The sequence below is a fragment of the Pelecanus crispus genome, chromosome 2 (assembly GCF_030463565.1).
Source record: "Pelecanus crispus isolate bPelCri1 chromosome 2, bPelCri1.pri, whole genome shotgun sequence".
Taxonomy (NCBI): Eukaryota; Metazoa; Chordata; class Aves; order Pelecaniformes; family Pelecanidae; genus Pelecanus; species Pelecanus crispus.
The window spans coordinates 122554979-122679799 of record NC_134644.1 but is presented as its reverse complement, the minus strand read 5'-3'; the positions used below and the strand labels follow the sequence as shown (position 1 = coordinate 122679799).

The 124821-nt window shown below is 40.7% G+C and overlaps 1 protein-coding gene across 1 annotated transcript; it reads right to left on the bottom strand.

Annotated features, from left to right (window-relative positions):
* Window positions 1-24980: 24980 nt before the first annotated feature.
* On the bottom strand, window positions 24981-60342 carry RBBP8 (RB binding protein 8, endonuclease). The gene is made up of 18 exons (XM_009492021.2): window positions 60231-60342; window positions 54897-54939; window positions 50022-50117; window positions 47918-48030; window positions 46117-46192; window positions 42822-42991; window positions 41261-41362; window positions 40080-40177; window positions 39303-39430; window positions 37472-38357; window positions 37261-37387; window positions 36081-36181; window positions 35161-35275; window positions 34119-34289; window positions 33460-33529; window positions 32365-32461; window positions 27680-27821; window positions 24981-25078 (listed from the first exon to the last, which is right to left on the bottom strand). The coding sequence occupies exons 1-18, from the start codon at window positions 60340-60342 to the stop codon at window positions 24981-24983; spliced, it is 2745 nt and encodes a 914-aa protein (XP_009490296.1).
* Between the last annotated feature and the right edge of the window lie 64479 nt (window positions 60343-124821).

Sequence of the window (124821 nt, the reverse complement as noted above, 5' to 3'; positions counted from 1 at the left end):
AAACATCCATCTTCATCACGGCATCTGTTAATTTTTAATCGCCTCGGGATAATTTTAAAACAGGCTGCAGGTTTGTGAAACATTTATGTGAGCAAGTCCTTCAGTGTGCTGGCTGCCGAGAGTAGGAAAAGTTCACAGGACAGTCAGACTGAGGAGCTGGGTGAGAGTGAAAATGCTGTTGACACCTTCTCAGACATGGTCTTCAATGAGTAAAAACATTAAATAAATAGCGTCTGAAGTTCCCGGAGGGACGTGCTGGTGGAGTGTTTCACTTCAGAGACTCTCCTATGAGTTCAGCTTCACTGGAAATGTTTAATATCCAAGAAAAAGAAAAAAAAAAGTTTAAAGGCTTTTTTTTTTTTTCTCTCCTCTTGAAAATATTAAATTCAGGGAGTGTGACTCCAAGGGGAACAAAGGAGGCAAATGGGAGACTTTTTGGTGGCGGGAGCTGGGGTTTTGCGTTCAGCTCAATGGCATTTTTCGTTCTGCGTGCAACATGATCTCCCGTGAGCGCCGCACTCGGCTCACTTCGAAATTTCAGGGAATGTTTCAGAGCCCTTTTAACTTCGGGAGATCCTCAGCGGGTAGTTCTCATCGCAGGCCGGTGTGGAAAGCAGGCAACCAGAGGGAAGAAATAAAACCTGCACCTGCACCCTTGTGTCCGGTCTCCTCGGGCCACCTGCGCAGGAGCCCAGGGGGTCTGTAGCCACTTCTCCTTGCGCCCGGGATGGGGCACGGGTCCTGCCTGGATCCTCCGAGCAATACTCCCAGGTAAGTATTTGCCGCTGGCAAATTTCCAGCATAATAAAACCCAGCCAGCTCACCTCTGCCTCTGTCCCAGGGCGGCCAGAAAAACGGGCACAAGCGACTGAGCTGCTGAGAAGGAAGGTGAAATGGCGGCGACCTTGGTGGCAGGGGGATATGGCGCCAGCCTCAGCCGCGGGCTGGGTGGGAGGAGGATGGCGGGCAGCTCCTCTCCCCAAAAACCTCTGAGCTGCCCAAAGCCTGTGCACCTCTGATGCTGGTGTGTGCCCGGCCAGAGGGTCTCATCACGGGCTGGGTCAGGTCGCAGGCTTCCCACCACAGCCCTCCGGAGGTCTTTCACGGCTCCCTGCAGCCCTGGGCCACTGCCGTGGTGCTCACCTGGGGCTGCTGCCTGCACTTCCCAAATCCTCCTTCATGTCCGGAGGGAAGGGAGTCCAGCCCCCCGCTCGAGGAACAGCAAATTCACCAGGGCAGCTGGCTTCCTGTGGGGCAGGGGACGGCTTGCTGCCATCGGGGGGGAAACCAGCAGCTCAACCCCAGCCCCAAAAACCGGAACTTGCCACACGCACGTCTCACATAATCCAGTAGAAATTAAAGCTGCTAAAAATTGGTCTAAACAGGATACATTCCTTCTCTGAATGTTTTGGCAGGGAAGTTTTGTAAGCAGCAAATGGAAATGACATAAAGAGAAAGGCGATCCCCTGGCAAGACAGATCCCAAGTCTTCTGCTGTCTCTGCTCAAACTGAATAGCACCTGGGTGTAATAATCTTCATGTTGAGATCAATGAGGCTGTTTAAATAAATGAAGCATTCAAGTGTAGAAGAAAGCAAGGGGAGACAACGTTCAAATCAAAAGACTAAAATTCAAGCCTCCTGGAGCCCCAAAGAAAGGATAAATCCATTAAGCTGTGAACAAATAAGTGATGGAAAGAGCCCGTCAGATCCATTCTAAAATTTATGACAAAATAAAAGTAACTTAGGGGCCAGAAAGCAAACTGAAAGAAATGGCAATGAAGCAGGAGGGAGCAGCTCTCCTAGTATGGCATTTGGTACATATTTGGTGCATCTGCAGGTCTTTCTGTTGGGAAGCTTGACACACCAGTGTTCCCTTCTTCCAAAATGAAGTTTTAAGTTTAGTTCTAATTTACTGCAATTAAACCTTCCGAAGTTTAGTTATAACTTACTGCAGTGTCTTTGGAGGTGGCTGGTTTTTGTGCCAGTCCCTCAGGAAAAAAAGAAAATGTTCAGATACACGCCAAAAGGAATTAACAAGATTTTTTTTGTGTGTGTATATATATTAAAAAAAAATATGTGAACGTATGTGTGTATGCATATGTGTATATATATATATTTCACTTTGCCCTGCGGGGATGTAATTCTGACTAGATGTAATAGGACATAATGCATATGCTCAAACTAGAGCAGGAGAAAGAATATGTAGCAGAAGTATTCTGCTGGCTGGTTTTGGAAACGTTTTAGCTGTCTCCATGATGCCAGTGTGACCGTGTTCCTATGGGAACAGGCTGCCTCAAAGCAAGAGGCTTCTATAGCAAGAGTAGGTGAATCCTGGCTAAAAACTTGGGGTTTAGCACAAAACTAAATATCCTGTAAATATCAAGTATTCTGCAATGTTCTGATTAAATTCACTCATTTTCAAAACTAGTTGAAAGAGTTCTTTTCTAGTCTGCCAATGAGGCAAGATGCAGTCAGCCACATTCAAACCATTATTGGGACTAACTAGTAGATCCTCAGTAGTAAAAGCTTGCTCACACCCTCCTTGCAACCATAGTGTTACTTCCCAGAGATGGACCCTAATGATGATACCTCTTTTGAAAAGGATATACTGCAGGACTAATCCCATAGGCTTTAATGGGACTACTGTTGGATTAAAGTACTATTCTTTGTGAGGGAGTGTATTAGAATCTGGCTTGATGTTAATGTTTGCCTTAAATGTGTATCTCAATTGAAAAATTAGGTCTTGTGTTGTGTATTGTAAGAGTTTTATGTTGCCTTAATGCTGACTTGCAGCAGGAGCAATGCTTACAGAAGAAAACCCTGGATCTTCAAAGCTCTGTCAAATATGACTTGAAAAGAAGGGATCCTGGGGAAGAAAAGCATCGATCTGACCAGTTGGTCAGAGACCAGAACGGTCGCTGGAGCTAGCCCCATACTTCTTTGAATCAGTACTCTGAGTGTTCATTCCCTGAACTGAAGCTGATCAAATGTATCTGTGCTTTATTTTTAACTCCAAGATGTTAAAATTGCCAGCAAAGTAACCATTATGCCTGTAAGTGGTATGAAGGAGACAGAACTTAACCCACAGTTCTTTGCCAGCAGGTAATGAATGAACGGACTGGAAGTTACGGGGAGGCTGGGACTGGAATTTCAAGGCAAGCTTCTAAGTTGAGGGAAATACGCAGTTAGATGGGAGTCAGATGTGCTGTCAATCAAAGGCACAGATGTAACTGAAGCCTCAAGTGTGGTCCCATCATGCCCCATCCGGTACTATGAGTCCAGAAATACCAGTTTGCTAATGGAAAGAAATGGAACAAGGATGTCAGAGTTGTATCTTCCAGTCCTGGTCTTACCCTTCCTGTAACCGCTGCTGAAACTTCTCTAGCTCTGTTCTCACTTGGGCTATGTTTTGTCTCTGCTGGCATAGTCGTGGCTTCCCTCGCTGATGCTCTAGTGTCAGTACAACTCCTTTTGCACCTCACTTGAGGTGCAGAGGGTGGCCAGGGTGATACACCCACCTGCTGAAGGCACGCGGACCTTGTGTGTGCTAGTTGCCCTGTCATCCTTAGGGCAGGTGATGGTGAGATGACCCTAAAGAAATGCTAAAGGTGCTAAGTTACAATGGATTTCAGACACTGGTAAAAACCTCCAAGAAAAGGGCTCGGTGTTGAGAAACTTGAAGCACGTTTCAGGGAGAGATCTGCTGCCTGCACTGGATTATGCAGTGCTGGTGTTACGGGTCACCTCAGCACCTCACAAGGGGCCACAAGGTCCCACCTCCCTGTACAGTTTCACCTGAGTGATTGTTTATTTTTGGGGGTAGAAAGCACATTTGTGAGAGAAAGGAGTGAAGAGGAACAGACTGTAAAGAAGGGTTTAAAAAATTGCAAAACTTCAATTAGTGTTGAAATTCTTCTTTCTAACCTCAAGAAACGTCCTCGTTTAAATTTCCTACTGCTCTAAACATCAATGACATGTTGCCACTGCACCCTATTTTTGTTCTTAAGAAGGTACAGGAATTTTAAACTGACTGACACCTAATCAGCATTTCAGTGGACTGAATATAATATCTGATAATATATCATGAAGCATACTGTGCCCTTGGAAATGACTGTTTGCAGTTTCTGTCTTGTAGCTTACAGGAGAACCACACAGCGAAAACATGGGTGTGTTAATCCTTTGTAGGCTTGATAAGACGTGAATTTGTTTGAATAACCATCTGCTGGTCTTGAGCCTTTCATATTTGCTTGCCAACCAGAACAACTTAGGTGAGGGATATGTTGCTTTTATTGCTCTGTACGAAGCATACCTGGACTGCAGAGAGAAGCAGGAGGATGATGGCCCATAAAGGTAAGAGGACGACAAATGCAGGTAGGGTCACTTGTCCCAGAACTTCAGATGCTCAAATTCAGTATGCAATTGTTTCCGAAGTGGATATTTTTAAAGGGCATCAAGCCAAGTAATTTTAGGCCAAATGTGTGGCTATTTAAGGAAATATATTACAGAGCATTAAGAGCAACTCCCATGAAACACCATTTTAATTGTGCCCGAGTCTGTGCAGTTTTGCCCCAGTGCAGAGCCAGAGGACAGCACATGGTGAGGCAGGACGCTGCAACACTTGGTGCAAAAGAGACTGACCTCTGAGTAGGGGCTCATCACGTTCAGGGAGGATCTTTCTTTTCCCTCTCCCATTTGAATATTCCCTTGCAAGTGTTACGAAACATAAATGCGATAGCCTTGTGTGGGTGAAACCTAGAAAGAGCAACTCCCTGCGTGAAATGTGCCAGCGCTGTTCACCATTCACAAGATAAACCCTGTTTCGTGCCAGGATGCCCTGCTTTGTATAGGGAGTTTCCTCTCCCCAAACAACAAGAGACATGGGTCAGCGTTGCCCTGAGGGTGAATGTTTTTAGAGGGGAGGAAGTGTGCAGGTGGAAGAGAAAGGGTTTACAAGAGAAGCAGGACTGCTTTTTCCTGTGAACGCACCGGGATGGTGCTACGCCAAGTCCCCTTGGCGTGGGGTTTGCTGGTTTTCCACCCGCCATGTGGACAAAGAGCCTTTCCCCTGGACGTGGTCCCTGACCTGGGCAGTGCTCCCCGCTCATCCCTCTGCCCTCCTGCAGCATCTCCTCCGGAAGCAGTGTGGACCCGCATGCACAGCGGATAGTTTCAGCAGGCTGCTTAAAGTCCATCAAAGTGATCTTTGGCACAGTGTGACTGACTTAGAGGCTTTTTTCTCTTGCATTAGCTGCGCAAGGAATAAAGCACATTGGATGCAGGACCTGGCAACAGTTTGTCTTGTGCTGGAGCACAGGCGCTTCGGCAGGACAGACTGCCAGAGGAACATAATCTCTGCCCTCACTCTTCCTGACCAAGGCTGATGGAGCTGTTTTTCCAGTGAATTTCCAGCTAGGCTGTTAAAACAAACTTCTTTCCAAAAGCTTCTGCCTTGAAGCAGCCACCCTGCCTCTGTATTTGCCGCCTTTCTATCAATCTCTGTGCTGCTGACTGAGGCTCTCCTCTCCCAGGCTGTGCAGCCGAAATTACCCGCTACGCAATCTTAGAGAGCACTAATACCTCGTTTTAGTCACACAAAACCACTATTTTAAGGACTTAGAGGTATCCTGCCCCTGTGGTAGTTATCTGAATGCCACCCATCAGCTATATCACAACCTGAAGTGCACTGGATGTTGTGCTGTGCCTTGCGCATATTTTGTCATTAAGTCACTAGGCAAGAGGGTTGGGTTTTGTCTGTTTTTGTTTTGTTTTGTTTGTGTTTTAATCATCATTATTTGAAGCCAAATTCTAAAGTCCATAGTTAGGGCCCCTATGGTCAAATTTCCTTTAACTCTTGCTAGAGGGGGTGAAAAATTGAGTCAGGACCTTATGGTCTAAACATAAGCAAACAATCTGTTGTGCCAAACTCATGGGGGGGATAAAAAAATATGATGATTCAAGGCAACAATGTCCTCAACCTGAGATCATCATTTTCACAAAGGCAGGGGGTAACAGCTGTCTGTTCATCAGAGGATTATATCTCCCCGCTGTTACTGCCGTGACCCTAAATAAAACCTCTAATGCCAGAGCAGCGGCATGGCTGGGGAACGCAGTGATGGCAGGAATAAATCCCTCCCTTCTGCTCTGGGGAGGTTTCTGTGGACAGGGTTGTCTTTCTGGAGCCTTAACTAAATTATTTTTCCTGTTAGGTCCAGAACTTGGAGATTCAAATCTCCCTCCTACCACAGATCCCTTTCTAAAATCATAGCTGAAGGGTCCCCGTCCTGCTGAAGATGTAATTGAAAGGCATATACAAATACAGTGTTTGATTCCAAGATTTTCCTGTATTTTGGTTAAAAACCTGCTGGATTCTGAAGCTTAGGTTGTGCTAGATTTAAAAAACCATGTCCATCCAAGAGGACAGCATGAATGAATACAAGCATTAAATTCTGCTGAACATTCACTTGCAAATTTTTCCACCGCATGTGATTCCAGGACAAATATTGATTGAATAATCTCCGTGCGTGTGAAGTGTGGCCTGACACCCAGACTGACCTTTCTCTTCCGTGTCTAATCACCAGAGATAGCTGTAAGCTTCCTTTTGTATCAAAAATCTTGTTTCATAACCCAGCTCCCCTGCTCTTTGGAACCTGAGTTTCTCCATTTGTTTGTTCAGCCTGTTGAGGTCTGCTGGGATATTTCTCTGTTTGATTTGCTTGTTAGCTTTGTCACTGGCTGAAATGGCCTGGGGCTGGTTTGTTCAAGGCTTTTTTTTTTTTTTTTTTTTTTTTTTTTCTGGAAGAGTTGGTGGAGGGTTTTGTTCTCCACAAGTCGGCCAGCGTTGCTGCACGTGAGGTTTGCCTCGCTGCCCGCTGCTCGTCCCCCCGGGCGGGTGGCATGCTGTGCGTGCACACGCGTGGGCACCGAGCATCTGCCGGGTCTCCGATGGGTTTTACCCGATGGGTCTCCATTTTCATTTATAAAAGCACCAGCTGGTATGTTTAGATGCTGATTTTTTGGGATGCAAGGTGATGGCAGCTTTTTGTACAGAGTGCTGAGCCCTTGGGGGAGATGGAGAGGAGAGCAGGTCAGGGTTGGTGTTTGTGTGGGGACGGCGCTGCCAAAGCTGCGGAAATGGAGGATGAGAAAGAGCGAAGGAGTTTGGATGAGATGCTCTCTCTTAGGGATGCTCTTTGTTACAGGGAAAGAAGAAAAATATTCTAATTGACCTTATAATTGCTTTTCACAAATGCAGAGTACAGTATATGAGGGTCCTATAGAGCCCACAGCCTCCCTGGAGGCTTCCCACAGGAAAACCGGGGGAGCACCCGGGCCCCTGCACACACCTCTCTCTACCCAGGCACCCTCTATGTCCTGGGGACGTGTGCTAGGAGCTACGGTGGTGGGAGCCGGGGCCTGGATTTATTTGTCTGTCATTCGTGCCCTCACCGAAACTGCTAATGTCCAGGCCTCCAGCTCCCAGCAAGAACGTGCGCATTCGTGGAGCACGCATCACTCCCTTCTAGCCTAAGGAACAGTATTATTTCTTCTCATGTTAACTAAAAATATTCATATTGGTTTCTCCTGAGATTATGCTTCCTACTTCTATATATAAATATACATATATATGAAAATAATCATACACACACACACTATATATCTCTCTCAATAAATATATATATATGTATATATATCCCTGCCCTCCCCTTTCCTTCTCTTCTCACAGACTGAGCAGTCCTAGTGAGAGGACAGTAACTTTCCATCACAAATGCTTTTCCTGTGACTTTTTTTTTGTTTTCTAAGCCTGCCACATGAAAATAGACATAATATTTTCATTTTGGTTGTCTGTAAATAAATAGAAATTTGACTTCCAGATTGTGTTACTAGAGCAAATCAAGTTGTTCTAGGATTACTACCTTTTTAAAAAATACTCTTATGATTTACATGCATACATACTTTAAAAAGTCCTGTGACAATGAACCGAAATCTCTGTTACACGGTTGTTAATTATAGCAGTTTCGGTTTTGGTTGATATTTGCTTCATTAGGTATTCATACCTCAAACCAACATGGTCATATCTTTTTGGTACATTCTCTTAAAGATGTGATTAAAACCGAATCTTAGACTTCATAGATCCAAGCCTGTGTCTGAAGCCGCGCACGGGCCCAACCGAGGGGATAAAGAGCCATAGGAAGCCCTCTTCCTTCCCCGCCTGGCCTAACCCGGCCAGTAAAGGCTGGTGTGCAGACTTCAGCTGCCAGCAGAGCTTCCCTGGGGATTGCATCCTCCTCCTCCTCGGCGTAATGGCAGAAGATAACTTTCCCTGAGGATTTTTCACAGACACAGTCTGTGCTTTTAACATTAGCTCAGCCAGTGGAAAGCAGCAATGCCCCAAGCCTAGTGCTGGCAGTGTTGTCTGCAAGGAGAAAAGCTCCTCTCTTCTCTACTGCTGAACCCCACCGCACCTCCTGAGATCATACTGGGACCTCCAGGTGGGTCACAAAATGTGGACACCACCAACTTCTGCTGGCCTGCTCCTTCTCCTTGGCTTCAAGTTGCTGCTGGGTGTACGGCTCATTCCCTCTGCTTGACAAAGATGGGACCTAAAGCAAGACCTAGGAGGGACTTAACATCACCCGAGATTTGGACTTTGCCTGCCATGAGCAAGCATTGCTAAGGCAGCCCCACAGCAGAGAGGCAATCTCAACATAGTCTGAAAGGGAAATATAATGCCCAGCACAGGGGTACCATTACCAGCTCGGAGCTTTAGCCGTCTCCGAGCTGGGACCCTTTGGCAGTGTGGCAGATGCTCCCGACCCTCAGTGTCGGGGCATGTGAGATTGCGCTGTCCCACAGGGATGTTTTGCTCATTAGTACTTCCACTGGGATATCTCCTTATTCCGCACGGGAACAAACCTCCCTCCTCCATGGAAGGTGTGAGTAAGTTATCTGTCCAGACAATGGTCCAGACATAACCTCTGGTGCAGGAAATCTCTGAACTGTGGGAAGCTGGGATGCTGTGCCGTGGGAAGAACAACTTGCTCTACTTTACCTGTGCCTTTTTCTGTACTCTTTAAGTCACAGCTGTAGTTTAGTGGACCTCTGCTCCTACTAGATATGCTGCTCTTCCTATGACTCTTTTAGATATATGGACCAAACCTTGAAGCTGCCTTTCAGTTTTAAAATTTCAGTACAGGAGGAAGAGGAGCTTCATCAGGATCTGGCCCTTGGTGAGGAGGACTGTCCATGCAGCACGCACGAATGCTCGGTGCACTGACATGGAACAGATTGTACCAGACCATTTTGCCTTTGGGTCACTGCATTGACCGCTCACTTTGACCGGCATGTTTCACTGTTCGTTTCCCTGATACATGCTTTGGAAATCCCTGCTCCAGAAGTGCCTACCTGCTGAGCGAGCAGGCTGAATATTAGGTGGAGGCTAGAGAGATCCTTGCTCCTTTTCTAAAGACATGCACAGTCAAAGGGTGTGGTGGGTTGACCCTGGCTGGACACCAGATGCCCACCAAAGCTGCTCTATCACTCCCCTCCTTCACATAGGGGGAGAAAATAATAACGAAAGGCTCATGAGTCGAGATAAGCACAGGGAGAGATCATTCACCAGTTACTGTCACGGGCAAACCAGACTTGACTCGAGGAAATTAATTTATTACCAATGCAATCAGAGTAGGGTAATGAGAAACAAAAACCAAACCTTAAAACACCTTCCCCCACCTCTCCCTTCTTCCCAGGCTCAACTTCACTCCCCATTTTCTCTACCTCTTCCCCACCAGCAGCGCGGGGGGACGGGGAATGGGGGTTGTGGTCAGTTCATCACACGTTGTCTCTGCCGTTCCTTCCTCCTCAGGGGAGGACTCATCACACTCTTCCCCTGCTCCAGCGTGGGATCCCTTCCACGGGAGACAGTCCTCTACAAACTTCTCCAACATGAGTCCTTCCCACAGGCTGCAGTTCTTCATGAACTGCTCCAGCGTGGTTCCCTTCCACAGGGTGCAGTCCTTCAGGAGCAGACTGCTCCAGCATGGGTCCCCCACAGGGTCACAAGTCCTACCAGCAAACCTGCTCCAGCATGGGCTCCTCTCTCTCCATGGGTCCACAGGTCCTGCCAGGAGCCTGCTCCAGAGCGGGCTTCACACGAGGTCACAGCCTGCTTTGGGCACATCCACCTGCTCTGGCATGGGGTCCTCCCCGGGCTGCAGGTGGATATCTGCTCCACCGTGGACCTCCATGGGCTGCAGGGGCACAGCTGCCTCACCATGGTCTTCACCACGGGCTGCAGGGGAATCTCTGCTCCGGTGCCTGGAGCACCTCCTCCCCCTCCTCCTTCACTCACCTGGGTGTCTGCAGGGCTGTTTCTCTCACATATTCTCATTCCTCTCTCCCAACTTCTGTTGTGCAGGTTTTTTTTTTTTCCCCTTCTTAAACATGTGATCCCAGAGGCGCTACCACCATCGCTGATGGGCTCAGCCTTGACCAGCAGCGGGTCCATCTTGGAGCCAGCTGGCATTGGGTCTATCAGATATAGGGGAAGCTTCTAGGAACTTCTCACAGAAACCACCCCTGTAGCCCCCCCACTACCAAAACCTTGCCATGCAAACCCAATACAGAGAGGTTTGCAGCTCAGGCTTACATGACACTACACACATCTGCCTTCACCCAGCTGTTTCAGTCACTTTAGAGTTTCTTTGCCACACATCATGGAACTGCTGAGATGTGGGATAGGTCTTCCTTCTCCTAGAGAGCTGAATTTTAAATCCCATCCCAGCCTCCTTTAGACTGAGGGTTAAGCCACTCTTCTCATGTGCCTCTCTGAGCCCACTCACCACTACCAACAATGGCTGCTTCTCCATGTCTCCTCTCTTCTTTAAGGCCCCTTACTGTGACAACGGGGGATGCTTGTTGCCACATGCTGTCAGGTTTTCAGTGCTGTTCAACTTTGGAACAAAGAATCAGTGGTTTAGGGCAGGGATGCCTGCTTTGTTAACCCAGATTTCCCCACCGATCTAATCCTTCTAGGCACTGCAACTTTACCCGGTAGAGAAGGCTGCAGCATAGCAGGGGTAGCAGGAGTCCCATGCACTTTCTTCTACGTTGGTCTCCTTGGAAGCTACATGTGCCCGTCTGCCTCTGTACAGCACCTTCCTCCCTTCCCTCCCCTGTCTCCTGTGACTCACTGACCTCATGTTCATGGTGGCTCTGCTGTCTCCAGGAACTTACCCAAGGAGAGGGAACTGCATGTCTGAGCATGTGGAGAGATGAGGAATCATGAGTCTTTTCCCTTCCCCCAGTCCCAGATAAGAGAGATCATGCAGGGTAGAAATGCTCTGGCTTTAGAGGGGAGACTGGGGACACAGGCGCAAGCCAGGGAGATGGGTGTCTTGGAAAAAGGGGGGTCCAGGCCAAGCTGTGCACAGTGCTGCAGAATGGGGCACAAGACTTGCAAGGAAAGTCACAGGGTGGTATTGGCACCTGGCAGTATTGTTCTGTGCTGGGAATGCTTCTGTACCATACTCCATGAAGCTGGTGCATTATCCACTGTTCCTGTATTATGACCTTTAAATTAATATGTTCCTCCAAGTTTTTTTCTTATCATGAGGCTGTTGGGGGAATTACATCCTAACTGGCATCCATCTGGGAGCTGAAAATGTCAGCAGGGGCTGAAAAGTGGTCTCTGCTGAGGGACCATCGCGTTGAGATGTGCTCCGCACCCCTGCTGGTACAGCCTTCGGAGGCAGAGGATGTTCCTGCTTTGCGGTAGCAATGGTCACAACCTGCGCGTGGGTGGTGGATGTCAGTGCAGTGTGACGCAGATGGGGACGGATGCCTGTCCCCATCCTGCAGGCAGGACCCCGACAGAGTGAGCTTGCTGCCTATCAAAGCACCTGCAGGAGCACAGCTTGGACAGAAGCAAATGGGAGATGACCGTACAGAGAAAAAGAGGAAGCCCAATGATGTTGGCTGCCTGGCTTGCAAGCATCACCAGCTAAACCCAAGCTAGTCCCCAAGGACACCTCCAAAGCAGCCCTCTGGAACTGACATTTTTATTGCCTCCTTTTCTTTTCTTTTCTTTTTCTTTGCCATCACCTCTTTCATGGAAAGCATTAGCAATGAGGAAGGATTTTTGTTTTCTTACCCTTTTTTTCAACCTAGGGCTGCAAGCGAAGCCTTCAGCACCAGGCTGCGTCACAGCCCCAGCTGTGCGTGCATCTTGTGTGACAGGACTGCCTCATATCGACGCATGGCTTAAAAGAAGGTTGCTTAAAAAAGCTACTTTGCAGCAGAAAGTGAGAGTGTGGACCAGCTATTCACACTCAGCACTGCTTGCAAAGTGAAACTGTCTCACTTGGGACCAAAAGGCAGAGAAGTGCGTAAGGCTGACCTGCTTGCGCCGTGTCTTTTGTTTTCCTGGTGGGAGGACACTTTCACACCTGTGAAGTTTGCTGTCTCCGCTCAGTCGGGCAGCGGATCCGTTGTTCCAAGCAGCGTCACAGCCAACCCAGCCAGTCATCCTGGCGCGTGCTGAGGCGACGTTTCCGCTTGGTACCATGCCTCAGGAATTTTACAGGATCTTGGGAATTTTAAAGGATGTCAGGAATTTTAAAGGGTTTGAAAGCTTTCCATCGCTCTGCTTTTGCAAGAAGGTTTTTCCTATGCTTGTTTATGGTGTTGATGTTCAGAGCAAACAGATGCTTGTTTAGAAACATGTCAGAATTCCCAGACTCATAGGAAATACTCTCTGCTTTATTTTGCACTGTTTAGTATCCGAAGCTAAGCACGCAAACTGTCCCTGTGAATAACCTGAGCCGTTCCCCCATTCAAGGCACTTCTTGCTCATGCTGAGAGCTCTTTTGCAGCATAAGAGGCAGGAGACCATCTGTGCATGAGCTGGAGAAACTTATGTAAATATTGCTGCTTTGGGGCTGTTATTTAGAAGGTGCTGGGCTAAACGATTTATTAGTGTGCTCAGCGCTGATGCTGAGAGGGTTCTTCTCAGGTTGGCTTTTATCACTGACACCTCCTTATGGGATCTCAATTACTGGAAAATTCCTAGTAACTGGATAGTGGGAGGGACCTGCAGCGCCAGGTCATGCAGCTGACTATCTTGTGCTCAAAGCTGTGTAATCCCTCTGCAGCATGAGAGAACAAAACCCACAGACAGCAGGCACGGCCATCGTGGAGGCATGGTCCTGTGCTAGTAAAATCTGATGGGAGAAGCTGCAGCCTCTGCAGTAGTTGCAGCTCAGAGTTTCTCCCTCTGTAGTTTCTTTCTCTCGTATTTGCACAGGGGCTGAGTTAGAGGTGCCAGTGCAGCAGTCAGAAATTACATCCCCCTGTACAGGTCCCTGAGCAGCCACCAGCAGAGACCGGGCGGACCCAGTGTGTCTGTAAGCCTTCCTTGTTTAAGGGAAATACTTCATTTAGAAACCCCAGTAGTCTAAAACTCATTTAGTATCAGACTTTAGGTCACTTATTCAGCCCCACTGCTTTCAGCAGAGCAGATCCCTGGCCATGGGGACTCTGTTTTGACATTCATGAAGCTTTATTTGTTGGGAGTTGCTGGATCCAGCAGCCCAACTGGTGAGGATAGCCTGTAGCCAGGCTGAGCACGAATTCCCAATAGGCACACATAGAAAACCCGTATACATGTGACCACGCAGCACCACCCAGAAAACACAGCACTCGCACAAGCAGCACAAACAGCTTTAGTCCTGTCCCCCTCTGTGTCTGATGGGGATGAAGGGCTGTCGGTGGGAAATACATACATCCACAGCATGGGGACAGCAGCTGTCCTCATACATCCAGCCTATCCAGTAGCTGCTGGCACCTGGGGGGCACAGGAGCTCCCGAGGGCCCCAGCCCCACTCCAGCTGCAGGCACACAGACCCCCTTGCTTGTATGGACGGACACACACACACACACATGCTATGGACCCCTCCAGTAACCAGTCATGGACACCCTGGCTGGCCCTGGATGCTCACATCTCCCTTTGCACAGACACACACGCATGCAGATGGGCCTCACAGGGGACCCCAGACCCCACAGTCTCCCCCACGGTTGTCCTGGAGCCCCTGGCCCTGCCAGCAGCCAACTCCTCCAGCAGTCTCACAGGCAGGGACACGCACACATCTGGCCTGAGCTTATCTCCGCTTCGATACCTGGCTCCCAAGCCACCTACCCCACTTGCCTGCCAGCAATGGTAGGGACCCCACTTCCCAGGGAAATAGTTAGAAATAGAGTTCAATGAGCAGACAGGACAGATGGCAGCGATGAGACGCCGGGCACGGCCAGAAAAGCGTGCTGGCCAGCCGCTGTTGACATGCACTAGCCTCTTTTACCCCCTAATTTTCCCACACTCATTATTCCCCAAACTGCCATGATCCCTCCCTTTCGCCGCTTTTGGTTCCTCCCCGTAACATCCTGTAAGTTTGTGCAATGCCAAAATGCTGTTCCCCTGTGTCCCATAATATGCCACCCCCCGCCTTGGTCTGTGAGGTGCTCGTGAGAGCCTCTGCTGTTGTCTGACCCTGATGGATGTCACCCCCATGGGGCTGAGGCTCCCTTGGGGGAGCCCCGCAAGGGGCAGGGAGGGACTCATGTCCCCAGTGAGGTTATTTAGGATCTCCCCACCTGCTCTCATGCCTCCGCGCCCCTCTGTGTGGGTGTGGGGTGAACCTTTTGTCACATAACAGCACTAGGTCTGACATACGGAAAATTTTTGGCCCTCCCAGGTTATTTTGAAAGCTTTGCTTAAAAAAAAAAGCAGAAATTTATACAATCATTTGATTGTAGGGACTGGAGCTTTAGTGATACAACAGCTGTGGGCTCGGTGGTGAGATCACGACCCTCCAAAGCATTGCAGCAGTGAAAATGGGAAAGTGGAATGGTCTGAAAACACAACCAAAACACCTACCTGCACACGTGTAAGGAGCAAATGAGCTCAGAAGGGCTACCAGTAGGCCAGAAAAATCCTGGAATTTCACGTGTTGAAAATTCATCAAGCCTTTTTGATACAAAGTTACAAGCAGGCCACTTCTGAGCGATAAATAGGTCTCTATTATCCCAAAGCCTTAAAAATTTGAATAGGCTAGTGAGTGGGCAGTTCGGAAATCCTCCCGGGAAAATTCTCCCCTTCGGCATCAGCCATGGCCAAGGAACACCAGGTCTTTTATGCTGTAGCTTTTTTTTACCTTTCAAAAGAATGAGAGACATGCAGAGCAGCAGATATTCTGCTTGAGGTCTGCAGGGACAGCAGCCACAGACATAATCACATTATTTTATTTTTCTACACTCTGTGCCTGATACTTTTCCATTTGCATGATTTATTCTTGGTTCGTATATAGCATAAATACATAAAAAAGATGCAATTCCCTCTGCCTGAGTGGTAAAAAATACAGAAAAAGAGGCAATTTAAAATACAGTAAGATTTAAAGTAAGATTTAGAATATAGTAAGCCAATTTGAAATATTTGATTCAACAGCCACCAGTTGTATGATTGCTCAAGGAAAGCCACCAGAGTAGATTAATCCAGACTGGTGAGTTTTGAAAGTGGCTGTAGAATAGGCCAGGATCTGACAAAAGGATCTTGGCCATCCTTATCTTAACATGCTTCTCAAACTCTGGGGAAACAGAATATTTTCACACAAAACTCTCCCCACATGGGTTGCCCTCTGCCAGCGCCCCGACCTAAAGCCAAGCCTTTTGCAATGGGATGTGAATTACAGCACCTTGCTTTCTAATTGCTGAACTCCACCGTGTTTCAGAACATCTTGAGTCTCTTGCCCTTTGAAACAAGATCCCCTTTTGAAAACATTTCAAGTTAGTCTGAACTGAAAGCCTGAATCCAGAATTCTGAGAGAGATGGGAAATTGCTGAGGAAAATATTTTACCACGAGGAATGCAGATGATGGCCCTTGGCAGGCAAGCATCAGATTTGTTCCTGAAAAGGTACATACATCTAGGAATTGGAAGAGTTGAGCAGATTAAAGCAGGGTGCTCCCTCTAGGTTCCAAATTAGAGTGGCAGAAAGAAGAAGTGTTTGGTTTTGGGAGACTCCTGCGAGTCTTGTAACTGTATGCTGAAGGCAGTTCCCTCTAGGAGAATGACTCAGTGCTTACTACAGCTTGTGGGTGTCTTTGCCTGGTGTAAAAAGAGCTACCACGGGTTATGGGGACATGGGTGAGAGGCCCTAGAGTAGGTCATGTCAAGTTTACATACCCATTTGGAATAATCATTTGTAGTCTCTTGGTAATAAATGCTTTAAGTCGTAGTGTTCATATTCTCATGTCCTTCCCAGTTCAGTCCCAGGATAAGCAGATTCTGCAGAAGTTTTCTTCTGAGAAAGCCCACGAGGTCCATTTTTATATATACTGAATTGGAAATAGTTTTCATCACAAAGGGAAATATATTCTAAAAAATTTTGTTTGAGTGCTAGTTCACATTTGCTTTAAGGAACATAAATGCCTTTATAAATGAATGCCTTTCTGTGAGGAGATCATATATGCAGTAACTTTAAACAGCTGGCACAGCCTGGAGACCACCAGTCTCCACAGCAAATCCCTGTCTTTTTAAAAAAAGGGATTTAATTTAATTTAATTTAATTAATTCTTTTTAAAAAGAATTAATCATATTTAATGACTTTTGAAATCTTAGTTTCCATAATGCTATGTTAGAACTCTTTGGTCATCTAATGTCTTGACAAAATTTTCACAAAAGCCTCCTTCGCTTATTCTTAGCATGGAGAAGAACCTTTACAAAGTCTCGATGAGTGCAGTTGTGAAGTGGCTTACCAGTAAACACCACTAACGCAAGACTCCCCTGGCTTGATGCTCTCCATTAACTAAGGCAGAAGATGGAGCAGATGAGACATGTGCAATTCCCTTCTCAGTAATGCATAATACCTTCCAAGAGTCACTAAGAAAATACTCTGTGTCAATACTCAGAGGTTGAGGAATAAAAAGGGCTTTTTGACACCCCACCCCCACCCCTTAAACAGTTAACTCTTTCAACACAGGCTTGAGAAGAGCAGAGTCATATTTCTGATGGTTTCATGTGCCTATCTATTACAGACTAAGAGATAAGTAGAGGGAAGTACGGCTAAAAACATATTCTTTATAACTTTTTATATTTTTTTTTCCTTGCTTAAGTGCCAAATCATTAGGACTAAACTTCAAAAGTCCCACTGGCTTGTCTGAATGATTTACTAAGTATTTAACAATTTATTAGCAATTAATAGAATGTATTGGGCAGGCTAGCAAACTGAAAATTATTCAGTTGATACCTAGCAAGCAAAACACTTTAGAAACACATATAAAGAGAACAGTGGTTTCAGAGGGTTGTCATGATGAGTTTGAGTTTCTTGCCTGCTTCTATTAATTTGACAGTAATGATATAAATTGAGTTGCATTAGGACAGAGTGAAATACTTCAAGAAGTCTAATATTTCAAACCCAATTCTTTTAGATGTAATTTTGTGGAAAATTTTGGCTTTTTTTTCCAAAGTGGAACGCTACTACAATTTGAGATACTGGATATTTCCATAGAATAGAAATAGGAAATCAGCTTTTCTGATTTGCAACTATTAGTATCTTGGTTCTAATTATATTCATCCTTACACTTGTGTGATACAGTACCTGCATTTTTGCAAACTAGCTTAAGTAAAAGAAAATTTGAATTAAAATAATTGCCTCTTCTAGGACATCTGTTCAACATTAAAAGAATATCAACTCATTATCTGATACACATTATCCAAGATAATGTTAGAGGGTTTTTTTTCATTTTATGCTTCTTTTCAATGCAGCTTAAATTCCCAAGCTCTCTGAAATGGTGAGTCATTAGGAATGTTATTTCAAAGACTGTATTTAATCTCTTTATCTTTTCCCACAACTGATTTACCCAAGGGCATGAATAAAGCACATGTAACAGATTCCCAAAGGCCCCCAAATCGTTACTTCTTTCTTATCTAGCCTTATTTTATTCTCACTTTATTTAAAACTGTTCTAAAAAGACACATCGAGTTGGTAATTGTGACTGTGGGGGAACTGGGTGGCTTTTATCACCACATGGATTTGAACTGATGACTGGATCTGAATTTTGTCTCCTCTGCCTCTTGTTTCACGTGTGTCTGATCCACAGCACAGTCTCCTGTCTATTTCTACAGTCTTTGGAGTACAGGCATATAAAGTCCTGTCTTTTCTAGCACTATGGGTTTTTTTTAAAGCCTTCTCCACATGAAACTGTTGGTTAAGTATAAACAACATCAGGTTAGGTATTCAGTAAGTGAAAATGAATTAATTCAAAACAGTGACTAAAGCTGGTGAATATCAAACATAAAAAAAAAAAAAAAAAATCAAAGACCTAACTGATCTCTCCTCTGAAGTTTAAAGTCCTAGGTAAGAACATCAAGGATGTTCTACGTAAACTACTCAGAAATAAGAAGGGAAAAAAAGGGAGATCTTCTGTATTTCCAAATTGTGGTTAAAATCATATTTATCCTGGTACAGTAGTTGAAATGTATTAACATCATCACCACAAGGAAGTGGTTTCTTTGAAGAAGAAATGGGTGGAATAGAGGTAGACATGGGACTCTTCCTACCATTATTTCTGGGGATATTTTCCTCACTTTTCTTGTCTGAATATCTTGTGTGCGTCACCAGGCTGTACTTAAAACTTTGCTCATGCATTGGCTAGTTTCAAGCATAGCCACTTGTTGGCGTAGAAAGCATGTACCAAATGTTAGTGTTCTGATCTGGTAACATATTCTAGTTTGAGGGTGCCTTCCCAATAAATAAATGCTTTTAGCTTAAATCAGCTTTCCTGTCTGTAATGAAAAACTTTTCTCCCGTTTTGACCTTAAGCTCCAACTAATTTTCCTAACAAGACGCTAAAAAGGAGCCTTGGCTATAAATGAGACTCTGATTAGCCTTGTTTATGGCTGCAGCTGGAATGCGGACAAAAACCACCCAAGGGCAAAAGCAGTCTTCAAATGTCCTTCTCAAAGTTCCTGCTGGGCAGCGTTATCTCCCACCATTGCCAAGTGTGGGAGACAGACGTCGCTGTCCTTGACTGGAGACTCCCAGTGCCTCTTCACAATGAACGTGATGTGATAACTCCTCCCAGCCGCCTGGGACTCCATGTGGCTCTGCTGTGATGATGCTTGCACCACAAGCACTGTGCCCAGGATGACAATTGTCTAGCCACATGTGTGTCCTAAAAGTATTCTAAACAGGAGAAGGAGATTAAAAGGAGTGGGAGACAGAAGACACAGTTGTAACCCAGGTAAAAACTCATACTAATATGACCATCAAGGGCAGAAGACATTTATCTATATTTGCAGCACTCATCATTTCAAACTTGATGGTCAAAATGCATTATTTTTATAGCACATCCTTGTTCTAAGACATAGCAACCCAACCTGTGCTGCCCCATCACTTTGTAACCTGTAAAATAATTCACGTAAGACAACACTGTTTATATCATCTACAGCACATAATTTTTCCATGTCCTGACATACAGGAAAGCAAACTGTCCTCTGAGACTGCATGCAAAGCGGAGACTAAAGAAGTAAGAAGAATTCTGAGGAAAATGCTTTATATTTCAGTTTTTATCCAATAAAACTCTTCTACATGGGCATGAAGCAAGCTTGGTCCATCTTCCATTGAGTCAAACTTTGGGCTTATTTCTGCACTGTCTCGCTCCCCTCCCTTGGTAGCTAGTTGTTGCAGTTAATTGTACACAGAGAACACTCCTGGAAATTTTATGCTTGCTCTGTACAAGAGCAAAGCAAAGAGAGAATCTGTTCAGACCAAGCAGTCTTTCTGCACTAACACATGCAGAACAAGGTATCATTAGTTCTTTCTTCCAAATTTTCCACAACCAATTAATTTAAATACAGCAAAGCCCTTTCTTTGAGGATTGGGGTCAACAAGGCCAGGCTGATTTTATTCTTGATTATGTCTAAAGAGTCCGCTGATACCCCATGATGTATCACAACAACTAGCAGCTCACCACTCTCTTCCCCTGCCTATAATTTTGTTCTCTTGTATTGTTTTTTTTGACAGGAGTTTCCATTAATCAGCAGACAGACATTGTCTTCCTCCTGCTTCATTAGGGACAAGCCATTCATCCTTTCGGCATGAGAAAGGCAAAGTTCAAAAGCACAACTCATTAAAAGCAACTAATGACCAAGCTGGCCTTGGAGGCAGCGCAGGAAACGCAGCTTGCCTGCGGACATTCTAACAACAATCTGACTTCTGTGCTCCAAGCAGCCCAAGAAATGGTTTATGATCAAAGGCTTGCTTTTCAGCCTGAGATCTGTTTGTGGGTTAGACAGATAGCTCTCTGGATGTGCTAAAGCCATCAACTTGCCATCTTTACTTTTTTGGGAATGATGTTAGGCCACTGACTTGAAGGCTGTACCACCATTGGGCCCATGCCAGCGTCTTAACATCACAAACTTGAATATATGCTAAGAATCACTAGGAATACAGGGGTGACAGCGGGTGCCCTGGTACTCCAGAAGAAGCTCTGCTGGAACCCCTGAGCATTACCTTGGATGTGAGTTAAGAAAAGCTGACTTTCAGAAACCGCTCCAACCCATTCCAATGGGCATTGGTTTTGATGATATCAAATGGATGGGTTTGTAGATATTACTGTCTCTTTGGGGGTTGTTACTATGACAGATTCTTATAAACAGAAGTGGGATGAGGCTGCCATGAGAATGTGAAGTTGTCAGGTTCTCCCTGTCATGGTTAACATGGTAGCATTATATATTTACATATTCATTAAAAAAAGATGCACAAATGCTAGCATTAATTACCCTAAGTTTTCCCTTATTTCATAAAATGAGAAGAGGCAGCATGTGGACACATCTGAATCCCAAGACACTGTCACAGACAAGGAGAGGAAACTAGAAGATAGGTGTGGCTGTCCTAGCAGGAGAGCCAGGTGCTGGAGGTATGACCCACCAGGCACTGCTATTCAAAGATTCCCATTTGGATGCTCACACCTGAATACACTTGTAGAAATTCCCCCCCCCAACTTGTGAGTAGTGGCTTCATGTAAGAAAGTATACGAATACTTGGCTCATAAACATTGGTTTTAGTCAATTGGCCCAATCTCCTCCAAAAAACACTAATGCACTTCAGCTTATGGCTTTTATCCAAAATTCCCTTTCTTCTTCACTGCTTACAGATGTGGAGAAAAACAGCTCAAAGGACACAGCCCACGCTCCTGACAGTACAGCTGACCACAATTGCAACATGCTGCCATGCCATAAAGAGTACAAAGATGGCCAATGCTAATTCTGAATATAACAATCTCTGAGGGTTTGTTTTTTTTTTTTTTAAGCAGACTTTCCTTGCTGGGTTTTGACTGGCTCCCTTTTTCCTCTCATTTCCTCTGGGCAAAAAATATACATCATTGCAAGAGTTTGCTAAAAATATAGGTAAGCCATAATTAGAAATTACAATTAAAAATTACTGCAAATAGAAATCTGTAACTGAATTCCTAAAATTAATAAGTATCAGTAATTTTTTTTGTTAAACAAAGTTGCTCAGACTTCTGGTATTCCTTTAGGAATTTCTCCTACTCATAGTCTATCTCAGCTGTTCCGTTTCTAGATTTTTTTTTTTTTAATTGATCTCTTACTTGTCAAGATGAAGCTTGGTTCTCAATAGTGAAATATTTTTTCTGGCATTAGAACAGCTGGGCAAGAGATCTAAATTTTTTGAAGGCAACTGATCTTAAAAACTGGCTAACTAAAGAGGAAAAAAGGGTAGTTAATATATTGTTTTACATATAAAAGCAGTTCCTTACTGTCCTCTAGTGGAGCAGTACTATCCTCACGGACACTAACCGCCTTTCAAAAAAAAAAAAAGCGTGTGTTTCTAAAATATTCAATTGTATGTTGTTGACACGTATGTACCAAAAATCTCTGCAAATTGTCTCTTGTATTTTTCAACTGAAATACTAACGAGCTCTGAAGTAAGCAGAAGTTAGTATCAAATAGCAGAGTCTAAATAATGGCACATTTCAACAAGCTTTACAACTATAGATCTGTGGACACAGGATACATGTTGTATATTTAGTGACACAACTCTTAAGCTATTCCTAAGTTGGCAGATGCAGACCAAAAGCTGGGGTACATCACATTTTGAAGGAGAAATGTTATCTCAGATAGTAAGACTCTCTAGTAAATATACTGTGGAATTTTGGCAGTATGGAACATGAAGCATGGCCAGAATGAGGGACACCTACAGAAACAGATACCTCCCCTAGGATACTCTCCCAGCTTCCTGTAAGCTAGACATCAAAAACTCCTGAGGCAGTGGAAATATTTTTAACACATCCTCAATGACTTCTTTCCACCTTGTATTTTTTAACCCGTCCAACCTTTTTGTACCCGTAACATCCTGCAGTAGTTCCACAGCATAATCCAAGCTTCAGTTGGGTTATGTAGGAAGATGCTCCTTTTTGCTTGTAACTAAACCTGTTGCCTGATGCCCCTTAGTGAGCAACACCTCCCATTTACTGTTTCCATGCTTCATGACTTTATTGGCATCTCTCAGACCCCTTCTTCTGTGTCTCCTTCTCAGACTGAATCTTACCTTCCGCTTTGCAAATTCCCTCCTTCTGTTCTATATTCTTGTTCTACTTGCACAGTGAATAATTTAACCAACTTTCTACTGTGCCCTCCCCCCTTTCTCAAAACAGTTATAAGCAAGCTGAATGTAACAGGTCTTAGCAGAACCCCACAGTAATTTCCTCCTGCTGCGGTGATCTGATATAACTTTAAACAGATATAATCTATGACCAAATCTATGTTTATACCATGGCAGGTTGGTTCTACTATGAGCTGTCAGGTGAACTATGCTTTCACACCCTCAGTCTGAAAAGACCAGCAGAATGACTTGCCTTTAAAAAGGTCCTTTTTAAAATCTGATGGCAGAATTGTCACTTTGTACTCCTTGACCATGAAAGCTGCTCTAAGCAACAAGTTCCATGCTACAGTGAGGGAGTTAGCAGTTTCTTCTCTCACTTTTGAAGCCATGAGAATAGCCTTCAGTCCTGGCAGCCTGCTGACATTCATTTCATTGACCTTTTCTGCCATTTCAGTTTACAACAGCTCTTTCCACCCTCTCTGCAAAAAAAGGTTCTTTAGCACTTCCGAAATGAACATCAGTGCAAAAAACCCAGCTTTTGCTGCCTTACCTTTAAATATTCCCATTATAGTTTGATCATGTACTCTACCAACTTACTGTGATGTTTACTCTAATAGTTCTTAAAAATAGGATTTATAATTAAGAAACTTGTTCATATAGCCTACTTTATAGCAAGTTTTGCATTTGATGAGGTACAGTGTTATGTGGACATAACTTCTACTTTGTAAACATTCTTCCTGGTTAAAAGCAGCCTCCTACCTCTTTGTCAAAAACTTTTTTTTTTGATGGACAAATATTTCTTCAGAGCATGTTAATAGTTGTCTTAGAACAATTTTCAAGATTCCTGCAAGAATTCTACCTTTTCGGCAGCACCTGTTGATTTTCTTCAAAGTTTTCTGACTTTCAGGAAACTAGACTTACCTTGGCATGGATTCTTTGACTACCTGCTCCAAAACCCAAACTTTTACAGTGTGTAAACATTTATTGTCAACATGTGTTAGTATATATGGGAATGACTAAAGATTTTCATTGCTATTTGGCTTTATGCCTCTGCTATTCCTTAGGATATATCCCTGTCAAAAGCTAAAGCAAATCAATCAGCTAAGCAGGTAGGATGGGGACAGCGCCTAGCAGTACACGTTCTTCTACTTTTCTGCAAGGCCTGTGGTTTCAATCTAAGAGGATTTTGTGTTAGGCAGTGTTACAGTTAAATTAATCAAGTATTTTTAGTTTTCGTTTTAGGCATATACCATAACCTCTCTAGCAGCAGAACCTACTGCCACTTCTGTATAACTACACCTGGAATTAAATGGTCCTATCCACCAAGTTTTTAAATACATACCTTTTTATTCTATTCTAGAATGCTATTTTATTCTTAAGTATCTTATAGTGATCTTTGGCCTGCCTACCTATGTAAAAGCACTACCCTGACTCTGTGATACTGTATACTTTTACTCTCCAAATGCAAATATGAAACTATATCCCCTGCTACAAAAAATTAATTTAAAATACCTCTGGAGAATCCTTCATCATCTAGTGGACAGCAATGGTCATCACCTAGGAGAACTCTGTGCATAGTTGTCATCCAAATTTAGAAATAACAATGCTTATCTCCCTACCAATAAATGAAACATAGATATACAAACAGATCCAAATTAAGAAAAAACATATTGGCTATTCTAATTTAAACACTGAGGAAAATGTGGTGCTATACATTTAACACAAAAATTTAAGAAAGACACTGAGACTACATGGATTTTATACCTCCAAACTATTAACACTAGATACCTTTCATATTTAACACACCTTTATTACAAGTAGATATAACCATTATTGCCAAAAGAGAAAGGCGATATTAAAAAATCCAGTGCAAAATAAAAGCACCCTACAAAATCCGCATTTCTGTTCCCATTAACAGGCATTTAGACCTTGCAAGAACAACTGATTTCAGTGACTTCAAAGCAGTTACTCACTGACGCAAAGTTTAGACAGGATTTGCTGGAATTGTAGCTGTTGACTTCAAGGGAAAAAAAAAAAAAAAAAAAAAAAAAATCGGGAGACTCATTGTCTGACAGGTGCAAAAATTAATATAAAATGTATTAACACAATATGAAACAAACGTACGTTAAATAGTTTTTTTTCCTGGTACATCAGTTTTTCAAATGATTTTTATAAAATTTACATATTTAATGAAATGATTTATCTATCATCGTGGAAAACAGTTCTTTATTTCAAGTTTATATTAACTATAAATATCTAAGGACAGGAAAGATACTCTTCAAGTTGGCGTGCCTTACTTCCCCATCCTTTATGTCTTCTGCTCTTTGCCTTTTGGAGAAAACATTACAGTATAAGGCTGCCGTCTTTTTGGACGTTGACAGGGAGCAAGATCCTCTTTAATATATCCTTAAACGAACAAGAACAAATCCGAGGTAAGAAATACAATATAAAAACACGCGTAACCTTAGTTTCATTTTCTGTTTACCCTCAAAAAATAACTTGTGATTTTTTTTTTTCCTTTTATGGTAACTGGTTCTCACTTGACAAAATTTGGAGATCCCGGGGCGCAATATCATTAATGAAAACACTCAGCTGCTTTCTAGCAGATGACTGCATAGTAATGCAATACAGACAGATAATACTGAAGAAGAGAACTGAAACTATGAATTGTTCATCTATTCAAAACAAAATTGCATTTTTCATTGTTTTTTCTACAGAAGATTTTACATAAGAGTAACAAAGTATGTAAGTACTGCAAATTCAGTTGACTAATAAAAATTGCCTTAAAAAAAAATGTATTTCCTAGTCATACACAGGAAACTTCAGGCATGTGTGCTTTGTGGGTCTAAATAGTACATCCCTCTGTTTTGAGGCATTCTTGTCTATTCAAGACTTGTCCATGTGGAAAAAGCCAGACATGAACCTATGGATCAAACACACCTTGAAAGCTCTCTGATAAGAAAAGTATATATAGAAGATTTCTATAAGATGCTCAACTTAATTAACACTGACAGTAAGCAGATATTTTATGCAAATCAGTTATAGCACCTGGCTTTTGTCAAACCCTTGCTGTTTATCAGCATTAACATCCGCTGAAGTGAGATTAGTAGATTCCTACTTCATAGTTGGAAAATGCTGTCTACGCAACTCAGTTATTTAAAAAAAACCCAACACAACCCACAATTGGTTCAAGACACCAAGCAGCAGAAAATACATCCTTTGTACCCCACTACTTCTGAGTGACAGCTGCAATTGCTCATCATAGGAACTCTCCCTGGTGTTCTGGTGTTCTTGCTGCACTCTCGTATAATACGGCTTTTTACCAAGAAAGGGCTGATCTAAAGTCTGCCTCTGATATGCTGTTGAGGACCTTTAACAACTGAACAGCTTACTCTAGCAGAACAAGGAGACAGCTAAGAAGATAATTTTAATGAGGTTGCAAGCAGATTCCCAATGGGTAGTAACAGACAATCACCCTAACAGGATCTCTCGATCACGTGAAGTTATAAATGGACACACCTAGTTTAGACCAGCTTTCTCATCTGCTAGAACAGGCATGAGGCAACCAGGTTGGAAGAGGAAGGGCTATGATTTGTTCATCTTGAAAGATAATAATCAAGAACCAAAGGTGGTTCTAGAGTGGTGAGAACTCTCTGTCATTACTTAAAGTAAAGGAGGAATGGATTAGCCTCAGCCAAGCCCTGTCTAACCGGACACACAAGAGAAGAAAGAGACTACTCACAAAGGAAGCAGCCATTCAGCAGTGTTCCTGAGGTGCTGTCTAGCTGGGCTGCAGGATTCAGTTTCCCTTATGTGACACCCGAGACAAATTGATGGAAAAAAAAGAACCATTTTCCTGAAGCCTAACCAAGCCCAAGGAAGCTTAACGGCCTACAAATTCTATGACTAGCTTAATGCTTTGCAGTGGATATTATTAGAAGGGGAAACCTGACTAGGGCTTCAAGAGCAAATTTGACATTTGTCCCCCGCAATGTGGGGGCAGACTTCAAGTTCTGAACACCGTGTTTCTTCGAAATATGGCTTTAAATTTAAATGAACTTGACTCAGTATATCTTGATTAAGCAGTATGATTTGCACTACGGAAGTTATGTAAGTTCCTAAAAATCAAGGCTCCCTGTTCTAAAAGATTAAGGATGATACTGCAACACTATCACACAAGAACACCTACACATCTCTTGCTACATTTTCCTATGCCTGACCTGAAACTGTTACGAGAAGCGAAGATTAATGCTTCACAGCTAATAACATAAGCACAAATAAAGATATAAGTAACTCAAAGAGAGTTCATATAGGGCTCCTTACCTTAGAGTTTCACCACTTCTGAAGAAATGTACATATAGTACACTAAAACGTGGTGAGTTTGTAACATCATGAGTAAAAACTTATTTTTATACGAAGCTCTAGGATTTAGAAGAATTATTTAGGAAAGAACAATCTTCTGTGTGAAGAGGAGTCAAAAAAAACCCCAAACAACCCAGCTTTTGAGTGTCACTAACAAGCAGGGTATGTGTATTAAAAACTATTTAATCACACCCTACCTTCAACATTTCCATTATCATGTGGTATTATGGAGCTCTAAAGATACAGACAAAGGACACGAACAGTGCTGCTGCCTGTCTCTCCTCAGTAAGTACAATCTCTCAGCCTTTGCCTTTGAAAGTGTTGACCCAATTCTTGCTTTGGTTCAAAGACATGTAGGCTTTTAATTAAGTTCTATGAAAATCCCATTATTTCTGCCTTCTCTATCTAGGCTCTAAGAAAGTTTCCTTATATTGCCTTCTTCTTAGTAGTATAGGAACTGCTAAATAAAAGACAACATTTATTCAAAATAATGGCTGCTGCTAAGTAAACAGACCTCAACAAGACTGGGTGAGAAAGGCTGCTTTATGAACTAGAGATAATTTCAGGGAACTATTTGGAGGGGGTGGGGGGCGGTGTGTGGAACCCAGCTTTAAAAAGTGCTTTGTAAGCCTTTTTCACACAAACCTCTTTCCATGCAAGTTTGGGTGGAAGGAAATCCAACCTCCCAGAAATTTTCAGGAGTACTTGGAGGAATGTAGCGAAATCTGTGTCTTGAACAGGAAGCTAGTTTCTTTTCTCTCTCTCCTTCTGGAATGTCTGCATAATACTGAATGTTAGGGGGGAAGAAAAAAAAAAAATCCAAGTTAACAAATTCATACATATAGAGCAACTGCTTTACACAATGACATTGTCAATCACTGTTTATTAATACAGTTATATCTAAAAATAATGGTGAGGATAGCCAAGAGTAGAGATTTGTTATCCAAATGACAAATACCTGGCCATTATCCTAAAAACCTACTGAATTTACAGATTAAGTATAACCTTATGGTGGCAAGTTTGTTAGCTTTATATCTTTTAACATACCATAGGTACAAGGTTTAGGCATGTGTACAATTACTTATGTCAACAGTTTTACTGACTGATTTTACAAAGCTAAGTAACACAGGTGTTGAGATAGACGGGAATTTTCTAATAAACTAAGTTTCAGCTCGCATTTACAAATAAAATAGAAAAGTGAAAAAACACACTACAAAATCCATGCTGCAGAATTGTTTCCAGTGTCTAAATTTACAGTAGTAACAGCAAACTTAAATCAAAATGCTTCCTACTTTATTACCCTCAAATTAGGAGTAAATAAAGAGCTAGTTTAACTACCTGGCTGATACTGGGACTCCAGAAACTATCTGCCAGCTGGGCATTCTCTAGAGTGCATAGTAAATTGGCTAGCTACTCTTTCATCCCTGTCAGCTATACTGGGGGCTGCAATGAGCAAAGCATCTACACTCTCCAAACTTTTTTGCTGGGTGTTCCCATCAGTAGCATCATAGAAAGATGGGGGGGGGTTTCATGCAGTTTTCTACTGTTTTAGTTTGTGACTCTAGTTAGCATCTCCTAAAAATAGCAATCTGGCACCTAGATATCAGTGCACCCATACACTGTTTGATTCAAGTGGCAAGCCAACAGTCACCATCTGGATTGCACAAGAAACTTGACCTTCATAAAAGTGGTAAAACAATTCTACTGAAATGACAGTGTTACAATTCAAAAAGGGAAACTAAAGTTTAAAACCTCATTCAATCAGCTGTGAAGTGATCTAGACCGGAACAATCAGGAAAGGAACAGAATACCTCTGTCAACAGAGGTATTCCTGTCTCCATCTACTGGTAGGATTTCAGAAAAACTACTTACTTGGAATCACAGAGTACACTAATAAATTCCTTTTTTTCCTACTAGATGGCAGACAAAGTATAAGCATGTGGGTCTCCCCATCAAGAACAGAGATTCAGGTTGTTAGCAGGTGGTACCCAAAGTTTCAGATTACTGGTCTGTCTACTACAAAGTCCTGGTACACAGGACAGAATAAACTGCCAGTTCCAAAGATAATATTCAGGAACGGTTATGAGCTCCTAGTTAAAACGTTCTTCAAAACGTATTGTATATAAGCCCGGGATACTTCCACACTCTTGACAGCAGAGCCCCTTTCAGTCACTGAATTCGGAGACACTTAGTTTGAAAATGTCTGCCGCTGTCTTATACCATGTTCCCTTAAACAGGAAAAAGCCTATACCAAGACCAGAACTTAAGCAGATATCGGTAGCTTGGGGACTTGAGTCAGGTAAAGTAAGGTCACTTGCACAGCTGGACTTCAGAGACCCAGCTAGAAAAAATGTCTGTGTCACTCAGTTAAAGATCTAGAGACTAATGAAAGAAGAGGAACAAGTAATTATCATCTAGTACACATCAGTCTTCACTGATAAAAGATAAGAAGTGACATGGTGTTGAGTCAACAAAATTAATTCTAAGAATTCTACAGAACCTGTGTAAACCAAATAGATTAATAGCTGAGCCTTATTTAGGGATAATTAGCAGTGCACCTTACATTTGTCCTTTAAATAGCCTGGAATTTTAGACATCAGCCTCCTAAAAGCTTGCAGTGTGCTGCATTTTTTTTTTTTTTTAATTAAAATGGTTATAATTGGTGAGGAATATTTATGGATCAAACAATGAAAAATACAGTACAGTTTTGTAGGAACTTCTGTTCCTAGACCAATCAATAACCAAGCTAAGTACGTATCAAAAGAAATTTGAAAGTAACTTTTTCTTATTTTGGCTTGTTTAGAAATCTATTAGGATTGACAAAGAATGAGAAAGTTACATATATTTCTGCTAAACATCAAAAAGAACTCTCAGCTGTTTTCTAGATTGATCTCACTATCCACAGCATTTTCAACACACACAAAACATTCGAGCTAGGCTTTTCCATGTGTAAAAAGACATGGAAAATCTCATCCTGCAGTATCTTCACTGTAAAAGAATTGTTTACAGAACTCTACAATTTGCAGTCTCAAAAAGAGAACAAACCCTTAAAGTGTTCCTCTCATTAGTTTAGCGCAAAGTTACTTAAAGAAGAATTTCTGTAATCTAAATACATATAAAAACATCTGACTGATTCTCCTACTTATCTAAAGCGTAGCTAGACTTAATAACCACACTAACAAACCTTACTTTTACAAGCTACCAGTAACTCCTGCATACAATCTTTATCTGATCACATCGCAAAGTCATAACAAACCAAAACAAGCCCTCTTATCAAATGTTCTGCACTGTGAAGTGAATGAGATGCTTCCACAAAGTTTTAAGATAAGGACTTACAAAGGACTTTGATTAACAGTCTGCTGCGGCATGTGCAGAAGTTAAGTCTCTCACATCTTCTCAAAATGACAGATAACTCTCCCCACTCTCATACTGCATGCAGCACATGGCCAGAAACAATTTACTGATTTCTACCCACTCCCTAAGTATTTCCTTAGACTTTGGAGACTTTTCAAACCCATATGACTAATAAATAAGCCAAGACTTTTTTAAAGCGTCATTTATGCTTTGTCTAATACTCCCTTTTTCCATAGGCATTTAATTCAAAGATAGTTTTATTATGGTGCAATGACACAGTCAAGCATTCCACACATTCCAAGACATTAATCTTGAATGGCGTAGAGGTGGTGGGGAGGGGAAAAAAAAAAACCAAACCCAAACCCAACCTCCACAAAACCAACAAACACAAACTTTCCTGAAGTTTAACATAGAAACCTAATGTAAAATTGGAGCCGTAAATGTTTCCAAACACCATAGTTACCACTCTAACTTGCCAGAAGGTAACAAGAACTGGATTTCCTGAGAGAAGATCTGTAGCTTACAGAGACAGGAAATTAAAACACTCAACACATGTCTCTTGGACCAAGAAACAGACTGAAAGTTTGGGGTTTTTTTCCCCCAACATCTTGTTTTCTTTCAAACTTTGTCAAACATATTTTTGAAAGTGGTATTTATATTTGACTGTAAAACTTAATTATTTGTATTTAACGAGTGTTACCAAAGCTATTTTTCAGGAATGTGTTTTTGTTAAAAATATACTCTAATAAATTTCTTCAGCTAACTAAACGTGACTTAACTACAAAACAAATAGCATGAGAATCTATGAAAAATGTTGGTTCTATATAGGTGTGGAAATTAAGTGAAAAGATTCCAGAGAATCCATCATTATTCAGTCATTAATATATGTCATAATGTATAAGATCATTGCCTAATTGACTCCAGCCTGAAAGTCTATTAATGACCAAATGAAATATATCCTTACTACACATGTAATTACTTCAATATTTTATCTCTATACCAAGTATCTGAAAGAAGTTTAGTAATTTGAAAGGGAGGAAAGAAGCGTAACATGAAACCTAAAATTTCATGCTTTTTAACCTGCTAATGTAAACATTTTTGCATGTATTTGCACATATATACACACTGGCACCCATGCTGGTGCAATTATCTGAAAACATGGACACCCCAGAAAACAAGGAAAAAAAATGAAATCAAGATACATCTATATATAGGTACAACAGGACACAGAACTTACTTATTCTGGTACCTGTAGAGCTTTTGAGCTGAAGTTTAGAAACTTGTAATAATTCTTTGACTAGCTAATGTATTTTTTATTAACAAAAATCTTACTGGAACCACTATGTGAGAAGTTTAGATTGGATATTAGGAAAAATTTCTTCCTGGAAAGGGTAGTCAAGCATTGGAACAGGCTGCCCAGAGAGGTGGTGGAGTCACCATCCCTGGAAGTGTTCAAGAAAATGGGTAGATGTGGCACTTGGGGACGTGGTTTAGTGGGCATGGTGGTGTTGGGTTGATGATTGGACTGATGACCTTAGAGGTCCTTTCCAATCTTAATGATTCCTAGTTTTTACTTTCATTATAAATAATCCAGCCACCAAGCCAGGAAACATGAAATTGCTACTATGCCCTTAATTGGTTTAGTGGTGGACTTGGTAATGTTAGGTTAATGGTTGGACTGGATGATCCTAAAGGTCTTTTCCAACCTAAACGATTCTATGATTCTAAGTTTCTATCCTCATACAGATACACACAAAAAAATTAAGACTTTCTAAGTTACATGCAGTTACTACAGTTAAAAACAAACCAGCCAACCCAAAACTTGGTAAAACAGCTTTGGTAAACACTTACTTCTCTGCTACTGTGGGTACTGATGATGATGCGACCAGATTCACAATTTTAACAGCACTTTAGCACTTGGAAACTAGCAGAGTTAGAAGAATGGAAGGCTGACCAAATTTTAAAGCACTACTTACTATTTCACATTCCTTACAAGTATGGCCGGGCAATTTTCTTCTTTCTTCTTTTTTTCGAATAACCTCAATATGAGGAAAATCTAACACAGTATTCTTTCTGAAAAACAAAAATGTTTTTATACGATAGTACATTTATTTCTCCTACATGTCTGGAAATTTTTGGGTTTTAGAATAGAATGAAGGAGAGACTCAAGAAAAGAAAAAAATATCAGAAAATGCCTGCAAAACCCAATCATACTGCATTTCATAGCCAAATAGGACTATTTTTGTAACTAAAACAGTTCCAGGATTTTTAAAATGTAACATGATCTTTTACATAACCAGAGATGTGCATGTCCTCATTATGGCTTTTCACAGTGTGAAATTACTACATAAAATTACTCAAATACAGATCTGCTGTAGAGTATTTGTTTTGTCCGCAGCACAGTTGTACTTGCACTAATTTCTGCAAGAGGAACATATGTTGGGGTTCAAGAACAGAACTAACAGATTCTTTTCAACTTATCTGCTCACAAAACACTAAACAAATTTTCCTCTATGAAGACAACATATGCTAAGGTAAAAAAAATAAGCTAACAACTATTTAACTGAAAGGGTTGGCATCATTACGAAATGAAGATGCAGACTACCAATGATGATTATACAGAAAGGCAACAGAGGAAGCACTAAGAGGTACAGCTGTTAAACATTACTCATTTATTGCCTAGAGGAATGGGCAAAAATGCCAGAGAAGGAAAGGTTTTATTTGTACAAGCAACCCATAGGTTCTTTGCTCATAAACTCATGCATGACCACATGCCTGTAAGAAACAGCATAGATTACAAAATACCGCATTCAATAAAATTATAAAAAGCAGAAGAGGCAATTCCTTCTCTTCAGCAACTGTGATAGACAGGCATCTCAATGTGTTTATTTCCCGCCTCCCCACCCCAGCTTTTATCTAAGGCTTTTATCTAATTCACTAGATCTTTTAACATGTGCATCTTCAGCTGCTAGTACGTTACGCACAAACACATTTATTTTATGGAAGACGACGTTCCCTATAGGGAGGATATAAAGAGCCTTAAAATGCCTATACAGAACAAACTAAATTACCTTTCATCACTTTTGAAATATGGCTCCACAAAAGCTTTCTGCTTGGCTTTATCTTGTTTATCCTCATGTTCTGTAGATACACATGCAAAACAAAAAATTACATGTCATATAAGGTTAACAGACTGCCTGCAGAAACGTCTCTAACATTATTACCCAGCTATTAAGAAATACAAAAATGCCATGTACATTCAGTCTGAGACAACAGATTCAAACCAGATACTAAAAATAATATAGAATTGATTGAACCAGTGATCAAAAACATTACTGGAGAACAGCAGTGAGACAAGTAAAAAAGATAAGCAGAATAGCAAAGGAAAGGTTGCTTAAAATACAAAATACTGTGAAACCTTCCATAGAACCTAGGATAGGAGAAGAAAGGAAGCAAGTAACCTGCAGCCAAAACCAGGTGTTTTCTGTAAGAGTCACTTTGCTGTACAGCTCCTATGCCAACTTCTGTGGTAGCTATATAAATGAACTACCAAAATAATTTTCATATTAGTTCATGTTATGTCCTTACAATGAATAAATTTTCCCATGAATTTATGAAAAATGAACTCATGGTTTATGTGGCATATTTGTTGCTAGAGAACAGAGCCTGATTTCAAATCAACTTTTGTAGTTTAACCAGGATAATAAAGACAAAACAAATTATATCCCACTCTTTAGTTTCTTGCTTGCTGCTGTTATTCCCTTATCCTGCTCTTCATCATGAAGAGTTTCTTTTTCATCACATGCAGAAGGACTATCTTCTGATAGGCAGGATTCATATTCTTCATGGGTTGTCCGATCAAACATTTCTGTTAAGGTATCATTCATTTTTTTTTCTCCTCCTATTGCAAAAAGCATAATGAACATCCAAATCAGTCTCTCAACAATTTAAGTCAAGAAAGCTTATTTTGATTGAATGTGTATCAAAAGAACTAACACTTCCTGCTCCAGTATTGCTTAACTCAACACCAGCAATACATTTATTCTTTCTGCAACTTCTCTGTCAATCTTCTGAACGTGGACAATGCTCATCTATTTTCCATAAAGATACCTTGATTCAATTTCTAAAATTCAATTAATTATTAAATCACTTTGATATACCTTTAACCTTAATCTGGATACATGAAATTTTTGTTCTTGTAATTACAGAGTTATCCAAGCAGAAGGAAATACTTTCTGTGGGTAGGAGATAAACTACGGAAATGTGATCAAGTTGCAACAGCTTAAAAAACCAAAACACACCGTTAAAAGTCACTGCCCTGCAGCCATGATTCACCACATACCATAAATTAAATGTGATAAACACATTTGGATATAAGCATACTAGTTCTATTTATATGTCATTAAATGAAATTAGTCTTCCCATAGAAAGTTTGATATGATTACATAGCAAACTTTCAAAGCTGTTTAAGAGTGATTGTTGCAGGTGAGATCAGAAATATTATATGGTTAAGTATTTAACTCTTTAAGCACTGTAAAAGCATAGCTACTGACTATCTTTTTTTTAATCTATGTTAAAAAAAATCATCAATAACCACTGACACTACTAGGAAACAGACTGACCTTTGTAACCTGCAAAAATACATCAGCGCTGTTTTACTGCAAACCATTTTCTACTATCTATTCATACAGGGGGGAAAAAAATGCCTTTCACTCTTCCCTCCTCCAAAAAAAAGGTAAACCAGAGGGGGGTGAAAAAAAAAAAAGCCTTACTTGGACTGCTTTCCTGGTTTGGCTCTTGATTTTTCATTTTTAATAGCACACTTTCACTAACATATGTATAATCCGTATCAACAACTTCTGCTCCAACTCTTGACTGAGAACCATCCTAAATAAAAAAAGGCAAACATGACAATTGCACTCAGAAGCAACTGGTGTAGCCAGTGTCATTGCTGTATATCTGAAATGCTTTCATAACAGTTACTGGCATCTTTCTGAACACTTTCTGTGATTTTTTTTTTTCTGCAGTAATGTGTGCATGATAAAGACGTAAAATCTAGGTAAGAGAATAACATGTTTTGAAATTCAAATGTGAAGCATTTATCTGGTGGATTGCATTACTCAATGGGCAAGAAATGCCTTAGAAGTTTTCATATTAAATTCTACAAAGATAAAAAGAAATAATGAAACATACAGAAATTAAAACCTGGTAAAATTAATACATTTTAAGATAGCCTTTAAGTGGGATAAAACAGACTTCAGGGAAATTCTGAGAGATCCTAATAACCAACCTGCACCCAACTCAAAGAAACGTAATAGTCTTTAACTGCGCATTTTCTATTACTTAACATAAAGAGATATCACAGTGAACATTTTCACAGGAAAAATTATAAGATTTAGAACATTTTTTTTTGTCTTAGAAGAAATCCCAATCTACCCCCAAACACATCAGTTTCACACCAAGTACCCACCTGGCTGAGTTTATCAAATACAACTAGACAGTGGAAGTGTTTTAGGATAACTGTAGTGTACTATGCATAAACAAACATTTCAGGAGTTCAAACAAACATCACATGAGATTAATTTAGACTTTTTTAAGTGGTTTTGGTTTGCCCAGAATAAAGTTCATGATACTACTTTTGTATGCTTTTTTTCAATATCATAAAACATGCAGACTTGTTACACAAGTTTACCTTTGTATCAATCACAGTAATGTCCATTTTGTACTGTGAAAGGTCAGCTCCTGGGTCTATGCTCCACTGGAGGTTTTCTAAAGAAGGTTTATCTTTCAGGTCTGGATGCAGAGAGTATGAGAAAAAAGGCAAAAAATCAGAATCCAATTCTGCCAACAGCATCTTATGGTGTCCAAATTATAAATCAACTCACCTTTGGGTTTAGGGATTGATTTTTCTCAAAAAAATAAATTGTATTTTGTCCGAAGAGTTAGAAATAGAACTTTAAGTTTTCTGTCATATTCAGGGAGCACACCACTCCTTTGTGTTTGTATGAGGTACATAATACATAAAATACTCTTGCAGGTAAAAATCTCTGTACTGTGTAAATCAAGTAGTATTAACGCTGGACAGGACACATTAGATCGGTAAGAATACAAAAGCCAGGTCTTAGAATACAAAAGAGTACAAAAATGTCTGGTCATTGCTCCAGAGATGGCTCTTGATTTATCTGTGAAGTAGACGTTCAGATTCCAAGCTACATGGCCACACCAACTGCTGACGGGGGTTTTTTTGAATTCACAGTGCGAGTATTTCTAAATAAAGTTTGCAGTGTAACAGCTCAGCTAAGGAGTACAGAAGCAGCGATTCTACAATCCCAGTTCAAAAAATAAGTTTTCAGACTGGGACCGCTTAACAGAAAAGAAGATACAACTTCTAGGAAGAGTATCTGGCACCATCTGTTCATTAGCATTAAAGGTACAAATTTCTTTAATAGATCATCAGGAATCATGAAAAATATTAACAAAATTACTTATCCTTTCACTTAAGTACAGTTTTCAAGCATTTGATGTAGTTAGCTTAAACTCAAACTTCCTGAGGTTTTATTTCAGTGTGTTATTCACACGCTGCAGTAAACAACAATGCTAAATAAAAAGAAAGAACAAGATTCCTAGCCTGTTGAGTTTACAGCTGAATGCCAATGATGTATTTATTATATAGTGGCAAAAGAATGCCAAGAAGACACAGACTGAAAATGTGGGGGGTGATCTTGAGAAGTCCTAAATAGGATGAGACTAAGTTAGAAGGAGAACAGAGTAAGTGATTAAAGTGGGAGAAAAGAAGGTATGAAAATTTCTGTTCAACCATAGCACAGGCTGGAGGGGCCGGGGCAACAAAAGGAACATTTTCATCAAGTTACCTTGCTCATTTTGCAGTGCTTTATTTTTTGATAGTCTACAAGGGTTTGGTTGAAGTACAGATGCTGGTTCAGACTCTCCATGTCCTGTCCTTGTTTTCTTTCTATTTGGTACATGGCCACTGGCAACCTAACAACATATTGCAATTTTACTATTTCCCAAAACTTAAACATAATACTTCAAAGGAGAAGAAAAAAAGTCAGAAAAGCATACCTTCACATCTTCAAAAAGTTGCTCTGTCTCTGCAAAACTTGGCAGTGATGCAATTTTGAAGGGAGGAACTTCTTCTTTCATTTGGATGTGGTTTTTCTTATCTGGGAATGTTTTTCCCAGCATTGCCTCTTGTACATAGGATTCCTCTTGTAAATCTGTGCCAAACAAACAGCTCTCATTGTTGGCATTTGGAATGGGTGATGAACCTTCAGGAATGGACTTCCCTAGCTGTGAAAAAATGTCATGCAGAGTCACCTGCTTCAGTCTATTTTTACAGGTCTCCTCACTTCCTTGTTTTTTCTCTTGACAACGAACTCCAGAGAAGCGATCAGAGAGATCCAGGGGCTTATCAACTGTATGTTCTCCATTAATATGCTGAATGTCTGATCGAAAGGGCATAGAGTTCTCCTTGTTGAAGGATGTTTTTTCACAGCTAACTCCATGCTCATCTTCAGCTTTCTTTCTCTTAGCACACCTGCTTTCTAGCTGCCTCTGGTGTATGAGAAGGATATCGCTCTTGTTCACCTCGTTTTTAGCTGCACAAGTGTTTCCAACACAGGTTACAGCCTCATTAGTATTATTTTTCACAACCATTTGCCTTATGATAGAGGACTGGCTGATAACTGAGTTGATTTCAGTTCCAAGATTCAGTGGTGCAACAAAAGCAACATCTTCAGATTTTGATCTACTTTTATGAGATCTGGAACTGGAAGAATTGTTGAAGAGGTTGGTTTTGAGATTAGGCTTCAATCCTGAATCTAAAATACAAGAGGCGTGACTTGTACTTGCGTTGCTCTTCATACTGCTAGAAGCTCCAAAAACAGGAGAGGCTACCTGAGAATCCCAGTCAACATGTGGTGGAGTATTCTGAGATGGATCTGAAAGACTGAATACAATGAGATGAGATATTTTTCTGGAGTACACAGGGGGCTGGGAGAAAAGAAGGGTATATACAAAAATTGTAAGTTTCCTATCAGTGATCTACTTTAAAGCTGTCAGAGCTGCTAGTATTACTGAAAACAGAAGGAAAAAGAAAAGGGAAATTTTTGGTCTAGGAGTAAGTAGTGTTGCACTTAGAGCTGTAAAAGACAAACAAAACACAGACCTTGTCCTTCATTTTAGTATGGTGTAAATTCTGTTCCACAGTCAACTGAGAACCAATGACAGAATTAAGCCTACCTAGGAATCTCTTCTACCAAAGTACTCCCTACCTTTCAATGCAGCAAAATGGAAGAAAGTGAGAATGGTTGTGATAGCAATCTATCTAGGTTCTTGTATAGATCTTATAACCACAATAACAGATGCTCAAAGCTTCTGCAAGTGAAAGAAAAATGTGCAAGCTTCTTTCAGGTACTCTATTTTTACTTGTCATCAATAGAACATACATTTAAGATGACAAATAGGGGCTAAAAAATTTTCAGTTTAGACCACAACATCCTGAGGAGAGTGAGAAGGGCAACAGTCAACTGGTATGACATCTAGTCAGCAAAAAAGTTTTATGATCATTTTCCTACGCCAGCTCCAGGCCCCTTACCCCCAGGTTTACAGGCTTCAGAAGATACCTCGCAATAACAAGAAGTGAGTGAGGGAGGGACTGCGTACATAGAAAGCCCGAATCAGAAGTTTGAGAATGAAGTCCACAGTTTTGCATTCTATCAGTCCCTTTGCTTCTAATGTTATTTACTTGAAAGAAGCCCGTATAATATGAAAATATTTATTTCCACGTCTGTATCTTTAAAGCAAACTGCCATAAGGTTTTAAATTCTCCTAAAACCAGAACTTCATATAAGCCTGTTTAAAACAATATTATTATAACCAAGTGGAAACACACCCTAAATTATTGTCATCATTTCTTGATTCAGAAGCTGGATGTTTTCTTGAGTCTTCAGACTGCATGCTCTCTGGGGCCTGGCTCATAACAGTATTAGTGCGGGGAGGACTCAGTACACTCTGGGACTCCTTGCAAGTGGTGAAGGAAAACAAAGAAAGGAAGTGTGAGAAGCTATTAGAATTAAAAATTAGAAATATGCTAGGTTTGCACATAAATACTCTGAAGACCCATTCAAATTGAACCATTCAAAACTCTGAAAAATAACAAAAGTTACAAGAGAGATGAAATTTTGACCAACAAGTTTAAAGAAGGCTTATGGAAATTAAAAAATTTCATCATTCAAATACACATACACAAAAAAGTAGTCTGTAGATTGTAGCTGCTGACAAAACCATCAAATAATCTCACCTGAGTCACCACTCTCATCACCAAATAATCTTTTTTAGTGTCTTAGACTTGATTACTGCATAAAGGGAGTTTGGCAGACCCAAGGATTTAGTCCACTGTCTTAGTCAAACTTGAAAATTGCATACATAGCAGGAACTGCGCCCCTACCCTCCTCCCCAACCCCCGGACAGGTTATATATATATAACAGCACAGTTATATCTCTTCTTGCTAGAGCAATTCTGTAATGAGTAAGCAAAAGCAAATTGAAGCGAGCTTATTAGAACTCAGAATACTTTTGCAGAACTTTAATGCAAAAGAGAAAAATACTGTTTTCAAAAACAACTGGCACAAAAACCTGATTATGTAAGAAATCTGAGAATACTACTTACAGATTCCTCTTGAACAGCAAGTCCAATTGTTTCTGCCACAACTGCAGCCAAGTTAAAAGATGGCTTTGGAACAGGATAGCCTCCCATCCTGGGTTTATCTTTATGAGTAGAAAGAAGCTCACAATAAGTTACATACACATTATAGTATCTTACTCCACTCACACAGATGGTACAAACACAGAACTAAAAAGATCACAAATAAAAATTGGCAATTATGGAGATAGTTTGACCTGTGTCAGATAAAAATCGTATCTGGAAGTGGTAAGTGGAGAAGGGGGGGCAAAAGAAGAGTTTCTGATGGGAGCAAACTGCTGTATCATCACAGAAAAATATGCTTCCAATTTGAATACAGCTCCCCACAATTAAAATACAAAGACAAGTCAATGTAAAAGTTGCTTTCCAAACTCCCAGTCCAGGGCATGAATAGTCTGAGAAAAGCATGTAGAACAGTGATAATGTATATTTATAGTAAAATGCTTGTGTTGCATATTGCCTAGGTGACACTTACTCTTCCCATGTTTTTAGTAGGAAAACAAATAGATGAACTTCCCTTCTTTCAGGGGTTTAACATTACTCACTTTATTAAACTGGGGCAAAGCAATATGATGGGAAAGTACAAGAACTACAACGATCACAACACTGACCTGCATGAATAATTCCAAAATGCTGATTCTCACAGTCGTTTATAAATTTATAAATACTTCACAGAAAAAAAAATCAGGGACACCGAAAGTTCTTGTCAAAGAACTGTTTATGGAGAAGGACTTAAGACTTAAAGACTTGTACCAATTCACAATTGCAAAAAAGGGAATAATTAACAGGAGCACTTCTAAATGTTACATATTCATGTCAGACAGAAGTGCAATTCTCAGAATATTTTACCTCCTGTACAGTTGGAAAATCAGACGCAAGACAATTGGATAAGTTGCCTAATATATAAGACAACCGCAGTAAAAGCTGCACTGAGCTGCTTTTTATTTCTTGACTCTAAGCCCTGATGCTATGCCACTAGATCATGTACCTAGTGGCATACAGACAGGCATTACAAGATAGGCATTTCAGCAGCAATTCTGTGACTAAACATAATATCCTTTTTCTGACTCCTGTGTTTAAAAAGAGATGAACCCTCAGTTTTACAACATTTTTGCCTTATTTTGAATGGCATTAGAACTAAATCTTACTTGGTACAGGGGACAGTTGTGGATCACAGGTGTCTGCCACTAGTATCTCTTCTCCATGGTGACTGTTCACTTGTGTCGAATACAGCGGAATTTTTCCAAACTCTTGGAGGAGATGTAGAAACATTTTCACACAGTGAAATTAGGTATCCTGTTGTGATAATTTTGTGTAGATACAGACAATGATCCTGATCTTAAAAGCACTTGAATGTGAATTTTGTTATGTCAGTAGATTCAGTAACCTAAGGACATCTGACTGTCTTTATTCTGAGGTATCACTATGACAAATTAGTCACAAATGTTTCATATTAATCCTTCCTCTCACAAATATGAGAGCGCCAGTCAGCCATAAAACAATACTGACACATAATTACATCACTTCCTATACTAACCCCATAAAAAGTATGCATTCGATCTATATTTGACCTGTTAATATGGCAGCAGAACTATTAAAGACTAAACTATCCGAGGGAATAATTTTCTGCATCAGCTAAGGTAACAAAAAGGTGAAAAAATTGAGATTTTAATCATGACCAACTTTGTGCCATGTAGTCCTTTCTATCTGGACACCAACAGCTTTTCATAGCTATTAACTCTGATAGGTATTTACACCATTTCCTACATATTTAACTTTGGTTTAATTTAGTAGCTTGGTTTTTTTATTCAGAAAATGGAGAGAAGTAGGTATATTTAGAAAGGAGAAACTACTTACAGCACTAAAATTACATATGCAAAACACAGGGTGAGAATAACCAGCTTGCCCTCTTCTCCCTACAGTTGTGCTATTTTTATTCTTGGAAAGAAGCTTTTAGTCAAGACTTATACTGAGAAGTAATAATTTATTATTTAAAATAATTTATCTTGTGGAATAAAAAAACCCTAACACATTAAGAGCACCTGGATTTTTTAATTATATTTCCTGTGTATCATTAAAATACAAGCCCAAAGTCCCTTATTTCACAAAAATATTTCTTACAGTTAAAATACATTGGAGCTATTTCTGTGACATTACAGAACGAAGTTTAGAAATTAAATGTGCACAATACTTCTGGACTTAGACCCAAAACAAATTCAAACAGTGTATCAGTACCAGAAAAAGAAAGATCATGTAGCTACTAGAATTAGATATCTATCAGTTTCAGTAGTATTACTTTAATTGCAGAGTAATTGCTGAATACAGCAAAACATTTATTTCACTCTCCACTAGGTGGTGACAAAGCTGTACACACAAGTCAAACCCTAACAGATTTTTTTAGTTTGGAGTTACAGAAAAGATATGGGTTGGAAAGCTGTTATATTTGCATGCTTATGTGTATGAAGAAAAGTAGGAGGTTGAGACAAGCTTTGAGGACATCGCTGATATAACAGTTACTGCTAAAGACATTTTTCCCCTGACTCATGTATTATAGCATAAATGAGAAAAAGCCAAACAAAAAAATCCACAAGACTACTTTTCTTTTTTAATTTTCACCCTTTGCAGTCAAATTTATACATCATCTTTTTCTTTAGTCCTTAAAAATATATTTTAAAATTAATTTAAAAAAATAAAATATAATACTCTTACCACTGTCGCTTTCTGCAAGTTCCAAATCTGTGTGTCTGTGTTCTGTGTATCGGATATGCCTATGCTCTTTTTTTCTTCTCATACGATTAACCACAGAAAACGAAGAAGTCATAACTGGAGAATCTGGAATGACTCCTTCTTCTACTTCCACTGCTTGTTGCTTTTGCTCCCTGGAGACCAAATTAGGTGGTCAAATAAAACCCCAAGCCAGCAAGACGAAGAGATTTCGTTTCAGCAAGCAGGACAATCATATGGTTCAAGAAAGTAACAATTTAGAAAATACAGCCATCTCAATAACATCACAGTGCAAAAAAGTAATACTAGAGCCCAGTTTTTAGACACGTCTGACAACAAACTCACACTTGCTCCATCAAGCCTAAAACCAGCATACAACCCTAGCTCTTCACATTTGAAGTCAACATTTAATTACTGCACTATGGAATTTTTTTTCCCTGGAAGAAACTAGGGAGTGTAGAGTTTCTACCTTGTCCTCTGAAGCACGTGCTACTTGAATGAAAGAATGTTGAAATGGATGGACTAACATCTCTCTTCCTGTATGGAAGTCCCTGCATACCCCAAGAATACTAACTGCCTTAAAAACAAAACAAAAGCTTTTGGACAATTTTAGATGGTGATGAACTGCACTATACTAAAAACAATGCCTCTCCAGACCACTGGATAAAGCCTCTTATTCACCTCACAAAGGTCTTCAGAGAGGAGTGTAAAAAGCAATGTACATCATGTAAAACAAGTAATGTAAAGCACAACATGATGAAGTTTCTTTTCTCTCACAGTCAGCTATAACAGTATGTTGCAGAGTCAGGATATAAAAATTAGCATTAACAAATAACTATGTCTTTTCTCTCCAAAAACTCTATCTAGACATAGCAAGGAAGTAACAACAAAAAGCCTTAATTTCAGTTCTTTTAACTTAAATACAGTTTGTTTAGTACTTAATAAGGGCATTGCTACCTGTCACATGGTGGTGGTAGTGAGAAATGGAAGAAGCAGTAAAAGAAAAACACAGGAAATCTAACTCAGCCGCTTGGTCATCTTTCTGCAGTAGCACTTTTCCTTATCACTCTCAAGAGAAAACATGGGCCAAAAGATCATTTCCTAACTATAGAGAGAAGGATGTAAGTGTTTGATCTAAGGGAAGAAGAGGAAATATGGATATATTTCTGCTTCCACTGAAATGAACCACATGATCTTATATAAATAATATAATAACATGATGGAGAACTGTAGAAAGCTCCCTGGCTTGAGATAACAAGCATTTTTGCAGTTAGGCTTTTTACCATGACTAACTTTGAACACTTATACGACAAACACTGATGCACTGATGCTCTGAAGTCTTGACAAATCCTATTGTTTGATTTTGTAATTCCTCTTTTCTAGCACATTTACAAAGAAAACACCATAACTGGAAAACTATATCATCTACTAACAATATCTCAAGAAACAAATCAAAACAAACAGTAAAACAATACATTCATCCAGTTACTTTGCAAATTTAAGTTAGCTGTTGGAGTTCTCTTTAAACTTACTGGCACATACAACCTTGTATAACAAATTAGCCTACTATAAATATATTTTTCTGTACCTTACTTTCATGCAAACCAAGAGGTAGTTCCTACATACCACCACAAAAAACTATCAAAGGAAGAAGCTGCCATACGTCATAAATATGCAATAAATAATTTCTGAATCATGGAAACATTTATCTGAGACCCCAGAAAAGATTTTTTTCAGAAATTTCCTTGCTGTTTGCATCCACGGATAATGAAATTCTTATCTGATAAAGGACCAGATAATACAATTCTTCTAAAATTTCATTGATTTCACTTTTATAAAGGATTCTTAGATTTTTTCCTAAAATATTAAACCTTGGTAACAAAATACAGAAAACTGCAAAAATCTTATTTCATGTCATGCACCAGAAACAATGTTACCTTGCACCTACTTGATGATGTTATATTGATTTAAGTTGTTCATTCTAAATAAAGTAGCACAACTAAAGTTCAACCAAAACAACCAAATGCAGGGGCTGTAATCACAAACAGCAGGACCATCCTCATTAATTACTGTTTATCCACTCAACTCTGCACTCATTTAAATGACCACCTAACATTCAGAGCAAATAACTTACTGTTTCATTGTTCATTCTCAACTTTCCTACAGTGGCCAGAGATTTTTACTGGAAGCTATATTGCAAGACTGGGGATCAAACTGACACATTTGGATGGATCTGTCTGGTGTCAATTTTTTTCATGTCACCTCCTAACTGCTGTCAAGCTGCACAGGAGAACCATTATTGAGAAGCATATAGAAATTTGTTCCTACTTGGTATTAAAAAGGAGTACTCCTAGGATCATGAAATACGTTACTCCAAGAAGATGACATGCATATAGAAAAAGAAAGGATGATTAAGGTGCAAATGATGGGAGACAAACCAAGAAACACAAAGCAGTAGGACCACAGTAATTTTGAATTGAACTCCAAGCTGTTTTACTCCTCTACCAAAGTTGCTTTCTGACAAAGACAAGAAAAAATTACATGCAGAAAAAGCCTTACATATCAAGTGCACACATCCTGTCCCATTCCTCCTGTGCACATACACAACTTGTTCACAGATAGACAAAACTCAGGTAAGTTTCAGATGATGTCAGACCTATAGTCACAGCTATACAAGAAAGGAATACTACCTCTGCCTTGCACAGTGCACCGTATTTGCATATTAACCACAACGTTATATGGCACATTCTTGCTATCATATCAGATTACAATTGGACAGTCAATGTGTAGCTCATTATTTTTATGGGTTTTTTTTTCAAAAAATTACCTTTTCTTTTTAAAATCGAAAAATTATAAGTTTATCTAAAAATTTATTGCAAGATCCTCTGACTTTCTGACGAGGTGAGAAACTACTTTTCTGAAGTCTTAACCTAGGAGGAAAGAACTGTGAAGAGTCAACAGAGGAATAAAAGAATGAGATGTAAGGCTTTGCTATGCACTGTGACCAGAACAATCTTGAACAATCATGAAGTCAAACAGAATTTCTATGACAAATCTATCTCTCACTTTAAAAAAAAGATGCACACAGTTAAACCAAAAATTCTGCACAATACAAAGATGCTAGTTTTATGTTGTTAATAGTGGCTGTAGATTATCTTTTCACAATCTATTAAAAAGAGGAAACTCAAGTTTTAAAGACTTAAAAACTGGTATTTGTATTCCTAGACATTACTAGTAAGGAATGAGGGGGGGGGAATACCCAGAAAAACTCAAAACTTACTCCAACTCCTTCTGTAATTGCTGGAACTGTTCAGTTATCTTTTTATTTTCATCCTGTAAATTGTTCTTTTCATTCACTGAAAAAAAAAGACAATTAAAAAAAAAAATATCAACGCACACATTAACAAGTATCATATCTAATTTTGTAAGGTCCTTTAGGGAGACAGAACCAATTCTAAAACAGAATACCATACACCCTCTATGGCTTACCAAAATGAATTTTCAAGCTAGTCATTAAAAAGGTTGTAAAATGATGTGCTAGAAAAGGCAAATGTGTCACAATTACTGGATCACAATATTAGTTCCACACAATCATTAACTACTTTTGTCCATGTACATACAAGTAAGACCATGTTGTAAAGAAGAATGAATTGCTCACTAGACTCCACGGACAAGATTGCTTCCTTAGGTTGAAGACATCCTATGAAGTATAATCAGAATTTGGTTTTAGCCACTGAAGTGACCAGCTAATTGGAGAGAATGGGAAAAAAACCCCAAATTCTTAAAAAAAAAAAAATCAGTTAAATATTTTGTCAGAAATCTTTGATTTACTTTTCTTAATTTCCAATTCATTCTGCCCATACTTCGCACAAGCTTATTGCATCACCTTCAGCCTTTTTTCCATGCTGTCTCAAACTAATACAGTGATAGCTCCCAACTTTTCTGGTCACTTTAATTTTTATTTTCTTGTTCTTATTTTTTTTGTTGTATATTTTACCTCTGGACTAACCTTTTTTGTTGGCTGTTGGAAAGACATAAATTGTCATATAGATCTCAACCCAAACCCATGGAATACTACTGTTCTGTCAGACAGTGTTCAAGAAGATTTGTACCTAATAGGTCTCACTTTGATTTTTAAGGCTCAGAGATTTATTTAAAGATTGGTTGTACCCTGTTAATCATTAATCTCAAGAATTCAGAATATTTTTATATACATATCCAATACTAAAAGTCCTTGAAAAATTGATGTATTTTATATTAGTACAGAATCTAATATTTCTATAACTTAACCACTGAAAAGCTACTTTTTGTGTCTGGCATTTCCCATGTTTTAAATCTCACTGAATGTCTGCTTGTCCTTGATCAAGCAAGACAACTAAATGACACAAAGTAATTAATTAATGGTAAAGATACCATTAACATTTTAAAATCCTGCCCTGTATTTTTTAGCACTTCATACAACCAATCTTTCCAAACTCTCTTTATGAAGACATTTGTTGTGTCCTGCCTTCATGTCACCCAGAACAGTTTATTTTTTCTTGTCGCATATGTACAACTTCCTGATTTCAAAATGAGCTGGCTACAAGCTGCCTCGCATGAAGCGATTTTGTGGCTTCAGAGGGTTATATGAAGGTTATGGGTTACTGCAGTTAAACTCCAAGACCAACTACAGGACACAGGCTGGACCCAGGGAACTTCTGTTTCAACTTGCTACTTTGTGATCACCAGTTACTTTGAAGTCAGGGTTTCCTTAGGAAAACTGGCAATCAGTCATTCCATGCTTCAGCAGTAGGAATAAACAGAAGCAGCCACGTTTTATCTACAGTAGCTACTTTACACTGTAAGATTTTCCACATCAGTTCACTTTCAGTATCAGCACTTCAATCTAAGAAGGTGGGTCAAATGACTAGTAATCGCTGTATTACATATTTTCAGACTGTAGAGTTAAGTATCCCCCATCTGAACTTCTTGGGCTTACTAAATACACCATATATAAATTACATCAAGTTACAGGAATTCACAAAGAACTAGTTTACAGAATAGTATGTTTTGTCTTCAGACAAATGGTAGATAAAACTCACTAAGCTCAGTGATAAGTTTAAGATTCTGCTGCCGGATATTTTCAAACTCTTGCTGCTTCTTTCTCATATGTTCTTCGGTTACAGCACAACGGTCACACAATCCCGCTCTTAATCTACAATTAAGAGGAAAAAAGTCCCTCTGTTAAGAAAATATTGCCATACATGAAGCAGATATCCACACTTAACTAGCCTTTTGGACAATGAAAACCAGAAAATTTCTGACAACTATGCAGAACACCACTAAATACTGTGGTTTTATATGTTGACATAGCAATATTTTGAGATTTCTGAATGATCTAATACTACATGTACTAACATTTGTATAAAAGACTGTAGGTACTGGATACTTCTAAAGCAACGTGCATTGCTTTATTAAATAAAAGTGGAGCATGCTACACCTTGCCACTGAAAGCCTTTGTAGTGTCCTACTAAGAATACTGTCAAGATATAAATTACCATTCATTATAAGTTCATTCAAGCAAATACAAATAAGCAAATCATTTCAGTATATATAAATACTACTTCATCCCAGAAGGATATAACACTGTCATTAAGCAAAGTAATCAAATGAAAAGGACAAATAGTAAGTTTGTTCTGTAACAAATACCAAGCAAAAGTAAAATCCTTTATCTAAACATCAATAATTAGAAGTGATCCAAAAAAATCCACGTGAGGCATTGCTTCCACTGTCTCTAATGGTTTAGATCAGCTGTTTAAAGCATATCTGCTATCAGAAAAGGACTTGTTATGATCATTCCATCTTACTTGACACATTCATTCATGCAATGAAAGGTGCGTTCATTTTACAGGTGATAACTGAAGTGCATTTATTTCTGGTACACAACAAAATGCTAACAGCATTACCAAAGCGAAAACCAGATTCTCTTTTGCCTGCTAAATAAGAGACCAAGTAGTTAAGAGTTCTGCATTGCTGCTGCTAGCATATGAAATATTAAACAAACGCCTACGTTTCCAATTCCACAGTTGAATATTGCAAGTAGAAGCCATCTTGGTTTATGGGTATTTCAATATTGTGGAATTATGGAAAGATTAAAATACTGAAATGCCTCTTCATACTAGCTTACCTGACTGTGTAATAAACACAGTATTATCATCTCCTTGTATTAAACCACTTTAAATACTCTTTTTGTTTTCCCGCAATGTAAGTACCTCATCTGCTAAGGGACTGGAAAAGTCCATCCACTCTGCAAATGCCTCTCTACCTATGTGGTGTGAAAGTTTATTACCTGCACGGTTACAAGTTTATCCCTAAATGCCTTTCACAGAGAAACAGAGTTGAAAGCAAAATTTGAGTATCATAGCTGTAGAATTTGAGGTAACATAGGAATGTAGGAAAATAATTTACTATGTAATGATCTCCTGTTCCCAGAAAGCTCCCGAGAGCCTATTAGCAGCAAATTTAACATACACTTTCCAAAATAGGTATAATTTTTAAAGACGAAAAAGTGCACTAGAATTTCATGTCTATCAGTTTTGTTTTGCTGTACCAGATTAAACAGGACCAACTAAGGGAAAGGCAGAATGGGTCAAAAGGGGATCAGAATGTCTAAGTTCAAAAGAAGGCTAAAGACAGAAGCTGTGATTAAATTTCAGTATAACAGACAAAAAAGTCCTCCTCAAATCTGAAAGATTTCCCAGTGAGTTATTTCATGAATTTCAAAGTATATAATATAGTTTGTCCTTAGGTTTTGTACTTCTATTACATCTCGATTGATATCAAATTTACCTCCACAAAAATGGATGGAAAAGAATGTGCTTTAAAATGGTTGTCTGCCTCCCAAGCTGATCTATTTAACTTCCATTTATCTTAACTGACCTAAGCAAGCTAAGCACTTTGAAAATAACAAAAATTTAATTCCATCAGAAGAATCTAAATTCTACACTTTTCTTTCAAACACACTATTTTGATTGTATTAGAAAAGGACTGATTTGCTAAAAAAAAAACAAAACCAACCAACACCAAAACCCAAAAAACCCAAAACCCACACACCACAACAAAAAAAACCCCACCTTGCAAAGTATCCAGAGCTACTCTGTAAGAGCAAAACACAACAAACCCGAAAGCTAAAAGACACTACTTCACCTGTCTTCTAAAACCTTGATAGTGTCATGAAGTGCTTTTTGCTGTTCCCTGAGTTGTTGGTTCTTGGTATAAAACTCTTCAAGCCTCTCTGCATCCCTAAAATCAAATAGAGAAAAAAAATTAGTTCTAGCTTTACATTACAGCTATTAGTTTTTCAATACAGAATTCTCTCTGGCATGTTTCTTCCATATTCTTGGGAAATGTGATTACAATCAGCACAAATATTAAGTTGAAGATAAATGAAGTATTTCTGATGAATGGTAATTTAGAAATGTCTGTGTTGGGAAAGGAGCAGCTAGGTTTCTAATTAATATTACAGTTGAGCTTCTGTTGATAAATCTGATTTTTGCTCAGGACAAAAATTAGAGTTGATGACAGTCAAGGCATAAAAGCTAACAGTATTCAAGCAACAATTTCAGAGAACATAAGCTCAAGCACTTCTCTTATTTTACTGTGTTGCAGAGCTGTTGGGAAGCTAACTGGGGGCTTTCACAATCAGGTCATTTTGGTCTTGTCTTAGCAGTGAGCACATCTTGCAGTGTGGCCAATCACATTAGGTTTGTAAAGCCCTGACAAGTCTTTAGATCCATTAGAGGTTTAGTTCCTCAAGAAGCAATTCTCAGAGTCTATAGAACATGGATTCCCATAACATGAACATAGGTAAGAGAACCTCCTTCCTAAAAACCTCAGAAATAAAAGATCTTGGGGAAAATACCTTCTCTAAAAGCCAGGACTGTTTAATTAACAAAGAACATTTCCTCCTCAAAAGAGCTAAGGAAAAGCAGTAACATTAACTTCCCAATTTTAGCTCCCCTTCACTTTTATTATCAGATCACAACACCTCTTTAAGATGCAAACAAGGTATGAGCAACAAGCACACAATTTTTTTCTACAACGAAATTAACTCTCAGTAAAAGCTAAGCAGCTGTATCTATGTAACATGACAATGACTAACTTCTGAGAATTCATTCCCAGCTCTTCTTTTTACCATGGGATCCTTTGTATATTCCATGAAAGAAGGTGTTTGTTTTCAGTGTGCCTGAGATGTATTACTTGAAGAAGCCGTGAAAGTGGCTCACAAAAAGCTGCTAAACACACACACAATAGGAAATGAAAACATATTTACTAGCTTGTTGATACAATTCTTTTACACAGACATACTTTTAAATAGGCACCTTTAAGATATATTAGTCAATCACATTTTTGTATTGCTGGTATTAGAGTAATACAAGAAATTAATAGTCGTGGGTCATAAAGTGAATGGGACAGCTGGAAGCTTCCACCCTGTACAATCACAGACTTATTTTATTAATTCTGAAATTTAAGTATAGATATTTTATTTTTCTGTACTATCATCCAGACCAATATTGTCCTTTTCAGCTGCATATATAAACCAGTTATATGCAAACAGCATGAGGGACCATTTAAGACCTGTACTTTCACTTGGGGAGGAGAAAATGTTGAAGTTTTGTTACCTCAGTTCATTAACCAAGGCCATGGCAAAATCTGAAGTCTGACAAAAGCAGTCTGTATTTTTCTGATGTTTATGGCATAAAACAAATCTCATCTTTTTCAGCTTATGCAACTTACAGAAGGCCTAAAATATCAAATTTTAAAATCTTTTCTCAAGCTATCTTTAAGTCATTCCATTGCATTGTTATTTGTAAAAAAAAAAGAAGAAAAAAAAAGACATCAACATACACTAATCATAGAATCGTTTAGGTTGGAAAAGACCTTTAAAATCATCCAGTCCAACCATTAACCTACACTACCAAGTCCACACTAAAATACTCCATGCCTTCCACCTGAACCCTGTAAAATGTCACATTAAGATAGTAAAGTGACAGAAGGAACTAGGTTTTTTGGTTTGGTTTTGTTTGGGTTTTTTTTTAAGAATACTAGTGCACCTGATAAACATGGCAGACATTTTTTGCTATAAAGGCACTCTGCATAATGAATGGGCTCTGACCTAGCATTTACAAGTCATTAGCTCCAATGTTGAAGTGGGATACAAAATAAGGCGCTCATTGTCAGCTGATTACCAAGTCTGAAATACTAAACCTCAGGTATTCAGATGCACCAAGGAGAACAAGACCTGCTATGTAAGAGTACTGTATCTACAATGTGGTAATTGTAGAAAGGTTCCAACAAACAAAAATTAAACCATTCGGTATGTGTTCAGTCACGTCACTGACAATATTCATCATCTAGAAAACTAACTGATCAATTTAAGATTTCAGAATGTGGAAGCAACTCATGATACACCAGGTTAAGTTAACATTACAGCAAGAGATAATTTCATCCTTTTAGATGAAAAAAGAAATAACTACTTCATTTAGGAATTATACATAAGAAATAAGAAGATGTTAAACTGATTTTTTTCCAGGAGAGTAAGTGTAGCCTCTAAGTATAAAACATAAACTGAAAGCCATCTAATATAATTTCATCTACTAACATAAATATATTCCTTGTGATACTGCAATATCAATCTTAATGTTCAGAAAGCATAACTTTAAAATGTAATCAACACATATGCTGTTTGGATTTCAAGGAAAGATCTGTCAAAATTCCATGATACGACCTGAACTCAAGATAAAGTTCATATGAATTTGTATTTCCAATTGACTAAAAATTCACCAACAAAACAAGTAAGCAACTGGACTCTATTGCCACTTTGTTTTTTTTTTAAATTTGTGAACTCTTATGCACAATTAAACAGCAGCAGCAAATAGTATACAGTGTTCTACTAGTGTCGGAGATTGAACAAGAAGCCATATAAAAGCTGACAAATCTTGATCCTGAGGAGCAGGTGTATATGTAGGGGAACAGGGAGTTAGCCACATAGGTACTCTTGGGATTGTAAACCCTGCTGTAGGTTTGGTGAATTGTTTGGTGAATTGCTTGGTAAATGCAGCAAATCCTGATGGTACCAGAATAAGGTGGATGCTGTTGTGGAAGTGATTAATTAATCTTTCCTTTTGTGATCCTGTCCTGAACTGTTCCTTCAGCTGCCATTGCTATCTTCTAGCAGCTTCTCTGCAGCCTTTAGTCCTCAGAAAGTGCAAAGAAAACACTTGCACCTGCTCCGCAAGCATCAGAGTGACACTGTGCAGACAAAAGTCAAAACCATAGGCAATTATCTATAGCCTTCACAGATGAGATCTCTATGAATGCAGCTGAAACATGAGAAAACACAACACTGTGAAGGCTCAAAGTGCTACTGTGGATTATCAAATGCCAGCAGCATGGGTCATATTTAACTGAAATAAGCAAAACAAAAGCTCAGAGGAGGTTTGAGCACTAGAAAGGATAAACAAAATCCAAAAAGGTATCTTGGGAAGAGAGCAACACAGGCACTGCACAACTGAAGGCAATTTTTTCCAAAAGCCTTGTGAAAAGAAACTAGAACAATTTTCCTGGAAGTGAGACACAGTTATAATTACAGAAGAACAGTTATAAGAAAAGCAGACAGCAAGTTAAGTATGTACTGTAGTACAATCAAATTATACTAGAAAAGCCAGTATCATTATAAGATGCATCTACATCCATACAGATGGATTCCACTAGAGGGAATTTACTCCTATGGAAAGTACACCTTTGTTTCCCTCCTAACCAGAAATATAGGCACATCAGAGAGTTTAGACAATTACTGTCAAAAATGCTCGACAGTTGCTTGAGTTACTATTGTACAAAAAAGCACACAAGGACCTACTTTTTCCGGACTACGGAAGGGTTAATTCCTGCTTGTACAATTTGAAAACTGTAACTAAAAGAAAAAAAGAAACAACCAAAAAACCTAATAGGAATTAACGAAGAAGAAAACTGACTACATGATGATAAAATGTGAATTCTGAAAAAGTACAAACAATGCTTGAGAGAACTGTGGCTACATTTTAAAACTAAGATTGTAGATCTTTGACTTCAGATGACAATGCTGGGAATGTAAATATGGAGCATTTTTGCTAATTTTAAGAAGAGTTTAATTTCTTTAACATATCTAATATATTGTTTTCCGAAGTGGAAAAAGATCAAGTAAACTATTTTTATTCCTTGTACACAGCATTTTATAAACTGCAACTCATAATACAGGTCATACATATTATTAACATAATATTAATGTAATTAAACATGAAGTAAATTTTGAATAAAGAATCACATTAGCATATGTCTTATTTAAATAAATATGGCTTTAGTCAGCAGAAGGAAAATAAAAGCTGATTTAACGCTGTAAATACATACTGTGATTCTATAGTACATATAAATCTTGTAATTCAGATTTTTTCCCAAAATTGCTTCTAATGAACAGAACTAAAAATTACTGGCAAATAATGACTGCAAAAGAAGTTACATATGTCTTAAAATACAAGAATTGAGTGAAAATTAGCAAGGTTATTTATTACCAGAATCTTTACTGAATGACTGAAAGTTAAGGCACAACACCTGATACTAAAGGCAAACATGTAGCAATAAATAAATAAATAAATAATTAAAAAAAAAATCTAAAAAAAAAATTAGCTTGTTGCCTTGTCACTTACTTCTCTTTTGCAGATTTGACCTCAATTTTAAAATGTCTCCCTAATTATCTTTCGTATTAGAAATGTCAGCATCTTGATAGGCACCCTAGAAATACTGTAGATAAGAAAACCCTACAAGTCATTTGTTCAAGGAAGGCAAACCTAGTGTTCAGGTTACACACCCTATAAAGAGTTAAGTATATCTTTAGATGACTTTGGCTGAATTATTAAAGTGAGCAGAGTTTTGTACACGTCTGAAGGAAGAATCCATAAAATCTCAATTGATCTTACAAGAATTATGGCTCATTAATGGTACTCAGACTCTCCTTTAATAAATTAGATCATTAGGATGAGTACTTACAAGCATCTTTCCCTTTTCAACTTAGATATTTTCAGCTGTAAGCCTGAAAAGTGGAAAGAAGAAAATACATGTTATAGAATTCCGATTTAAAAAAAAAAAAAAAAAAAAAAAGAGTGAAACAATAAACTAACTCTCCTTTTGCCAATGACATCCGCAAAAGAGAGAAAAAATGTCACTAATTTGGAGAGAAAATGGTTCATTCTGGACTTCTTGAGTATGTTCTACAGGATCTTGGAAACAAATACAGCTATTCTGATCCCTAGGAAATAGGTACTTCTTAAACAAACACGCAGATTCCCACTTAAACACACCTTTGTAAAAAAACCACACATGAACACCAAGAACTGTCAATGTATTTTTGTTAACTATGCCTACATAAGTAGCATAAAATATGTTCTGTGTACACATAAATGCGTAATACTACACTTGAAATGTAGCATCCAACCACTGAACTGAAAAATGTATTACAATGTATATGCATAAAGGAAACATTAAAAATACAAGATTCAAGGTTTTAAAGCACAAAAAGACAACATACTCTATTGGAGGTATGCTACCAGACCTCTCAGCCAAAGCTTCTTTAGAACACCTTAAGGTGAACCTAGCAATGATATTTCATCTGCCCACGCACTCCTAAATGTATGTTCTGTGCAGAAATTGCAAATATGACTGATGCCCTCAGCAGGAGTGGCCAGCTGGCAGCCCAGGGGCTAGACAGCAGTTCAGCCAATCTGCTTACAAGGTTTTGGGCATATGTGCACAGGGGCAGGAAGATAAGGGTGCTTTAAGTACAGTGTGGCTTAACAAGTGGGATGCAGTGCTATGGAAATTTATTTGATACTACCCATACACAAGCTGGCCATTCCTATTCTAAATAAATGGTCAAAAATAATCAGACTCCAACAGTATAACATTTTCTTAAATACAAACAGAAATTTTCATAAGACATCAGAAAGTAACGTAACACAATTTTTCCCTAACACCGTATTTTCTTCAAACTATGAAAAGTTGTGAACAACTTCAGTGTGAATATGAGGTGTCTTGTGAGCTTTCTTGCAAAAGCATTAATCATTTAGGATAATATGATAATCTTACAAAGCCGCACCACTTTTAAGAAAACTTCTGACAATTTCAAGCTTAAACCAAAACACATACCCAATTCTACATCCTGCTATAGAAAATGTAGGTTAACGCAGCTATAGACTGCTTTTTTCTCTCCCCTACCACACTCAACTGGGAACAGCTCAAAGGGGAAAACTACTGGCTTGAGATGGTTCACTCTTGAGGCCGCTCAGAATGTAACAGTCAGGCCAGCCAGAGCCCCAGTGAACTCATGCCACAAACTTCTACAAGATGCCAGTGAGACAATGAGGTAAAAATGCACAGAGACTACTTAAAAAAAGAAGTTCTTAGGAAATATAGCAAGATTTCTTTTATCTCTAAGTGTTCAACACGTGTGAGATGTTATGTTCTATCATGCAGATCAGCATAGAAAGAGGGTTTATTTTTTTAAGTAGTTGCTATTCATCAAGTCAATTAGGCATCTGCAATTAGAACCCCTATAAAGCATGCTTTAATGCTGCTCCACGCCCATCGGAAGGAATGAAGCTGCACAACAATGCATCTCCTGTATGAACAGGTAGTCTGTTCAGCAAGTATTTAGGATTGTAACACTGGCAACCCGAGCCACAAACTGAAGAGGCAGCACTCAAAAGGCTGAGTACTGTGCTGCAGGTAACACTATCTCCCCTCTCACCTGAATTCAGGAGGAACCAAACTAGTTAGTTAAAGGTTGCATTTTTTCTTAGTTCAAATGACTGCAATAAGAAGGCAGGAAACCAGTTTGTTCTTTACCCAAGAGCATTGAATTACTATGTCAGGTGTAATCTCTTCCTTTTGCTTTTCCAGAGCATTGGGAGGTGTTAAGCACGCTCATTAAGACAGCTTGGCTTTTTCAGATTTCCTTACTTAATACTCTAGTGAGCATATAAACTTACACAAACTACACTATGTACATTCCCAAATCAATTTTATCTTTCACACAATATTTCTATGAAACAGGCAATCTGCAGACTATATAAATCAATACTACCTAAAGCCCATAAGTGCTTTAGTAAATGACACACTGTCTCCATTAAAGTGATGGAGACTTTTTTTAAACTATCATTAGGCAGATTAATTAACCGCACAACGCTATTTTATGAAACTTGCAACTTGATTAGACTAGGTACCTGTAATATTTAATATTAATGGCTATGACAATTTCTGTTCTGATGGATTTTCAAATGCATTAAATCCACTTTCTTAAAATTGACAGTGCCTAGGAAGATGCAACATCTTTATTGCTGAAGTTTTCTCAGAACGGGTTGGACAAGCTTCTGTCAGCAATGACACAGGCATAATCCTACCTTAAGGGTATAGAGATAGACTTAGATGACCTCCTAAGATCCCTTCCATCCCTGTTTTGTATAATTATTTACTTCTGAGGAGCTTCCAGCTACCTCCTCTCCTACAGCAATCTATCAATGAGATTGCTTTCCTCATAATTTTCTCTGCATCTGTGACTACAGTTTTTTCCCCATTGATATCTTCTGCTTTTCAGAGGTAAGGAATAGTTGCAGAGAATTAGGCTATTTCTTGTACACAAAACTCTCCTCACATTTCTATGTAGAAATACGTTTCTTTTAGTATAGAGCTTTAGACTTGAATTCATCCTCAGGAACCATGCTGATACGACACACATGCAGCAAGTATCCTATAATTACTTTGAGCTAGATGCAAGTATTAACACCTGCAAAAGTTAGTCACTTTATAAGCACCATTATTAAATTCCTTTCTAATTTGTGAGCACTGTGCAAGTATTCCACACATTCTACAGGTAGGAAATAGAAGTAAATATAGTTTTAATGACCATTATTCTGAGTTGCTGAACACTTCTGAATTCCATGAAAGTCAACTGACATTGACCATGCCCAAAATCTTTGGAAACTGGGTTGTAGGAGTCCTACCCATTGTCACATAATCAATTTGAGAGAAAATGATAGCTATTTTGTCTGAAGAGGGCCAAAATTTGGGAATTTTTGCAAGTGATCAGTCTAAAAGAATAAGCAGCTGGATTTGTTTAGCTAACATGGGGGAAAAGAAAAAAAACACACCCTTTACAATACAATAATATTTAAAAAAAAAAAAATCAATAAAATCCATTTCAAACTGTATGAGTTTGAAGTATTCTCTAGTCTATATTCTATAGATACATAAATACTACAACTTGTACAATATGCCTGACCATTTCAAGCTCATGCATCATAAATCCTACTTTTCATGTATTTGTAATAAATAAGAATTCCACCATTGCAGTGTCCAGTACATTGTGCATTATACATGCAAAAAGCTTTCTCTCCAACTACTAACTTTCCCTTAATCCACCCTCCACCATCTTTAAAATAATTTTTTGCTGACATTTAGATTGGAAACTCATGAGTCAATTTTAATTCTTATTTATAGACTTCAGAAACAAGCGAAGTCCAGGCAAGCCTGTGTTTGATGTTTCTAAAATATCTTCCAGTACCATTTTCTATAAGAGGATCCCCACCTTTTGAAAAAATTAACTATCCTTCAGGCATGTCTTTGATGTTATCATGGAAGACCTAATTTTACCTAACACAGTGCGGGACATACTGACAAAGGGCTAGGCACGAAAAAGACTGCCTAGTGGCAAAATTATCTGGCCCCACCCAGCATGCATTCTAAAGAGTACCTTCACTTGTATAAAGAAAACCAAAACTTTAAAATCACGTGCTGCACATCCCAAGAAACTAGAGAAGGGGTCACTTAACATTACCCTCTACATTAGAGCTTTTTGTTTGTTCAGTTTTTGTTGTTCAGACATGCCACAGATTGCCAGATCCCATTCTGTCAGTACTTCCGCATTTATCTGCAGTTGACATCACACCCACTCTGAAAAGAACCATCAAGAATTTAAAAAAAAAAAAAAAAAAAAAAGAAAAGAAAAAAAGAAAAAGTCATAAAAAATAAGTAAGATTTTTTTGTTTGTTTTGGGACACAATATAAAATTGTATTTCATATGGTTACACATACTTTTTTTTAATGTAACGAAATGCTACTATCTGGTACATCTTTCCTTTCAGTTGCCAAACTGATATAAAGGTTTTTTTGTTTGGTTGGGTTTTTTTTAAAATTACTAATAAAGTGTCAAGGCCCAGTGTTGCAAATTGTTCAGTCAAGACTTTCAGTAGGAGGTGTGAAACATCTATACATTCTAAAACAGTCCCCCCCAGTTTTTGAAATTACGAAGTGATGATACAATGGGACCTAAATGGACAGACCTGGAACTGCTTTGAGGCTGGTGGAAATGACCAAGGCCACTGGGATGGTCCAGCTACAAAGATCCACTTGCATGACTATAGCTCTTAATTCACAAAAATTCACCTGCTTTTATTCCAGCCTAATATAAATACTATTTCATGCATAAAGATATGCTTGTTGGAAGATTCAGTCAAATGCTGTTCTAATTCCATCCAAAAGAATGGATCATGTGACTTAAGATTAGCGGAACAAAATCTTAACTTCTTATGAAGTATTTTTAGCAAAACATTTTATGAATACTACTTGTGAAATGATATTATAGTAAGAATAGAAATATATGGTGCAACAATTCATCTTCACTTTGAGTGTTATTAATTTCCTGCACTACTGAAGAATGAACAGACACTAACAGTCAATCCATAGTAAAACTGGTATCACTGGTCACAAAATATAATGTAAGAATAAGCAACTCCATTATAATTTTGTTGAGAACATTTAGAACACTAAAAACTGAAGAAATACTTTTCACTTCAGTAATGTTAATCCACGGTGGTATTTTGCACAAGTTAGGGGAAATAAACAATGCAAACCATTTTAATGTATCTGAAGTGACTAAACCCAAAGGCAAAAAAACCAAAAAAAAAAAAGAAAAAAGAAAAAAATTCCACTGAATAACTTGATTTGGAAACTCTGAATCATAATCCATTAAAGATAAAGTAACATTTAAATACTTCCTAAGCAAACACAAATCCCATGTAACACTGTGTTACTTTTTCTTCACTAACCTAGCAAATCATTTATACTTGTTGAGAGTTTAACTCTAATCCTGTTAAGCCAGACTTAGGCAGTCAATCTGTAAGGATCACTTGTAATCATCCAGTCCAACTTTCTGCATAACTTAAGACATTAAAAATCTATTTAGTTCCATGCAGACAGAGTGGTACTCTGGTTCAAATTTTTCCTGTGGTAACAGACAGCCCTCTGTGAAGCCAAACTTTAACAATTTACCTTGTACTTCTTTATCATGACATTCTTTCAGTTTGGACCACAATTCCTTGAAGAAATCTCCAGTAGGTTCTGCAGAACTAGGACTCCCACAGCTTCCTCCAGATGCATTCATCTTGCTTTTTTCTGCTCCCAACTTCTTTGACTTATTTGCAGAACTGGCTCACGCTAAGTTTTAAATTACATAGTTATGAAGCTGTTTCTGAAGACAGGTGTATGCCTGTAATGACAGATCGACAACACTTATGTTTGCATTTATCAGAGTGTAACTTGTAGCCATGGATGAAATACAAAGCCTTCTGCCTATCCTTGTTGAGTTGTGCTTATACACTGACAGTCACCCTGAAAGTGTGGAAGACGTAAGTATTTTGCTACAAGTAATTATAAACTAACAGAATTTTTTTCCCCCCCTTAAACAGCTATCAACTTAAAATTAGATTAAGATGCTTAGGAGTCTTTATTAATCTTTTCCTACATAAAGCTACAGTTAAACAGAATTCCTGTTTTCTAAAAGTAACCCATGCTTCCAAAATCTTGCTGTCAGCAAAAACATTTGTCAAAAGTTTTATCAGAGATATATTTGTGTATATACATGCTTTACATAAACATGGATTCAAATGACACCCTTCTGCAAAGAAAAGTTCACATCCCCTTGAAGTCTTTGTGATTCTACATTGAAATTATTCCCACTCCCTGATGAAAAGGAAATAGGAGAGTAATCTCAAAATTTATAAATCTTAAAAAAAAAAAAAAAAGTATTTGAGGAAAACTATCAGGCAGCCCTGTCTTAAAAGCCAGACTGCCTACACAACTCAGACCAATCTTACCCATAATTCTTCTTTGTTTTGAAGGGTTTCTTAGCACAGATGATGCCCTCAGGTAAGCTACAGGTGAAGCATGGTACCCAGATCTGGGTCTGAGCCAAGGTAAGATTCAATTCTATTGGCACTGGGTGTCCAACACTGAAATACTCACATAACCTCTCTGTCCTTCAGTTCCCTGTGTGTGAAACCAGACATTCAAAGTTTTCCCCATTTTTATGTGGTCAATGTTAAACAAACACTTTTGAACAGAGATTGTGTCATTACCAGGTGGACATAGCTATCTCTATTACTCTGTAATATAAATTACAATAAGAAAAATATCTAAGGTATTTTGTACTATTCCTAAAGTAGCAGCCTAAGCAAGCAAACCACAATGCCCATATAGACAAATAAAAGGAGTAATTGGCTCTGAAATTTTTGAAGCACAAGTTATAGTCGTAGTTCAGACAATACAAGGTCTACAATCAGTCAAGAAGCTGCATTTCCTATCTTGAGAGCCTTCAAGTAACTTAGAATATCTGAATGCAGCTACTGGTTTAGCTGGTCCCCTAGATTCATGACAATAACATGTTTAGCCCAGTGATCAGTGACCTAGCATAGGGCCTGGAGGCCTTGGTTCTGGTCTCCTTTCTCACATCTCTGTGCACAGTCTTAAGCAAGTCACTTTTCTTTCAGTCTGGCAGTCTTTAAAATGGAGTAAAAATAATGGAATAAATGGAACAAAGCATTACTCTCGACAACACAGGAACGCCTGAACTGTATGTTTTTTATAGTATAAAAATACTTAAACGCTACAGTAATGGAGCTGACTGAACCCTCAGTAACCATTAGGGAGCTCCACATTTGCTTTAACATGCTCTGTCTATAGAAAATTCATCGTTCACTTCAGTACCCGGTTTCAAGTTAGCTAACGTTCTTATATTAAGAGAAGTCCTTAATAGAAAATAAAATTACCTTTTCAAATTATCAATGCCTACAATTCTTCAGCAGAAGTTGAACAGTAATCTGCTTGCATCTTTGCAGCTGAAACGCTCCACTTTGTGTGCAGTCACATTAAGCCGTCTTACAATGCTTCTTTGTGGAACCAATTGCCTAGTGACATTAGGAATGTCTTTTAAGCTCTTATTTTTCTACGTTCAAGCACAGATATGTCAGAAACCATCATTTTCTCTGTCAAGCACTAGGGTAGTGAAATCAAGAAACTTGCTCTCGCTATCTTAGATTTGAGTATGTCAGATGAATTATGTTCAATAACAGGGCATCTCACTCTAGCATTAGTAAAGCCTGTCCCTGGTGTTTTTGGTTGGGTTATTTTTTTTCCTCCACAGATGACTGTAAGAAAAAAATGCAAAAAACTTGCTCAGAGCTTCTGCAAATGGTCAGCACATCAACTGAATACAAACAGGGGAAAAAAAGAGCAATGAGTTTTCCCAAGCTTCACCTGCTTTGAGATCCCCAAATGATACACTGCTTTCTACAGGTGTTCAACCTGTCTTTAAATAGAGGGCCCCCAGCAAGTGCTCAAGTAGAGCCTTTGACAGGTCTGGGCAGTTGCACAGGTGTAAAAGGCGTTCAGTGCTGTCAGCTTCTTAGCTTACTCTCTAGTCCTAAGGACGGACTTTCCAGTCCTTAGGGAAAAAAACACCTGAGCTGGATGTACAGACACTTGCAGGCAGGGAGAGAACTGGAAGCTGCCTGAGGGGGGGAAGGAAGCACAATGCCAGCCCCTCTCCCAAACATTACCTGCTGCTGTAGGCTGGCAGGAAGCGGGGCTGCTCTCTCAGACGGGGCTTTCCCCCTGTCCTCCCGACTAACCCCTTCACAGAACAACCTAAACATTTCTATTTCCCTCTTCTTTCAACCACCAACTCCCTCCGGCATCGCAAGACTTTGTGCAGCTTCATAAACGATTGCCTTCCTACACACGCCTTCCCAGCACTGGCAGTTAGCGCTGATAAAGCGCTGAAGCTGCTTATCTGTATTTACACTTCGCCGACAGGAACACATCGCCCCTCTGTGATTCTGGAGAGCACAAAGCTTCCTGAACCCCGGACCCCCACCAAAAAGCCTGGACATCAGCTCCTCCTACAAACTCAGCTCTACCTCCCAGCGGTGATTTTTTTTTTTTTTTTCCCCCCTTTCCCTTTGGACAAACACCAGAGAGAAAACTCACTCGTAAAACACGCCGGCGTGCTCTGAGAAATCCTGCCATGACCAGCGCCTCAGAGTTTGCCAGGCGGGAGCAAGCACCCCGCGCCTCAGCCGCCCCAGCTTCCCGCCGGGCTTGTGTCCCGCCCAGAGGCCGGGACGGCAAAGGAGGGGTCGGGCATGCCCCACACGCCCCTTCTCCCGAGCGGCAGCAAGGCCTCCGAAACGGGGAGAAAACGGGCAAGCGCGACCCGCTTCCCCCCAGCCCGGGGGCTGCCGGCGGAAGGAGGGGCCAGTGTTTACGAGGTGCCCCACGGGGACCCTGGGCCGCGGCCGGGAGGCCCCACCCGCGGCGCGGCGGCGGCCGAGCCCGTCCCCGCAGGGCGGCGGCCGCTCCCAGGCGGCGCCGGTGAGGAGAGCGCGCGCCGTTACCTGGTTGGCTGCCGGCGGCTCCCCGCGCAAACGGCGGGAAAAGGGAAGAGCCGGGACCGCGCGCCTTGCCCGCCGAGGGAGGGGGAGCCCCCGCAGATCTCGCGAGGTTTCCGCGCTGCTCTCGCGAGAGCAGGGCGCTGAGGGGCTCCCGCCCCGGGGCTGCCCTCCCGCCCTCCCTCCAGCCCGGCCGCGGGGGCCGGGGCGTCCCGGCGCCTCGGGCCCCGCCATTTGGAGCATCCCTCGACAGCCGTTGTCCCGGCCCTCTCCTCCTCAGCCTGCGTCTGGGCCGGGCGCTTGGGATTTCCAAAGAGAGCGGCCGGAGAAAAGCCACGGGGACGAGCCAGGCTTTGGCAGGTGCCACGGTTAAGCATGGCAGGCACGAAGCGTTATGGCAAAGCAAGGGGGTCTGGGAGAGTCTGCATTAAAGCAAATGCTGCCCACAGAGGGGGCAACCTACCTGAAGGAAAGTCTTGCTGGTTCAGATGTAAAGAGGGTCTTTGATGCTCCTTGCAATACTAGCGGCCTTGCTAGTATTCGGGCTATGCTACCAAATCTACCTTTTCCGCAGGATTTGTACTCTGCTCACTGCTGGGGTCTACACACAGAAGATGTATTTGCAGTGCTTCGCCCCCCCCCGCCCCTTCGTAACACATTCCATGGGTTTGTCATTTTAGCATATGGCAGACCAACCTAGAGCATATTTTAATGTTTTATGTGAGTATGAAAACCTGTAGGCTCATATAATTAGTACGGCTTAAAGCAGCTGAACTTTTCTGTCACTGTTGAGATTTTTACGAACATAATTTTTTTGCCCAAATTGCAGATCAATGTTCTTTCATTCACTGGGACCAGTCCTGCTGTCTGCCATGAGATAAACCATGAGATAAAAATTTTTAGTTTGTAGTTGTCCTTAATAACGAAATAGAGGCAAAACACAGCTTTTAACTAATCCTATTCTGCCTTCACAGATTACACTGCGCCATTTTGGTAAGTATAAGAACACTTGCAGAGACGGCTTAGTGTCATTAGAGGACACAACAGTGATCAGTTTGCAAGGGCCAGTGCTACAAACCCCATACTTTCTAGATTATTAATAGCGGTATGAAAAAAGTTAGGTGTTCAGATATTTAACAATTGTTAGTAACTGTTCCATCTTACTCTTGTTACATTACTCAGATCACTCAGACCTCCGGAAAGTATTACTAGTATGGAGCTGCAGCATAAATGAAACTGAATCTGAAAACGTTTCTGAAATATTTTGAAATACTGTCAGATAGGAGCCCAAGACAACCTGTGAGTAAGCAGGCTTTAAATCTGTTGATCACCTTTGTTGGAAATACTCTTGGTTTCCCATCAAATATGTACCTTGAATTTTGAAGTATTTTGAAAAATCTTGTAGTTAACTTTTCTGCTCATCGCTCACCATTGTTTAACCACTTACTTTTCAACTAGAATAAAATAAATCCAATGTTCACTAGCTTCAACTGAAATAAAATAAATCCAGTGTTCAGTAGCTCAGCAGCAGATTACTTACATCGTAAGTTTGATCCATTATCATATCAGTACACATACGGTAGAACTACAATTAGCTACATCTTATGGAAGAAACATCATAATAGCTTTTGATAGATAGACACTCCAGTCTTCTTAAATAATGCTTGTTGGCAGCTTTCTATTCTACTTTTGAAACTTCTATCATCTAAAAGTTTGTAATCTAGGAAAGTAATAATTTCCTCAGAGGTAAGAGAAACAGATCTCTTAAATATCTGCACAGATCTGATAGTAGCAATAAAATAGCCCCCTTGCCGATTGTTCAGGTATTTTACCATAAACTGGACCTTTCTTTCTATTTATAGGAAGCACTCTGGAAAATAATTATGTCATCCATTTTATTTCCCAATAAACTGTGTGAGCAGTTTATTGTCATATTCTCTCATGTTGAACTTTACAGCAATATAAATCCATTGACTTCTACAGTGTTATTCTTATCTACTCAACAATAAGTGATAACGGATTAAGACCAGCAGCTGAACTTTACCTTTATCTCCCGTGGAGATTTATTTGATTTTATGTAGTCCATAATCACATACTTGGCCACCAATTACTGAATAGATCCTTGGCTCATTAACTGTGCTAGAAAACTACTGAAGAGTCTGCTATGCCACATCCACTTATCTTGAACGTTGTAAGCTTACTAGTCTAACTGGAACTGCATCTCATTCATCTCATAAGAGTAAACACGCACACCTAGACAATAAAACTGTGGGAAACATACTTCACCATTGTTGTGCTTGAACAGATATGAAACTTTCAATGGTGTCGTGGCTCATGTCCAGATTTCAAAATAACCCTTAATATGGCACATTAAACTAGGTGGCAGAATACTTATCCATGAGCAACGCTGCAAAAAGGCAATCTAATTTAATCCTAGCCCATTTTAGTCCTGGCTGGTCTGAAATGTTTAATCTTACTAATAGTGTGTGAAGCTGTTGATTTTCAGTTACGCTTTAGTGGTAATGCCTTCCTTCTTGATGACTGGACTATTTACCAGCAAAGCAACCAATGACTGAATTTCTCTTGTAAGAGTACTGGACTGTTGCAGCACAGATAAAATAAAAAATAGCCTTTAATTTCCCACCACCACCACCTTTTGGGGGGTAGTACGGAGGCTGCATCAGTATTTCTAACCATTCAGGTAGCAGAAGGTGATCTAGCTCACTGCATATGCATGCAGAATAGGGTTAAAAGTGATTAACAGAAAGCTTATGTTTTTTTCTTCTATTACCTTAAATTTAGTTGTAAAGATTAAAACCAGCTTTGAATTACACTGGGGAACTCCAATTTAAGTATTTTAATTGCTTTAAACACAATGGCAAATATGTCACTCTTTTCCGGTATGTATAAATCTGTATATACATATATATGTAAAAAATAGTGAAGTCTTTGTTTATTCTCATGAGATTTAGTAGATTGCACATATACATACATGGCCAGTGTGCTCACAACCTCCTTGACTTGCACATCTGCACTGAGGGATAAATATATTGCTTAACTCTCTAGTCATGTCCATTTAATGAACTTTATGTTGCAGTTGCCAATAAGGACATCAAAGGATCCCAACTTCAGATGCAGCAAATAAGAGCATGTGGCACAGTTCAGCTGCTACCTAAATGGGATTTAAACTGGGAGTGTAGGAACTGGCAGTCCTCTGAATGGTATGATTTCTTACAGCTGGGAGGGCATGCACACAACTGCTGTCTGGCACAGGTAGTTGCTTTCTCTGGAAAAACAGGGAGGAGCCACACCATCACCCCCACTAGCTGAATTTGATTATTCTCAAGCTGCTTGCATAGCCACTTTTGAAATCGAGCCAAGCTCAAATTCCCTGGTGCCAATAACATTGTTCACTTTAAGAAACCCTCTTCTTTGAAGTGCTTTCACTGCTCCTCATCTGTAGTCAGAAACGGACAGGATTTACTCAACTGCAACTCTCAGGTCTTTTAGAGAGCCTTGATGGAGAAAAAAAAAGCAACCTGAGGGATGATGTTGCAGGACCCCAGTGCAGTGCTCCTGGTCCTCAGACTCTAAGCAGCAGCACCCATTTGTTGTTAGCTGCATGCGGAAATGTTTGGCACCTACTGATGTTTCTCAGGTTAACATGAGTAGTCTGAGTAGTTATGCGTATTTATCTCAGCCTTGGAAGGTTGTTTCAGGCTTGGAAGGCTGAAGTAAAAGTTTACAGGTCTGTGTACAAAATCATGCCACCTACCTTTTGCTGTAGTGAATGACAAGAATTCGGGACAGGAAAACAAGCAAAAGAGAAAAAACATAGGGGAAACAATATTTTACTTACCTCTGAGAAAAAAAAAAGCCTAAACAATGGCCCTTGCCCATCCTGCCCCCTAAAAAAAAGCAGCTGAGGAAAACCCAAATAAAACAGAACACATAAACTGGAGAGAGAGAGGATGGCAAGCAGTATTTTGAAAAACTGATTTATTTGGTTTGAATTTTTAAAATGTGCTGTGTTAAAATTCTGTAGCTTTAGAAATCAAAGCTCTGTTGTAGCATTTTATAGGCTTTACAGAGTCCCTGTGCAAACCATACAGTTCAGCCAGCTATAATTTTTTCTTTTGAAAATGGTTTATTGCTTAGTAAGTTTTCCTTCCGTATTTGATAGCTAAATCAACAGAGATGATAAAAATTAAATGTTTTTTCCTGATTAATATTTTTAGCTCTGTGAGAGTATGAAACTTTCCCTATGTTCTTTTCTGTTTTCCCACACTTTGAAGAAAAATTTTTACACAGAGATACAGTGCTGCTAATGAGAAGGTCATTTCAATCTGCTATTCATTGAGTTTTTAAGCTGCTCAGGAGTCCTTTTTTTGGCACTCTACAAAAGAATAATAACGTTCATTTTTGCATCAACCTGAAAATAGCTGGCAGTAAACACCTCCATAATTGAAGCTTCCTGTTATGTGACTACCATGAAGTCTTACATAATCTTGTATAGATATTTTTGTATCTAGTGGTTTATGCACACTGGGGACTCTGATTTATTTTTTTTTTTACATCATGAAAGAGAATGATATTTGTTTCACTTAAAGATAGACAAAAATAAGGTTTCCAGGGAGGTGGAAGTAGCTATGTGAGTTTTCAAAAATGTAGTTACACAGATGGTGAGAAGATTCACATTTACTTAAGTTAAAGAGTTATTTTGTCCTAAGAGGCATGACAAAACCTGTCTTCATTCCTTTCTATTCAGCTCAGCAAGTACTCCTGTGCTCTAGTAGTTAATCAGTTACCAGATTCCACAGCTTTTGTTTTCACACTGTTTAATTTTTCTTACTTGACACAGAACCTGTGAATCGATTCAGTTGCAGATACAGGTACAACTTTTAGGTCTGCCTACTCTTTATGATTAGGACTGATTTTTGTTACCATTGCCACCACTGTTACTTATTCTAAACCAGTAAATTTCTAATAAATACATAGAAGGCAGTAAGAATGACAGGTATGTTTCCTATCTTACCATGAAGCCAATTCTGAACATGTAAATCTAGATTTAATTAACTCACTCCGCAAAATTGAACAATTTAAAAAGTTAGTCTGGCAAGAATTAGTAACTGTACATCTTACTGTAATGGCACTATGCCTTGTCACAACAGTGCTGTTACGAGACAGGGATTGTAAGAACACTGGATAAAAGAGAAGACCAATAGGCAATACTTAAGTGACCTGCTCAAAATACTAAGTCATTGGCAGTGGAGTTTCTATCTCTCACTCCCGTGCTTAGTCCATTGAACTGCCTCTCCAGTAAATATTCTTGCAGACAGAGCAGATGATGTTGAGCTGCACACAGAAGGGTCAAAAAGCTGCACTCACAAAAATCCTGTCAACAAGTGCCATAGAGACTGGCAGCACTCAGACACATTAAGGAGATAGCCATTACACCACTTCAAGCATAAGAGAAATTTTTGCTTAAGGTTATCTTAAATTAATTTTAAAGAAAGACTTTCAAAACTCACCCTTCTGTTTGAATTGTGAAAAGTTCTGTTCTTGATCGGGGTGATAAATATTTACTATTGACTTCCCCTCCAGCTATAAACCTCAAGTGTAAGTAAGATGAGGAAGCCACTGTGGACCACACTAGAGAATGCCGAGAGATCTGCTGCACCTAAGATATATACAATGTGCAATGGATAACCTAATATGCCTTTCATTTAACTGGCTGGGCAGGTTTCTACATTCTGGAGAGCATGGAATCATACCAGAATTTGTTGGCATAACAGGCCCGTCAGACCGGTTCCCCGGGCGCCCAGGAACCTGCCCAACCAGTCTTCATCAAAGGCCGGCCCAACATGCTGCAGCTCAGCTCGGCTCGGGGAGGCTTCATACGCGGTGAATTATTCACGCCTCTGTCAACTCCCAACACACTACTCGGAGAGAATGATGTAGCCTCCAGCAAAATAATTTACTGAGGGGTGGGGGAGTGATACATCCTTGTTAAGTGTAGCAAGATCTTATTGTTATAAATTTTCTTTCATTTTATATGCAGATGCACTGGGCTAGAGGTCTTGCCCAGCGTAAGTACAAAGAAAAACAGGAAAGAAAATACCATTTTTTTATAACACTAACAGACTTATTATAATCAAATAGCACCAAATCTTTAGTGTGACCAGTTAAAAAAACCCCAAATTATGCTCTAATTCAGATTTATTTCCAGTCCTGCTTTAAGTGTTTAAGTATACCTACCATATGTGTAGGATTCAGCACAGCTTTGTTACACGTGGGAGACAGAACACTGCGAACTTGCACATGGAGTATCCACCTAGTGACTTTGGTGGAGCCCTAGGTCAGTGCAAGCTCACCCTGGATTACTGCACAGAATATTTCGAGGTGAAACAGGTCAGAGAACACGGCGTGTATGGGACATGCTTCCATAACCGTGGGGCACTTCTTGTGAGGCAACATCTTGCTTCTCCGAAGGGTACAGCAGCTGCCCTGTTAAAACAGCACATGGGCTGCAGCAGCAGCTGCACTGCTTCTTGCTCGTGGCTGGGGGGCAAGAACACTCGCACATCAGTCCTGCAGTAGCATAGTTATTCAAGCTGCAGGCAGAGATCAGGATATGCCCCAACAGAAGCCTGGATCTGTGTAAATTTGGTACTTTTTTTTTTTTTTTAAATACAAATATAGAGCATGAGTTTCAGATCTCCTGCTGTGATTATCAGGGGTGTTGACTAAAATTAGAGTTGTAGAAGTTTAACACTTCTGGAAATGTGATCATGGATACATACACTCAGTGTGCTAAACCTGTGCTTAGGCAGGTTCCTTTATTTTTTTATTTAGGCACCTAAATTTAAACAGGCTTGAAAAAAAAATTGGCTCTATTTAATGTTGTCAAAGGCTCTGAGTAACTGTAGAAACCTGTGTTTGTTCATAAAAAGATCCCACAGTGATACAATTTATCCTTTTTTAGATCTTTATTTCTTACTTAGCCATTTTAATAATAGTTACCAGACAACTAGTGGTCAGAATAGGAAGTTACCATCAAATTCAACCGGTGTTGTGCAACATGGGCAGTTTTTTCATTGTTGACCACAATAAGTAAAAGAAAAAATGCAGCTATTTTAACATACTCTACTCAGATTATTTTGCTACAGGAAAGTAACCGTTTGTGTAAGACTACATCTTATGACAGCCTTGAAAGGAGGGCTTAATTCTGAAGAAGGCAACTGGATTACTAACTGAGCTGAAATGACAGATGTACGCTGTTTGTGCTTGCAGTCACACCACCTTAGGCTATGATTTCATACAGCTAAGCAGGGCTGGGCTTGGTCAATACTTGGATAAGAGATTTACAAAAAGTCCGCTGCAGGAAGTGGTTTTGGTGATTCAGTAGGCTACACTGAATAACTGGGCATAAGTGCCAAATGTGATGGGTCCTGGATATGCCACAGTCTCAGTGCCATATAAGATTGAAGTTTTTAAAGACTCCAAAGCACTTTCCACAGGCACTACATCTTGAACTGTAAATCCCTGTCCGATGTGAATGTACCATGTCTGCCTACAATTTGTTTTTATGAGTGTCGCATAATTGGATAAACTGCATAACTGATTAACATGGGTAAATTACCACCCAAAATAGCTGTTAGGCTATGCAATGTGGAAAAGGTTCTGCTTGCATAATAGACTTAAGGAGGGCTCGTGTGCTTCAAAGCTTTGCTATGCCTTCCAGCTATGTCAGCTGGTCTCATAAAAGATACTCTCTGAAATCTTATGTCCTGCATCCTGAGCCTATCATGGCAACACTGGGGCTGAGGAAAGAACATTTTGACCATTTTTAAATGGATAGAATAAATTCCAGCTTTCTTGATACCTTTTCGCCAGATTAAACCTGGACCCTTGTAGTGAATCTGATGGTGGGCCTTTAAAAGACATTGGGCTTGCCATTTAACTGTTTACTGGAGTCTGAAGAGTATAGGGATAAAAGGGATCTTTACTATCTCTTCCTTTGACTTGGTAGCTTAAAGAGTTTGAACACCTTTTCTCCTCTTGCGCCCCCAAACCAAAACCACTGTGTACACACCTTACAGATTCAATAGGGGCTTCTCTTCAGTAGGGGCTTCTCATCAGTAGGGACTTCCCATATAGGGTTGCTGGCAGGGTTGAGACCTTAAACTAGGCTTTTATATTCTCTTCCACAAATTACCAAAATTTAATTTTTCATAAGTAAAAAAGCAAAGGTATAGGACAAAGAAGTCATTGTATGTATCAATACATTCTTGGATAAACATCACTTGACTGTTGTTCTCAGCCTTATAACTCATGACAGTTCTAAAAATACATATAACAGAAATAAATATTGTAGTATCAGACTTGCTTGGAGTTCTCTGTGAGAGAGATTGCTTTTCCTCCTAAAGAAGGCAGTATAATTATCTGAAGTAGCGAATCCTCTCTTATTTCAAATATTATTTGCAATAAAGGGATCTTACAGATGAATGCTTTTTCAAATCAAACCTATTATTAAATGCTTTTGCAATTGAGAATAAATTATAAGTTGTTTGTCATCTCCAGCTTCAGTCAAGAAAAGTCACATAATGCTTGTCTGTGAACTCTTCCAATTTATAAAATGATCACATAAAATCTTCTTCAGGAGAAGAGGCTCAGAGAGGTGCAATTCTGAAAAGTAAGACAATCTAAATGGCGCAGGCTTCAACTTGTTCTTATAGTGAAGGTATGCACAAACATTCATGTCTACAAGTATTCATTACAGAGAGTTTACAACATACCTCCCCGTAGCTATCAAAAGCTGCTCAGTACTTTCACAAACAGATTCAGATAACTCACATGCCCCCACGCCCCTATCAGAGTTAGGTAATATCTCTCTCCTCTTGACTGGTTGTGTAGCAGTGGAAGGACAGGGTGACTGTTCGTTCATAAAGGGCATATTGAAAAATGGGCCAAGTCCTACCTTGGATAGGGAAGAGAGGTAGCAGCAGTTTATTTCTGACCTAGAGGCTAGCTAGAGAAAAATGCCTCCAAGTGAGCCAAAGGATGCAACCTAAAGCATTTTTTGATGCTTTTCTGAGCAAGAACAGGTTCAGAGTTTGTTGCAGCTAATTTGCTGATGATGACAATTTCTCATTTACCTCAGCTGAGACAGCAGGGCTGGGCGCTGGCAAGATATCAAAAAAAATTACAAGATAACTATCACTATTCTCACTACAAGAGTAAGCCTGATGTAAAGGCCTGGCTATTTTTCTCTGAGAGGAAAAAGGCCTCAAAATGTTATTCTTCTTGGTGTCAGTCTACCTCTTTCTTCTCAAGACTGTCTTTAACAGTTGTTCCAGTTCAGTAATTCAAGAAGGGAAATCAGTTTTGTGGACTTTTGGGTGTAGAGAGGTCTCCCTATGGGCTGTAATGCTACAGGAGTGTTGTGAGGAAATGGAAGAGAAGAATTAATTCCTAGGAAATTCCCACATTGCCTTCCGCTCTTGGAGACGAGGAGGGAAAGAAAGGAAGTACAAACAGAAAGTAGCAGAAGCACCTCAGACCATTACACTGGAATAGTTACTCTGGAACAAGATTGCACAAGTGGCTGGAACCTCCATTTTTCTCTAATTCAAAGAAGTGCTCCCTGCCAATAGTCCTTTCCAGCGCACTCTTATATGGAGAGTGATTGGTTATTACTTATTTCGGAAAAGACTGCCACAAACTAAAGTGTGAACATCCCTTGTCATTGGATTTTCTTCTTGTCTGTTGTCTGTATTTGACGAGGTTTGAATTATTATTATGAAGCATTGCAGCTTATCCTTCTGCAGACATTTAGGAATACTTTTGCCTTTTTTGTGGAGATTAATCTTTACGGAAGAGTGAGTATTTGCTATAAAGAGAGTTATAAAGCAGGAACCAGAAGTGGCATTGCTGTAATTGTTTTGGGGGTCTGAATAATAAATATTTTTCTGTTATTTGTCTTCTTTTTCAGATGATAACTGTATTAAGTAACAGGCTTCCTATGTGGACACATGGAAGCATAGGATATCAGGGACCTCACAGTTATCTTTTCCCATGCTGACATTAGATATTTTATTTCTCCATTTTGTCTTCTACATCTTTTTAAACATGTTTTTTTAAACATGAGAACTACTTACCCACCTCATGGTGATTTAGCTTGTACTTACAGTCTCTTCTGCAGTCCTTTGTCAAAGACCTTGGAAAATCCAAGTAAATTATCTACTACTCATTTAGCTGCTGTTTTACTAATACACCAGATATTTTTAAGAAGGAGCAACAGTTTTCTATTGCAGGAGGCTTGCTGAAATCTCCTTAGCATATTAGGTTTCTCTTTGTGTTTCATATTGCTAAATGTAATAATAGTTTAAATCAAGCTGTTACTGAAGAAAGACTCACTAAAATTTCCCAAGTTTATTCACTAGGTCTATTTTAAAAAAAAAAAAAAAAAAGTGTCTGTTGCTTTCCAGTGCTTTGAGTATTAGTGAGAAAATGTATTTTTGTTTTGCAAGTTGATATTAGTGAGAAAATAACTTTGGTTAGAAACTTAAAATGTGACTTTTAGCAAGGCCTGTTGTGACAGGACAAGGAGTAATGGATTTAAACTAGAAAAGAGTATATTTAGCCTGGATATAAGGAAGAAATTTTTTACAATGAGGGTGGTGAAGCACTGGCACAGGTTGCCCAGAGAGGTAGTGGAGGCCCCGTCCCTAGAAACATTCAAGTTCAGGTTGGCTGGGGCTCTGAGCAACCTGATCTAATTAAAGCTGTCCCTGCCCACTGCAGGGGGGTTGGACTAGATGATCTCTAAAGGTCCTTTCCAACCCAAAGCATTCCGTGATTCTATGACTTTGTTATTAAGCATCTCCAGAATTCAGAACATCAGGAGAAACCCAACCACACTTACGTTCTGTTACTTCATTTAGCAGTTTTTTTGCTGCAGCATTTTCTCTTCCAATACCTAAAGCTTTGTTGGTCTTTGATGTTTCCTATACTTAGAAACAGCAAGAGCAGGAGAGTATTGGGAAGATACTAGGTGGAAGTAAACATAGGTTCCAACTTTTCAAAAGAAAAGCAGACTTCTGCAACTAGTATCTTTCAGGTAAAATTCTGAACTTGTGAAGTTAGAAGGAGTTTTGCTAATGACTTTACTGAAGCCAGATTTTTAATCCTCTTATGCTACCTTTCTTGTATGACAAAATAATCAAACAATCTTTTGAAAAAATTACCATTCCAGTAGTTGTGTCTGGCTTGAGCTTGCTTTTTGAAGCAAGGGGGAAAGATAAACTTGAGTTTCCCCTGGGTGTGAGTCAGTACACAGAATACAGGACCGTGCCTTATTGTAACTGGAGAATCCCTTCCAGGCCTTGCATGATAAAAACAGCAAATCAAGACACAGACCCATCAAGCCTCCAACTTTGACCTTCAGCCTGTGACTTGAACCATAAGTATGCTCGTATCAGTTCAGCGCATCATCCAGCAGATCACTAGCCGGCTGTAATCCAGTGATCACCTACCTCTGGTGAATTGGGTTCTGTGGAGGAGGTCTAGCAGCATCCCATTGCAACAGGCAGGAAAGCATACTGTTTAGCAATGCCTTGTGCTCAGATAAACCCATTAAGTGGCAGACTCCCCAGCTGCATTGTAGGGTTTTTCCATCATGCCTCTTGCCTGCCAAGTAACACTATGTCTCAGATGTGTCCTTTTGTCTTGAAATGGGTTGAGGTAACTGTGTTGCATGTCAGAAAAGAGGAATCATAAGAACATTTTCAATGAAATGCACGTCATCATATTTAGTTCTTTTGCTTCCTTAGGGACAGCACTTCTAAGGCTAAATGACAGTAACTTGGCAAGATCTACTAATGAATATCTAGAATATATACAATAAGCCCACTCTTGCTTCATCAGTCTATCTCCAAAACAGTTTTTTAATCCACTTTGCAAGCTACAACATATTGAAATTACAAGGCGCTATGAGAAGAGATGCTGAATCTGAAGTTAACTGCTGTTGTTTCAAAAGCAGTCACTCCCAGAACAATCGAGTAACCTATAGAAAAAAACGGGGAAAACTGGTGTTTATATAGCTCGTATGTCTGATTCTTTAGTAATGTTCTGTGTTTCTTATGGATATCCATAATTAAAAAGAAATTGTTTCTTTTCTCATATTTCTTTTTTTTTGCTCTTTGTATGAAGAGAAAAGGACCTCTGACTTTTGAGAGCCTTTTTTTGGTCTTACATGTCATTGTTTCTTATATTAAATTCAATTTTGTGACCTCTAACAGGTATCCATTGTCCCCACTTAAATGTCTCAGCAGTTATTTAAGTCTTGGCTTAATCTCACTGAACTAAATTAATTTATGTTAAAATTAATGTAACTAACAGGGAGATGAATTGGGCCTACTTGTTTAATCTGATCTTCTCCTTTCCCTCTCTCACGTCTTCAACTTCCATCATCTGTGGTCGGTTGTTTATATTCAGCAACTACAACAAGGTCATATCTTCATTGCTTAGCCTGTTTTCAGCTCTCTCAGGACTTTAAGAGGAAAAAGTTCACACCAATATGGCAGCATTATTGCAATGGGATGAACAGAGGAGCTTGGTTTTATGCCTCATCCAGTATTTCTTCTTTATCCGCTTTAAAAATATATATTAGCTACCTTCTGGGCAATCCCAGGAGGATGTTGCTTCTGGCAGAGGGAGGGGAAGAGCAGCGGGAGGTGGGAGAAGGTGTGGTAGTACCTTTCCCCCGCACAGCTCTCTGCAGAGCTTCTGTCCACCTTCCTGTGCCACACGCAGCTGGAGCCCTGACTCTCATGAATGGCAGAGGCTGTTGCTCCCCTTCTTGATTTACCCAGAAGCCAAGTTTGCCATTGTCTCCCAGTTGTGCCAATGGAAGTGTTTGTGGGTTTTCTTGGTGGAGGGCATCAGTGAAATAATCTGGTTAAAAAAATTCTATATTTTAGCAAAAGGAACTTCTAAACAAATATTATTAAATTAATATAATAGCACAGCCCCACAAACCATGTATTAGGGTAGCTGAAGTACTGGCACACCTTGGCAGGGCAGGCAAAAGTGATGGGCCCACAGGATTATTTTTTAGACAAAACCTATGTTTCATTTTAAAACAAAGCCACCAGCGGTAGCATGTCTGAGGGGGCACATGCTTAGACCTTTTCAATAAATGAGAGGGATCAAACTTTTGGGAAACTAGCACATGCACAGTAACCAAAACCTTATTTAATATGATATGAATGCTGTTCAGACCTTAATTCCATGAGGAAACTGTATAATGGACTTACAGCTACAATGTAAGCGCATTACTGGACTAATTCTAGAAACAACACAATACATTTTCCTCATTCCCAACGTGTTTGTCACTGAAGAGATGGGATCAACTGAAAAAACCCAACAAGCACAGAAAAGGTAGTTGTAATTTAACAATGTCTTTTGTGTTAGATTTATTTTCCTCCCTCAGGAAAGCTGTATAGCTAAAACATAAACTCTTCACCTGCACAGGAAAGTTTTGAACTTTGAAGTGATTCTTCGTTACATGATGCCGGTCAAGTTTCTTTTTGCACTGTGGTTATTGTGCTGTGCATAACACCATGGTATTTTCAATGCTCTAGTGATCAAAAAAAGAAGTACAATACAGACACAATGTAAGTATTGTTGTTTCCGTAAGTACTTACGAACTTCTGAAAATTCCAAGGGAAGCGGGGATTTGCCTTGAGGAAAGTGTATTTTTTGTGGTACTTCCGTAAGCTCCTGACAGAAGGCAGTTGTGTCAGGACTGATGGCTTAGGTAGTCTTTACCTGAGCCTCCACCTGAGGCAAGACCAGAATCCAGCTGATAGCTCCCCAGGATTCTGAGTCACGCTGCCTGAGGAAACAGATACTGCAGGATTTCACTGTAGAAGGGCTTTTTAAATGATTCAGTTAAGCTAGACCAAATTCATTGGCAGCCACTTATATTGATTCCATTCCTAATCAGCTAAGCTAAGCCAGGAAATCTAGTTTGAACGTGAACTTCAGTGATCAGACAACTTCTTGGATTTGCTCAGTGTGCTCAGTTTAAAATCTCGTCTTTAATCAGTGTGTCTGACATAGGAAGATTAGAGAGAAGTAAGCTAAGGTGTGAATTTACAGCACTCTAGCTACTTTGCCCTAGTCCTTGCTGAACAAACACTTGTAGTAAGTGTAAGTGTATCCTACTTTCAAAGTGGACTAACTAGTGAACTGATGGCGTTCCCTAGTCCGCTTGGCAGTGGTTACCTTGTATAGCTGAGACCTAAATTAATCTATTGAAACTTGCTCATATCCCATGTATGAGATTCATCTGTATTTTTCCACACACAAAGTGGGCAGAAATGTCAGCAAGCCTGGCCTGGAGCATCTTCTCTAAAACTGATGGTTGTACAGATAAAGTGTGTAAATGAATTAGGTGCTATGTAATTCAGGTATCGAAAAGGGACTTTCCTACCATCCCCTGTGCAAGTTCTCCCAGTATTTTCTTCTTCAGGAAATAAATCATATTTTAACAGATGCTTTTTTGAAAGTAAAATAATGGGATTTGATTTAGAGTAATAAAAATGGATCTACTCGTACAGTGTGGAGGCCTTGTGTGTTTCTATTTGCAAATCAGCAATGTGGTTTTCTTCTGGTGTAAGCACCTAGAAATGCAAAATCAGAACATGCTGGTGAAGCTCTTCTTTGTTTGGCCCAACACTGAGAAAAATAACTCTGATGCACCATCTAGAATTAACAAAACCACACTTATAAGGAAAAAAAAACCCTGACAATCTATTTCTGGCCAAAATTAACTGGGTAAATATCACTCACCTTAGCTGGCCCAAACACAGACTCTCCACCTACCTTCTTATAACTGGGCTGACTCATACACAGTCAGGACCAGACAGTATCCTCTGTAAAATGGGGGCAAATAGAAACCTAAAAGACAGCAAAGAATACTGTCTAACAGACCCCTTTAGAATTCAATAAATGAAAATGTGTGAGCTAAATGAAAATCTGAGAGAACACCTTCCCCCACCCCAGGCAATGTAAAGTATGCATGGAATAGTGAACAAACAGTGTATATGTACCTCCGGTCATATATTTTTTCTGACACTCATGTCTGTAGTTCACTTCTGGCTCATATTCAAGCAAATACAGGAATATGATTAATTCTAAGAACAAATATCAGGGACTTATATTTGAGTTGTCCTTTAAAAGGCATTGAAACGAAAGTATAAGGTGTTAAACCACATCTGAGGTAGGCTCTGCTACTATTTAAGCAGACTTCCTCGTTATATATTAAGATACAAAATATTTGACTAATGAAGTGCATGAAATTATTTTCCAGCCTGAAATGGGTGATCTCAGTGTAGGTGAGGGAAGAATTCGTCATGTTGTGCTTTCTCCTTTCATTGATTAGTTGCTCTTCAGGTTTTGTGGTTTAGTATTCTTCAAAGAATTGTCTCTATTTATTCCGTGGGGGCACACAGAACTGAGGGGTGAAATCGGTTCGCCTCTTTTATAAAGCGGGCTGGCAAGGGGCCTGCTGCCAAAATGTCTGTGCTGAAAGGGACAGGGAGTGCTTGCTGCCCATGCAGACAATTGCTGCTTCCCCTGTGCAGCCAGGTACCTAGCTGCTCCTCAGTAAAAGGTCAGGGAAATAGATGAGTGGTGGCTATGCTAGGGGGAGAGCAGAGGGGAGGGAGGGGTTGTATCTCCTTGCAGGAGCAATCTGCTACTTCCAGTTTCTTTACAGCAGCAGCAAGGGGTTAAACCCTCAGCTCTCGAGTTTTGTCAGCACATGTGAGTTACTTTATCCTCTTTTTTAGGGTGCCAAGATCCAATCTTCCCTACATGCTGAGAAGCCCTGGGACAGCCCAGTGTCAGCAATGCTGGTTTCTAAGAATTCGGCACACTTATATACTTACTGCTCAGATGATATCTTTGTTGTTTTTCCAATCATGTCTGCCTCTTATATTTTAAACACAAGGCAGTACAAGGATTAATGCAAGTGGAATGTGCATACTGGAACATGGCCTATTTGTTACAGGAAACTATTGTCACGCGTTACTGACAATCTGACATAGGCTCGATTGTCTGAATCGCAGCGTAAAACGGGAAACTTACCTTTGAGGAAATATAAACCATTTATCAATGGCTAATCTCCAGGTTGTCTTCTTAACGTCAGTGAGAAACAATAATTCAGTGACAGAGAGAAGTTGTTTTTTGTCATAGGTACTATACCTGGGTCACCAGGCCAGGTGGATTTTCTTCAGAAAATAACTTTTTTCTTTTTTGTATTGATTGTAGCCATTTACAATACTAGGCAAGAGGAACAGCACCAAGAAAAGAAATTGTGGTCTCAGTGAATTTCATGGCACAATGGGGTTGATTTCAACTGGAATGGGTTTAAAAACTGAAAACAGTCACTTTGGTTTCCCCTCTTCCCTTTTTGGAAGTTTCTAGACCATGTTTGGCCCATTCCTGGGCTGTGAAAGCAAGTGAAATCTCAAGGGTGCCCTGCCTCCCCACCACCTTGTTGGCTTGAAAACTAGGCAGGATCTGGCCCAGCCTCTGTAATTTAGATTGAAATGCCCTTTTTAACCTAAAAAGAAGTTTATTGGTGGGACAAAAGTTACCACAATTGCCTTGCAAAGTTTCTTTTAAGGGACACCAGAATTACTGAGAATTCAAATAATATTTAGCTTCGGTAAAACCATGGTAGTTTCTGTCTGCCATAGGGATGACATAAAGGTTAGACTAAGCCCCTGGGGGTGGGGGATATCAGGAGTGGTCAAGGGCAGGAAAGCTGGACCGGATGCTACATTTTGTTTTGCATCAGGCTTATGACAGCCCTATTGCACTGCTGCTTGGAGGCTTGGCATCCTCTCTTTTTCAGCTGGCCTAACTAAATAGTCCATCTCTTCTTCTGGATGCATGTGTATGTGTTGTAAAAACAGAAGGAGTGTAGACAGCACTGAAAATCCCACGGGAGATCACAGAGCACAATCCAAAGCACTTGGCTGATGGGCTGCAGCCTGTACAGCAGCACCGTGTGCGGTAGTTGTTGACAAGTGGTGTTGAGGTTGGAGAAGGCAGCATCTGACACCAGTGGTAGTATTCAGGGTGTGACACAGCAACTGAAGTATGAATCAGGGTGCAGGAAGGGTGAAGAAATTTGCACAAGAACACAGACAATTTAGATTTGTGTTTGAAAGTTTTCTTCTTATGAAAGTAAATGCCTGCTGCTACTTTAAATATGATTCTCAGGGGCATTTGTACTGTTACCCAGCTGCTTATGAAGCTGTTCACCAGTACTGGTCAGAATCAACCTGCATATTCATTTTCTAAAGAGAAATCAATCTTGTTTCTGTGTAGGAAGTGATTAGCACCTTTGCTAAGCATATTGCAATCCTTAGAGAAACCCAACCATTCCAACATCTGAAAAACAGTAACATGAATGTTTCCAATCATCAGTGTTTTCAGCAGTAGCCATCAAGCAGCATGCTTAAGAAATCAGGAAAACATCTTTATCCAAGCAACTTTTTCCCATTTCTGTTCTGGTTCAGCTTTTCCTCTGATTCAACTCCAGAATAATCACCTTATGGCCATTGTTAAGAAGGTTGGAAGAGTTAAACCAGGGTGAATATGGCCCTTTTGTTTGTGCTATCTGTACTTTTTGTACTCTAAAGCCCAGGGTGACACTTGATATTGTACTTAGTCAAAGCCTTTCAAGCAGTGCTCTCTGTATCAGATTAATGATGCTCTGAGTTACACAGGCAGCAAATCAACCAAATCAATACACATACAATAGTTCAGGTGGCTTTTTGTCAAAAGAATGAAGGACTTGCTGTGACAACACCACCGGAAAGATAGAAATATGTGGGCAGATGGTAGTACGGCCTCGTTTGGACAAGTGAACAGCCTGAACTAGTGTCATCTCACCTGGCATGTGACCTGAGAGAATTTGGCTCTAAGTTCTTTCCTCCCTTTTGCATGGCCCTTTGTTCATTGTCTTTCACCAGTGACTGATGTTTGAAATCCATATGCTACTGCTGCATACAAAGCTCTAGCACCAGAGGAAAGCAACCTGAGCTTTAGAGACACTTCAAAAGCAAAAGGACAAAATATCTATCTTGGAACAGCCGTTTAGGCTGTTTTTTTAATAAAGTTTTGCCCCTGAGAACATGGCAGTTGCCTAATCTTGAGCAGCTATTACCTTACCTTTATTTTGAGGGATCACTCAGCTTAGCTGGGACCTCTGAACTTCCATCAAGGAGGCTAGCCATCTCCATACCTAAATACAAATTGACATGTGAAATACTTTTCAAAAAATCCTGATGCTAGGAGAAAAAAAGAGATAAAACTGCCCATTTTAATGTAAATGTTTGGGTCAGAACAGGAGGAAGGACTGTTGGTAGCCTGAGGAGTTTGCCTCTGCAGGATCAGACTACAAGCCCTCCAGAGAAGTTCCAATAAGATTATTGTTACAAATGCTGAATCATCTTTTCTGATTCTTTTCATATTTTTTTTATTAGGTTATCTGGCTTTATCATGCAGGAAGATCAAAATACATATAAGCACCGCGAAAGAAAGCTAGGAAAAGATGCAAGTGCAGAGAACCTGGAAAAAGACTACCAGGTGAGTGACCTTGGGGAGGCTGAGCTGGCTTCTGGCTGGGTCTGAGATTCCAGGCTTATATTGAGCAAGTTACTTGCACTGGCCACTTAGGAAAGGCAGATACACAACAAGTGGAATTTTATTTCTGTGCTTCTTGTCCCCCTGTAACTGGTAGACAGCTAATAGCAGGAATGCTGTTGCCTTAGATCCCTGCCAGAGGAGATGATTGCTTAAGGCAGAGCATGTGTGAGGAAAGACATCGTCTTCCTATTCTGTAGGACTTTCCCTGATGTGTTACAGAGCATGACAAATAGAACACCACTTTCATGATGTTTATATGTTTTATAATACATGCTAGCAGTAGAATCAAGGCCAAGTGCCAAGACAGTTAATTAATTCCACTTTCCTGAATTGCCCATAAGGTTTAAGTTATGTATGGCAATTATCTCCTTTAAACTGTTAAGCGTGCAGAAAGGGGCTATTGCCTGCTGTCTTTCTACCTGCACCCTGGCAGGGGCAGCGAACCTTGCTGTGCATTTGCTCGTGTGGTGACACAGAAGTGCCACGCACCTTCCTGCTGCTGTTAAAGCCATGACGAACTGCGCCAGCAAGCCCCGCGGTGCTGGGCTGCGTGCATGCATGCAGCTGCCAGCAACTCACTGCCTGAGGAGTTCCTATTCCAGGAGATGAGGCAGAAGAGGGTAAGGCAGTGGTGTATCATCATCGTGGCTGTTATACGGAAGAAGAGAAAAGTCAGAGAGAGATGAAGTGGCAGGCCTAAGGTCACCCTGTGGAGCCGGAGTCACTGTAAGGAACTGAATCCCCCACTTAACCTGTGTGTCCATCCCAGGACCTACCCACAGAACACTGTGTTAAATCACAGATTTAAATCTTAGAGATTTCTTTTACAGTTTAATTTCCTCATGCTGATAAAACAATGCCAGTCCCTGGCCATGCTTGCTCCATGTAACTTCAAGGGCTCCAGCAACTTGAAGAAATGAGGAAAACCACAATCAAAGGGCAAAACGTGCTACTCCTTGCTTGGATTTCTAGTCTTTTTCTTTCTGCTGAAGGTGCATGGTTGCTTTTTAATTATCTTAATCTGATTAGCCTTCACTGGACCTGTTGCATGACCATGAACCTAAACTTAAACCTATCAGTCTGAGATTGCTGTGTGACTCTGTAGGGTGATATAGTACCTCCCAATCTGCTTGCAGGATACATAGGAAGGCCTCTGTACTGAAGCTAGTGGACTTACGTGGTTCTGGTGTTTTATGCCAACAAATTACCAGGTGTCCTGCAGTGGGTCCCATGGCCCAGACAGAGCTCACTAGGCCACATGTGCAAGCTTCTTCACTGCATGGGGCCAATGTACTTGAGTCTGCTTTGGGCTGCACAGTTTGCTTCAGTGATTCTTTCCTGGGCTTCTTGGCATGCTTTGAGATACGGCTCTCTGTCGGTTTATAGGATAAAGATGATGTATCTGACACATACTTAATAGCTAGACCATCATCTATCCCAGCAATCTATAGTGAGGAGGCAAAACCAGAGGACAGTGTACAAGCAGGTGATGAATTTCAGCTCCTTCCCAGAGAGCCAGTCAGAGAAGAGGGGGTGTTCTCCAGATCACAGCTTTCCGTGCTGGTCTGGGAAGCCACGGCAAGGTGGGGTGGTAGGAATACAGCTCAAAGCTTGTAAAGGGATATAGCTATAAAAATGCACACTCTTAACCTACTAGGAAAATAAAATAGTTAATGGTGAAAAATTAGGGTGTTTTTACAATCGCATTTAAAACCCTAGGGGAGCCTGTAATGGGCTAAATGGACTACTTAGAGAAAAGCCCTCATGTTTTCCTCTTTTTTGTGTGTGTTTTAATTTACTGTGTGTAGCTGCCATTACCCATAAACCAAAACTTACGACTCTGTTACAACAGGAGAAAAGAACACTTTATTGTCTGCTGTTGGCAGATCACCCAAAGTCCCCTCCCAACTTAACAAGCGTTGAGCTTCAATAAGACACAAGACACTTCAGAAAAAAACATTGCCACAAGGCTAATGATGACAACAGCTGCCAGCAAACTTTCCATTGCAAGCAAGTAAAGACTTGAAACAAATTTTAGCTCAAGTTTTGTTTTAGTAGCATCAGTGACATGTCTGTGCCGGCAAAGGCTCAAATTGCATTCCTTAACACTAGGACTGTAGACCTATCTCCTGGAGTCATTACATTGCAACAGCCTGGTAGTCATGAGTAGAGTTGTGAAGCCTTTAACAAATCTGACCTTTTTCTTCTTTTAAGAAAAGGTATTTACACCCTAAAAGGCCAGGGAGGCAAGTCACTGGAGTCTCATACAGATGAAAATTTCTGCATGCCAAAGCAATTTGAGGTGTCTTTTATGTTTGGAGGAGGGCAGGAGAAAGAGGTTGTGGGTCTCACCAAAGCTGGAGAGTCAAGAACTTTGTAATTCTGTTTACTTTTCTGATACTAATTTTCTTCTTAGCAAGTCATTTAAAGCCCAGTCTACATCAGTGGCCTTACCTACATGAATTAGAGCTCTGTACAGTATGAATAGGTGAGGTCTGACCTCTAACCTTTCCCTTCGGTTTTCCAATCTATGGTGCAGTGCCAATTTTACTTGTACACCTCTCCCAACTGGGTGGACCATGAACTTGCCCTATATGAAGTTGCTCTATACAGAAAGCCTTGAAGATAATTAGATGAAAACAACCCCAAACCCTTGTTAACAGTAAAATGTCTAAACAATATAACTGCAAGATGGTACAACACAGATAGTGAGTGCTGTTTGGTAGGAAGAGGAATTCAAACTGTCTGTTGTTGACGCACTCTCCCTTCTCAGAACAAGTCTTGCCATTTTGCTCAGCATCTTCAAGATGAAATAATGAACTAGAGAAATAATGAACAGAAGCAGGCTGGAAAGCCCTTCTGATGTCCTGACTATCTTCTCTGTTTTATGAAAAGTAAGATCTTAGAATGGGGACTGTCTTGCAGAGGTGGAATTAGCCACTGGGTAAAAATAGAACTTATTTAACAAATCTGCTCCCTGTGCCACAATCAAGAACATTTACATGTCAGTTTTCTGACTGAAGTACATTTTTGCTATGTGTAACCTAAGACAGAGGCAGAGATTGCATTTGCTCTAAGAAGAATCAAGAAATTCTGGGCTAAATAGGCTGCATCTCCCTTACTTGGTGGAGCGCAAGCCAGAAAGCTGCCTGAAACTAAATGTACTTTCTCAACTGTGTGTCTGCAGTTCTGGCCGTAAAGTACAGTTCAGCATCCTATATATGCTATAGTGTCTTGCTGCAGACACTAGCCTTTTTAGAAGGCTCCTGGGCTGACTTGTCTGCATTGTATTGACCATGTAATTTTGCTGCATGGCGATATGAGCAGAAGACTTGACATGAGTTAATGTAGTCTATGGGTTGGCACATGCTTGAATCTGGGCTAAGGGCCAGTGTGGCTCCAAATCTCTGCTTGTTTGAAGCTCCTGAATTTTGGGTGTTAGTATTCAAATTGTTTGGACATGAAATTAATTTGAGCTTAAGCATGTGCTGGGACTCAAGCTTGAAATGCAGTCTAGAAATAACCATGGTGGTGTCCATACCCATGCAGACCATAGAGCAAAGTCCCGTTACTGAAGCTGCATAGGGGCATCATGATCTGACTTTCTGCTTTTGTTTATTTATGATGTCACCAGTAAAACACTGGGATAATATAGCTTGGCCTTTATATCTTATACTGAATTTGTACTACAGGAGGTTAGAAGAACAGCTTTTATAGAAAACTTAAACTAAAAATATTTGTTATATACCTATATATATATAAGTGATCATAAACACCAAGCCCCATGTTACTATTTTTCAGACCATGAATGTACTATACCATTTGCAGCTGGCCAGTAAACAGAACAATATTTAAGTATTGGCAGATCCACCAATATTTAAGTATTGGCATGCACTTACCCTACAAAAATATGGACCTTCAAGGGGCTTCTACAGAGATGCTTTCTATTTGTGGGCCTATCATCAGCATACAAAGAATAGTACAGCCAACAGGAGTCTGTTGTTAGGGGGCTTGCATGGACTAAACTAAAAAAAGTGCTGACTATAAAAAGTAAAGAAGAATATTGGATTTGAGAATTTCTGCTGAATATTTTGTATAGAAAACCTGATATTAAAGTTGTGAAGAATCCTCATCTGTATTTCAGGGATGTAGTCCTGGTTACTTATATACAAAACATTTGCCTGTCTTGATTATTTAGGATATATTTCTTACATTAATTTGTTTTAGAACAGAACAAGACCAAATTCCTATGTTTTCACTTAGAGGCAAAACTCCCACGTTTGGCCTAAATGAAACTGACTTGGCTTGATTTAGTTTTTATTTATTTTCTATGGGACATGTTGTGGTATTAATTTAGGCAGGACACTCCTCATTGTTTTCACTGCCTTGTCCTGCTTAAAACATGGATCCATATTACACTATCTGAGTGATGAACTTGGAGTGAGTAATCAGATATGAAGGAATAGACAACCTGATTTTGGAAATCTCTTACTTTTTTGTGCATGCTTGACTTTAAAAAAAGAACAGAGAACAAAGTTCAGTTTGAATTCTGCCACACAAAAGCAGCAGTCCTTCCTATTCTCTGCGAAGGGAGGTTCTTTTGGAAAAAAAAAGGAAAAAAAAAAAAGGGGAAAAAAAAAAAAAAGGAAAAAACCCCTGAATTGCATCCTCCCACGAGGACATTTAATTTAATAAAGCAGCCTCCTCAGGATTGCTCCACTGTTGCTTAGGCGCCTCGGGGGGAGGATTCTTCCTCATGAGGGGGAGGATCTTGGCCAGGCATGAGGGAGACGCTAAGGCTGGGTGTTAGGGAGTGGATTTGTCCCTGAGGGCAACGTTCCCCTTTCCAAACAGCTGTATGGATTTCTAATGCAAATTCTGTCTTCATTATGTGTGCGAGAGGATTCATTTTTAGGTAGGTCAACTGTTTTGCACTCCTTTCTGAATTCCCCTGGCTAGCCTACTTGGTCTGGCAGTTTGCAGAACTGCCCACCCTACGTCCTGGTGTATACCTGCCACCCCCCCACCCCATCCATCCTTGCCCCCAGGCGATGGGATGTAGGATGATAACAGGGTAAATTAATTGTTGGCAAGTTACACAAGGGTAATCTAAGTTTTGGCTTTGGTGTGCCACCGTTGGTAATCCCAGGAAGAACAAGTTAGTCCTTCTGCCTTTCAAGGTGGACCAGTGGAGTCCCCTGCCCTGCCTGTAGCCAGCGTCTGGAGTGGTTTAATCAGCTGCTACCCCAGCACCAGTCACCCACCAGCTCTCAGGGCCACAGCTGCTCCTCCTTGTCACACCACTTTGGCAATTTCTTGTTTCAGCACCAGTTTACAAGAAAGAAGCAAAAGACAAAATCTGCCGTACGCTCCTAAAGAAGTGAAGGGGAACTAACTTTGTCAGCCTCAACATGAGCAAGACTGAAGTGAAGCCTCCCCCACCCCCCCCAGCCTTTACAGTAGCACAAAAGTCTTTCAAAATGTGAAACAGATGCCTGCTTTTGGGAAGGTCAATGTATATCTGTTACGCACTGCCTTCAACCCAGCAATGGATGCTGTCCAGGAAATGGCAAAGCAGGATCTGGAGTTTTACATACACAGATAATGCACTCTTCTATCTAGGAGGAATATTCTATGGATATAAAATAAGATGTTATTTGTTCCTAAAACATTTCAGGCCGAACAATGTAAAAATGGAGTCAGGATTGAGCAGGTTTGCCGCAAACTTGCATGGAAGAAACCCCTTGCTGGGTGGTCAGCATTCTTGTGCAGCATCTTGAAGGACTAGATACTTTCCTGACTTGGGGGAATATTGTGAAGGGCCAGTCCTTTGCTGTTACTCTTTTTTCTTGGGGAGGAGGGGAGTTGGAAGACTACATAGAATCATAGAATGCTTTGGGTTGGAAGGGACCTTGAGAGATCATTGAGCCCAACCCCCCTGCAGTAAGCAGGGATTGAACCTGTGAACTTGGTGTTATTAGCATGGACGTGTGATTTTGTTTGTTTGATATTCTTTGTGCTCTTGCCGCCCATGGCAATCTCTCTGGTTTGTCCTACCTATTTGGTTTAGTTTTCAGGAGGAAGCACGAAGGAGAAGACGTCAAAGAGCTATGGAGGAAAGGACATTGAAACACACTTACATCCGGCAGCAGGACTGCATTTGGCAGCGCATGCATGCCTTTCTCTAAGCCAGCCTTTCTCTGATTAAAAGTATTTGGCCAAAAAGCAGAACTGGTAAGTATATTGCATATTGAACACTTTTCCAAAAGTATAATGAGAAAGGAGGGGGAATACTATTCAGTGTAGAAAAACTCGATGGCACTGTATTTTGATATCTAGTTATGTATCATTATTGAAAAACGTGGAAAGAGGTGGGTGCTAGTGACAGGGTCACCTAACCAGACTTTTCACGAAAAAGTCGATAATACCACCAGATGGCGCTTAAAGCACAAAATAACAAAATAACCCTAAAAATGCCTAAACCGCAGGGCTTCCAGTGCCATCTAGTGCCGCCACCCGCCTTCCGCCTTAGGGCAAGTAGCATTCAAGGAGGGCCCCCAGGATGGCTGACTTATAAAGGAGCAGGTTATGCTGCCTATGTTCATCATGTGCAACGTAAGCAATGGTTTGAGCTGGGGAGTGTGTCAGGAGGAAATCTTACTGTATTGTAATATTCTGATGCTGTTCTTGTGCTTCTCCCAAAGCATCTCACCCTCACAGACAAGGTACTGGTTTAGGTGCACTTTTGGCTGTTCTCATGGTGATTTTGAAAGCGTTGAAATTTACCGTCAAAAATCATTGGCTGTGAGTAAAAAGTATAAGTAAAAAGAGGTGGGCTGTGAGGAAATAAATATGTCTTCTTCAGTATCCCTTTCAGAGTGATACTTTGCACACTTAACAAACCTCCAACAGAAGTTCTGCAAACATTAATGAGTTATTAATATAGCTATTGCTATCATACTTTGTTTGCTTCCCTTTATACCGTAACAGTGAAGCAAACCGAAGGGAATGAGTGTAGACAGTCATTTTTAAGGATTCCTTTTGAGCAACAAATCCTCAGTTCCTTCTGCTTTGCTGCTGAGCTTGCAAATACTTAACTAGCAATCTCTGTTGTTCATCACAGGGGAAAAATTTTAAAGCAAATGAACATCAAAGAAGTAGTGAGAGGAGAAAGATTGGCCATTTCCACATTAGACTATCCTATGTTTAAAAAAAAAAAAAAAAGTTGTTTTATCTCTGAATGCATGGGACTTACTCATCTCTCCACAGCTGCCTGCTTTACACAGTCCTCCAGCTTGCCTGAGCATGAATGTTTTCTGAGTGGGAAATGTCCTGTCCTGTTATGTCAGCTCCTTTTCTCCTGAAAAAGAAGAGCTAACAGCAAAGTTCTCTTGCAGAGATATGATTTTCTGAGCGATGATTTTCTACATTTAGTTGCTTCATTGCACACTGAACACTTGCCATTTCTAACAGAATAAAAATCTTCCTAGTAGTTGAAAGAGGTTAATTGCAATTAATTAATACAACAAATGCTTACAGGCATTGCCTATTAAGTCATTATTTTGCGTAGCAACCTGTTGGTCTTATGATGTTGTTCCCCCATCCATGCCAGCTCTCTATCCCTCCCATGGATCACAATCATTTACCCACAAGCAATAGGCAAATACGGGCGTTGTCATGTTTTTGGGCGTTTTTTTCCCCCTCCATCAGAGTGGTTGTGGTGTGCTTTGCCTGTAAAGGACACCTGAGCCACCTAGAGGGCTGAGGGCAAGGAGCCTTTTCCCCCGGGGAAGGTCAGTGAAGGAGTGAGGAAGAGGTTTTTCTATCATACGGAGTGTCCCAGGGGCTCACTGGTTCTCCCTGGTTCAAAGGACATGCAGACACCCAGCAAGAGTGTCATAAGCCAGCTTGAGTAATGTCTTGCTCTGAGTTTTGAGCATATAACAAAATGAGGAAGAAAATTCCTGATTAACTCATCTTCAAAAAAGATGGGGGAAACAACAGTCTTTCTTGTCACTATGCTTTTTAATTTTTTTTAAAGGTTCTCTTTGCTCAATAGTTAATATGCATTTTTTGACTGTTGATGTCAAAGGTAAGTGCCATATGTGGGTCTCAGGCCCCAGTTTAGGAGAAGGCAGTGACAAACACTGCACTTCTGCTAGCTTCAGTGGAACGAGTTCTCAAAATTAAATGCATGCTAGAGATTTGGGGTTTTAACCACTTCTCTACAGTGAGGTCTCCGCTTAAGTATTTTGCTGAGTCGAGGCCTGGGAGACATGTGGACCCAGACTTGCATGTAAGGCAAGGACACCCAGTAGAGTACAAGCATGACTAAGAATGTATTCCCTCGAAGACACTTGGAACGGATACTTGTGCCTGCAGTAAAGATTGTCTGATGCTTCCCAGTGAGAAAATGGGGGCAGAGTAAGTGGGAACAGATGTGGGGATGGAGAGAGAAGCCAGGGAGAACAAGAACAGTGGAGTTTTCCAAGAAGAAAATACATTTTTATTCTGTGATTGAACTGTGCTTTCCCAACTTTCATCTTTCATTTGCTGTCTAACAAATAGCTTTGAAATGTACTCAGTAGAGATCTGTCTCATCTCCCTCCCGTGGTTGGGCAAACACAATAGTCTTCTACTGTGTCACCAAATGCTCAAGCAGATTAGGACAATTGTAGGCTGTGCTGTGGAGCTAAGTTTTCGGGACCTGATGACTACTCATGAAGTTTTCCAGTACTCTCTCCCTCATTTTTTTTCTTTAATGGAATTGCATGTAAAAACTACATTATTTAGCTTGCAGGTCAAGCACTACAAAGTAACAAAATATCAGAAATATGTTGTCTGTGTTACATTAATTTGTCTCTTCCTTCTGTGTCCATGACATTTACATGATTTTTTCCCACAGGGTCCTTAACTGTATAGGATGGGCTGTATTCTCAGAACAAATCAATTTTCTGGCAGTCTCATCTCTGGGAAAATGCAGAGGATGGACCCAAAGCTACAGTCTGAGCCGCTGAAAAGTTGCAGTTTGCTATAGCAGTTCTGTTAAAATCCAGCTACAAGAGAAATTAATATATGCCAGAAGCAAAAGCAATCAAATGCTCACTGTTTTTCATCTTCCTTCTCTTTTTGAAACCTATAAAACTATGTGGTTTTGCTTATGCTTTTTGAGCCAGGCAGGTGGTGAATTCCCAAGTGGATTGTGTGTTGCCTGAACCCTCTGCTGCTTGATTTGTCTGGTAATTAAAACCTTGGGTAAATTACATGGAAAATTTGTGCTGACTGATTCCTCTCATGACTTGGGTAGTCCAGGTGGATCAAGCAGGGGAGAAGAGGTAGGGGCTTCCAGTCAGATGAGAACCATCAAAGCCTGTGGAGGTTGGCACTGGTACTTGCTGGTTCTTTGCAGACAGCACATGAAAAGCAGAGCCCTTCGGGTGCTCATTTCCAACAACTGGTTTCAAAACCTCAATGGGAACTATGTGAAAGGTTTAATTTTTATTCATGACCTTTCTGGGCCAGTGGGGCCAAGTAGGTTGAAGTAGGTGATATTTAAAAGATCCCATTTGGTCTTCCCTGTTGGAGGTACCAGAAGACGTGATTATCTCAGAAAGGATCACAGGCCATAACAGACGTTCTTTAGAGGTTCCTGAATGGAGACCCAAGTGCCACCTGATATTCCTTGGAGAGAGGATTTGCATGCCTAAATGCAAATGCTTCTCATACTCAGGAAGAGTCAGGCGTTGGGACCCTGGGTTTCAAACTTGTCCTGGCAGACTTCCCTTAACTCATTCAATTCCTTCTTCTCAAAGAAAGCTGGGCAGAAGAGTGTTGTCAACAGGGTTGAGCTGATGACTGGAGCTTTTTGTTTCTGCTGGGCTACTTCTGCATCCCTGTGTAAGCTAATTCTGACTTAAGGACTCATCTTAAGGACTTTCAATGATATCCCTAGGTCCCAGCCAGATGCCATGAGCCAACAGTCCAAGAAGAAATGGTCTCCCTAGGAAAAAATGAAGAGGGATGTGAAGGATAATTGGTTTTACTGGCTGAGGTAAACCATAGTTGCAATATGCATGGCCTCTAGTACTTTTTCTGGGGAACATAGCCAAAATATGTTAGACTCAGTTAATTGTGGAAACTCTTGTGGCAAAGAGATATTCTTACAGGTTTGCTAATCCTTCCCTATTGTAAAAGTTTGTCTCACCAGATGAAATGCATCTTTAAATTCATCAGATTACTTTAATTTTTAAAGCATACACTAAATTATTGTTTTGAGTAGGCAAATAAGACCCTGGTGTTGCTTTGTCTTGTCATGGGAGGTCTTTGAGGCCTCGTCAACACTCAACAGTAAATTCATATTCACCCTCGGGGTGATCTGGCAGAGAGGAGAGCAGGAGGGGCAGTGCCGCTGCTGCCATGCAATAGCAGAGGAGCCGCTGGCAAGGTTTGGCTGTACAGTCTTTACCCCTGCTGTAGAGATGTTTTCTTAAAGCCCTTTTAGAAGAAAATATAGCTGTTTGTCTTTTTGCATGCTCTTCTCAACAGTGGCTGTAACTACATTTCAGGCAAAAACTGAGCAAGGAGAAATTTTTTTCCAAGACAAAAATGCCAAAGTGATGACTGTCTACTCAAATATAGACATGAGGAAAGGCTGAAGCAGAAGATCTGTCCTCCTTTATCCTTTTGGGCATTGCCCTAGAAGCCTTGTTCTCTGCTTGGTGAGATTTCACATGAAGCATGAGAGAGCCCCTGAAGAGTGTGAAATTAAGATTTATTTATTTGAGCCCTTGTTTTTGCTGATGGAGGTTATCCCAGGATATTCAGTGGATAGGAGGCTAGAAACTTGGTACAATAGTGGTTGGCTCAGAGATAGGCCTCAGTGTTCATAGAGGGAAAAGAAAAGCTTTTCATATTGTGCATAAACCATCAACCCACTACTCCTCTTCTCCTCTCAGAGCGTTGGTTTCCTGCTGCCAGTAAAGCACATCAACATATCTTACAAAAAATGTCTGCTTAACCTCATTACCAGGATTACCTGCACTGAGTAGCAGTTTCACAGATCTTTTACTCTCCTCTCTCGACCTGCCAGTGCTGGATTCCTTTCCCCCAATATTACTACAGTTTTTCTTACTTATAAAAAGAACACACACCTTGTCTATACACATCTCATATGAAAATCGGCAGATGAGGGAAAACTTGGTCTTCAGAGAGGGAAAACTTGGTCTGAAGCAGACGCAAGTGCACGCAAGTGCACTTTTAACCTGCTTTCGTACAGAAATGCATATTATCATCATGCAGTCATCTATAACTTTTGAGTTTGCTGACTAATCTCAGTCTATTTGATGACGAAAACTTGACACTAATTTCTTCTGAATTTAGTGAAAATTAGTAGCCGAGCAGAGTTGAGGGGCCCGTTGTATATTTCTGCTGAGGGAAAGACTTCTTTAAGAGCAAAACATTACCACTGGACATCAGAAAATCCGCATGGGAGGGAAAAGGAGCAGATAGATGCCTCATCCACAGGAAAAGTTTCAACCAGAGTTTGCATCAGGATAATTCAACCGCAAGACACAAAGCCACAGGAAACTGGACTTCATTTTCTGTAGCTACTTGTTTTCTTAAATCAGAATGCTTGGTTTTTTTCCTCTCTCTTCACTTCCAGAGAATTATTACTGCACTGTGATTCTGGGCTTTGAACTTAGAGCATCTTTATTTTTTAACTGTAGTTCCCTTTCTATGAGCTTGTAGTACCCCATCAATGTAAAATTTAATTGCATAAAATGTGGATATATTGAAGTATTAAAAATGTATTTGTGAAGTCTGTCTGCTGATTAACTGTAGAGTTTCACTATGTTTAAAAATAGTAAGTAAAAGTACTTTTCCAAGGACTGATTTAATTTTCCAAACAATACTGTGGGTGCAGCTTATTTATAAGTTATGTGCTATGGTTATGATTACATCAAGATTTCACTATAGCTCCCTGCTTACAATTCCTTGAGCAAAAAATTACACTTTTAGGTTAAATTGTCTACATTTCTTTAAAGGCCCAAGGATTAATTTGCCTTTGGGGCATTGTTATTGTTTGTTAAATTATTTATTTGGTTATTATATTATTTATTTAGTGAGATCTGTTTTCACTGTTGGCTTACATATGGGATGAGAAGTGTCATTTTGAAAGCAGAAACAAGTGAGATTAAATATTATTTGTATATATTTCTTCATTTTGGTTTCTGTGTTATTTCCTATAAGAGGCAAGAAGGGTAAGACTTCTTTCCAATCTACTACCTGTGGGAATTACTCAATTTACTCTCTCTCTCTTCTTTTTTTAATTCCTTGTAGCCAGTAGGTTGGTGTGTGGCATGCTTCTTTGTATGCTAAATCCAGTTCAGTCCAGTTCAAATCACTATCCAGTTCAGTACTGCCATTTAACACTTAAGTAACAAGTTCCTAGTTGTCTGCAAAGGAAGCAACGTAGTTAAATGAAGCTGTCCACATCCTGAAGAGTTATTGTGAAATAATGAATATTCCATAATCAGGAAACAGCAGAGTAGAGCAGGCAAATCTTTGAAGCCTCATGAAGTTTTGAAATTAGCATCTGTATCAAAATCTAAGTAATGTTTCCTTTCTAAATTCATTTTCCATCTAATTGGCCAAGCTTTGATTGGGAACTGGAAATGTCATCCAAAAATATTTCCCCTTACAAAACTACTCTAAACAGAGTGTTTGTAGTCTGTCATTATATTCCCTGTTCTACGCTTTCCTCCTTCAAGGATTTTCAGCCATCATCACTGTATTGAAACGGCTTCATCTGGGCAAATTTTCAGTCCGAACTAAATTCTAAACTGGACTTTATTTTGGGTCAGCATAACTCAGATAAAATAAATGGTGCCCTGTGCTCAGTGTCAGTCTTATGCGTCCACGTGAAGGATTTAGACCGGTGGAGTTAAGCTCCCTGCCCACCGTGCATATAAAGCCACGGTTCAGCTCCCAGCTTCAGTGAACCATAAACCAGGGACAACCTTGTTTAACTTATCACCGAATCTGATTGATATGTTAATATCATCCAAGTTCAAAGCAACACGTCCTGGCAAGATAAATGCTATTTTTTTTCTTGTAATTTACCATTTCCTTCTTCCGTAAATCCAGCAAAAAAAATAACAATGGAGGGGGGGAAGGGGGCTGGGTCGGACCGATCATTTTAAAAACTAAGAATGCTTTGGCAAAGTCTCTCTAACCTGTTACTGTAAACATCAGCAGTCCTGTCACTGTCTCGGCCCGTATAAATACGTTCATGGCGCCCCACCTAAATCAGTGAAATATGTACATAGTTCAGACATACAAGTTAAATCCCAGGCAGCAACAATAAAGAGTAGGAACCCGAGGTCTTTTCCCAGGTTTTATCTTTTGCAGGCATCAGTGCTGAGAGCGTAGTAATGCGGTTACTAAATCCTTCTCAGCCCGAATCCTGCTTCCTCTGTTTGTGTGGCACTTCCTCCAAGTGTTGTGGCTGGGGCAGCAGAGCTGGGCCGAGCACAATAGTCCTGGGCCGAGATTGTTGTCACCTGTCCTTTTTTGTCTCTTGGTTTTCGACCTACTACACCTAAGCTTAAATAGGAAAGCCCAAGGGCAACTGCTCCTTATAAAAAAAAAAAAAACCAAACCACCCTCCTACCCCCCCACCCCCCCATAAATTGCATTTACTTGGCATTAAAAAAGAGAGTCCTGCTCCATGCGGTCAGGCCTGTGCTCTTTCTCCCAAATCAAACTTCTCCTCCGAAGTTTGCGTTGCCTGGGACGTGACCAGCGTACGCCGTGCTGCTCGAGAAACCCCGCGGTCATTCGTTGCTTATAGTATCAGTGGCTATTTTAGAACTGTGGGAGAGAAGTCTTTAAAATGAAGTCCTTCGTGACTTCAAAGGCACTGCTGGCGTGATTAAGGGTTAGCACACATTTAAAGCCTCCTCCTTGAACTGCATTTGCAGTGTGAGGGATGAGAACTGGGATGAGAAACCAGGCTGAAGCCCAGTCCTCTTGGGCTGCTTGAGGGGGCTGAAAAATAACTCTTACTCAGACAGAAGATATTTTGCACTGATAGATTTCCAGCTGATTAGGAGACAGGGAAAGTTTAGTCAACACTCCGTCAGAGCACCCGCTTATGTTTTGTCCAAAGGCGTCGCAAATGATGCGGGGGCTCCACGGTGCTGCTCAAGTCTCTCGCCGTCCAGATTTCACCTGGATTTTTGGAACGTGAGGAGAGAGCATTAGGCGATCGGGATGGTGGATCGACAGGCCTGAAAAAGTTGTAAAGCGGTGTGAGGTGCCAAAGCGGTACTTTGGACGATGTTAAGGACTGGACTTCATCCCACACCAGTACATTCCCAGGTCCAAGCTGTGGACAATTCTCTGGGTACATAAAATGGCGTCAGCCATTCCCGGGCAGGGCTGCTCTGCTCTGCACCAGTCGAGGCTCTCCTGGCCCCAGCCAGGACCGGGCACGTCACAGTAAGCCGTATTAATTGGAGTGGGAGGTCGCAAGGGTGCGGGATCACTCTGCTTACATCTATGCTTGGGAAGGAGCGCAGGCGTCCCGGCAGTATGGTCTGGCCAGGCTCCCCTGGGCACCGAGAGCCCTGCCGTGCCACGGCGCTCAGCGCGGCTCAGGCCAAGCGCCTGCGGCGGGGATCTTCATTAGGAGAGTGGCGGAGGAGGCGGGTTCCCGACAGCACTTCCAGCGTCTCCTCTCGCCCTGGGCTGGCACCAGGGAACCTGGGGAAAGGCTGCCCTTTGCGCGTGGTACCGGGATGCCGCTGAAGCACTGCTGACAGCTGAGCTGGTGGCATCTCCTGAGCTTTTTTTGCGGCTTTCTTCCAGACACAGAAATGGGTGGGGGATTTGGATTTACCAGCTGTGTCCCGGGCTGAACCCAGAGCAGGCACCCAGCGTACTGACGGATGCCTCATCGGCTTGCTCAGAAGAAGGATGCTCAGTGCCGGGGGACTGACTGGCAGCACTGCTGAGTGATCACCCTTATTAATGCTGAGATGATTATTTGTGTTCCTTACAGTGGGAGGGGGCACAGTCCCTTCTTGGAGAGAAACGCTGGCAATTTATGCTGCTCCGGGAAATGTAAATGATTACAAATTTCCGTCCTACCATCCAAGAAAGACAGCATCGATTTATACATTTGTTTTGGTGCATTATAATTATAGTCACTATTCTGGAACATTATTGGAAAAGTTATTGTTCTTTCTAAAATGTTAAGTCAGTTTAATGACTAAAAAGTTAATAAGGGTCTTGTTGTTTTCATTATTCATTTATTATCCAATTACCTCACAAAATTGGATCTGAAAATGTAAAATGTGTTTTTATGGAATAACAAATGCTACAATTAAGTTTTAAAGAGTAGATTGTTTTTAAATTCCTGTGGAGGATATTAAAACCGAATTAAAAATATTAAAAATGGAATCTGAACATGAACAACATTATTAGAAGGGAATGAAAACAAAAAAAAAAGGGAATGAAAACAAGTTAATAAAACTGTTGATAGTACATGGGCATGGAAACATTAACCCTTTCACCACTGCAGTTGAAAATGTTCATTGTCCCCACCTTCCCAAGGAGCTGACCTGGCCCTCTTAGCAGTCTAACTTGCCCCTTACTCATGGTTACCCACCTAAGGACTGTATGACACTGCAGAATTAAATCAGCCCAGGTGTGGTTCTGGTCCTGCACAGCTGTAAATCTGAAGAAACTACTGTCATCAGTGGGGCTGCACCGGTGGAGATCTGGGTTTAGTGTACGTAATTATTACTTTGAACTTTAATGCACTTCACAGTTACTTGCCATTCTTTGATGCATGTGATAAATTTCTAGTTAAATGGATCCAATTCTATATACAGATGAAACTTTGTTGAATTGCTAGTCTGTAAGAAATGAAATAAAATAAACATACTGATATTTCTATGGAAGTGGAGTCAGTTCCTTTTTCCTGAAGTGACTCAGAACCAAAGTCAAGATTCTGCTGCAAGAAGCTTGGTGTCTTTTACATCTGGTACAACAAGACTGTGTCCTGTTGGGCTCCATCAGCCACTATCTATTTTGCAGTTGAGAGCTCTGTCATCTTGATAATCAAAGCAGAAAAAGGCGATAAGAAACCTGATAGGGCAAGCAGAGTACTCAGTTCTAATAATCTGAAATCTCCCCTATGTGTCTGAGCAAATCATTTGAGAAAACTCATTTGTTAAGATTGACATCTCCCTGCTAGGAAATTTTTGTGAAAAGGTGGAGCAGTTTTTTCCATCATTTGAAATTATTTGTTGAACAACTTCTTGAAACTGCCTGCCTAATAGGTTGTTTGCAGACAATGAATGGTCCATATTCGATAGTGAAACTCTGCATGCAGTCAATGTCAGTTAATTAGGTAAGTTAGGTTGGCAGAAGGGATACAAAAACCCCAAAAGAAAGCATGGTTTTTGAACCATGAATTTTAGCTGACAGTCCATGTCCCTTCTTTGCCAGCAGCATGTTCAAATTTAATACTCATTTTTCATAGTGTTCAGAAAAGGAAAAAAAAGAAGGTAGTATTATTAGGAATGAAATGCAATACATAGCTGTGAAGATATTTTAAATTGCATTTGACTTTGGATTCAAATATGAGCATTTTTCTGAGCCCATTCTCGTAATAGGATTTCTAAGACTTCACAAAATAGTTCAAATTAAGGGAGTTAAACTCACTGATGAGCCTGTTCATGGCCTCACATTCTTTAAATATTTGCACTGAAGGGCAAGGTGATTTCTTTCTGCATATGATTATGTTTATTAAATCTTTTACTATTAATGGAAATTCATAGTCACAAAAGGGAGTACCCAGATTTGCATGTGTATAAGTTTGCAAGTCCTTTCTATTCCAAATGCACTGCTTTACAATTAAAATGCTTTTTAGTAACATTTTATTTTCTCTCAAATATTACTGGCACGTGAATGAATGCAGAACTGCTTCTAAGCTAAATTTTAATGTGATTAAGTCTGTGTCTGGCTAAAAGCTGCTTTGCCATACATAATATATGATAATTCCTTATTGGTTCGTGCTCTGGTGGCGGCTGAGTAATTGTATGTCAAAAAATATGGCCCTATCTTCTGCAGAGGCCACCAGCACTGTACGTTGTCCACATGAACAAAATCTTTCCATTGGCACGCTGGTATTTCATTCTCTCAGCATATGGACGTATTAGCTTAGACATTTCCTAATAGGACAGGAGATAAAAAGTCCTAAGGAAAAGAGGACAAGGAACTCAAGGGAAAATCTTGGTTTGTGTCTCATTATAACTTCTTTATTACAAGGATGCCTTGCACACTGATTTATTAAAAACCATTGCCAGCTAATAAATTTGCAATAGCATACAATATTGTGACAGAACTAGCTATAAATAGGGTAGGTAGATTTTTTTTGTTCAAAATTCTGAGCTCAATCCAAAGTTAAAACATAATTTATCCATTCTTTCTACAGCTGTTTTCACATACTTCTGGTAAACTACACGAAAAATGTGCCATTCTGTGACCTTTAGCTGCTTTCCCCTGGTATTTCCTCTTGTCTCTTGGTGAAAATGGAGGCTAATGTTTTGCAGTCTGTGTTCAGAAGGACAACTTGCTTCTAGTTTCTCTTATTCCACCCTCCTCTCTCCCTGATTAAAAAGACTTGGTGAAATAATGATCCGAATGAGCCTGTATGTAAGGGATCACTGAAAGATTATAAAAACACCACAGAAAGGGTGGGGAGAACAAGAGAGGAATTAGTGAAGGTTTTGAAACTCCTTTACTCACCCTGGGTGAATCCAGAAATGTCACTGTACCACTCATCAAGGAATAACCTCAATTTCCAGTAGTGCTAAACACAAGTTGCTCTCCTTTACTTATGGGTCTTTATGCCCAGACCAGGGAGACTACGTTAGCCACCCTCAGCTTATTGAGTTTCCCATATGTCCTTGCTGAGCAGATGCCCAGTATTCTCCTAGATAATTAATTCTGTGGCTTGCTTTCGATGCCACAAGACATCCCGCAGTCCCCTGGCATCACACAGGAAGAAATAGCTTCAAATTACTCAACTCTGTTTTCATTAGCGCTTCATCAGCTGACTGCTGGTTGCTGCAACTCTATGAAATAGTTGTCAAAGTGCTAATAAACACCTGTACCTGTAAAAACCTCTTTCCTCAGCATTTTGTCCATGTGTATAACTGGTAACTGATGTGTATAGTATACAAACCTCACTGCCTGAAAATAGTCCTGCCTGGTGAACAAAAATAAACTTTCCATTGCTCTGAGATCCCCAAGTGCCATCTCAAGGGCACAGACCTCTTTTCCGGATTCCCGCTAGCCTTCATTAGTGCAGTTTTACACCCACTGATGGCAACTGCCCAGGACAGACAGTGTAATTCAGCTTTATACAAACTTGTTCAGACTTAGGCAAACCCATCATAGTTACCACAGCTCAAGTAATTTCCTTAGGAACTTTCTTTCCCTTGGTGCTTAAAAAGCCCACTGAATTGGGGCATGTTAAAACCTTTCTTCAGCTGGGATGTGTGGTGGTGCTTTATCCTCAGCCTGCCCACTCACCTCTGTGTCAGATGATCCTGCATAACCTACTGGACTTGCCCGTTATCCTTCTCCTTTTGGTGCTTTCCCACCTTCTAAACTGACCCCCCAAAACATAACACTGCAGCACCATGACCTTCAAGGTGTTCTCTCCCGACCCACTCGTAACTCCGTACTCAGAAAGGATCTGTCTCCCATCCATGTCGCAAAATGCAATTGTCTGTTACCTGTTACAGCATCCCTGATGTATGGATTTTCCTCATCTCACAGCTAACTCTGAAATGTTTGGAAGGACCATGGGCAAAATAACTGAGTCCTCAGATTGTGAGAACAGGGCATCCCTAAACACAGTGGAAAGAAGTTGCAGTATGTACCTGGAAATTTTTAATGGTAACTTTAAATATGTAGCGAACCTAACACTATCATAGAGTCATAGAATCATAGAAGAGTTTAGGTTGGAAAAGACCTTTAAGATCATCCAGTCCAACCATTAACCTACACTACCAAGTCTACTCTAAACCAATCAAGGGTAGACTAGATTAAACCATGTCCCGAAGTGCCACATCTACCCGTTTTTTGAACACATAAACTTTTTTTTGAAACATAAACTTTAACAACCAGCTGCAATAGCTAGTACAACCCCATCTAAAACCAAATGCAGGAAACACCCAGTTTGTTGCTGGGTTTCATGCAGAGTCACAAGCTTCTGAAGTCTGAAGGAAAGAAATGGCTACAATATAGTCCTTCCTGTGGTTCTTCACTCCGAACTGTTTTCAGAAAATCCATTTCACAATAGAAATTGATCCTCAGCAGGAAATACCATTTTGGGACATTTTTCCACGTCCCCTGCCTGTAAACTTAATTCTGCCCATCTGTGAGGTTGTACTGCATTTTTTTACCTTGATAATTCATTGGGAAACCTGTAGCTGGAAACAAGCACCTCAAGCCTTTCCATGTCACAGTCCTTCAGACACTCACCACCTCAGGGGTCTCCTCTCCCACAACAGCAGAGAGGTTTTGTGTTGTCTTGCTGTGAACTGAAGGTTGAGTAGAAGTGCACATCAGAGTCAGATACATATTTGCACAAGAATTAGGATTAAGTTTTTCCTCAGTTTCATCCTGGGATGATTGCACTGGTTGCTTGAAGGCTTGGGTTTGAGCTGAAACAGTAGGACAGGCATAAGATGTTTTTTGCTGGGCAGACCCTCCGGCTTCTAACAAGGCAGAGATCACAGTCTCATCTCAATGGAACCCCTATTTTGGCTGTTCACATTGCCCCTCCTTGCTCTCCTCCTTGCCATGAAGCTTCTGGGAAATTAAGGTGTTAGTCATCTCTAACCTTGCTGGTCAACGGATTCAAGATTTACGTGGAAGGGATACAGGCTATGTACAGAGTATGTGAACTTCTCTTGGAAATGAGGCTAAACTGCTTATTTTGGGCCACTTTCCTCAGGCATCTTGTACATCAGTCATCCTGCGTGTTGTCTGTTAGGTTACACCTATGCTAGCGAACTGAACAGAGTCCGGGCAGAAGTGCGGGACTGGCACGCGTCGGCCTGCAGCATTCAGCTGGTAGCATAGTCCCTGTGCGTTTTTGGCCATGATGGTTGTGCAGACAACATGCAGGCCTCTTTCAGGGACATGGGGCAAGGCTGTTCCCACCAGAGGTGGTGTGGGCAAGGCCACACTTTCCTGAAATGGAGTGCAAGTGTGAGGAGCAAAGACACTTTGACTGAAAGCCTGGGCCAGATGACAGCTGTGGGCCTACTTTACTGACTAGTAAAGGCATAGCCTTAAGTCCTCACAGTGCCAGAGATCCAATAAAAACCTGCTCATCACTTCAGTGGAAGGACAGTCTACAAACTTGCAGCTAAGCTTCCTTTTGGCTTTGCATTTCTTTTGCACCTGCTAGGGGTAAAACTGTATTTCCGCCCCTCCTCAAGATCTGTGTGAAATCCAGCATGAAGGACATACCTGCAAACTTCTCCCCAGACTGAGAGACTCAATTCCACTGTGTCCATGCTGCAAAATGCTTTCTGATGCTGCAGGCTTAACCACAGGGCAGCACAGAAGTAACCTGCTTATTCCTTTTGGAGAAGACGTGCTTCATGTCAGCTGCAGCTCCCTTCACCCCACATCCTTCCCCAATTTCCAGCATCACCCAAAGCTCAGTTTCTTCATTCAAGCTACGCTTTGGTCTGGGGGTTCAAACCAGGAGCAAATTCATAGCAGCAGTCAATAAAGCAGCTGAGTGCTGTCTTTTCAGAATAACTTTTGTATCACAGTTTAAGTAAACTCCCTGGAGGAATTGGGTCTCCTCCAGTCTCACCATCAGCTCGACAGGAAATAGAAGAGAGTGTTTTCTCCAACTCACACCCTCTCTCTCATACACACATTTTAGTTTCTATAGTATTACTCAGTCCCTGATGAAACCGTTTTCCCATATTGTTCAGCAGGTCTGTTTTTTCCCAACAAACAAGAGGGAAGGGGTATAAACACACTCTATTAATCAAATGGCCAAAATTGAAGCAAAACATAACTTAGCTCTAAACAACACGCTATGATTCAGGAAATCTCCATCCCAAACTTGACCAGGACTATGCTTTTAAAGTAAGATGAAGGCAGCTTACACTCTAATTTGCGGTAAAACATACCCTGGTCAGGAAGGCACTGACTAAGCAAGATCTACTCTGTCTTACCCTGGCATTGTCTTTCATTAACCTGTTGAAGACAGTTCTTGTTCAGACAAACCAGCGAACCTGGGCAGCAATCATTCCATTCATCTGGCATCCAAATTGTTTAACCTTTTGCCACTAAAAATTAAAAAGTCCAGTGCAGACCCCTTTTGGATCCAGGTAATGTCTCTGAGAACTCTCAGCAACAGTAACGGAGGCAAAAAACTTGTTCATTGTTTGAATAGCTCTTGTACACATGAATGAAATTTGCTGTAGGGAGCAATGTTTATATTCTCCCCCAGGTACAGATATGGAGGAAGTTTCAGTAGCAAAGAAGTCACCTGAGATGAGATAGTAAATAAAGACCTGCTAAGGGAGACTGATACACAGAGAAGGTACCCAAGGAACAAAACAAATCTTTGTCTCTTTTTTATACTCATAGAAATACTGTCAACTAAAATAACATTTGCTTTGCCTGTAGCATCATTATTAGTTCTCAGAAACTGAGTCAGAGTCAAAGCATTTAGTTTCAAATAAAAAAAGCAAAGGATGTTGTAGTCCCAATTCTGTAGAATTTGCAGAAAAATAATTACTAATACCCCTGCTTTCTTAGCAGAACAGTAGGTGGCTCGGAAACATGGTAGATTACTGGCCACATAGACTTAAGATGACTCTAACAGTGCAGTTGTGTAGCAGTCAAATACCCAGCTTCACCTTTGTCATCTCCTGAGAATGCTGCTTTGTGTAATCAATCATGCATACAATACACAGGTTGTGTTCTTTGTGCTTACAGGTTTTGTAAGCTATGGTGGTGATGCTGTGGTGATGGCAAATGGTAGCAAGACGTACACTCATTCACACTATCTACTGAACAACGATACAGCTGGGTGATAATTGGGAAGAACTGAGCTGACTGGAAGATACCTTTTCTATAGTTTCTGTGTTAAAAGTAACATGAAATAAGCTGTTGATGCACACTTTGACAGGAGAGGATTTTGAATGTCTGGGAGGTGACTTGAACCCCCAGAAAAATATTGTGGGGCTCGATTATTTTCCATTTTGACTGACTAATAATAATTTCCATGATTTTACTATAGTATGTTTTATGTTATTCTTAAGTAGAAGTGGGTTTGCCTCGACTGCTGTTTACTGACAGTAACTGTAGCTGGAGGTGGCCCTAATAATGCAGCTTACTGAATCAAAATCTGGGTGAGGGTCTTATAGAAGTACAGACTGAAAGGCAGAAACTCGACATGAAGAACATAAAGAACAGCCAGTGAACCTTCCAAAATGCACAGATATCAGTCAATATATTACATTCTTTGCCCTTGGGGTCCTAGTTCTTCGTAGTTACCAGAGCAGACAGATGTCCGTTCTCAACAGAGATAGGGCAAGCTGCTTTTAAGCGCTATTAATTTTGGCTATATGGAGTTCAGTTAATTCATTGGCAGGTTTTTATGGTAATCCAGCTAGCAGTCTCTATTTCAATGATACAACTATCCCTGATGATTAAAAACCAGCTGCTTTGTACTAAAGTAGAGAAGAGTTGGAAAGAATCACCTTCTCCTTTCTTAACACAGTTAATGGATTTGAATGAATAATAGTGCTTTTTTTTCCTCTGGAATATGCTATTACCCAACTTACTACTTTTTGCTTATTCAGCATTTCTGTAGTAAGAGAGGCTGGAGACATCACTAGTGCATTTCATATAATAATCCTCCCAGGTGGGAGTCAGTTATATGATGTTTTAAATCACTGATGCTCCTCAACTACATACATATCTGTTTACACTAGCACTAAAATTGACCCTGTTCCCTCAGCAGATGAGGGAAGGGCAAGAAAGCTTCTTACCTTTGGGTCCTTAGGTGAATGCCTTGCTCTAAAGTGCACTGATGCCAGTGGAAAACTCCCATTGGTCTCAGCAGGTTTTTTGCACTCTCTTGGATGGCTGAAATAGAGGCCACACATTAAATTGACTTAGGGACTGATTGACTTTGAGACCATATCTTTTGTCCCTACACATTTATTTCCAAAACGGAACAATATACATTTACCCTGACCTTTCTCTTCGGAAAGACAACTTTAGAGTCTAAAGTCCTGATCCCATGAAGGGATTTACTAATGGTATCTTCTCCATTTGCAGAAATTCCTGATTTGGAAGTTATATCGAAAGACAGACCCCAAGCAATCTCTTTTGTTCAATCTGTGTCCTGCCAGAGGAGACAGGATGAGGCATCTCCAGAATGGTCTCCACAAAGAAAATATTTTACATGGAATAGACTCCTAAAATCAGTGAGGATCCATCTAGATGCAAGGAGCTACCTCACACCTGGTGCTGTAAGGACAAAAAGTACATTTTGAATACATAGGCATTTTTAAATTGATCCAGTGGAAAGAACACTTTCCTGTCTTCCCTTCTCCCTTAGATAGCTTTTTTTACATTATTAGACTGTAGACCTCCCTGCCCCCCCAACAACCATAACTTGTACTACTCACAGATGACATTTCAGGAAACATTACATTAAATAGAGCAAAGCAGCATGGTTGTGCAATTCACTTGATTGAATGCACAAGGATAGGAAGCCAAGCCAACCCCCCCTTTGGTCTGAAACCCGCAGAGCAGACAGAACTCCCTCTTCATGCAGTGTCTTCAGATTCCCAGGCCTGGTTGAAAGCCTTCTTCTGATTTATGAGTAATGAGCCTGCTGGTGATTTCTAAGAAGCAAGCTTCCAAACAGAAGTGCTGATGGGCACTGCACTGTATCATATAAGCTAGACAACACCTAGGCAGACTCTCAAAGGATGCTTTCATTGGGATGAGAAACTATACGGTGATTGAGTGCTCTCCTGTCACTGTCTTCTCTTCTTCTCTCTTTGCACAGTATTTAACCTTCAGATACTATTAAATCTAGATTTTTTAAAGTTTTTGTTTTAAAGAACTTGTCTGCAGTCACAGCACAGAAATGTATGAAGCCTAGTGGTGAAGGTGCTAGTGAGACTGATTGATGTGAAAGTCTGGTTTTGAGGAGGGGAGGAGGGAGGGAGAGTGAATTCCTTTAGTTGCGCTTAAAAGAAACAAACTTAAAAACAAGACAAGAAAGTTGAGTGGAAGCTGAGAGGTTGAATGCAAGCTCTGCCAAGATTTGAAAAGTTACAAGCTAATGCTGGTACTGCATGTTTTCTTAATGATTGAGGAGTCAATCAGTTTTGTACATGGAGCTCCCAGCACAGAGACAGTGTAAGTTAACAGTGTATTCCAAAGTCAGGCAAGTGATTAAAAAAAATATTTGCTATTGGTATTTCAACTGAAGAAATAGAGAAAAAAAAGTCTTAAGGCATGTCTTTACTGAAGCATTCTTTGTCAATGTTCTTTCTTAATTGAACTCCAGAAGATGTCTGGCCAAGTTCTGCCTATTATACTTTGATTTTTATTTCTGAGTGTAAGACTGAGATTTAGGTTGTGGCTCTGCTACCTAGCTGCATCCTGCACTTGTACGTACATGTGTACATCTCTTGGCCATCTAACAAACCTGCCTGGACACACACTTTTAGAGCTTGCTCCTGTGAAATCTGTTTGTCTCAATGGGCTTTCACGCTTATGCCTGCTTGGATGTTAAAGCAGCTCTCACAAAATCTTGCCCATCCAGAAGGAAACGAAAGACTTAAAGCTAAATAATCATCAGTCTGACTCTTAATGTGAAGTAAGTTTAGGCCAAAACCTACTTTTTGAAAGCAGTTGAAACTTTGTCCAGATCTTCAGTAAGACTTGAAGCCCAGTTTAGCCCTATCCTTTAGAGCTAATAAATAAAATATGTAACAGGAAACTGCAAAGGGGACTGCTTGTTATCCTTGTGAAAAAGGGGGGGGGGGGGAAGAAAATAAAACCCCAGGATTTTGGAAGAAAGGAGCATCTATGAAGTAAGGAGATAAAAAATTACTTCCAGAAAAGACATCCAGAAACTGAGATCTTCTTGGAGGCTGTCAGGGCTGTGCCTGACCTCCCATGACCACTCTGGGAATCTCACTGTTGCTTTAACCCAAACTGCTGTGCCCAGTTTGGAGGAAGAATTTCTGGACTCATTTTCCTCCCCTTTATTCTGATGGAGCTGTAGCTCTGTTTTCTGCACACTTTCTAAGTGTGAGCCATTGCTCACTGAAGCCATGACTCACATTTCCACGGGGTCATCAGAGGGGTCCTGCTAGATTGGCTTAATGGTGATGGCTTTGGCTTCAGCCTCGGGAACAGAAAGACAGACAAAAGTAAGACAAAGAAAATTCTTTCCCTCTTACCATGGCCCAAGTGGCCACATGACAGGACCTCTGGGCACATGTGCATCTCACAGGGTATCACCATTCAGAGACAACCAGGTGGCTCTGACGAAGCTGAGGTATCTCCCTTCAGAGGTATATACCCTGCAAAGATGCTAGCTGGTGGCCAGGTTTGCTCAGGTCCTGCAGCAGAAGCGTGGTGCAGGCTGACACCTTCTGCCTGCACCACAGGGCTCAGAGCAGGCGCTGACCTGAACTGTATTTGCAGCAATTTCAGATACCTGTGCAGGGCACCGTATTTTTTTGGTGCACAGTAGTGTGCTGTCCCAAGCCACGCTTGTCCAAGAAGCACTGGAGCAGTTAACTTGAGATGTCAAAGCAGCTATATTTTTAAGAAAAAGGCTTGGGGGACAGTTCAATTTTTGTGCTGCTAATGGAGTATCAGGGTTGCCTTTTGGTATGCTTTATTCACAAGCTGGTCTGGAGACAATTTTTTTCTTCAAAGTATTTTTTTTTTAAAATGAATTGTTTGTAGTTCAGCTGAAGTTGTTCCTCCTCCAGGCTATACATCAGTGCCTCACTATGCACCAGTTACTCCCTTAATTTACAAGCTGTGGTAGTCATTGTGTGTTACTATGTTTTTAATTTATTTATCTGGGAAACATCCACTCAGAGTCAGTGTCTTTCCTCCCTCGCTTCTCACTAAGATCCTGCTTTTTGTACAGATTATGACTGGAGTATAAAGCAGTCAAAGTGAGATGCTCACTTTTTCAAAGCACTTGTCTTCCACTGAAAATTCGCCTAGAAGTGGAACTGAAGGAGTTATGTGAAACACCGCGCTGCTGAACACACTTTTGCAGTTAGCACTTTTGCAGGAGCACTTTGTATTTAACTTTATGTTGGCTGATCTGAGTTAACCCTGTGATTTCTACAGAGTGATAGTCTCCATCTAACTGGTTTTGAATGTGTCTTACCTCCATTTATACTGATCATACAGAAATATTTTAACGTCACATTTAATACCGCTTCTCACAGCCATGTTATAAAATAGGCATAATTTCTAATGAAGACCTACTACTGTCTATTCTGAGACCAAAACCAGGCTTCAAACAGCTTTGTGAAATCTGCTGTTAGTTGTTAGTGCTAGCCCAAACCCTGACTTCTTCTGAACCTTCTGCTGGCTGATTAATTCTGTCAGATTTTTGTTTTAAAGTTGTTAGGGGTTTTCTTTGTGCCCAAGAAAAGCAGCATTTCTGTGTAGATGGGGTGACCCATGCCCGGACTCCTCATTCTCATTCCAGGAATACAATATGCCCTTTGATGTGCACTTACTCGGCATTGCACAAGGTATAGCTGACCGACCTCTTGTTTTGTGCATAGGTAATTTATGCACTGCCTCTGGGAGCACACAAGTGACAGGACTTACATGTGTGAACCCTATTTGTGCATGAAATCAAGTGCAAATTTAGAGCAGATGGGGTTTTGACTCATAAGTGATAGAATTTATGGCCAAGATTTAAAAAAAAAAAAAAAAGGAAAGCTGGATGTTAGTTTCCCAAATATATTCTTAGGTACCCAAGGACCTGATTTGCAAGAGTGAGGAGCAACCTACAGCTCCCCTGAAATTAAACAGGATATACACAGGGTGTATACGTGTATATATATATGTACATACTGGATATATACAGGACATATACACGGTGCTTAGTAGTCCTTGAAAAGCAGGCTGCTTGTTTGGATGCTAGTTGTGTGCCTAACTCAGTGGCTTTCTTTAAAAAAGATGACTAAGCTGCCTCCTAGTACAAGCCATTTGGTTTGATTATCTTACCAGTGGGCTGATGCTGCTTCTGTGGGAGGAGGGATCAGCTGTGGAGAGAGGTGGGCATGGACACTTACCCAAAGGGAACAGTGGGGAGCCCCGAGGGAAAAAGCGTGGAGGCAGCTGGAGGAAGGGACTGCCACAAGCATCATTCTCCACCTAAAAAGACTGTTGTACGTGACGAGTTGGGCTTCGTGGTTCAGGGCTGCCCATTTCCACTGTAATTTTAGTCTGTACAGAGGCACAGGTCCTCTCTTCTCTTGAGACTTGTCTCTGCCAGACTCCTCTTGGCTGAGTGCTCATTGGCATGAGCACAATTCTCTTCCTAGCCACAGAATAATTCTGGGTTATATATACATATGTATGTCTACACATATATATATAACCAAACCCTCTCTGCTTCCAAAATCAGAGAGGCAGACTGGTCAGTCTTAAAAGTTGTGGCTGCCCTGGTCTAGATCAGTTCTTGTGTTGTACCCCCTTGTCAAGCCCTTGGCCAATGTTTGATGCGTGCCACTGCTTATAGTGGCGTGCAATAGCTAACACAGCATAGCAGTATTGGTAAGAGACATTAACCACCCTTAACTGGTGCAGCTCCCCAGCAAAGGCTCTTCAGGGCTGCAGGTTTGTTCTTTTTTTGAAATTTCCTTCAACTTATTTGGTGACTGCCTCTGTAAGCTTTGGACACAAGTATTATTATATTGTAAGCAATATATGTACCTAGGTTGTATTCCCAAAGCCAGTGTTTAGAGAGCATGAGGAGTTTTAACTTCTCCACTCTTCCTCTTTATCTTCTGATTCCTTCCTTTCTCTCTCCCATCTGTTCACACCTGGGCAAGGTGTTCTGCTGCTGCCTTTATGTGGTGGGCTCTTGCGTCATTAGCTGTCCTCCATGACCTGCTCACAGGCAGCAATGCAGCTGCCCAGGAGAGTTTTGTGAATCCCATTCCTCCTAAGTAGTTTATGATTTCCCTCAAGCCTGTGGAAATGTTTCTCAGGAGAGACAACTTCATGGTATGCTGGGATGGCTGTGCACTGAGGGAACCCTGTCATGGTTATTGATGATTCTTTATTTTAAAAAATCCATCATAAGGGCAGAAAAAACATCTACTGGAACAAGGCAGTCCTGCTTGTGTTGCTGACTCAAGAACATTTGGTATGTATAAACTTAAATTGGTACATAATAAAGTCTTCATAACTGAACGCCGTGTGAACAAATATGTTTGGTATCCCTAAAGGCCAGTTTTTACTTTGAGCTCCAATCCATCAGTCTTTTTGTTTGACTGTGGCCTCTCTCTATCAGCAAGTAGGAAGATTTAATGCTATTTTGAAACTAAACCACACATCTCAAAAACAAGCAGGCTTCTTTTTGCAGGACATAATATGACTCGCTGTTGGAGTAAGCAATCATGGATGTGAGTAGAGGGTTCAGAAGGTTATAGATACAGTACAAATGCTAAGGGAAAGGCAGAGTAATACCTTTTCTTTTCAGTCCATCCTTTTGTAAGTCCAGCTACCTAAGGCCATTTGAAAATCCCAGCCTGAAGGATTCACAGACATGAAGCTCAAGACATAACTAGCGGAAGTGTGATCCTGTTATCTCTGCTGCTCCCTCCCTTTGTGTGTAACACCAATTTGTTATATCTTGTATTAAATTACAGCAAGTGCTTTGGGCCAAGGCTGCGTCCTACTATGCACTGCTCTAGAAGAATTTTTTGCTTTAACAAAAGCACTACTGGCACTCATAGCACTGCTGTGAGTGTTTTGGAAAGAAACCAGTCACCAGAAAGGATGCCCTTCCTAGAACTGACGTGTGGTTTGCACCTTTCTCCTGAGCACTTGGTTGACTCAGTGTCATAAATGATGCAGTTCCCAGCTGTGGCTGCTAAGGCTGCTTTGCATTCTCCTCTCTGGCTGCCTGCAGCGCTTAAATGAACCCCACTGTGTGGAGAGCAAATTCATGGTGACGTGGGATGCTGCACTCACCATAAGCCTGACAGTGGTTAAGAGGCATTTGGACAATACCCTTAATAACATGTTTTAACTTGGTCAGCCCTGAATTGGTCAGGCAGTTGGACTAGATGATTATTGTAGGTGTCTTCCAATTGAAACAGTCTAGTCTATTCTATACATGTGCAGGGAAAGCACAGCCTGCCTACCCAGTGGGTGGCCTTGGCCGGAATACCCTGGTGTGGACCAGCTCCTGCTGGGAGTGGAAGGGAAAGGTGGTGATGGGATCCCCTCCTCCTTTGCTGGCTAAATACGAGGATATCGTCCTCGCTGGGACATTTGGTGGAGTAGACCTGGGGCTTCAGCAAGGGCAAAGCATGAGCCTTCCTGCTGTGACTTGTCTCCTGCAGTGTGGCCACTGCTCACAGCTCCCTATGTCTGTCCGTGTGCGCCGGGAGCCAGAGGGTCTTTGGTGCCGGTGTGATTGACACAGCACAGTGCTGTTGGGCCAGAAACAGAGATAAGGGCGAAATCCCTTGTGGTCAAGTTCCAGGTACTGTCCTGGGGCCACAGTGATCTCTGTGGCTTGGGTGCAGCCATCGGCATAAGTCATTCAGGCTCTTCTTTTCCAAACTGTGAAAAAAATTTCTACCTTAATCCCAAGACTTGTCACTTGGCTATGGCTGCTCTGGCAACCACCTGGGGAGAAGAGTCCTGTGCTATGCATTGCAGTCAGGGCACAGTAACTGGCTCTGCTGACACCTGCCTCTGTAGGCTGGTGAGGATTGAGTCTGGAGGGAAAAAGTTAGGTCGAACTTGCTGACCACCGCCTGATCTCAGCTGGTGTGCTAAGGTGGCTGGAGGCTATTGCAAACAGAAGGACAAAGAGCTGTAAATGGCTTCTTGTCTCCCTCCCCTTTCTTCCAGATAACCACTCTCAACAGCACTCAGACATTCAGAAATCACAAGCCAAAATCAGTGGTGTAAAAACATTCTGAAACTTCAACAAAAGATCTAGCTTTTCTTTGCCAGCTGGCATGTGAGCAACTTTATAGTTAATGTTTTGTTGCCACTCTTCACAATCACAAGGGACAGAGTTATTTTTTGGTTTCTTCATAAAGCTGAGGTCCTCAAGTAGCCAAATCAAGTGACTCGAAGTGCTGGAGCTTTAAGGAAAGCAGCAAATGTTAGGGAAGCTTGTGATAAAATTGCAAGACCTGGAAGTCTCACAGATTCTCAACCAAGGAGAGAGTTTGACTTAAAAATGAATAAATGACAAAGGCCTACATTACCTAATGCATATGAAAAAGTGCAATAAAATTGTGAGACATTTCTGTTCTTTTGTTAGTGACAGAGTCCCATAGCAATTTCCGGGACTGTAAAAACATCCTAATAAATTTCCAGTGTTTCCTCAATTCAATGAATCGCAGAAATGCTGCTAGCCTTGAATAGGTTTAGCGTTCACATCAACTGCTCAATAGAAAAGTCAGCTGAACCATGGTGCAGCTAGAAGCGGGTCGTAAATCATGGTTACAGACCATATGGTACAGAGGGCTATTTAAGAACGTCACCAACAATAGGTTTCCTTCAAGATGGAAGCAAAGCCTTCATCCATGGTGGAAAATGAATGGGTAAACCAAAGGAAAGACCGCACCCTCTCACTAGACTTGTAGTTTGAATGAGAGTTTAGGAAAGCCTTGGTGGGACAAGAAATAACTGTAGGGATCCAGCAGGTGTTTCTGTTGCCCCTTGTCAAACTTAGAAGCAAAACTGCAGTGTGTAATGCCATCATGAGAAGCACAACTGTCTGGTGATCAGCTCTCCAGTAGGACTGGCAGTTCACCTTGACCACTATTGTCCAGTTCCTTGCTGGAAGGAACGGAGCTTGAAAATACTGCCTTACTGCCTTAAATGCTTGAAAACACTTGCCTTAACTGCTGTGATATAAGCCAGGGCTCTGTGGGACTACAGCAAGAGAAACAAACTGGAACAGTAATTTATCTAACTGTAATCAGTAAGATTATACTGGTATCACTGGGCTGCCCAGGAGGTCTCATTTGGATTGCAGTATTTGAGACCAACCTTGGAGGCTCCTCGGGAGGGTTGTCCTTTTTGTATAGACGGTAAGAAGAAGATAAATGCTTTTTGGCAAGAACGTCACGTCTTTTCAGTGTTTCCTTTCAAGTGCTGTAATGACACAGGGTGGACCTTGGGAGAAGTGGTAGTTTCAGCCTTTTGCTGTTTCAGCTAAAACAGGACAATTGCGGGACATGAGATTCCTCAGGGCGATGGGAATTGGTGGAGGAAGTCCTTCGCCGGGTAAGAGGCAGCCCTTTCCTCCGAAACCAAAGCGGCAGCACGAGCTACAAAGCAGGAAGCAACACCAGTGGTCCCCTGCTTTCCTGAGAGACCTGTCAGGCCCGGGTCAAGGCAGGGGGACCCGGAGGAGGAAACGCGGATGGATTGCTGCAGGGGGATCCAGCAGGAAAACGCAGGAGGAGGGGATCACAGGTAGGGATCCCAGCTTGTACAGAGGCGGGAGCGGACCCAGAGGATGGGTGCATGGGCAAGGAGCAGAGGGCTTGGCATGGCCAAGGCTTTCCAGCAAGAGGGATCAGAGCTGCGGCGGGAGCTCCTGCCCGACAGAGGGGGAAGAGCAGCAGTGAGCACGAAGGCTGCTAAAACTGCACTAATCCGGAAGGGCTTTCAAAGAACCAGAAAAAAAAAATAAGTGGCCAAGGTATTTTGTGGGGTGAGCGTGTGTGTGCAGCCTGCTCTCTTCATTTGCCCATCTCCCGTGCGCTCCCCACTAGGTGCCAGTATAGGAGCACATCACTGCCTGTACACATCGAGGAGGGAAAAGGCAGGCAGCGCATTTAAGGCTTTGCAAATATATATATATATGTGTGTGTCTGTATAGTGTTCTGAGTTTACACTTAATTCTGAATATACAGTATACAATATACAGTACTCATGGGGTCACCAGTAGCGTCTAAAGGCATACCCATATGCAATACTGCAATTAAATTGTGGGGTGCAGCAGGACACAGGACACCAGGCTGTCGTAGCCTTCGGGTGGTAACCACTGCCCCCAGGCACTGCGAGCCCCAAACGGCCTGGCATGGGCAAAGCCTGCCTGCTCCTGTCCAGCTGGAAAGCAACCACATCACCTGCTGGTACTTGCTGCCGGAAGACTATTTAATTATCAAATCATGGGTTTTATCAGAAAAAATCAAACAGGTTTGGGATCTTTTCCTAAAAACCACCTGGCGACAGGCATAGGAAAACTCCTACTGAGTATAAATAATTTTATACATTTCTTCTGCACTTTACTGTAAGTGCATTTGCACTATAAAACAGGGTGAGACTTGGGATGGAGGATGCCTGAGGGGTACCTGACTGAGCCTCAGAACTGAGCTGCAGGGGCAAAAACCACCCACATTTCAGGTACTTTGCAAGTCTTTCTGGAAGAAAACTGTCTATCCTGCACATCACCTCTGCATGTACTCTGCACTGCAGATTTAGATATAAAATTAAGGGAATGATCAGTGAATAAAGTAATAAGCAGGACAATGCTGTTACAGACCGGCATCGGAACAAACAGTTTGACGAAGCTGTGATGCCTGTCAAGTCTTAAATCTTTCTGAAAAGAGGTTAAGTCTCTTACCTTGGTTTCTCTGTTACCTGTGCCAAAATAAATAGAATGTGCTCAACTGAAGAAAACAAATACTTGAAAATAACGAAAAATCAATAGTAGCCTTGTTATTCGGTAGCAGGTATACAGATCTGATCTGACAGACTGTATTGAAAGTGTAAACTGAATGCTCACACACATGTCTTAGCAATGTCAAGATGAAATGTTAGCTTAAATCTTATCAATTTGGTTTATAGGACAGGGAGGAATTACTGAAGTACATTTTACCTGCACACACACACACCCCCTTTTGGAAAGGGTGGCTCTCAATACAGTGTGTATTTGTGTGTGTTTAAAAGCGTTTAGATTTCAGGTACCTTTCTTCATTACATGAAGGTTTCAGTATTGCCTCAACCTGTCAGCTTCTCTAGTCAGGAAGAAGTACTAACAGCAAACCGATTTGCATGGAGAAATTTAAAGGAGTCTTTCATTCTTGGCCTGATATCATTATTCCCATGGGCAGAGGACAAAGAAATATACAGCTAAGGAACAATTTCACATTAAAAATACATCCCTTTGTCCAAAAGCCCTGCGATGTGTCACGCTGTTATGGAGCGCATTCAGGAACTGCCTCTGCCCTTTTGTACAGAGCTGGCCTTTAGGCTCCATGCAGTCTGCAGCCACCGGCCCTGCTCATCTGAGGGAACTATGAATTTAAAGAGATTCCCAGCTTTCGTTTTCCAAATGTGTGTATTTCTAGCCCTTTTCCACAGCAAATGGAAGTATCTCAGAGAAGGTGGTTTTGTTTTGGTTTTTTTTTTCTAGAATTAAAAAAAAAAAAAAAGGGTAAAATGCAGTCCTCCATGGCTGCAACATGGGCCAGGAAGGAGGTAGTGATAGCGGGATGGAGGGAAGTCTTGCCCCAGTAGGTCTGATCTGCCCTCCAGCAGCCCAGGAGGCCTCCAGCAGTGGTCAGTACAAGCTGCTTTGGGGGAAAGTAGAAGATGAACGCATTTTTACTGTTCCACTGTTTAAACTGAGAAAATGGCTTGCAGGACTGCAAATATTAGAGGACGAATCTGTCCTACTATTTTTGGAGCAGCATCCTCTCTGAAGTGTGTTAAGTCATCAGAACAGAATGAATCTACTGATGAGTGTTTTCAGCAATAAAAAAAAAATGAGTCACCAGGAGATTTGGTTTGGGGGGCGTCACAAGAAGGGACGCAACCTTATTTTTGAGAGTGTAGGCTGTGTCCTGCACTCTCTTGTGGTAGCTGGTCATGGCAGAGGTGGGGTTGTCCCCTGGGAAGAGGTTGTGCAGTATGGTGTGCCAATGGAGAGAAAGCCAGAGACACTTGAATGCGTCATCTCCATTTCCAAGGTGCTCCTCTGGGGTATCCAAAATGACCTAGGGGAGCAGATGTTTTTGCTGTGGGACACAGAGCTGACAAAGGTCTGGGTGCACCGCAGGGTAGTGTTTGCGAGGGGGCAGAGATCTCCCAGGGTCTGTATAGGGAACATGGAAATGGCTGCGCCATCCCTCTGCATTGTGCAGGACAGCTCTTCTTCTGTGCCTCTTGGGGAAGGGTGGCCCAGGCCTGTTGGTGCTCTGGTCATCCCAGAACCAACACCAGCAAAACTTCAGAGAGCCCTGGTTTACCTGGGAAGGTGCAGATGACAGGTATGCACATTGCTTAACTGCAGGCACTTCATTTGGGTGGCTAATTTAGGAGGACTGTTGTCCCTGATAAAGGAGGGCTTTTCTCTTAAGGTTCCCTATCTCATCATGTTGGGGATTTAAGTTATATGGAGGCATAAGGAGTGTCACCATCACAGTTATCTCTTCTTCCAGATCTCCATCAAAGTGGGGGCTCACAGGGCATACTTCCCACTTTATAAACAGCACAGGGAAATTTCTGAACTTTTTGTAACCAGGCTTACCTGATTTGGAGCCCTTTGTTTAAGTGAAGCTTGGCAAACTACTATTCGTACTTGTAGCAATTGTTTCCCAATGGAGAACTGTTCTGAGTGCCAGGGAGTCATCCTGTTTGCAAGAGGATGACTAGGTTATTAGAGGCTATTGGACTCTCCAGTCTCACTTAGTGAAAACAAAATACGCTGTGGGTGCAGCTTAGCTCAAGGTACCTATAACTAGTTGTTAATGCACAGAAGCACCTAAATGAGATGTGAATACTAACACTACCATATCTCTTGCTGTTTATAACAGACAGCACTGCCTTTGCCACTGCCTTTGCCACTTTTTCCATCTCCTTTCTTGCCCTCCTTGGAAATGCACGCTGTTCTTTGTGGCTGACTCAATTCTGCGCTCCTGTGGTGGGTCAGGCACAGGCTCTCCCTCTAATCCACTCTTGGGAAATGGCATTACCCTTTGTGTGTGTGTGTGTGAACACCCTACCCTGGGATTCTCATAGAATAGAAAACGGGCTAAATCAATTACAGCAACACAAACTGCAATTGGTTTTGCATGAATCTATTTGCAAGATAAGAATTATCTTCACTCCTCCCCCATGAACAATAACTGACAACATTACACCCCTTCTCAAATGCTTTTTGATAGGTTAATGGGCCCATTTTGAGGGCATATAATTGCAGCAGTTTTGGTTCAAGAGCTGATGTGATGGATTACGTCCCTCTTGATGCTTGGGGTTGGGATACAATACAGAGAGACTGCCTGGACCCTCTGGTGCCAGAGGGCTTAACACGGTATTGACAGGGCTGTGCATATTAAATCCAGATCAACCTTCTGAATGAACGCAGGCACGTCTGAACTTACAAGGCTGGAAATCTCCTTCCACAGTCTTAAACGAGTTATTTTTAGTAAAGGTTGTTGAAAAAAAGGAAGAAAAAAGCTCATACCCCTACTTACTGATGAGATATGAGCTGAAGGAAACTCTCCTGTCAGATCTGTTTCATATATGTTACAAGAACAGCAAAACAGAAAAGTTCAGCAGGGCATTATTTTATTTTCCTTTTTTTAAAAAATTTCTTTTAAATTTATGGGATCTGACAAACCAGTCTGGAGGGTGCCAAGTCTAAAGGAGTCTAGAGGTATCCCTCAACATCAGGTGATAGCTGCTGATTAGTTTGGCAGAAATGGTTTCCCGATGCTCTGCAAATGAAAATTAACAAACTCTGGGCCTGTCTCGAGAAAAAAAGAAATGCAGCAGCGTTTCTTGCTTTAGAGGTCCACACTGGGCAGCGCTGCTCTCCCAGGCTCAGCCTGGGTAACTCTGCTGGGTAACTCTGCGCTTGCTGACTCTTCCCTTTGGAATGAGCCAGGCTCTTCCCAGAGCCAGGTACGAAGCAATGCAAGGTGGGGTGGGTGATGCTTTCTCTTTCTTGCGCGGCTGCCAATTTCCAAAGAAATTAATTTCTTTTTCTTTCCATTAGCTGTAAACTGTGATTTTAAAATGCACTGTAAAGTTAAAAGCAATTGAAAGCACATAAATGAGAAAGTACCTAAGACAGTCTTTCATCTTGCAAGCCTGCAAAGCACTGAGCACGTTTGTCATTTAGAGACCTGATACCACATCCTACTGCTCCTGGTACAAAGCTCCCCAAATCTGTCAGCAAATTTTTCATTTCTGCCTGACCCCCTCCTATGTGGCCCTTCATGAACGCACCAGAGAGCTTGATGTGAGTCCAGCTTATGTTAAGGGAATTGTTTTGAAGGTTTTCCAATAGGTGTTGAGTGATATTTTCCCATTTCATGAAATCACAGGCAATTTGGTTTGCTTGTCTTTTTGTATTGAAGAGATTCCTGCTGGAACCAAGTTCATTTTCTAATGACACCCTTCCCCATTGAAAAAAAAAGTCTTGATTCTGATAGCCTGAAGTATTTTGCAGACATCTGTGCATTTCAATAACTCTTTTGTCAAGAGTAGAGCTCACGTCTTCCTTATGGCCCTCTCCTAGGAGTTGACAGAAACAGGTTCAAGACCTCAAGAAACCTAGTGCAGGTAAGGTTTTTGGAATATGGTTCTCTCTCACATCCCAGTCCAGTTCCCTTGACTCCTGGCAGTTTTGGGGTAGGTGACTATCTCTTGGCGCATCTTCAAGGCCCTCCTTGTATTCCAAGCCAGAAGCCCAAATTTCAGAACTTCAGAATTATTCGTAAAATTAAATCAGTGTTTTTCAGCTATGTTTAATGTGCATCATTAATAACTATTGAGATGGAAAATGTGCTGGGGCCTTGCAGTGTGCTTGCCCAAACAATGATGCTGTTCATGATTCATGATTTTTTGTATCAAATATACAGAAGTGTTTCAAGAGAACAGAAAGGTCAATTTCAGGAAGGGGAAAAGACTGAGAGCAGTTATTTCTGGGCTACAAAAACAGAATTGTTAACAATTCTCCTGAAAATTTATTTTCAGAAGCTGTGAATCTGTTTTCCAGTAGAAATATATCAAATAGTACAAAACAATCCTGCCCCCCCACCCCCCTAATTTCCTTTGATGTAGGTTGTTCGAATCCCTGTTTGCCTAGTGGGACTTTCCAGCTTACAAAATCCTGGAGACTACATACCAGAGGGAGCCAGGACACTTCTTGCTCTCTCGTATTTCTGTGAGTAGTCAGAAGTAGAAAGTTCTGAAAATGTTTATGAAAAGTTTTGTTTCAGTTCTCTACGGTCCTTTTCCATGCAGACCTTCTGATGTTAACACAGGTGTTAACACTTCTCTCTAACCTGTTCTGCTGCTGCTTGTGATCTCCAAAGTCACATGTGAAGAATTTAATCATACCACAGGTGCCAGCTGTGTGAACTAGGATAGCACAAAGGTTTGTTTGACTATTTGCACTGACATTAAGAGATGCATGTCTTTGGAGGATGTGGGAAATGGTCCTCTGCAATGGAAAGTCCTTGATCTTGCTCAGATGCAGTAAGATAGTCTTCATGCTGTTAGGTTTGAAGAAATAAAATACTCCTTTTCACCCATAGCCAGTAATAGGCAATAATGGCTCCTACTGTGGCTTAATGGTTCAGATCTGCAGATACATATGGTTGAGTTTGATGTATCAAAACAACACTCTCCTTACCATGTCCCTGGATGACTCTGCACCTTGTGGGGTGGGACATGTGAGGCTATTCTCATGGGTGAAGCACTGTATGGTATACATCTAATTAAAAATCAACTGTTTGGGTAAAGGCTGCCTTGGTTTCCATCTTAAGGTGGGAGCAGTCGAGAGAATCTGCTACTAATTGTTACTTTGCCACTCTCTGTGCCATCCCCCGCTCCAGGATCTTGAAGTAGCTCTACTGTGTGCTACTGAAAACTCAGGTAGTCACCTGAAAGCTTGGCTGATGGTACACTGCTTCTGTTTTACAGAGTTGTGAAGTTTGAAGGGACTTCAAATGCTCTGTTGCTGACAGATGTTGTCTCACTTGAGAGATCTCTAATGACTGAGACCTTACAGACTCTCCCAGCAGCCTCTTCTCATTGTTACTTTCCTACTTCATGTCCAGTTTGAATCCTCTTGGTTACAGATTACACCCATTGTTTGTATATAATAAAAAAATACTGTATTTGCTTCCTCTTTGCAGCTTCTTTTTTTATGCATGTATTTGAAGATTGTTGCCCTTTTTTCTCTCCTCCCTGATCTTCTTTCCCTACCTCAGTTCATGCAGCTTTCCTTCACTGATCCATGTTTTCAGGATCTCTGACCATTCTTGTTCTTGCACTCTCCGGAGTTGTTCCACATTTTTCTTGTGGAAAGTGTAACACCTAAAACACAACATGCTACTCCTGGCAAGCCCTTCCTATGTATTTTAAGCTACAGTTCTCTTTATATATCACAGAGAGATACGTGGACTTTTTGTGGTAGGCCTGCCCCTTAGTCTCCCAAGTTTGTGAGGTGGCCAGGGTAATTCTTTTAAACATATAGCATTTATTTCCTAGCTTGGGTTTTACTAAATACCTAGCATCCAGTTTCAGTTCTGGTAACCATAAGCTGACAGGACATGCTTGCTAGCTCTTTGATTCTGTATCTAAAGAAAGCAGGGGTGATAAAGGGCCATTGCGCTGGAGATTTTAGTATTTGTTGAGTTAAACATTGCAGAGCGGTCTAGCATCCCCACCCTTGTCATGAATGAATCTGGAAGGAATGAGTTTGAAGTCTTGCTCTGCTTGACTATAAACCTTTATTATATGTGGGATGTTCCTTGTGGAGAGGGGGAGGCAGTTGCCTCCCAGACAAAATAAGCAGAATTCATCAGTTTACTCACTGCCCCACCGAGCAGGGCGTGATGGGAATAATTCAGGGTGCCTGGCACCTGCTGGAGCAGGGAGGCTGGCTGGCAACCATAAACCCACAATCAGCCTTGATGACTGCCCTCAGTGCAGACTGTAAATAACAAAGGCATTTATTTTATTTTTTCTATGGGGAAGGGAACAGTGGTGAGAGTAAACAGAAGGAATTAAAACCTCCATCTTGCTCCAAACAGGTGGTGGCATGCCCTCAGCTGTCACCACTGCCAGTCTGTTTCTGAGCTTTTTGTAACAGTTTGTACTCAAGGAAAGTTGGCTTATGTCTTCTCCCCCTACTTTGTCCTCAATGCAAGAAGCAATGGGCATATAAGCAAAGCTTTACAGGAAAAAATAAACGTAGAAAATTGCGGAGACTGAAGATAACCATTTAAATGCTGGTGACTGTGTAAGACCAGTCTGTAAGTAAGTAAGTAAGCAAGTAAGACTGCTTGCTCCCTCCTCCTCACTCCCCTCTCCATTTCTAGCACCCTTTCATGGCTATATCAAGGGATACAACCATGGCTCTCTTCAACTTTACTGAAATTTTACTTTACTTTTAACTTCATTTTTATGACATGTTCTCGTAACTGGTGCTTTGCTCCCAGTTCAACCCATTAGCCAGGATCCATGATGTCTTTTTTTCAGCCACAAGGGATGTGTACTTGACCTATGGGCAAATAATCTTTAGTCAGGTTGTTACTGACTACAAAGGGTATAATAAAATGCTCACCAAAGAAGTCACCCATGCAATGACATCATCACAGTCGGCAGTTCCTGGTCCTTACAGAAATTACTGGAGTCCCACAGCTACAAGACAGAGGGAAAGAGGGGCTACAACTGTGTCACTGTGACCTAGTGCCCTGTCTTGTGAGACATTTGGTCACCTGGTCATACTGGCTGAATCCCCTCATCTTTTCTGAACTTGGAAAGTAGGTTGAGTGATCCTTTTTGGTCCTTGCATGGACAGTGATTAGAAATCCCAGTTGCTGTAGATGTAAAATAAGGAGTCAAGGTCACTAACTTGGGAAATGTCAGACCATGTAAATCGAGGGGCTGCAGGCTCAGACTCCAGCAGCTCTACAGATGGGTACTGGTTTCAAACTGTTTGTGTGCTTTGTTTTTCAAAGCTGATATTCTGGAACAATTCCAACGCTGAGTTTAGTTCAAAGCCATTGGATGGACAAAGGAGAGCCTTTACCTATGAGGCTGTTAATTTTCTAATTCTATACGTGGTACGTATAGAAAAAGTTTCTCAGTGGACAGTCATAGAACTGTAAATCGCCACATACAACTGTCCAGATCCTAACAGGACTGTCTGACAGCTAAATTACATGTGAGATTCCGAGGACAGTGCCTGAGGGCAGAAAATTAAGCCTTCAATTAACTGGAGTTGCTTTCCCTTGATTAGATTTTGAAAAGCTGTGATTTGTATCCCTCTGCTTACTTGTCTGGGTGTGACCAGCCCTGCACTGCAAGCTCAGCTCTTCTGGTTAAATGCTTCTGCTCCTACAGTGTTTGGAGTTTGTACTGTAGAATGCAGTAAAAGGCATGATTCATGTTACAATTTAAAAAAAAAAACAAACAAACAAAACCAAACAAACAACAAGGAAATGTATATAAAATGTGACTGTTTGTAATGGTAGAATTCACATTTACACGTACTTTTATGGAGAAGTGTTTATCCTCCCATAAAAGGGAGGTGCTAGATGGGTGTACAATGAACTCTCAATTATCCACGAGCAGTTTATCCAGGTTGTGGATTAACTGTGCTGCAGAGGCCCTGACACTTTGCTGGCACTGTGCAGAGGGGTCCATCTGTACTCATGCGCTCAAGCACAGTGTTCTAGGATTGAGTCCAAAGCTTTAGCGAACTCTGTGTGGCAACACCTAAGTGTGCCCCAGCTCCAGAAAAATTTATCCTTGTGGTTGCAGTGTTGCAAACATACCTTGGATTGCACATTAGCTAATACACCCTCTTGGAGCAGAGTGCAGAAATACCTAGAGATTGTGCAAACAGCAGGCTGTATCTGGCAAAGCCAGGGCTGAATTAGAGCTAATAAGTCTGGCTAAACTTAAGTTGACTCTATCTGGAGTTGATCACAAAGTTGACCAGTCTTCATTTTCAGTATATATAATGTGCTAAAAGATATACAGGCTGTGTCTAAACTGTCTTCTTGGGAGTCACTCTGCACTTCTGGCTCTGGATGCCCCCCAGAGTTTGTTCCAAGCACCTATTGAATTGAAACCTGGAAATGTAGCAGTCCCTTTCTCCCTCTTTTCCTCTATACAGGAGAATGGCCCTGCTCCCCAGGTGAGGTCCAGTAACAACTCAAAATGCTGATGTTGCTTTACTTGTGACACCACAGCAATTAAAACCATGCTAGATACACAGTGGATGACATGGTGCATTTGAAGTGTGCTTGTCACACATACAGAGTTTTCTGGAAATGACCATCTAGTGCAAGTGTCATCCATTCTGCCAGCACAATCCAGCATTACCACCATGAAGTCCATGACATTGGGGAAGTCCAGGAGTGCAAGAGGATTTGACCCAGCAGTTTGCTAAAGCTAAAAACATTTAACTGTCTTAACTTAGCACTTTTCCACCTTTTCAGCGTAAAGTCCCCATCTTTATATGGTAATGAAGGAAGTGAATATGTCGTAAAAGCCTCAGAGGGGAATAAGACATAGATGAGTCACTGAAAATATTGATAAGATCACTGATATGGATATCCATAGTTTCCAGCCTTCCTGTTTTTCTATGCCCACTCCTCTTGCAGATTCTCAGGCCCAGCAATGCCCCTCCTCGGTGTTCAGAGGGGGACCAGAGGTATTTCTTCACCTCCCTGTAGCGAGGACTTATGCCAGAGTCGCAGAGTCCCTTCCTCGCTGTGCCAGGATGTCACAAAGTCTTTAGCACCTACAACAACCCCTGACAATCCTCAGAGCTACTTATAGCAGCAGCCAAAATGTCTTATCACACCCCTGTCTCGGTGACAAATTAAAACTGCAATTTGATTATTAACATCTTTCCAAATAAAGGGCTGGATCTTGCTTCCCCTGCTGCTGATTGCAAAACTGGACTTGACTTCAGTAGAAGCAGATCTGGCCTCAAGGTATATTTAGAGAAAGTAAGTAGCAGCTATTTTCCCAGTGTTTATTTTACATTTCAGGTTGAGGCATTCGCAAGTGTGGTTTCTGCTGGACTTTGTATAGCTGGGGTTGTGACTAACAATAATAACAGGCGAAGCTGCAACTTTGCCCCA

Bases quoted from the DNA above. Each gene is read 5' to 3' on its own strand.
- RBBP8 (XM_009492021.2), bottom strand. From the start codon at position 60,342: ATGAATGCATCTGGAGGAAGCTGTGGGAGTCCTAGTTCTGCAGAACCT. The intron at 50,118-54,896 runs GTAAGTACTCAT...ATTTGATTTTAG, and splicing joins TTGAAAAGGGAAAGATGCTT to GGATGCAGAGAGGCTTGAAG. The intron at 35,276-36,080 runs GTAAACTTGTGT...TTTTTTATTTAG, and splicing joins TTACTGTGATTGATACAAAG to GATGGTTCTCAGTCAAGAGT.